Source organism: Archocentrus centrarchus, chromosome 2, assembly GCF_007364275.1.
Source record: "Archocentrus centrarchus isolate MPI-CPG fArcCen1 chromosome 2, fArcCen1, whole genome shotgun sequence".
In the NCBI taxonomy this organism is placed as follows: Eukaryota; Metazoa; Chordata; class Actinopteri; order Cichliformes; family Cichlidae; genus Archocentrus; species Archocentrus centrarchus.
The window spans coordinates 2,139,695-2,254,593 of record NC_044347.1 but is presented as its reverse complement, the minus strand read 5'-3'; the positions used below and the strand labels follow the sequence as shown (position 1 = coordinate 2,254,593).

The 114,899-nt window shown below is 42.7% G+C and overlaps 4 protein-coding genes across 5 annotated transcripts; 3 read left to right on the top strand and 1 right to left on the bottom strand.

Moving 5' to 3' along the window:
• Window positions 1-14,400: 14,400 nt before the first annotated feature.
• On the bottom strand, window positions 14,401-23,382 carry LOC115798145 (beta-galactoside alpha-2,6-sialyltransferase 2-like). Its single transcript, XM_030754884.1, has 5 exons — window positions 22,794-23,382; window positions 22,303-22,400; window positions 15,330-15,431; window positions 15,039-15,213; window positions 14,401-14,648 (listed from the first exon to the last, which is right to left on the bottom strand). Exons 1-5 carry the CDS (start codon window positions 23,380-23,382, stop codon window positions 14,401-14,403), a joined length of 1,212 nt encoding a protein of 403 aa, XP_030610744.1.
• An 8,310-nt stretch (window positions 23,383-31,692) lies between these two features.
• On the top strand, window positions 31,693-47,132 carry LOC115791447 (zinc finger protein 726-like). The gene is made up of 4 exons (XM_030745538.1): window positions 31,693-31,710; window positions 35,564-35,659; window positions 36,146-36,742; window positions 44,383-47,132. Exons 1-4 carry the CDS (start codon window positions 31,693-31,695, stop codon window positions 44,938-44,940), a joined length of 1,269 nt encoding a protein of 422 aa, XP_030601398.1. The 3' UTR covers window positions 44,941-47,132.
• Window positions 47,133-56,215: 9,083 nt separating this feature from the next.
• Window positions 56,216-65,661, top strand: LOC115791424 (zinc finger protein 224-like). Its single transcript, XM_030745508.1, has 4 exons — window positions 56,216-56,418; window positions 57,760-57,832; window positions 62,548-63,144; window positions 63,835-65,661. Exons 2-4 carry the CDS (start codon window positions 57,815-57,817, stop codon window positions 64,492-64,494), a joined length of 1,275 nt encoding a protein of 424 aa, XP_030601368.1. The 5' UTR covers window positions 56,216-56,418; window positions 57,760-57,814; the 3' UTR covers window positions 64,495-65,661.
• A 21,364-nt stretch (window positions 65,662-87,025) lies between these two features.
• On the top strand, window positions 87,026-94,091 carry LOC115791436 (zinc finger protein 271-like). Of its 2 annotated transcripts, XM_030745518.1 has the most exons (4): window positions 87,026-87,253; window positions 88,958-89,030; window positions 91,550-92,146; window positions 92,850-94,091. In XM_030745518.1, the coding sequence occupies exons 2-4, from the start codon at window positions 89,013-89,015 to the stop codon at window positions 93,507-93,509; spliced, it is 1,275 nt and encodes a 424-aa protein (XP_030601378.1). In that variant the 5' UTR covers window positions 87,026-87,253; window positions 88,958-89,012; the 3' UTR covers window positions 93,510-94,091. The 2 variants fall into 2 exon arrangements, with proteins under 2 accessions (XP_030601378.1, XP_030601387.1); XM_030745527.1 differs by lacking the exon at window positions 87,026-87,253 and having other exon boundaries at window positions 88,746-89,030.
• Window positions 94,092-114,899: the final 20,808 nt, after the last annotated feature.

The following is a 114,899-nucleotide window of genomic DNA, read 5'->3' as shown; positions in this document are numbered from 1 at the left end:
CAAAGTTCGATGATTCGCCATGAACACAAAAATGGCTGTAACTCAAAGCAACTTGCCCAATCTGGCTCAAACTTCAGTGGTGTGATAAGCATGCTGCCCTGACACACTCATATGCATAAAGTCCATAAACGTTAGAGCGCCGCCTAGTGGCAGCTCGGAATATCTTAAAATAGCAAGTTTTTTGAGTAGCCCCGGAGCTACGTTTTATCTACATGTATGAAAATGTACATGCTCATGTAGCATACTAAGACGTACAAAAAAGTCTCTTGGACCCATACCCCAAACCCTACAGGAAGTCGGCCATCTTCAATTGAAGGTGTCAATTTTTGCAATTTCCACGCCTGCTATTTCAACGAACTTGTCCTAGGGCATTTCACCCAGTGACACCAAATTGGCTCCAAATCATCTACACAAGTAGCCCATCAAAAGTTATTCAGGTTTTGTAGAATATTGAAACGGTGGTTGCCATGGCAACCCTCTGAATTTGGACTTTTTTTCAATTTCAAATTCACAGAGATTCTAAACATCAGCCCCTGGGCTGTGCTTTCTCTCTGTAGCTGAAAATGTGCCTGCTGAGTAAGATGCTAACATCTACAAAAAAGTCTCTTGGACCGATAGCCGAAACACAACAGGAAGTCAGCCACGTTCACTTTAAAGTGTAAATTTTGCAGCATTTTTCGCCTTTTCCAGGCCTTTTGCCTCAAACTCCTCCTAGGGCATTTGACCCAGTGAGGACCAAAATGGCTCCAGATCAATCCACACAAGTAGCCCATCAAAAGATATTCATGGTTTTGTAGAATATTGAACGGTGTGTGCCGTAGCAACCCTCTGAATTTGACTTTTTTTCCATTTCAGGCCCAGATAGGTTCTAAACATCAGCCCCAGGGCAGTGCTTGGTCTGTGTACCTGAAATCGTGCATGCTGAAGTAACATCCTAACACGTACAAAAAAGTCTCTTGGACCCTATAGCCGAAATCCAACAGGAAGGCCTGACATGTTCTAATTAAGGTGTCATCTTTGCAGCATTTCTCACATTTTTCAGGCCTGCTATTTGAATCATCTTCTACTAAAGCTTTTCATCCAGTCACACACCAAAATGGCTCCAGATCATCTACACAAGTAGCCCATCAAAAGATATTCATGGTTTTGTAGAATATTGAACGCTGTTGCCGTAGCAACCCTCTAAATGTGGGATTTTACTCATATACCACAGTGCACCAAATTTGTTACATCTCTGACATACATTGTCCGATGTGGCCTCAAACTTCACAGGCTTAATGGGAGGGTAAGGGAGACTGGACACACCCCTCTATCAGCTTTGTTTCACACTCATAACGCCACCTAGTGGCAACAGGAATCAGTAGGACACTGATACTCATCATCCTATGGTCATTACAATTTCATTGATGGCTGCAGGCATTACATAGAGCATTGTGACATATTAATTAGTGGGCACTCCCCGACGCCACCTAGTGGAAGCGGAGACGATCGACGCGAAGTACGGCTAGCCTGCTGAGCCGTCAGCAGCCGGGTGAGCCAGCTACTCTCTCGTCTGCGAGAACCTCCGAGCGCGGTTCGGCTGGAGCGTGCCACGGGTCGACGCGCGGCTTGGCTGGAGCGCGCCAGGGGTCGACGCGCGCCGGGTGCGAGGGCCCGCTCATCGCCGCTTGCGGCTTTAATTTTTTTATTATTATTATTATTCAGGCAAATGAATTGGCTTTTTGGGGGCTTTATCATATTCAAAAACTCATGAAACTTTGCACATGCGTCACACCTGGTGAAATTTAAGTATTTTAATGGGCTCGGGCAAGGGCGCGCCCAAATGGCTCGCTAGCGCCCCCTAAACTGGAGCCCCACCGCTGTGTTTCACGTACATGAATGAAACTTCATACACATGTATATCATGTCCAGGCGCACAAAAAATCCTCTTGGAGCCATGCCCTAAACCCAACAGGAAGTCCGCCATTTTGAATTAATTATGCAAATTTGGCGATTTGCAGCCCTCACACTTTTTCTAATAACTCAGAGGTTTTAGACGTTATCATCTTCATATTTGGTTTGTCTAACCTACACCCCCAGGGGAATCTAATCTCGAAAATGGTGAGTTTTTGCCAAGGGGGAGGGGTCCTTATGCCCCTTTGAACTTTGATCATTCGCCATGAAATTTTGATTGCCTCTCATTCATACCTACATGATCCAATGTGCATCAAACTTCTCCAGTAGGATGAGGGTGCCCCCCTGAACACATACATATGACAATATTTAATATCAGTCGCAGCGCCACCTAGTGGGAACAGGAAATGTCATATTTTACACTTGGAGGTCCAGCTCCAAGGTGGTTTAGCAGAACCATCTCAAATTTCACCTGGAAAGCCTTAAGAAGTTGGACTTACTGTGTTTTCAAAACTGTGAGTTTTTGACAAAAGGGCGTGACCCTTATGGGACGGCAAAGTTCGATGATTCGCCATGAACACAAAAATGGCTGTAACTCAAAGCCAACTTGCCCAATCTGGCTCAAACTTCAGTGGTGTGATAAGCATGCTGCCCTGAACACACTCATATGCATAAAGTCCATAAACGTTAGAGCGCCGCCTAGTGGCAGCTCGGAATATCTTAAAATAGCAAGTTTTTTGAGTAGCCCCGGAGCTACGTTTTATCTACATGTATGAAAATGTACATGCTCATGTAACATACTAAGACGTACAAAAAAGTCTCTTGGACCCATACCCAAAACCCTACAGGAAGTCGGCCATCTTCAATTGAAGGTGTCAATTTTTGCGATTTCCACGCCTGCTATTTGAACGAACTTGTCCTAGGGCATTTCACCCAGTGACACCAAATTGGCTCCAGATCATCTACACAAGTAGCCCATCAAAAGTTATTCAGGGTTTTGTAGAATATTGAACGGTGTTGCCATGGCAACCCTCTGAATTTGGACTTTTTTCAATTTCAAATTCACAGAGATTCTAAACATCAGCCCCTGGGCTGTGCTTTCTCTATGTACCTGAAAATGTGCCTGCTGATGTAAGATGCTAACATCTACAAAAAAGTCTCTTGGACCGATAGCCCAAACCCAACAGGAAGTCAGCCACGTTTACTTTAAAGTGTCATTTTTGCAGCATTTTTCGCCTTTTTCAGGCCTTTTTGCCTCAACTCCTCCTAGGGCATTTGACCCAGTGAGACCAAAATGGCTCCAGATCATCCACACAAGTAGCCCATCAAAAGATATTCATGGTTTTGTAGAATATTGAACGCTGTTGCCGTAGCAACCCTCTGAATTTGGACTTTTTTTCCATTTCAGGCCCAGATAGGTTCTAAACATCAGCCCCAGGGCAGTGCTTGGTCTGTGTACCTCAAATCGTGCATGCTGAAGTAACATCCTAAGACGTACAAAAAAGTCTCTTGGACCGATAGCCGAAATCCAACAGGAAGCCTGACATGTTCTAATTAAGGTGTCATTTTGCAGCATTTTTCACATTTTTCAGGCCTGCTATTTGAATCATCTTCTACTACAGCTTTTCATCCAGTCACACCAAAATGGCTCCAGATCATCTACACAAGTAGCCCATCAAAAGATATTCATGGTTTTGTAGAACATTGAACGGTGTTGCCGTAGCAACCCTCTAAATGTGGGATTTTACTCATATACCACAGTGCACCAAATTGTTACATCTCTGACATACATTGTCCGATCTGCCTCAAACTTCACAGGCTTAATGGGAGGGTAAGGGAGACTGGACACACCCCTCTATCAGCTTTGTTTCACACTCATAACGCCACCTAGTGGCAACAGGAAATCAGTAGGACACTGATACTCATCATCCTATGGTCATTACAGTTTCATTGATGGCTGCAGGCATTACATAGAGCATTGTGACATATTAATTAGTGGGCACTCACCGACGCCACCTAGTGGAAGCGGGAGACGATCGACGCGAAGTACGGCTAGCCTGCTGAGCTGTCAGCAGCCGGGTGAGCCAGCTACTCTCTCGTCTGCGAGAACCTCCGAGCGCGGCTCGGCTGAAGCGTGCCACGGGTCGACGCGCGGCTTGGCTGGAGCGCGCCAGGGGTCGACGCGCGCCGGGTGCGAGGGCCCGCTCATCGCCGCTTGCGGCTTTAATTAGGGCCCGAGCACGAACTGTGCGAAGGCCCTATTGTAATTGCTTCGTTTATTATTATTATTATTATTATTATTATTATTCAGGCAAATGAATTGGCTTTTTGGGGGCTTTATCATATTCAAAAACTCATGAAACTTTGCACATGCGTCACACCTGGTGAAAATTTAAGTATTTTAATGGGCTCGGGCAAGGGCGCGCCCAAATGGCTCGCTAGCGCCCCCTAAACTGGAGCCCCACCGCTGTGTTTCACGTACATGAATGAAACTTCATACACATGTATATCATGTCCAGGCGCACAAAAAATCCTCTTGGAGCCATGCCCTAAACCCAACAGGAAGTCCGCCATTTTGAATTAATTATGCAAATTTGGCGATTTGCAGCCCTCACACTTTTTCTAATAACTCAGAGGTTTTAGACGTTATCATCTTCATATTTGGTTTGTCTAACCTACACCCCCAGGGGAATCTAAATCTCGAAAATGGTGAGTTTTTGCCAAGGGGGAGGGGTCCTTATGCCCCTTTGAACTTTGATCATTCGCCATGAAATTTTGATTGCCTCTCATTCATACCTACATGATCCAATGTGCATCAAACTTCTCCAGTAGGATGAGGGTGCCCCCCTGAACACATACATATGACAATATTTAATATCAGTCGCAGCGCCACCTAGTGGGAACAGGAAATGTCATATTTTACACTTGGAGGTCCAGCTCCAAGGTGGTTTAGCAGAACCATCTCAAATTTCACCTGGAAAGCCTTAAGAAGTTGGACTTACTGTGTTTTCAAAACTGTGAGTTTTTGACAAAAGGGCGTGACCCTTATGGGACGGCAAAGTTCGATGATTCGCCATGAACACAAAAATGGCTGTAACTCAAAGCCAACTTGCCCAATCTGGCTCAAACTTCAGTGGTGTGATAAGCATGCTGCCCTGAACACACTCATATGCATAAAGTCCATAAACGTTAGAGCGCCGCCTAGTGGCAGCTCGGAATATCTTAAAATAGCAAGTTTTTTGAGTAGCCCCGGAGCTACGTTTTATCTACATGTATGAAAATGTACATGCTCATGTAACATACTAAGACGTACAAAAAAGTCTCTTGGACCCATACCCTAAACCCTACAGGAAGTCGGCCATCTTCAATTGAAGGTGTCAATTTTTGCGATTTCCACGCCTGCTATTTGAACGAACTTGTCCTAGGGCATTTCACCCAGTGACACCAAATTGGCTCCAGATCATCTACACAAGTAGCCCATCAAAAGTTATTCAGGGTTTTGTCGAATATTGAACGGTGTTGCCATGGCAACCCTCTGAATTTGGACTTTTTTCAATTTCAAATTCACAGAGATTCTAAACATCAGCCCCTGGGCTGTGCTTTCTCTATGTACCTGAAAATGTGCCTGCTGATGTAAGATGCTAACATCTACAAAAAACTCTCTTGGACCGATAGCCCAAACCCAACAGGAAGTCAGCCACGTTTACTTTAAAGTGTCATTTTTGCAGCATTTTTCGCCTTTTTCAGGCCTTTTTGCCTCAACTCCTCCTAGGGCATTTGACCCAGTGAGACCAAAATGGCTCCAGATCATCCACACAAGTAGCCCATCAAAAGATATTCATGGTTTTGTAGAATATTGAACGGTGTTGCCGTAGCAACCCTCTGAATTTGGACTTTTTTTCCATTTCAGGCCCAGATAGGTTCTAAACATCAGCCCCAGGGCAGTGCTTGGTCTGTGTACCTGAAATCGTGCATGCTGAAGTAACATCCTAAGACGTACAAAAAAGTCTCTTGGACCGATAGCCGAAATCCAACAGGAAGCCTGACATGTTCTAATTAAGGTGTCATTTTTGCAGCATTTTTCACATTTTTCAGGCCTGCTATTTGAATCATCTTCTACTACAGCTTTTCATCCAGTCACACCAAAATGGCTCCAGATCATCTACACAAGTAGCCCATCAAAAGATATTCATGGTTTTGTAGAATATTGAACGCTGTTGCCGTAGCAACCCTCTAAATGTGGGATTTTACTCATATACCACAGTGCACCAAATTGTTACATCTCTGACATACATTGTCCGATCTGCCTCAAACTTCACAGGCTTAATGGGAGGGTAAGGGAGACTGGACACACCCCTCTATCAGCTTTGTTTCACACTCATAACGCCACCTAGTGGCAACAGGAAATCAGTAGGACACTGATACTCATCATCCTATGGTCATTACAGTTTCATTGATGGCTGCAGGCATTACATAGAGCATTGTGACATATTAATTAGTGGGCACTCACCGACGCCACCTAGTGGGAGCGGGAGACGATCGACGCGAAGTACGGCTAGCCTGCTGAGCCGTCAGCAGCCGGGTGAGCCAGCTACTCTCTCGTCTGCGAGAACCTCCGAGCGCGGTTCGGCTGGAGCGTGCCACGGGTCGACGCGCGGCTTGGCTGGAGCGCGCCAGGGGTCGACGCGCGCCGGGTGCGAGGGCCCGCTCATCGCCGCTTGCGGCTTTAATTTTTATTATTATTCAGGCAAATGAATTGGCTTTTTGGGGGCTTTATCATATTCAAAAACTCATGAAACTTTGCACATGCGTCACACCTGGTGAAAATTTAAGTATTTTAATGGGCTCGGGCAAGGGCGCGCCCAAATGGCTCGCTAGCGCCCCCTAAACTGGAGCCCCACTGCTGTGTTTCACGTACATGAATGAAACTTCATACACATGTATATCATGTCCAGGCGCACAAAAAATCCTCTTGGAGCCATGCCCTAAACCCAACAGGAAGTCCGCCATTTTGAATTAATTATGCAAATTTGGCGATTTGCAGCCCTCACACTTTTTCTAATAACTCAGAGGTTTTAGACGTTATCATCTTCATATTTGGTTTGTCTAACCTACACCCCCAGGGGAATCTAAATCTCGAAAATGGTGAGTTTTTGCCAAGGGGGAGGGGTCCTTATGCCCCTTTGAACTTTGATCATTCACCATGACATTTTGATTGCCTCTCATTCATACCTACATGATCCAATGTGCATCAAACTTCTCCAGTAGGATGAGGGTGCCCCCCTGAACACATACATATGACAATATTTAATATCAGTCGCAGCGCCACCTAGTGGGAACAGGAAATGTCATATTTTACACTTGGAGGTCCAGCTCCAAGGTGGTTTAGCAGAACCATCTCACATTTCACCTGGAAAGCCTTAAGAACTTGGACTTACTGTGTTTTCAAAACTGTGAGTTTTTGACAAAAGGGCGTGACCCTTATGGGACGGCAAAGTTCGATGATTCGCCATGAACACAAAAATGGCTGTAACTCAAACCCAACTTGCCCAATCTGGCTCAAACTTCAGTGGTGTGATAAGCACCCTGTCCTGAACACACTCATATGCATAAAGTCCATAAACGTTAGAGCGCCGCCTAGTGGCAGCTCGGAATATCTTAAAATAGCAAGTTTTTTGAGTAGCCCCGGAGCTACGTTTTATCTACATGTATGAAAATGTACATGCTCATGTAACATACTAAGACGTACAAAAAAGTCTCTTGGACCCATACCCTAAACCCTACAGGAAGTCGGCCATCTTCAATTGAAGGTGTCAATTTTTGCGATTTCCACGCCTGCTATTTGAACGAACTTGTCCTAGGGCATTTCACCCAGTGACACCAAATTGGCTCCAGATCATCTACACAAGTAGCCCATCAAAAGTTATTCAGGGTTTTGTAGAATATTGAACGGTGTTGCCATGGCAACCCTCTGAATTTGGACTTTTTTCAATTTCAAATTCACAGAGATTCTAAACATCAGCCCCTGGGCTGTGCTTTCTCTATGTACCTGAAAATGTGCCTGCTGATGTAAGATGCTAACATCTACAAAAAACTCTCTTGGACCGATAGCCCAAACCCAACACGAAGTCAGCCACGTTTACTTTAAAGTGTCATTTTTGCAGCATTTTTCGCCTTTTTCAGGCCTTTTTGCCTCAACTCCTCCTAGGGCATTTGACCCAGTGAGTTCAAAATGGCTCCAGATCATCCACACAAGTAGCCCATCAAAAGATATTCATGGTTTTGTAGAATATTGAACGGTGTTGCCGTAGCAACCCTCTGAATTTGGACTTTTTTTCCATTTCAGGCCCAGATAGGTTCTAAACATCAGCCCCACGGCAGTGCTTGGTCTGTGTACCTGAAATCGTGCATGCTGAAGTAACATCCTAAGACGTACAAAAAAGTCTCTTGGACCGATAGCCGAAATCCAACAGGAAGCCTGACATGTTCTAATTAAGGTGTCATTTTTGCAGCATTTTTCAAATTTTTCAGGCCTGCTATTTGAATCATCTTCTACTACAGCTTTTCATCCAGTCACACCAAAATGGCTCCAGATCATCTACACAAGTAGCCCATCAAAAGATATTCATGGTTTTGTAGAATATTGAACGGTGTTGCCGTAGCAACCCTCTAAATGTGGAATTTTACTCATATACCACAGTGCACCAAATTGTTACATCTCTGACATACATTGTCCGATCTGCCTCAAACTTCACAGGCTTAATGGGAGGGTAAGGGAGACTGGACACACCCCTCTATCAGCTTTGTTTCACACTCATAACGCCACCTAGTGGCAACAGGAAATCAGTAGGACACTGATACTCATCATCCTATGGTCATTACAGTTTCATTGATGGCTGCAGGCATTACATAGAGCATTGTGACATATTAATTAGTGGGCACTCACCGACGCCACCTAGTGGAAGCGGGAGACGATCGACGCGAAGTACGGCTAGCCTGCTGAGCTGTCAGCAGCCGGGTGAGCCAGCTACTCTCTCGTCTGCGAGAACCTCCGAGCGCGGTTCGGCTGGAGCGTGCCACGGGTCGACGCGCGGCTTGGCTGGAGCGCGGCAGGGGTCGACGCGCGCCGGGTGCGAGGGCCCGCTCATCGCCGCTTGCGGCTTTAATTCCATTTGATTTTATTTCATCCTTCTTCTCTGTACTTGAGCTGCTGTAATTTCCTCGTCGTGGGATCATTAAAGTTTGATCTGATCTCTTCAAGTTCCTGAAGACAAACTGTTAAAGGAGGAAACAAAGCAAACTTACAGTTTCTGCAGACAGAAGAAGCTCCACTCCACACCTGCACACTAAACACTGACACACAGGTGAGCTGCTTCCTGGAAGGAGGAAGAACTCCACCTGTGGGAGGGGCTCAGCTGAGAGTTTTTATCACCTTTAAAAATATGTTGTCTGACTGCACAGACTGACTCTTATGTAGAGTAAGGTTCACATGCTGGTGAGTGAAGGCATGGAGCCTTGGTGCAGCTGCCGGTGTGAACACGCTGATCCCAGCACAGCTCTGATCAGCCACACTGTTTTATTTATGCAACCATCCAATCAATAAGCAGCCTCAACACAGGAACTTCAGTGAAAAATGAAGATTTTGTTACATGAATAAATATTTGGATATGTTACACAAATGTCCAACACAAACAGCAGGACTCTTTAGCTGTCACGGTGAGCTGTGAGGCAGGCAGGAGAGGAGCCCAGAGCCACAGAGCAGAGCTGAATCTTAAAGTGGTGGCAAGAGACACTAAACACAGCAGCACTGGAGCAGGTCAGGGACTACTCCAGGAAGCAGGTTCAGCAACTGATCAACTTTATAAGTTGATCAGTTGTGCATAACGTGCATGCATAAAGTGGTAAGAAATATGTGTGATGTATTTGCCAACATGTTTAACTCACTTGTGTAACTTAAGATGCAGTTTGGGTCAAGTTAGGATACAACAGCTAAACTATGAGCATAGTCTTCATATACCCTCACACACACACACAGACACACAGGACCATGAGGGTGACTATATGTAACCAGGCTCAATTACACTGTAACTGCTGGTCCAAATAAACCTCTTTGACTCTGTGTTGTGTAGTAATAATGGACAAAGGCTCGTTTATCTTTGAGATGTGACCCGTTTTATTATCTGGATAAGAACATATACATATACAGCTGAAGCACAGCACTCTACAAAGGAACGGTACATTATAACAGCACAGAAGTTCACTAGCTAGCCTAGCCGGTGCATCATGCTATTATATGATTGTTATAGCACTCCACAACTGCAATAACCCACTTAAGGTATTCAGTTAGTAGTTACATCATTCATAGTGGTCATACACTTCATATAATGGTAGGACAGATGTAATACTTAATCATGTACACTGCTGTGCACTACAACCCACCTCAGGCCCGTCTCTCAGGATCTGACCCCATTACAACACTGCCAGTGGCATTTATGCACTGCCTTTTGAGAGAGGGCGCCATTGAGCCAGTAAACCTCCATATAATAAGTTGTGGTTATTATGGCAAGTGGAATCACATAAACATAAACACTGTTACATATAGTCCATATGACTGAGTGAGTGAACATCCTGTGTTCTGTGGAGAGCTGTGGGGCTTTTAGTCCCTTTGAAGGTATTTAAAGATACTTCTATCCAGATGTTTTTATCTGGGTCGATGGAAACATCTCACTTCTGTCTTGAATAATGTTTTTTTTTTAACCCTTTCTTATACCCTAATGGAAAATTCAGAACTTTCTTTTTCTGAAAATATCTGGGTTCTTCCAACTGGGTGTTAGTTTACATGGGATAGTTAGTTAAAAAAAGGGATCAATGTGAACAAATAGTTTATTTTTGGCTAAACCAAGATTTTAATGAGTGATTTCAATAAAGCAGTCTGACATGTGGGATCCTCCTTTGTTGCTTTAGGAATTCGATTCAGCTGCACCCAGTCTGAGAGCCTGCAGGAAATATTTATAGCTTAATATCTAATGTTGCCTGGCTGTAAACGAGTGGTGGAGGTGCTCTGAAAGTCACAGTCATGGAGTAATCTGATATCGATGAGAAGGAAAAGCAATACATCATCAGAGTATGAACTCATCTTATGATCTGTATTTGTAGTTGAATTCCTTTAATATGATTTTGTTGGATTGCTGTTGGTGTCTCAATGAAGATGACAAACACTGAGAGGCAGCGTGGGCAGCCCTGGTGCAGCTCTTGGTTCAACAAAGTTAGATGTTTCTTGGTGTTTTATAAAACTCTCCATCACTCTGAGCGTCCCCACCTGCTCCGTCTCATTGGTAATGACTCAGGCTGTGTGGCTCCACCTTTTCTTTCTTATTTGTTCCCCAAACACCCCACCTGTTCAGGTCAGAAAGGGGATCTTGGATTTTAAGCATCAAATATATACTGAGAACATTAAGTGTTTAATTCATTTGAAAACATGTAAATTATATAAATATTTACACAGTCTCTGCATTCTCAGCACATGCAGGAGGTGAGCGCTGATGGACGAGGGCGACTGCAACACGCTGAGGCCCCCTACAGGGCAGGTGAGAAACAGCAGGGATCTGAAATCATGAGACGTTAGTGAGAACTTGGAAAAACGTCCTTCAGACGCTCTAAGTGATCAAAGTTGATCTAAAGCAGAAGATAAATCCACTGATTGTTTGTAAAGAATCATGAATCCTGTGATCGAAGCTTTATTTGACTGCAGCAGGTGAGCCAGTGCCTCACCTGCCTCCCCTGACTGCACATCACTGGATCGGCACTCTTAAAGGTTTCAGCGCTGATGTTCATCATGTGAAAATATTATCAAAACTAAAGACTGCAGTAAATGCTGTAAAAATCTCTAACTTCATAAAAATTGATAGAGGCACAGATCAATAGAGTAAACAGATAATTGAGATGTTAAGTATTCGGACAACAGCACAACAAAGAGCTAAACAACACAGCACCAGGGTTATTATAGTTAACGAAATAATGAAAACTGAAATTGAAAAAACATTGTCGTTAACTGAAATAAATAAAAACTATAATTAAAAGGAAAAAACGATAACTAATTAAAACTTAATTGTGAGTTTACAAAACTAACTAAAACTAACTGAAATTATCGATAAACTGACTTTCATTTACTTTTTTTTTTTTTTTAAGCCTTGTGGATTGATATGAAATCATTGTTTCCGCTCTCCGAGTTTAAGCTGGGAGCGCCACAGGACAACTGTGTGTGTGAGTGCGCATGTGCGTGCGCTCACCGCGCTGGTCCGCAAAGTAATGGCTGCGGTCTGCAGAGAAAGCGGCAGAGTCCCGTATGGAGGTTCTTTGAGTACAAACACCTGTACACGACCACAACGTAATTAATACACACAATCCAGCTACACAAGCATAAATGTGGACATGAGGTCGGACACTTCCGTAGGTTGTGTACAGAGGCCGCAAAGACCCTGCAGGTTTAATTAGCGAGCATCTAACCAAGCTAGCTCCAAAACAGAAGCAGCTTCAGGTGGTGAGAACATCAGGATGCAGCTGGATTTGAGCTTTGACTCCTTCAAGGAGTTTGTTTTTGTCAAACACCACATGTACGCGTTATTAATCTACTGCACTGATGCTGAAGTTTATTGTGGAGTTTATTGTAGAATTTATTGAGTTTGGGAGTTCATGTTTTTCTTTGTTTCTCCCTGATTATGTTCATGTGTGTCCTTAATATTACACACATTTAGCATGTAGTGCTGCTGTCTGTGAACAGTTGATTGTTGAATATATTTCTTTAAACAGTATCTTTTGTCAGGTTTTCATTACACAACAGTCACTTTTGCGCCTTGAATCTTGCAGCTGATTAGGTATGAAAATACTAAAACTAATACTGAAACTAACTGAAACTAAGCATGAAACCAAAAATAAAAACTGATAAAAACGAGCAAAACCACTCTGAAAACTAATTAAAACTAACTGAATTAGAGAAAAAAAAGTAAAAACTAACTAAAACTAAACTATAATGTAAAATCCAAAACTATTATAACCCTGCACTGCACACGTGAGGTAATCACTGAAAGTGAGACAGCTGGGGAGGACGAGGCACAAGTGAACAAAATGACACCAATGACACAAGGAAGACTGAACACACAGCACAGGGAACAAGAGACTGTCAAAATAAAACAGGAAGTGACCAACAAAGATACTTGACACACGAGGGGGGAAGCACACTGAGGGAAAACCAGCCTTCCACACAAGTTGTTTCTTAAAATAGTTTCAGAATAACTTTTATTTGGTCATGTTGTGGCGCAGGTGTGATCAGGTGTGGGATTTTCAGTTAGTGGACTGATAACATCTGAAGCAGGTGGACAGAGACAGGAAATGAGAGAAGAAGAAGAGAACGACACTGTCATTGTAAAACACTGTTCTCCATCTCACACTCTTCTGTGTACATGCACGGTCACATTCCTGCTCAGCGGTCTGTACTGGGATCATCTGGGAATTGTGTGAATTACTGCTTTATGATAATGTTAAACTGCTCAGTAGATGCTCTGACACGATGCTTTCAGCAGCTTCACTCAGAATAATTATAAATTTATTTAGAAATATTTACATATACAAAAGTTGGATCAGTATGAAACCTTTTAACAGTGCTGCACATCAGCTTTGCAGTTCTAGGACATCAGTTTCTGTTTCAGGTACATAAAGACTATGATAAAGTATTTAGTATAATTTCCCTTTTACATTTTAACAGGTGAAGTCAAATACAACAGGTAAGAATGTATGAAAATGGCCATGAAATCCACAAACATGAATCTAGACTTAAAGAACCGAACATGATCAAATGCACACAGTCCAGTCAGTGTTGGAGATGTTCTGCTGTTCTGTGCTGGAACAGCATCAAAAAGCTTCCTGATATTCACTCAGTATGTTTCAAACAGCTCAGCGTGCACAAATACTCAGAACTGCAAAGAGGACAAATCAGTAAAGATGCTCTGACACGATGCTTCTGCTTCAGCAGCTTCACTGAGAATGAGGTGTTCAGAGCGCCCCCTGCTGGCAGCTGCAGACATCACTGTTCAATCACATGCATCATTTCTCAGAAAGGCCCCACACACAGATCATGGAGAGGTAGTTTTTAATGCCTTTATCTGCCAGTTGCATTTGGCACAGGCTGCTGTAAAAATACGATGTTGGTATTGAAAAAAAAAGGGGGGGGGCACAAAGGCCAGATGAAGCCAGGACCTTGTTGCTGTGAACCAAAGGTATTAACCGCTGCCATGCTGTAACCCTAATAACAGCTGATTTTGTTAATGTTATTATATTGTAAATTATAATTAAACATACATTTAATAAAACTAATCTTTAATTTGTTTAAAGCTTAAAAACTTTAAGCTTGAAAGGACATCAAGGATTGATCGGCAGTATTAATTTGAGTCCCTAAAACGTGGCAGTTGAAGCTCCCAGCTGCTCCTCAGCAGCAGGGGGGGGGGGGGGGGGTCAGGTGGGGCAGGTGACGGCACTGAAACCTTTCAGCGTGACACGACCTCTGGTGCGGAGCTGGTCCACGCCCCCCTGATTGATCCTCTGCACCAGCAGCTTCTCATAGAGCAGCGGGTGGTACGCTCCGAACGTGCACGCCACGTCATGGTAACGCTCGTGGTAGTGGCACAGGTCGGTGTGACGCAGTGAAGGAATGAACTCGTACACGCTGACCTCACGGCACAGTGACATCATCAGCACGATGCCTAAACATGAAGAGACACACACACACATTTATTTGTTAATGTGTGTGATGCCTTTAAAGAGCAAACAAATAAAAACCTTCAATTTTTGTTTAAATTTATTTAAAGTGCAGAAAAGAACATAAAATACAATATTTTCAAATACATAAAATTAAAAAGACCAATTATAGAAAATCAGTTACTAACAAATTACTAATAAATAAATATATTAATTAATTAATAAGGCAACAAATATTGTGATAGTAACAATAACAAAACAAAACCTTTTTACATAATAAGACACAGATACTGTAACTAAAAAATTAATATGAATATATTAACGTGATTTCAGCCTTCATGAACTTGCTTCACTTCATGGCCTCCTCCTGTGGCTGCACCATGCTGCTACAGTACCTATGAACCCAGATGACGGGGGGTTCGGCTGGATCAGCTCCTCTGAGTTCTCTTGGATCAGTTCCCACAAAGTCCAGATGAACTCTGGATGTAGGATGTAGACTGGCTGCTCCGGTCGGAGGCGCCGCCGTTCGACGTACGCCGAGAACAGGTTGAAGTCAGGCTTCAGGAACCACTGCAGGAAACAGAGTTCCTCATGTTTGCTTTGATCACAGAGCTAAGACGAAGAGGCGCTGACTGAAATCCCCTACACGGGTCAGAATCAGCCTGAGGGCAGCGCAGGGTAGTTACCTGGGTGAGATTGGCCGAGTACGGCGCCGGATCCCAGATCAGCAATATGACATCCTTATACAGCGAGCTGCTGCTGAAGGCGTGCTCAGGCAGTGCCACGATCTGAGCACAGGCAGGGAAGAAAGTGTCAAAAACTGAAGAACGACCTGTACTAAAGTTCACCATATCTGGTTATCTCTGCCACCATCTTTACCTGACCGTTAGAAACTGGGCTAAGCTGTCACATGACGGTGGTTATCAACTCTGTAACATAAAACAGGGTTTCCCGATCTAAGCACAGCCCCAGGGGTTTTAGTGTGAGAGCAAATGAAGAACACAAACACAGAGGGCTCAGAGAAACATTCAGACCCTCCACTTTTTTCAGTTTTGTTATGTTGCAGTGTGATGTTACACACAGTACCCCATAATAACAAACTGAATACAGAATTTTAGTTTTTTTCATTTAATTTATTAAAAATCCATCCATCCATCCATCCATTTATCATCCATCCATCCATCCATCCATCCATCCATTTATCCATCCATCCATCCATTTATCATCCATCCATCCATCCATCCATCCATTTATCATCCATCCATCCATCCATCCATCCATCCATCCATCCATCCATCTTCTTCCACTTATCTGGGTCGTGGAGCAGCAGCCCAAACAGAAAAGCCCAGACTTTCCTCTCTCCAGCCACCTCCACCAGCTCATCATATTTAAAGAAGCATTCAGACCCTTGACTTTTGGCAGTAATTGCAGTCCTTTCACACCTGGGCTGGGAAAGTTTCTACCATTCTTTTTTACAAGAAGCTCAGGGTGGGCGGGGACTGTTGCTGGAGACCATTTTCAGGACATTCACACAGTTGTCCCTAAATCACTCCTGTGTTGTCTTCACTGTGTGCTCAGGGTCACTGTCATGATGGAAGGTGAACCTTTGGCCCAGTCTGAGACCCTGAGTCCTGTGGACCATCGTGCTTCTCTGCTGGGATGTACTGGGTAAGTGATAAGTTCAAGTTCAAGTTCAAGTGTACTTTATTGTCAAAAATCTATGTAACAGGGTTAGCAGCAGGGTTATAATAGTTTTGGATTTTACATTATAGTTTAGTTTTAGTTAGTTTTTACTTTTTTTTCTCTAATTCAGTTAGTTTTAATTAGTTTTCAGAGTGGTTTTGCTCGTTTTTATTAGTTTTTATTTTTGGTTTTATGCTTAGTTTTAGTTAGTTTCAGTATTAGTTTTAGTATTTTCATACTTAATCAGGTACGCTTTAAAGATACCCTTTAAAGAAATATATTCAGCAACCAACTGTTCACAGACAGCAGAACTACATGCTAAATGTGTGTAATATTAAGGACACACATGAACATCAACAGGGAGAAACTGCTAACAATATGAACTCCAAAACTCAATAAATTCTACAATAAACTCCCAATAAAGTTCAGCCTCAGTGCAGCAGATTAACAACAGCTACATGTGGTGTTTGACAAAAACAAACTCCTTGAAGGAGTCAAAGCTCAAATCCAGCTGCATCCTGATGTTCTCTCCACCTGATGCTGCTTCTGTTTTGGAGCTAGCTTGGTTAGATGCTCGCTGATTAGACTTGCAGGGTCTTTGCGGCCTATGTAGCCTACGGAAGTGTCCGACCTCATGTCCGCATTTATGCATGTATAGCTGGATTGCGTGTGTTAATTACCTTGTGGTTGTGTGCTGGGGGTTTTTTGGTCCTCGCTCTTTGTGCTCAGTTTTTAGGGTGCAAACATATTTGTCCCTGTTTTTTCACTTTCTTCATTTCTTCACGTCCATTCCCATAGTTTCAGCAGCTCCCTCCAGGAATTTGCTGACATTTGTGAGTCCTTATATTGATGCTTTGATTATTAGTCCTGATTGTTATTATCTGACTGATAAAGTAGCCGGAAACGCACAAGGACTAAACACAACGTTGTGGGCTGCGTTGACCCGACGAGTAGTCACGTTTCTCTGGAGGTGCAGGCCGGGTTGCCTTGTAGGATGAGAGCGGTTTCCGTAGCTGCCTTGTGTGCGCTTCTCAGGTCTACTTTGATGTTGGTGTTTTTTTTCCTGACTAAGAAGTGTTCCGTACATCATCCACAACATCATCCACAACAAGACACTCGCTGCTATCTGTGCTATCATAGTAAAAAAAAACAAAAAAAAACACTCCACATGGGACTCTCTGAGGAGCAGCGCGGTGTGCGCACGCACGCACATGCGCACACATTTGCCCGACGGCGTTCCGAGCTTAAACTCGGAGAGAGGAAAAAAATGATTTCATATCAATCCACAAGACTTTTGAAAAAATAACATTATCTATAATTTCAGTTAGTTTTAGTTAGTTTTGTAAACTCACAATTCAGTTTTAGTTAGTTGTCGTTTCTTCCTTTTAATTTTAGTTTTTATTTATTTCAGTTAACGACAATGTTTTTTCAATTTCAGTTTTCGTTATTTCGTTCGTTTTCGTTAACTATAATAACCCTGGTTAGCACAGAAGTTCGAAATTGCGTTTGACCAGTCTCCAATGTGCAAGTTTAAAAACAATTAAATAGGACATTCACAATAATCTCTCTTTACATACACACACACACACACACACACACATACACACACACACACACACACACACACATGCACACATACACAGCTAACCTACTCGTACACGAATTACCTTTCTTACTCTGACATATTCATTCACAGCATAAACACAGACAATACACACTTACATATGCGCAGTCATTCGAACACTAACATACTGATAAGACATGTGCAATACAATACAACACAATACTCTCACTCATTCACACTCTTCATTCACTCACTCACTCCCTCACTCACTTCACTCACACACACACACACACACACACACAACACACACACACAGTGTGTAATAAGTATACTGACATGACACGCAACCACACAACCCCCCCCCCCCCCCCCCTCACACACACACACACACACACACACATAGCAGCAGCAGAAGTACAATCAGTGGTCCTAGAAGTAAAGTGAAAAAGTGTACATCTGAATACAAGGTGCAAGAGTAAAATGCCAAGTGGCATGGAATGTTCAAGTGTCTTTCCTCAGTGTGTTCATGAGTCTAATTGCTTGAGGAAAGAAGCTGTTACTCATTCTGCTTGTGCGGGACCGCAGGTTGCGGTACCGCTTCCCTGATGGTAGAAGGGAGAACAGTCTGTGTGCTGGATGAGTAGTGTCTTTGATGATGTTCATTGCCCTCTTGGAACAGTGTGAAGTGTACAGTTCCTGGATGGCTGGTAGGGGTGACCTGATGATCTTTTCTGCTGTCCTCACCACCCTCTGTAGCGCCTTTTTGTCTGCAGCTAGGCAGCTGCCGTGCCAAACAGAGACGCTGCTGGTCAAGATGCTCTCAATACCACCTCTGTAGAAGGTGGTGAGAGCAGAGATAGGGAGGTCAGCTCTTCTCATCCTTCTCAGGAAGTGGAGTCGTGTCTGCGCCTTCTTGACCAGCGCAGTGGTGTTGGTAGTCCATGAGAGGTCATCTGTGATGTGCACTCCCAGGAACTTTGTGCTTTTCCCAGACTCTACTGCACTGCCGTTGATGGTGAGAGGGGTGTGTGTTGTTTTTTTCTTCCTGAAGTCCACTGTAATTTCCTTTGTTTTGTTTACGTTGAGAAGCAGGTTGTTCTTCTCACACCAGGCAATGAGTTGCTGTACCTCCTCCCTGTACACTGAGTCATCATTGTCTTTGATGAGGCCCACCACTGTTGTGTCATCTGCAAATTTGATGACGTGATTCGTTTCAAATCTGGCACAGCAGTCGTAGGTCATCAGCGTGAACAGCAGGGGGGACAGCACACATCCTTGCGGCACCCCGGTGTTAATGATGGTGGTCGCTGAGGAGTTGTTTCCAACTCTGACTGTCTGCGGTCTGTTTGTTAGAAAGTCCAGCAGCCAGTTGCACAGTGAAGTGCTGATGCCTATTTTACTCAGCTTGTTCACCAGATGTTGGGGGATGACGGAGTTGAACGCAGAGCTGAAGTCAATGAACAGCATCCGCACATGGCTGTTTTTGTTCTCCAGATGAGCCAAGCAGAGGTGGATTGCTGTTGCTATGGCGTCATCGGTGGAGCGCTTGGGGCGGTAGGCGAATTGGTAAGGGTCCAGAGTGGGGGGGGGGTGGATGTCAGGTGGGCCTTTATCAGTCTCTCAAAGCATTTCATCATGATGGGGGTGAGTGCAATGGGTCTGTAGTCGTTCAGTGATGATGCTGGCGACTTCTTTGGTAGTGGTACGATGGTGGTAGCTTTGAAACTTGCTGGTATGGTGGCTTGGTTCAGAGAGGTGTTGTAAATGTCTGTGAGGACATCGGTGAGTGAGTCTGCACAGTCTCTGAGCACACGCCCGGGTATGTTGTCTGGTCCGGCAGCTTTCCTGGGGTTCACCTTGAGTAGGGTCTTCCTCACATCTGCTGGGTCCAGTTGAAGTGTTGTGTCGTCTGGATTTGCTGGGATTTTTGTGGGTGTTGTGGTGTTATTTTCTTCAAACCGGCTGAAGAAGATGTTGAGTGAGTTGAGGAAGTCTGTGTTGTCCTCACATGGTGGGGGGGATGGCTTGTAGTCTGTGACTGACTGGATGCCTTGCCACAGACGTCTTGGGTCCTTTGTGTCTGTGAAGTATGAGTTGATTTTTTGCCCATATGCACGCTTGGCTGCTCTCACGCCCCGGTGCAATTTGGCCCTGGCAGACTTGAGGGCCAACTTGTCCCCAGACCTGAAAGCAATGTTGCGTGCCCTTAGGAGCTCACGTACCTCCCTGGTGAACCAGGGTTTTTCGTTTGCCCTCACTGTAATGTCCTTGGTTACATCTTCCATGCATTTTGTTATGTATCCCGTTACAGAGTCTGTATATTCTGTGAGGTTGACGACCTGGTTGGTGGTGGCCGCCTCCCTGAAAACAGTCCAGTCTGTGCATTCAAAACAGTCCTGTAGAGTTGCTGTGGAGCCCTCTGGCCAGGCCCTGATCTGTTTCACAGTTGGCTTGCTTCTCGTCAACAGAGGTCTGTAGGCTGGGATTAGCATAACAGAGAGATGATCTGATGAACCCAGGTGGGGGTGGGGAGCAGCTCTGAAGGCCTGTCTGATGTTGGTGTAGACCTGGTCGAGTGTGTTCTCTCCCCTTGTAGCAAAGTTCACACACTTGTGATAGTGTGGCATTACAGTTTTCAGTTTGACCTGATTAAAATCGCCAGCGATTATGCAGGCCGCCTCTGGGTGTGTGTTTTGTAGTGTACTCACGGATTTGTACAGGGTGGAGAGAGCCTCCTTTGTGTTGGCGCTGGGCGGGATGTAAACAGATGTGATGTTGACGGTATTGAATTCACGTGGCAGGTAGAATGGACGGCAGTTAAGGGTTAAAAACTCGATGTTCTCTGAGCAGTGACTTGAAATAACTGCAGCGTTCGTACACCAGTTGTTATTGATGTAAATGCACACACCACCTCCTCGAGATTTACCCGTGCTGGCGTGGTTTCTGTCCGCGCGGAATGTTGTAAATCCATCCAGTTTAATGGCGCTGTCCGGAACATTGTTATGAAGCCACGTCTCTGTTAGGACGATCGCGTTGCATTCTCTCACGTGTCTTTGAGTGGTTAAATCCAGCTTGAGATAATTCATTTTGTTTTCCAGTGAGCGGACGTTCGACAGAAGAATAGATGGTAGTGCTGTTTTGTGAGGGTTTGTTTTCAATCGATGTGTGATGCCGGCGCGGCAGCCTCGCCATCTCCTCCGGCGTATGCTCAGACTCCACCGCCGCCTCAGCTGCTTCCAGTTTCGGCTGGTGGGGGGAGGAGGGACCGCTGCCTCGTAGGATCCGTTGTCTTGGGACATTACTCCGAGGCCGACAAGAGTTTCTCGATCAATGGCGAAGTCAATTCCGGATATATCCTTTGCGCAGTTGTTGTTTCTAAGTCCCAGTAGTGTACTTCTGTCGTAAGCGATTTTCGAAGACGATTTAGACGGTACATTAAACAAAAAACGCACATCATTATCAGGAGCCGGCTTGGCCGCAGCCACACAGGGCGCCGCCATCTTTGTGGCCCTGGTTTCCCTGAGACAAGAATTGAGGTCAAACAGATCAATCTTTGTTTCATCAGAGCAGAAATCTTGTTCCTCACAGACTCTTTCAGATCTGTGGAGAGCTGAAGTGATGGTTGCCCTTCTGGAACCTAGTCCCATCTCTGGAGCTCAGTCAGAATGATCATCAGGTTATTTGTCACCGCTCTCCCTCTGTGCTCAGGTGAGCCAGGTAACCAGGAAGAGTCCTAGTTCTGCCAAACTTCTTCCATTTAAGAACAGTGAAAGCCACTGTGCTCTTCAGTGCAGAAGAACTGTTTTGTAGCCCTTCCCAGATCTAGGCATCACCACAACCCTGTCTCTGAGCTCTGTAGGCAAACCCTCTGACCTCATGGTTTTGTTTTTTGCTCTGATGCATTGTCAGCTGTGAGGCCTGCTACAGAGAGCTGTGGGTCTTTCCAGATCACATTTCATCAGTTTAGTTTGCCACAGCTGGATTCCAGGTGTGGAAACATCTCAGCAATGATAAGAGGAATGGAAGGCACCAGAGCTAGATTTCAAATGTTTCTGTAAACTGCTATAAATGTGATTTTCAGTGTTTTTTTAAATAAATGTATAAATCATTCTGAATTTTTCCTTTTAATTGTCACTATGGGGCACTTATTGTAAACAAAGAAAAACAAAAACAAACAAACAAAAAAATCCAAATGATTGTAACATCAGGCTGCAACATGACAAAGCTGAAAAAGAGGTCTGAATATTTACACAAGTTACCAAAGAACTTTCTGTAGTCCAGAAATAAATGTGTATTAATGTCCATGACATCATAATTCTGCAAGCACAGGGTGAACCCTTGCGTTACCTGGGTAACCCCAATCCTGTTTTGTTGTACAGGTCTCAGGGCAACTAAGGGGGTGGAGCCTGTACCTGTGAGTTCATGAGGCGGATGGTGGTCTTGTTGCCCACGTCTCCCATGAAGCCTCTGGTGGGGGCAGCATTAAAACGCAGAACTGCATCATGGGAGTCTGAGTCCAGCAGAAGGAGAGCAGCTTTAGACACCATTTGCCTACATTTGGTTGTTTACTGTTTATTTCTCTTTGCTTGCCATTTCTTTACATGTTGATTTGTTGTGTGCAGATTTGTTTACGTGAAGCTTGTGTATTTTATGTGCTGTGAGCAGGTGAACAGCTCCACCTGGTGTCTGAACACTGGACTTACAGTGTAGTAGTGCTGCCTGTGAGCCACTGTTTAAAGCTTCATCAAAAAGGTCTCTTTCCTCTGACTTAATGTTTCTTCATTATCTAATCAACTATGACCCCCCCCCCCCCCCCCCCCCCAAGTACACTCTATCACCACTTTTAAATGCACCATCTCTAATTTACCACCTGAAGCAGGTCTGAACATGTCTGCGGACTCACCGATCTCACTGCCCAGAGAGGAGTTCAGCATGCCCCCCGCCGATGTCACCACAGCACATGTCTGGTACTGAGAAGGCCAGAGCTCCTGCAGAGTCATTGAAGGCACCAGGCCGGCCCAGCCCAGGCTGGAGAAAGGCTCCTCAGTCCCATCTACAGTGCGGATGCCGGTCCTTTTCTTGAGGTCACAGTATAGCTTTTTATTTGAGCTATGTAACCCTCTTGGCCCTTGGTATGCCACCTGGTGTTTGTTGAAGTTCAGCTGGACCCTCAGGGCCTTCTGGAGACGAGGGCTCAGCATCCCTGCTGTCAGCTTTCCAGTCCACAGGCGCTGCAGAATCTCCATAGTCTGTTTCTTATAGAAGCGTTTAGAACTCCAGTCGTCCTCTGAGGTTCCAGAACGTCTCAGGAACCTGTCACGGTTCCTACTCTGAACCTGAAATGCAGAGGTGAGGCCACGGGCGAGTCCGAATTCTGCTGCAGAACGGGTCTGAGGTGGAACTCTGAGATCTAGGAAGTGACAGAGCAGAGACAGGAAGAGGAGGAGCCAGGCCAGCAGGGCAGCCAGCAGAACCTTTCTCCAGGACTTCATACTGGATAATACAGTCAGACCTGAGGGCAGAAAATCAGGCCACACATTCATAAAGTTTCCAAGTTTTCAGAGGGATGAACCGCAAAGAAATCTGTAGCATTTTTATTCTGACCTAAAAGGTCTCTGAAAGATGAGAACAGTTTGCTGCTACTTCTACTACTACTACTAATACTACCACTACTACTACTACAACTACTAATAATAACAATAATTAAAAAAAAATCTAAATGAATAAAAAACTATTTAGATAAAAAACTGTATTCTTTACACATTAAGAAATCCATAATCATCTGCCTGAATATTGATCTGTCATTAGAACTGATCAGGAATCGATCCTGCTTTAAGAAAGCTGTGAAGAGTTTTACAATTAAAGTCTCGAGATGTAACGAAGAGAGGAGGAAGACGAGTGAGGAAGTGTTTCCTGCTGTTGTGTCCATCCCTCTCCTCCAGCTTCATTAACAGTCTGAGCAGGTTCAGCCGAGGGTCCGGTTACCAGGCAACAGACAGACAACAATAAAAACTGCAGGGAACAAACAACACCAACCTCCTCCTCCTCCTCCTCCTCCTCCTCCTTAATCACTGCTCTGGGACGCTCTGTGACAGCTGAGTGGCAGCCTGACAGGTGACGCTTCCACCTGAGTCGTCGCTGTGTTTCGGGCTGCAGCAGAGAACCGAGGCAGGAGCAGCAGGAGCAGCAGGAGGGGAGCTGAAGGAGGGGAGCTGAAGGAGGGGAGCTGAAGGAGGGGAGCTGAAGGAGGAGAGCTGAAGGAGGAGAGCTGAAGGAGGGGAGCTGAAGGAGGGGAGCTGGTCTGGGACCTCCTCTATCTCAGGACCACAGCATGCCTCCTTTTAACCCTTTCAAACACCTCCATCTGTGAGGCTGGCACCGGTAGTCACATATTAAATTATTAATTCAAATGTAAACAGATATAAAAGTCAATAAATATAAAAATCCTCTCTTTGTTTACTTCATGTTACATAAAATATAAAATAAAACTCTAAGAATTCAATAATGGAACAAAGTTGAAAAGAAACTTTTATGATGAGTCACTTTTTCTGCTTCCTCAGTGCCAAAAATTACTTCAAACTGTAAATGTATTCATAACAGAAACTATTGAGGACAAAAATATTATGAGGGTGCTGATAAATGACTTAATTATATTCACTGCAAATATCAAAATAAAATAAAAACAGCCTTGTTTTTGTTTTGTTTTTAACACAGTTATGATCTTTTTAGGATCTAAACTTTAAAAGAACTTTAATTATCAAATGAAACAAAAAACCTTTAAATAAAATTGTGTCAGTGACTGTTACATCAGCATTATTTATGTAATCCATATGAGCCCTGCTGCACTGTCAGGGGGGAATCCTGAGCTTTCTATTGATGCCATGTTTGTGGGGCTCAGGCTAACAGGACACACAAGTTCTACCCACATTTTATGGCCACAAGTGAAGTTCAGTGAGATGATCAATAGAAGATAAGATGAACTGAGACAGAGGAGTTAGTCAGCACTTTCTATCTGCTGCTCTCTGTCTAATTATTATTTAATTGGTTATTATTTGGTTGATCCACTGTTTATTAATTAACCTGCTGGAGTTCACTGTTAAACATTTGTCCTTTATTAACTGAGTAAACAATAATCACTAACATTATGATTATTCTGTTGCTAAAAATCTAATTGTGTTTACAGTTTGTGAGTCTCAACTTTGATTTAGTAGAATTTCAGAAATGTGCAGTAATTTGATCCCTTTCAAAATAAAACTTTTATTCAGTATCCTTTATAATGGACAGCAGGACTCACGGCCCATGTCCGAGCTTCAGGAAGCAGAAGGCTGAATGAGACAGAGAGGATTTTACTCCAAACTGTGGAAGGAAGCTTGAGCAGCGACCAGAGGCGGCAAAAGTACTGACATTCTGTACTCAAGTAGAAGTACAAGGACTTGTGTTAAAAATAGTACTGGTTCAACATCTTTACTTAAGTAAAAGTAAAAAAGTACAGGCTCTGAAATGTAGTCAAAGTAAGAAAGTAAAAGTAGTTCTTTGGAGGACGTTTCTACCTGCTATTTTGTGTAAAGCTAACTGAACCTCATTTTATATTATTGTAATAATATAAAATAATACATGAGAATACAAACGTTATTCCAATCTAAATTGGAATAAATTAATTAAATGAATAATTAATAAATTAATAATTTAATGAATGAATTAATAAATCCTAATGAATGCACTCAGCTTGAATCTGTTGTGTAGGACACAAACTGTGAAAGGGAATTTAAACACAGCTCTGTTCTCTGTGTCCTCCATAGTAGAGGGTGACTGTGCCTCCACCTAAACACCAACATGAGGATCCTCAGGGGTTACAGTTGGATTCAGAAGGTGGAGGAACCCTAAGATCAGCTGTAGTGTCTCTGCATGGGGAGAAGACTCACAGCTTTCTATTGTAGCTGCAGTAAATGATGTTGGTGTGCAGGCTGTGATCAGCTGACCTGCTGCTCTCTCCTTCATCTTTTTTCCATCTTTCTCCATCTGAGTGAAGTTATTGCTCATTCTTTGCTTTAGCTAGCAGACACACTGTGTGACAAACTGCACACACTGTTTGTCCTTGATGTTTTTTGTCACTCATTTTCCTCATTATTCCTGCGTGTTGCCTTTATGTAAAGCGTATCTTCATCTGGATCTTTCCGGTGTCTGAGCGAGCTTTGCCGGAGCCTCTCCCTGTTAGCACATGTTAGCGTGGATGAATTGATGAACAGATAAAGGTTTAAGTTTAGAGGGCACATAAAATGTTGAGGCAATGAGAAAGGAAAGACGTGGGTGTTGTAATAGGCAGTGTGGCAGGCAGAGAGCAGAACTCTGAAGTCAAAATGTGACTTAAAATCAGAGCTTTATTGCTGACTTCCCACAAAATCAGAGCTGGCCCTGTCTCCTCGCTGTGATCGCTGCCTCTCTGGGGATCCTTGGACAGTTCCTCCGGGCCTGCCCCGCCGCCGCCAATGTGCAGGGCATCCTGTGGGCCATGTTGTCCTGTGCTGCTGGGGCTGAGTCTGGGCATCCGGGTTGTCCTGGCTGCTGTGCCTCCCGGGCCTTGGTTCTGTTCACTGTCTCTCGGCTCGTGCGGTGCTTTGAGCTCCTTTTCTGGGTGCCTGTGCCGCCTGGGTGGGACCGGGTTGTGCTCTCTGCCTCTGTTGGCTTTGTAGAGACCCTCAGACACTGATGTAGACCTTCCTGCATGTTTCTGCCCTGGCGCGGGGGTTTCTACTGCTTCTTGGCCTTAATGCAGGTTGCTGACACTTGGGTTCTTGTTGCCATCCTGTGTTGTGCTGTTTGGACTCACCACACTGACTGATTTGGTTTCTGATACTCTTTGTCGTTGTTTAGGGGTCTGGATGCTTGTGTCACTGAGGTGCTTTCATTTTTGTCTATTTTATTCTTTTTTTATTTATTTTTTTTTGTAAAGGGGAAGAAAATAAAAATCTCATGATGAGTTGGGATCACTACGTTAAATTTGGGAGGGAGCACATGCATGCCTTCACAAGAGCATGAACATGGGCACATATGTGCACAGGGACATGCAAGCAACACACACACACACACACACACACACACACACACACACACACACACACACACACACACACACACACACACACACACAAAAAGAGGGCCAATGATGTTTTAAAACACTACCAACCAACAGATAGCCCAGCCTGTAGCAGATAGCATAAATGATTTTTTTGTTTGTGTGTTTTTTGTTTGTTTGTTTGTTTTTCCAGTTTCCTGCCTGTTCATGCTGCATGGCTGGGGTACCTGTCAGATTTTTTTTTTTTCTCTGAGGCCCTAATTAAAAAAAAAAAAAAAAAGAATAACGATCTTACCAAATCTACGATTAGCCTTAGCCAGCAGTTTCAAATTTCCATGAATGTCGCCTGCTCTGGCCCCTGGAAGACATTTGACTATGGTCGCCGGTGTCTCTAGCTTCACGTTTCTCAAAACAGAGTCGCCAATAACCAGAGTTTGTTCCTCGGCGGGTGTGTCGCCGAGTGGAGAAAAACGGTTAGAGACGTGAACAGGTTGGTGGTGTACCCGGGGCTTCTGCTTAGGACTACGCTTCCTCCTCACCGTCACCCAGCCGGCCTGTTTTCCCTGCTGCTCGGGATCTGCTGGGGGGGAGCTAACGGCGGCTAAGCTACCATGGTCCGCACCCGCTACAGGGGCCTGGCTAGATGTAGGATTTTCCAGGGTGCGGAGCCGAGTCTCCAGTTCAGAAAGCCTGGCCTCCAGAGCTACAAACAGACTACATTTATTATGTGGTACCCAGTACATATTGAATGTTTAGAAAGTACACCCCCCAATAACTTTTCATTTTATTGAGGCTGAAGTCCTGTTCACTTTTCTGTTTAATGTTCATATGGGTTGTTACACCTAAAAAACTGTAAATAATTCACCTGTTAAACTGGGATGCATTACACATGCCACGCCACCAGATGGCGACCATGGCACTAAGAGGTCAACAGTGTTGCCAACTTAGCGACTTAGTCGCTAGATTTAGCGGCTTTTCAGACCCCTCTAGCGACTCTTTTTCCAAAAAGTGACTAGCGACAAATTTAGCGAGTTTTCCCAGTGACGCTGGCGACTTTTGGAGAGTTTTTTGTTCACCTGAAATCCTCGCCGTGTTTTGTGTACATACAGCCTTGTACTGCGTCCGTTCAGACGCTTTGGCATCACCCGGACCCCCAAGAGTACCTGGCTGTTGGTATGTACCATAAGTCACGTGACCTTAATAGTGGAAGTGGATCTGTTCGTGTCCTCGTATGCTGTGATACGTCAGCGCATATGTCTATGGATTTACTGAGCTGACTAAAATCCTGCACTGTGGTGAAGTCTGCTTCACTGCAGACTGGCTTTGTAAAGAAGTCAGCTGTTTGCTGTTTTTGCTCTGGATCTTTTCTGTTAGCATTTTAATAGCACAGCTGCGAGTCTTTTGTTATGGAGGAAAAAAACATTCATTTCTTTGAGGAGCATTATTATTTAAATGCCAGTGGTTTATTTTTGAGCAGTTTCTCCTGTACATCTACAGCTGAATGTTAATAAAAGTGTCTGTGTGACATTTGGGACATGTAGCTTTGACTCTGAGGTGCCTTTTTGTTTATACCTTGTAGAGGAAGAAAATATCAAGATATATTTTGTATATCATTCAGGTAAAAAATATTGAGATATTATTTTGGTCCATATTCCCCAGGATCATTTTCTCATGCTGATAAACAAAATAAAAGATCTATAATAAAAGCCATTGAATAAATAGATCTTTAGAATATTTATGGGTGTTTTGATGTCCTGTCTTAGTTTGTGTAAATTGAATTATTGACCCATAGACCTGCAGTTCATGGTATTTGGTTTAATTGACAGGGAAAAATTGGAACTTTCTTCACTGGACTTTTTCCACAGGTACCTGAGATCATACCTGAGACATTAACAGGAAACTAACCAGGATGACGGCCAGATGTGAACAGCTGTGTCTAAAGAGGTGCAGGAATGCATCTCAGGGACGAGTGCTGACTGCTGTGGTTTGAACATCCATGCTGAAAGAAGGCTGCATATATAACTATTACCTGTGCACTGATCAGTGATCATTTCTTTTAGTTTGCAGTAAGATTTTCATGGATTGGAACTGGATTTGATCCTGAAGGGATGCAATCCACATTTTTTAATGAATTTGAGGAAAATTATTAGATAGTGACTGTTTCATGTTACTGTTTGTCATGTGGGGAAATTTATATGCAGAATTTACTTTGGACTGATTAGATTTAAATGCTAATCCACTTCACTGAACAACATTGACATATGAAAGACCAATGCTTGTTTCCTTAAGAGGTTTTCTTAAGTAGGTACATCCATTATAAGTATGACATCATTAAACCCTGTCTTAAGTCTTTGCTAAATTCACAGTCACAGTAATATGAGATTAGTTTTCACAGAATCCTCTTCTGGCTTTTAACATCAGTGCAGTTCTGGCTGACCGACCCAGGTCAGGCTGGTGGAGTTGAGCTCAGAAACGTCAGCTCTGCAGTGATCAGGTCTGAGTGTGGCAGTGAGACTGAACTCAGCTCTCCAACAATCTGCTTCATCACAGTTCATTGATCATTGAATATGAGGGGAAATGAGTTTTTCACACAGGGCAGGAAGGTTTGGATCACTTTGTTCCCTTAATGCATGAAATCATTGATAAACTGCAGTTTGGATTTACTCAGATTATTGATGATTAATATTAATTGATGCTGATTTTTCTCCTCTTTGCTTCTTTTCTTCCTGTTTTTCGTCTTTATAAGTTGCTGCTGTTGTAGAGAATTTCCAGCCCAAGTGATTTGTGAGCGCAGCTGAGTCACGTGACCGCCCAGCGACAAACCACAGCAGAGCAGGAAGAAGGGGGCGGAGCAAAGTGTGGCTGCGTGGTCGGAGAGCGGAGCTAACGGAGCTGCTTTTTCATTGATGAAAAGACGTGAATTTAGAGGAGAAACAAACTAAAGCATCGATCCAACATCTCTACCAACGTTCGTATCGATACTTGGATCGATCACCCACCCTGATCTCCTGGATGTGACCTGAGAACAGCGCTAATCTGTCTGTGGGCTCAGCTACAGGTAAGCATCGAGCTAACTTTAGCAGTTGAGCGTTTGGCAGAAAGCTGGAGCAGAAACTGCTGTGGATGAACACATGAGAGGAAGTGAACTCCTAAAATGATGCGCACAGAGCAGCTGGGCGGTGAGGGGAGAGAGAGGAGAGAAAAGAGGAGCACAGAGATCCCAGCAACAACACACAGGACAAAACACAAAGAGCAGGAGACAAAAGGCTAAAGACACGCAGCAGTGACCGCTGCAGCTACACCTGGGAGAGCAGCTACAAATTCATCTGCGCATCAACATCGTTATGTACGGTTCGTGCTACGTTTCCACTGCGAGGTTCCGGTGCTGGTTCCAACGAGCCGGCGAAACGCTTAAGAACGGGCCGCGTTCCCACCGCGTTTCTGTGAACTGCTCCTTTACGTATGAGCGTGGGCGGGTCCTCGTCTGGACACGACGCCGAAGCGCACAAACGTGGGAGAACACGCTCCCCTTTCTGTGCTGCAAATACGTTTTAGGGTCCAAACCAAACTACTGCAGCATCTGTGTGCAGCACAGAGGGAAACACAGACAGAGATTAGAGCAAGACGACAAGTACGCACTTTGTGTCCTTTTATCTGTGATATGAACTGATACAAAGCAGCAAGTTCAGCCTTAGAGCCCAACCTAATTCACAGCCGTGAAAATCGCTTCACTTTTCTCCTGTAATACACACCATGCAGTGAAACAGCGGCAGAAAACTTTACGTTTTACGAATGGCTCTGAAAAGTCAGCAACAGTGGCCGCCAGTGCTAAAAGGCCTCATTTGAATGACACACGCTGCTATAAATTAATGCACAGGAAGAGGTTAACAAAATTGAATAAAATGGAGTTCATATTTGAACACACTGAAAATAAAAGTGTATTGTGGTGCTTCATGTGCAGCTCGTGGTGATTTGGGAGAAGAAGATCAGAATAGAATAGAATGTCTTTATTGTCATTATACAGGATGTACAATGAGATTGGAGGGCCACTCCTGTTCAGTGCTGTGCAATAAAATGTTGGATTTTATTTTGTCTACAGAAGCCAGAAGTTTGTCCACTTGTGATCAATTAGATTGATTTTCTTTTTTTTTTCTTGTGTATTGGTTGGGTTCATTTGAGTTTCATTTGTGGGGGTTTGGTCTGTGAAAGAGTTGATTTACATCTCTGTCAAGTATGGAGAGAGGCATCGTGGGGGGTGGAGAGACTTGAAGTGAAGTGTTAAGCAGGTCCATGTTGTAGTATGAATGGTGGAGGTGGTGGGACTGGGGTGGGTGAGTAACAGGTCTGTCCCGTTGTTGAAGCTACAGGAGAAGCTATTCAGGTTGTTGGTGAGGAGTGAATTGTTGGTGAGGAGTGTGAGTGTGTGTGTGTGTGGGGGGGGGTAGGCTTCTGATTCATTCACTGCCTGAGAACTTTTCAGACTGAAGAACTTGTTTCAAACAAGTTTCCCACCTCCTGTTTCTAGATGCCCACCCTAACATAGCAGGCTGGAACCGGCCGTATCCCACAGAAGTGTATAAATCCAAATGCAGCCTTAAAGGGCTCATTCCCCCAAACAGTGCAGTGTGGTACCTTCTAATAAAGATCTGTTCTCCTGCAGCTGATCATCAGGAGGAGGAGAGACTGACGGAGCAGCAGAGGAACATTTTCAGCCTCTACAGAGGAAACAATGAGTTCAACACAACAGGTGAGAAAAATCTCAGTGTTACACTATTATTGAAACTGTGTGACTTCATCAGCTGCTGTTGGTTTGGTTTATTATGTCCCAGTTAGCACTGAAGTTACAACAAGTCCAAATAAGAAGGTCACATTTTAACAGGACACTGAAACAAAGACATTAATAATCAAGATTCAGATCAAACCCACAGTTTATCACACAATACATCATTTTATTTGAACACTATTTGATCTATGATGTCATTTTCTTTACTGTTATAATTACACATTTCATGTTTTCATAGCACTTTTAAGATAAGATAAAACTTTAATGATCCCACAACACTGAAATTTACATATTACAGCAGCTCAGTACAGAGAAAAATTAAAGGATGAATAAAAGAAATGAAATAAAATAGAAAACACTGTGCATAAAATATATATCAATATTGATACACATATACATATATACACATAAACACACACATCAAAACATTATATACATTTGTAGCCGGTAAGGTACACAGCATACACGGTATGCATTATATGGATGAGAGTGTAATAAATACAATGTATCTGGACTGTAAGGATAAAGTGATGCAGAGGAGGTAAAGTGTCCAAGTGACTCAAGACATCATGATGTGTTATACAGTCTAACTCAGGGGTGGGCAATCCCAGGCCTCGAGGGCCAGTGTCCTGCAGGTTTTAGATGTGTCCCTGATCCAACACACCTGAATCAAATGGCTGAATTACCTCCTCAGTATGCAGTCAGGTTCTCCAGGGTCCTGCTAATGACTTCTACATGTGATTCAGGTGTGTTGGCTCAGGAACACATCTAAAACATGCAGGGCACCAGCCCTCGAGGCCTGGAGTTGCCCACCCCTGGTCTAACTGCTGTTGGGATGAATGACTGTGAAAGCGCTCCTTCCTGCAGCGAGGATGTTTCAGTCTCTGACTGAAGGAGCTGCTCAGCTCACCCACGCTCTCATGCAGAGGGTGATGGGGGGGGGTCCATGATGGAGGTCAGCTTTGCTAACATCCTCCTCTCACCCACCACCATCACAGACTCCAGAGGACATCCCAGCACAGAGCTAGATCTCCGCACCAGTTTGTCGATCCTGCTCCTGTCCCTTTCGGTGCACCCCCCCCAGCAGGCCACTGCGTAGAAAAGGGCAGATGCTCCCACTGTGTCATAAAAGGTCTTTAACAGAGTCCTGCAGACACCAAAGGACCTCAGTCTCCTCAGCAGGCTCTGTTGTAGGTGGGGGTGAGGAGAGTACAGGCAATGATAGCCCTGCACCAGGAGAGAGGGGGGACCGCATATGGAGGGGGGTAGATGAGAGCTGAGGGGTGGGGGAGGTGGTCAACGGCTCAGAGTCAAATCTATTGAAAAACAGATTCAGGTCATTAGCCCACCCCCGGTCAGCAGACACTGTGGCTCCTCCATTGTCCTCAAAGTGGCCAGAGATTTTTTTCATGTTTCTCCAGACTTCTCAGACTTTATGTTGGAGCTGTTCCTCCATTTTCCACCTGAAGCTTTCTTTGCCTCTCATGATCTTGTATTTCACATCCTTTTCACCCACGGTTTATTGTTGGAGAAGCACTGTAGCTTCTTGGTTGGCACAGTGTTCTCCACACAGAAGTGCAATGATGTAGGTAGACAAATAACAAATACGACTGTACAGCTTCTGAAGAAAACATACATGGAATGCAACTCTCGTGTAAACTTGTCTCTCCTCCTGCAGCTTCCGCAGTTCATCACTCTGTAGAATCAGGACATAATATAAATCATCTGGTGCTGATATTTGCTTTATCTGCTATAAAACATATGCATACAGGGCTTGGAAAAGTGTGTGTTGGCTGTCCTTTGATGGCATTCATGTGGCCTGCAGTAGTGCTATGAGGAATCTTGTGCGGCATTTCCATTAGTACCTGGTACCAGTTACCAGGTACTTTTTTAGTACTCACTCAGCTGGGGTTCCAAGCAATCTGACGCGATCCAAAAATGTGACATCGAAGAACAACATGCCACGATTGGCTAAAGAGAGTCATCAGTAGCTGAGTCATGAGAGCGACTCCTTCACTAGAATCAACCGCACCATTTTTAAAACTGATGGCAAGAAAATGGAGGCAAACCATTGGGAGGCTCGGGTCAATGTCCAGACCAACGATTCGCAGTGGTAGTTTTGCAATAAGAGATCCATCTGAAAGGCACACACAGCATACCGTATTTTTCGGACTATACGTCGCTCCAGAGTATAGGTCGCACCAGCCAAAAAATGCATAATAAAGAAGAAAAAAACATATATAGGTCGCACTGGACTATAAGTCGCACTTTTTTGGGGGGGGTGTTGATAGAATCCGAGACCCAGAGCAGAAATGCCATCTTGAACGACAATTTAAAATAATGGATTAAAGAACAGGACGAACACGGTTACGCCTACGTTATGCTAACGTAGCACATTCAGCTACATGACGCACAACGAACACGTGTTCGGTATGTTAACGTAACATTAACCCCTTAACTGGCAAGGGCCCGGTGACGGGCCGTTTGTAGTCCCTTTTATATGGCAGGCTAGACCCTCCCATTTTTATTGACACGTCATTCGGCCAATCATGTAACTGGCTGCACCAAATCACCTGACAAAGCTACGTGACGCCCTCTGAGTATTATTGGCTCTGGGAAACCCATTTCTTAACATGATTGGCCGAATGAGGTGTCAGTCAAAATGGGCGGGTCTAGCCTGCCATATAAATGCACTTCATTCGGCCCGCGGACCAGACGCAGCCAGTTAATAGGCTATGAAATGGGTTGTTCAGAGCCAATAATAACCAGAGGGTGTTATGTAGTTGTTTCAGGTGATTTTATTTGCTGCCAGTTAAGGGGTTAAGTTATTCAGATAACCATAGCATAAAGAACATACTAACAAGTTAACCAAACCATCAACCCATTGAATTCTTCATCCTCGGTGTCACTTCTAAACAATTCCGTACACTCCGTAGACGAAGCGCCGCTTCCTCTTCTGTGTTACGTTAGTCAGACTCGTCGTCAGCTGCAGTTCCAATTATTCCAGCCTTTCTGAATCCCAACAGGATGGTTTGTCACTGAAGCCCATGTTTTCTTGATCCATCCAATGACTTCCAGGAAAGTTGGGTGGCGCATTCTCCCAGTTGCCGTTAAGCTGTGCTCTCCATCCATCATCCACTGCGCCCACAGGTTACGCAAGACTGCCTTAAAGCTGCAGTTCACGGAGATGTCAAGTGGCTGGAGTATTTTGGTTCATGTGTTATAAATGTCACATATACGTCGCTCCGGAGTATAGGTCGCACCCCCAGCCAAACTATGAAAAAAAGTGCGACTTATACTCCGGAAAATACGGTACATATTTGAATACTTTACAGTGATAACCTTCATCCATTAAAACATTATACTAATGCATGGTGTTGGTAGTAAACTGGCATTAGCCACCCTTAGTTTGCCTCTAGCTCATCCATTATTGTGTTTGAGTTGCACACAAATTACGTCAATAGACTACTGCCCGCGTTGCTATTTCCACTCCACCCACACTGAGGTGGCAATTGTAATGAAAACACAACAAGACTGTGGCGAGTTGTTCTGGCCATGGCGAATAGGGACTAATAGACTATTGCAAACGCAGCATCTTTGTCCAGGATGTGTCTGTTAGAAAGTGTCTGAAAACAAGATTTCAGGATGGTTTTCATTCATCATCAGTGTTGTCCCATCCTTTAACATTTTAAAGCTGGACTGATGTGATTCTTTATAACCAGGATGTCCAATTAATGCTTTGAAATTATTTTACAAAAATTAATGTTTTTTTTTTTTTTTCCCTGTACATGGTTGCATGTGCTATTATCACCAATAGGTGGTTGTAATTTGGGCCGCAACGATTCCTTGGGCCGCAACGATTCCTTGGGCCGCAACGATTCCTTGGGCCGCAACGATTCCTCAAGTAACTCAGGTAATTCAATTCTAAAAAAATCATCAGCACAAATTTGTTGCTTTGATATATCGTTTAAACTCTGCAGCTCGAGTGTCTCTGAGTAAGTGGAGTGTTTCACCCACATTAGCAGCAGTAAAGTGTTTCGTCACTGCGAACGATTTCCTTCATTTGGAAAAAATGACCGTTTAACACTGAGTAGATCATTACGGACACTTTTTCCACACCTCCACTGCTCTCTGCCGTGTGTGTGTGTGTGTGTGTGTGTGTGTGTGTGTGTGTGTGTGTGTGTGTGTGTGTGTGTCTGTGTGTGTGTGTGTGTGTGTGTGTGTGTGTGTGTGTGTGTTGTGCTCACTGTGCTGAAAATTTCAGCTGTTATTTTTTCTCTACTTCAGCTGTTAGCTACCAGAACAGATCAGTATAACCACGATTTGCTAGCAGGCGCTGCCATTAGCACTAGCGACTGCATTTCACTCACTGCCTCTGTTTGTATCTCTGTCACTGCAGGACCAACATGGACAGAGAATTGAGTGCTCTCAGGAGGCTGGCAAACCTCACAGAAGGAAGAGAGAAAAAAAATACTTCTGTGATCTGTGTGGGAAGAATTTTGCTAATAAATGTACATTGAAAAATCATAAATTCATCCACACTGGAGAGAGACCGTTCAGCTGTGACGTGTGTGGAAAGTCTTTTACCGAGGCTGGACACTTAAAAACACACCAACTCATCCACAGTGGAGAGAAACCGTACCTCTGTGATCAGTGTGGCAAAGCTTTTGTCCACAGTAAAGCCTTAAAGAGTCATCAAATTACCCACTCTGGAATTAAGGCACACAGCTGTGACTTTTGTGGAAAAACCTTCAGCAACATAAGTAAGAGAAATGCACACCTCCGCATTCACACTGGACAAGATGCGTACTGGTGTGATCGGTGTGGCAAAAAGTTTGGAACAAAATGGCACCTAGAACACCACATGGTTACCCACACTGAGGAGAGACCTTATCAGTGTGACCTGTGTAATAAGACTTATAAATCGCAACAGTACCTGAAAGAACACCAAAAGATCCACAGCAGAAAGAAACTCTACAAGTGCAGTTCCTGTGAGGTATGTATTTTTATTTTGATCTTGTAATTTTGGCCTGTGACAGGTAATAGGCTTGTTTTTGAAGGACACCTGAAACACTTTAATTAAAAAAGCAAGACATTTAATATATTAAAGAATCAGAAGAAATCACAAATGCACATGTGGGACTCAGAGGAGAGACAGGGCTCTGTGAATGTGACCTCTCCCTCCCTGAGCCCATGTTCCTGTCTAACCAGAACATCTTTATACTGCCTCTTATCTAAACCTAAATAAATTGTGGGCACTATGACTTGGCCTTTGTCACTCTGTCTTGTTCAAGCTGGTTTTTCATGACCCAGATTCGATGCGATGAAGCCATAAAGCACATCTTCTTCCTGATGTTTTAATTTGTCATACAGAGCAATCTTGTCCAGATTAATAACAAAACATCGTGACGTTGGTGATGTTTAATTGTACGTACAGTGGCTGAATCCTCCAAGATAAGATGCACTGAGACAGAGAAGTTAGTCTAGCACTTTCTAATCTGTTGTTCTCTAATGTATTATTTAATTGTTTATTATTTGGTTGATCCCATGTTCATTAATTTACTGGAGTTTACTTTTAAACATTTGTCATTTTATTAATTAAGTAAAAATAATCCCTAACAACTCCCTCCTTTTTCACACCCTTGAGGTGTGAAACCAATTTAATACCCCTATGGTTATTAACCTATTGATTAAAATCTAAAAACATGTTTTTAGATTTGTTTCAGCAGAGACAGAGACAGCAGCTCTCTTTTTTCAGTAAAGAATGGAAAAACATATGAAAAGCACTCTAAGACATAATTATTATAAGCGCTCTCATTTCCCAAAGTCACCCTCATTTTCTATAAATTGAAACCAATCAAACCAAAATGCCAAGCAAGTGCACTAAAGCAGTGGTCCCCAACCTTTTTTGAGCCGCGGACCGGTTTAGTGTTAGAAAATATTTCCACGGACCGGCTTTTAAGGTGTGGCGAAAAAATACGTCAAAATAAATGATACGACCATAACCAAGTGTGATATTTTCTACGTATAATAATAAAAAACGTGAATCGACTTTGTATTCGTATGCAGCTCTATCAGCAGCGTTCTCGTAACATCCCGCCTCAACATGAATAACAGGCTCTCTGCCCACAGCGCTCCCTGGTCAGCTGTTAGAGCCATGGTAAAACATGCCTTCAAAATAAGATACACCGCAAAAACAAATACAGTGGAAATCACCTCAGTCGGATTCGAATGGCCCAGTTTGGGGTCTATTATCGAATTTCGCTGCAATGGCTTCTGCTTCATCTATGAATTTGCTTCTGCAAATTTTATAATCTGAAATTTTACTCGTAAGTGCAAGTTTGTAGCTTACACTTGCCACGATTGTCCCCGGTGAAATGAACTGATATAAACACTAAAACAATTTCCAGGCGTTATTAGTGTGTGTGTAGTTGTGCATGAACGAGCCGATGCATGGAAGTGGGCGGACAGGAGCTGAGGAGGGTTTTAGCGCTAAACTCATCCAGTTTATGCGATCACATTTAACTGGAAATTTATTACAATGGGACCAGATTTTTCATCCGAGGTAGGTGAATATCCGACGGATTTATGTGATGATTTTATTGGAATTAATGTTAGGAAAAATCAGGACCTGCAGATGCCATCCAACTAGAGCGAAAACCCGATTTGTGCGACTTCGACTTAGGTGATTTTTACTGTATAAAGCGCATGAAAAATACAACTCACCATAACACTGAATCAGTGTAAGCCCCCTGAGCTTGTTTCTCTGATACTCATTTTTGCTGGCTTCTGGTTTGACTGGGTTCGGCCGATTTCACATGGAGCGTGGCTGCAGAGCCGCGGTGTCAAGCGCTGGAGAGTCAGTTTGATGGCTGGGTCTACCTCACTGCTATCCCCGGTGTTGATAAATAAAAATGGTAAATGGACTAGTTCTTACATAGCGCTTTTCTACTCTTGTTGAGCACTCAAAAATTTAAAGAAGCGTTATGTAGGTCAACCAACCGATTTCGTTAGACAGGCCTGAAGCTTCTGGGTTTAATTTTAGCGGTGACGTATCATGTGAGCAGAAACGTCTTGACACGTCAAGAGGAAGTCATGGAGGGAAGTAACGGAGCGAATCCGCCCATTTTTCAAAATAAAATATAGTTTAGGCGCAGATAATAAGTAAAACGGAAATAATTTAAGTTATTTATTCTTTATGTGCGGCCCGGTACCAAATGTCCCACGGCCCGGTACCGGTCCACGGCCCGGGGGTTGGGGACCTCTGCACTAAAGCACAAGACACAAGACCATGATCATTCTGCAAACATAACTCAGAATATGTCTGTTTAAACCACATCACATGACACAAATATTTATTATCACACTTTCATCAGTTAGTATTTATTTACTAGATAATTGATCCTGTCATTACAGGTTCAGACCCTTTTTCTTTTTGTCTTTTCCTAGGGATTAGTCATCTAGTCTTCATTACAGTAACTGCAATAGAGACTAAAAGAGAGAAATTAGAATTTGTCCATCTGATTTCCCAAAACATTTCCCCATCATTAAAGATACAGGATTTATTTATTTATTTCTGAGTTCTCTGCTGGTTTTTGACAATGCTTTGGAGAATTGAACTGCTGTGGTTAAATTTTATTTTCACTGAGTAAACAGCACAAGTAACATCTATGTTATTTTGTTCTGCTGTTAATGATGTTCAGTTCTATCACTAAGTTTTCCAATTAGTCTCTGTAAAGTTAATCAACATTCCTGATTGGGTTAGTTATAATATTAAATCTAAGTTTTGTTTACTTTTGGCCCAAAAGGCATACAGTGACACAACTCTGCTGCTATCCCTTGAATTTGTTACTAACAACTATTAAGGCATAAAAGGACCCTTTTGGGCTGATTGTTTTATTGATGTAACAACCTGGACTAGTGGTCATATACCATTCCATTCTCCTGGAGAACTGAGGATACAGTCTGTGTGTCCCAAACATCGGGCCTTCAAGCCTCCTGTTTCCTTAAACCAGGTTCCGTTATTTCTGGCCTCTCAGACTGGCATGTTCCTACACCTATAGGACAGACCTTCAGACATGTTCCTCCTGGTAAAAACACATTCTCCTTATAATGGCACACCAGGGGGCAGTTACTGGTATCCATGAAAAACTAGTCCAGTTGTTTTAAAGTTCTGATTTTCCTTAATATCTATAATTTGAAAAGTTGAGTCTTGAAGTGCAGACCTTTGAGGTCAATATTTAAATTTGAATAGAACCTGTGGTCTGATCAGGTCTAACTATTCAACATAATTTTATTAATTTGATGTATTAATTTTACCCACTAAATATAACACCCTGACTCAAAAATTATTAACTTAAAATCTACAGACTACAATTTGCCGAGACACATATTTAACAGCAGAAGTGTATGTTTGAAAGATCTATTATACAGTGTATTCATATTACAGACCTCTTGATTAGTTAAACCCAGTCTGAATCAATTCTGGAGTAAAAAAAATCAGTCTATTGGATTGACACCTCATTTGGCCAATCATGTTATGAAATTAGTTTTCCAGAGCCAATAATAATCAGACAGCATCATGTGACTTCTCTGGACATGCCCCAAATTGCTCTCCAATCGTTCTGATTGGTCAGCTCTGACCCAAAATCTAAAACCTGACACATAGATATATGGCATCTTGGGGTGTGTTTTCAGATGAATCCACAAAGTTGCTGCACAATGAGTGCGTATTATGTCACTCACATGTTTACAGTACTTTTTCCTCACTAACAGATTGTATAAATATCTTAAAACAAGCTATATTTCTTCAACGAAGTGACAAAGTGACTCACGAGAGTGGATTATTATTTATTAGAGGACTTTGTCACTGAATCGACCGGTTTTACCGCTGCAGAATGCACACGAACGAACAGCTGTTACTCAGAAGGCGTTTCATAGTAAGTCTAAGTTTTTATTCCCAGCTTGTGCTCGTATTATATGCCGTTCAGCTGTAAATATGTGTGTCTTGATGGGCTTTCATGGCAGTTACACAATGGCTAAGAGCAATTTTTATTGATATTCGTGATATTCGCTTTGTGGTGGGCTTTGGGTTCCTTTGTGTTTGTGGGGTGTGGTGGAACTTATTTTTTCAAAAGCCTTCAGTCTCATTGGGTAACCCATTCACTAAAATCCAATGGTCCAAATTGCAGTTACGTCTTCTTCGCTATGCAGAACCGAACTTTATCTCCAGATCTTATCCCTTTCACCTGCGATCATGTTCGCAGCTGGACTACGTATCCAGCTTGCGGCTCAGGTCCAACAGGCTCTGAGTCTGAGTCTGAACAGCTCTGCATAGCCCATCCGTCTTGTTCTGCTGACTTGGCAGATGCCGAACTGCTGCCCAGATTTTCTTAAATTCCCGGTAAATCAGGTATCCTCCAAGCCCAGACAGAAGAGATCCCATTACCAAAAAGCCAAATATGTATACGTCTTCCACGTCCTCGACCCACAGCACTGAGAGACACAGAGGTCTTCACATGCCCCACGAATCCAGGACGTGTCCAACCGGGTCTGTTCAACTAGGACATACGGGCTTCCCTTTCCCCAATCTCATAGTGGAGAAAATATGATCCATGATGTTGAGGGCCCATTTTTCCACATCCATGTTGTTTCTTATTCGATTGATGTGTAAGAGAGGCCCTTTTCAGCAAGTAGGGTAGAAGGGGAGGGCAGGAGAGAGAGAAAAATGTGTCTGTCTCCGTCAAGAGCAGGAAGATTTGTAAAACTAATGTGTTTTAGTTCTTCACTGAGACCTGTGACTGAGCGTGCTTAAGGCCTACCGCTCCCCACGTCGAAGAGGTCTCCTGTTGATGACCCTCCTCCTGGGCTCAGACTTTACACAGAGGTCATGGGTCCAGGATCTTACACTTCACCTGTGAGCGCTCGACCCTCACTCCCTACTCTACCATCCATAACAAACAAAACAAAGCAAAAAAACAGCAACTTACAGCACACAAATTCTGTCTCTCTCTGACACACAAGCAAACTTAGATTAAGACGCGCACACGCACACACACTCCAGTTGCTAAACATTGCAATATTTTTTTCCTTTTTCTCTTTCTCTTTCTCTCTGTCTCTCTCTCTGAGCCACACACACACACAGGCACACACAATGACTGTCATTCTCACACACCAACTCCAGTTTTCTTTCTTTGCAAGGCGCACACACACACAAGCCTCTTTCCCACCAACAGGGTTCTGGAGCCAGTGCCTTTATTTGAACCGTTAGGCGAGTTTTCTATCGCAGAAGCACTCGGTGCTCGGCCGAAAAACGGGTTCAACTCCGGCCCCGCTGGTCTTTTCTACCATATTACATGTGTATTACATGAGAAAAGCGAAGCGATGTTCACAGCTGTGAATTAGGTTGGGCTCTAAGGCTGAACTTGCTGCTTTGTATCAGTTCATATCACAGATAAAAGGACACAAAGTGCGTACTTGTCGTCTAATCACTGTCTGTGTTTCCCTCTGTGCTGCACACAGATGCTGCAGTAGTTTGGTTTGGACCCTAAAATATACAGAGCCTTGTGAAAGTATTCGGTCCCCTTCAACTTTTCAACCTTTTGCTACATTTCAGGCTTCAAACATAAAGATATAAAATTTTAATTTTGTGTGAAGAATCAACAACAAGTGGGACACAGTCGTGAAGTGGAATGAAATTTATTGGATGTGTCAAACTTTTTTAACAAATAAAAAAACTGAAAAGTGGGGCGTGCAATATTATTCGGCCCCTTTACTTTCAGTGCAGCAAACTGACTCCAGAAGTTCAGTGAGGGTCTCTGAATGATCCAATGTTGTCTCAAATGACTGATGATGATAAACAGAATCCACCTGTGTGTAATCAAGTCTCCGTATAAATGCACCTGCTCTGTGATAGTCTCAGGGTTCTGTTCAAAGCACAGAGAGCTTTATGAAGACCAAGGAACACACCAGGCAGGTCCAAAATACTGTTGTGGAGACGTTCAAAGCCGGATTTGGATACAAAAAGATTTCCTAAGCTTTAAACATCTCAAGGAGCACTGTGCAAGCAATCATATTGAAATGGAAGGAGTATTGCAAATCTACCAAGACCCGGCCGTCCCTCTAAACTTTCATCTCAAACAAGGAGAAGACTGATCAGAGATGCAGCCAAGAGGCCCTTGATCACTCTGGATGAACTGCAGCGATCTCCAGCTGAGGTGGGAGAGTCTGTCCATAGGACAACAATCAGTCGTACACTGCACAAATCTGGCCTTTATGAAAGAGTGGCAAGAAGAAAGCCATTTCTCAAAGATATCCATAAAAAGTCTTGTTTAAGGTTTGCCACAAGCCACCTGGGAGACACACCAAGCATGTGGAAGAAGGTGCTCTGGTCAGATGAAGCCAAAATCCAACTGTTTGGCCACATTGCAAAACGATATGTTTGGCGGAAAAGCAACACAGCTCATCACCCTGAACACACCATCCCCACTGTCAAACATGGTGGTGGCAGTATCATGGCTTGGGCCTGCTTTTCGTCAGCAGGGACAGGAAGATGGTCAAAATTGATGGGAAGATGGATGGGGCCAAATACAGGACCATTCTGGAAGAAAACCTGTTGGAGTCTGCAAGAGACCTGAGACTGGGACGGAGATTTATCTTCCAACAAGACAATGATCCAAAACATGAAGCCAAATCTACAATGGAACGGTTCACAAATAAACGTATCCAGGTGTTGGAATGGCATTGAAGCTATGGACTGACCCGCCCGTTCCCCAGACCTGAATCCGATTGAGCACATCTGGGACATCATGTCTCGCTCCATCCACCAACGTCACGTTGCACCACAGACTGTCCAGGAGTTGGTGGATGCTTTAGTCCAGGTCTGGGAGGAGATCCCTCAGGAGACCATCCGCCACCTCATCAGGAGCATGCCCAGGCGTTGTAGGGAGGTCCTACAGGCATGTGGAGGCCACACACAATACTGAGCCTCATTTTGACTTGTTTTAAGGACATTACATCAAAGTTGGATCAGCCTGTAGTGTATTTGTCCACTTTAATTTTGTGTGTGACTCCAAATCCAGGCCTCCATTGGTTAATAAATTTGATTTCCACTGATGATTTTTGTGTGATTTTGTTGTCAGCACATTCAACTTCATTCATTCAGATCTAGGATGTGTTATTTGAGTGTTCCCTTTATGTTTTTGCGCAGCGTATAAGCATGATAGTATTACACTTACACACTTGCACATTTACAGCAGTGGTAATGCAGTACTACAGTATTTTAGTACTGCATTAGTATTATTCCATGGGTGGATACATTAGTATTAATATAGTGTGACATTAATATTGTGGCACTATGTTGGTGGCAGTTCATTAAGACAGTAATATTATTATGGTGGTATTATTGCAGTGGTAGTACTTCAGTATGATATTAACGTTATTATAGTATTAAATGAGTATTGTTGTAGTATTATGGTGGTAGTATTGTAGTTATTGTATCCCAGTAAGCTGAGTGTTCTAATGTAAACAGTAAAATGTAATTGGACGTTGGCAGAGATGCTCTTTATTTCAGGTGACGTACAGGATAAAAATGTTGAAGGATTCTCTGACTTATTCTGTCTTTGTGTCTTTGTGTAGAAGCAGAGCCACACAGATGGATCCAGTTCTCAGTCCTGTCGTCGCTGTGGTGGTGGGAAAGCGTTTCGCTGTGACCTTTGTGGAAAAACCTTCAATCATCAACACAACTTAAAAACACATCAACGTAGACACACTGGACACAACCTGAACTACTGCAAAGAATGTGGGAAAAGCTTCATCACAGCAGCTGGATTAAAACAACATGAACTCATCCACAGTGGGGTTAAAAAGCACGTCTGTGACCAGTGTGGGTCATCCTTCTTCCATGCAGACCGCCTTAAAGTACATAAACGAGTCCACACAGGAGAGAAACCATACAAGTGCAGACACTGCGAGAAAAGCTTCTCAAGTTCAAGTTATCGTAACGTTCATGAACGTTCACACATTGAAAGGAGCTACAGCTGTGACCAGTGTGACAAGAGCTTCAAGAATCTCATTTTATACTCCTACCACAAACGATCCCACGAAGCAAAGAACTGTTTCACTGTTACCAATGTGCAAAAACATTCTCTTCATTATCTGCTCTGTCCAAACATCAGCGTGATCATGCAGGGCTGAAATCATTCCCATCATTGGATCACAATGAATCTGCAGACACACAAAGATCCTCTTCTGGTTGCACAGTCAAACTTGAAAACCTTGAGATCCAGATCCACTGAATTCCGATGGAATCTCCTGTAAACAGTGTCAGTTAATGTCACACTTGGATCTGATGAAGTAGCTCTGATTTCTGGATTTGCAGTGAATAATCCTGAATCTGACATTTAGGAAGCTGCAAGTACAGATATATACATCAAGGTTTTTATTTGTGTTTGAGGAATTTTATTAATCCTTTAAAATGTTATCCCAGGTTTTCCAGTTAAATTTGAATCATTTTAGAAACAGTAGTAGTACTTGTAGTATAGAAATGTCTGTTATATCCAACTGATACTGCAGCCAAACTTTATCTTTAATAAGTACTTAAAGGTTGGTCGAGTCAGTGCAGTACTCTGTTTAATAAGCAGCAGCCATCGATAACTACAGACATCATGTCTCATTAGAATTTAATTATTCAACTAAATAATTTCTCACAGGTGACCCTGTCTGTGGTTATGAATATTAGCAGGTCATTAATATCCATTTATAACACTACAATAAAGTTAGAGTTGTTATAATTGGAAATCGAGGGGCCCATAGCTCAGGAGGTAAAGCAGGTCATACACTAATTGGAAGGTTGGCCGTTGGATTCCTGGCTGCTAGAGGCTGCATGCCAAAGATACTGAAGTCCAAGTTGCTCTCTGAAGCAATCATTGGAGTATGAATGTGTGTGAATGGACAGAAAGCACTTAGCTACAGATGGAGGTGCTTGTATGAATGGGCGTGAATGGCTAAATGCAAAATGTTGTTTAAGTGCATTAACTGCTCAGCTAGAGTAGAACAGCGTCATATAAGAACTAGTCAATTTACCATTTATAGTTTGTTTTTAATTACTCTGAATTTTCTTTTTGTAATTTTAGTTTTTAATCCAGTTTAGTTTGTTCCAAGTGTGGATTTATATTAGCGTAGGTTTTTCTTTGTTTCCTTTTTGTGTTACTTTTCTTTGTATTGCAGTAATATGTGGAAGTGTTGTCAGGAAGAGGACAGATTTAGGAAGTACAGAGCAGGTATTACAATTCAAACACAGCATCTTTGTGAATGACTCAGTGATGTAGAAATCCAAGTCTCAGACATCTGCCCACTGAGTTAGCTTTGAATCTTTTTATAATCCTTTTAATGCTTTTGATTTTAGTCATGGGTGTAAACTTAAACATGATCAGCATTTTAACTCTGACCTAAAGAATGTGGAAAAGAGACTCGTGGATCAACAGGATCTGCAGTCATTCACTCAAATATTTCTCCCACCAGCTGAGTCACATATTTCAGTTCCAGGAAGTCTTCACAGACACAGCATGCAGCGAGTGGATGGAAAGCTGCTGTGGTAATCCCTGCTCCTAAATCCAGTTCTCCCAGGACTCTAAATGATTTCACACCAGCTGCTCTGAAAACCTTCCAACATGAACTAAAACCATCACCAGGATGTGAAACAGCAGCTGCTGTGTCTTTATGTCCAAAAAAGATGTAAACTGAAGCTGAACTGAGGCTGTACTTCTGTGTAATACCAATCTGTACCACAAGATGGAGCAGTGAGTCAGTGTGACCTTTATTTAATCAGACAAAGAAGTCGTTCTTATTTCCAGGGGCGGCCTGCAGAAGTCAAAGCCTCTTGAGGAAATGGGGGTGAGGCAGCAAAGAAGTGCTGACAGGTAAAAACAGCAGCACATCAGAAACATCTCAGGAGCTTTTTAAAGTTTGCAGATGATCTGTTGTTGTTGGTCAGCTCCAGGACCATGAGAGCAGCCATGGCCCAGTCCTCTTGTCTTAATGCTGTTTAATGCTTTGTCTGTTACTGCCTTTGCTTTAGTGTGGCAGGCAGTGGCTGATGTCTCTGTCAGTAAGAAGGCTGGAACACTGACACTGATGAAGATGATGAAGAGCGCCTTGGACCTGTTTGATTTTTGAGACCATAAACACAGATTTTTATTTCCCAGCAGCCGGATGAACAAACGAGTGTTTGTCTTCCATCATGTAGGGTGGATTTGTTCTTCTTTTTCCTTCACTGTGTTTGATTCTGTTTCTGGGATGTTTGGAAAGGTTTTCATTTTCACATGGATGAGCTGCTGAATGCAAACCAAATGTACCTGCAGGAGCAAATAAACTCACCTGAACCTGAAGCCCTCTGATGTTTATGTTGGTGAATGTGACCACACTCACACACATTTCCTCTCACTTTGTATTTGCTAGTCATTAAAATCAGGCCTTATTGTGTAAATGTAACACAGAGTTCAAGAGAACAAGTGTATATGTACACATGATTGCACAATAATAATCTAGTTCCATATCTGTTGTATTTAACAGATATAATGTATGAATGAGAGCTAATTCTGTCCTGATTTTAAAGAACCAACATGTGGTGGAAGAAACTGAAAGGAAGTTTGAGTCAAACAAGATTTATTCCTTCTTCCTGTGCTTTGTGTTACCGTGATACACCGAATATCTCAGGTCATCTAAAAACTCCCACTGTGCATCACCTCATGCTGAATCAGTTTGTAGTTTGATGGAGCATCAGGGACAATTCTTCCACAGCAGCTGTTACAGGAATACAAAGTTTTTTTTTTTCTAACTCAAAGTTTTTATTTTCATTGTGTATATATATAAAAAAAAAACACAACAAAGACAAAACTCCATACAGTGCCGGTGGGATACATAGTCTTAAAGATAATATTCAAATATCGTCTATTTCGAAGGTTCCAGTGTTGTCTCTGTTTTGTGATTTGTATTTGTCCCATTTCTTGCATTTCCCATTGAATTTTGCCCACTGGAGTCTTAATCTGTGTGTGAGACGTTCCATTCCGAGGATCTCCTCGACTATGTCCAACCAGTTCCTCCGGGTGGGAGGATCATCTTTATGCCACTTCCTGGTGATAGTCTTCTTGGCTGCAGCCAGCAGAATTTTTACTAAATATGTTTCCTCGTGCTGTATGGTGTCCTTTGTCAGGTTACATGGGTATAGTATCTTACTTGTCTTTGGTATCTCATACCCCAACATAGTTCTAATGCCCATCCACACATCGTTCCAATAATTAACCATTTTACTACATTCCCAAAATATATGACTATGACCTGCATTCGGAGCCCCACACCCTCTCCAGCATATTTGTTGTGTACTTGAACATTAGCTTTTTGATTTAGGAGTGATAAAGAATCTAATAATGTTTTTCCAACAAAATTCCTTCCACATCCTGGAGTTGGTGGTTTTCTGAATTTCACTAATATTGTACCAGTCCTCCTCAGATATCTGTATTTTGCTTTCTTTTGCCCATCTGTCTCTTATATACAGTGTTGAGGTTTTTCTGTTTTTCTGCAGACCCTGATATAATGATGATACCACTTTCCCCACACTATTCCTATGTGCCTTACATATTGTTACTGTAATTTGATTCAACTCCCAGGGAAGATCTGGCTTTATATCCTTCTCAAAGTAGTCTCTAACTTGGTAGTATCTGAACTGGTCACAATCTTCCAGTCCAAATTCCCTCTTCTGTTTTTGAAAGCATTTAATTTTGCCCCGTTCAATTATTGTGCATATTGCTGTAATCCCCTTGTTTATCCATTGTTTGTAATTTCCATCCATTTCCCCTGGTTTAAATTTAGAGTCACAGGTCAGCCAGTTCAGAATTTTCATTTCCGTCTCCAAATCGTATTTCCGAACAACCTTAAACCAGATTTCTAAAGTGAATATAGTAAACGGATCTAGCATGGTCCTATATTTTCTAAACATATCCCTGTTAGCAATTAAACTCTGAATATGGTATCCCTCTCCTGTCCATTCAATATCTTTCCACCTTGCAGTATATTCAGGATCACACCAGTACACCAAGGGTCGAATCTGTGCCGCATAATAATATTCTAAGAGGTTCGGTAAAGCTAACCCTCCTCTGTCTTTGGGAATCTGGAGAGTTGTAAATTTTATCCTTGGGTGTACCCTGCCTCTTGCTCTATGACAGCTAGGATAGGCTGCAGCCCCCCCCCCCCCCCCCTCCCCCTCGACAGTTAACAGGATAAGCAGAAGCGAATGGATGGATGGATGTGTTAAATCACTACTAATATTTACACCTAGATATTTTATGGTTCTTGCTTTCCATTTGAATTTATATGCTTGTTGAATGGATTGGGGTGGGGTATAATTTATGGGTAGCACCTGTGTTTTGGTCACATTAAGTTTATAACCTGATAAGTGGTGAAATGAGTCCAGTCTTTCAATAAGTCTTGGAAGACAGACATCCGGTTGTTTTAGACTAATCATAACATCATCTGCGAATAGTCCAATTTTATTTATTTTAATTCTTGCTATCGGGTTTTGATAAAGTGTTCTAATTATGTTTACTGAGTCCATATTGAAACTGAATCTTTCTAAACTAAGATATAAAAATTTCCAACTGACGCTATCGAAAGCTTTTTCTGCATCTAAGCTGAGCAGCAGTGCACTTTCTCCCCTTTTCGTAACTTCCTCAATTATGTGTGAAGTCCTCCTTATATTATCTTGTGTTTGACGCTCCTTAATAAAACCGCATTGATCTTCATTAATTAATTCTGTCATAAGTGTTTCAAGTCTCTTAGCTAGAATGGCTATATATATCTTATAATCACAATTTAATATTGATATTGGCCTATAATTTTGACAGAATTCTTTATCCTTCCCCTTCTTGGGAAGGACTATGATTATTGCTTCCCTCCAAGAGGGAGGAATCTTCCTTTTTTTAAAGTTTCATTGAATGATGCTAATAACATTGGTCCTAATTCTTTTTTAAACATTTTATACCATTCTGTTGCTGCTTTAAATGCTCTTACAGACTGCAGTCTGATTGGAGCCTTTAAATGGACCTGATTTCTGCTCCATTCAATCAGAGGCTTAAAGCAGCACTTGGAAACAGAACTCCAATATGATCATATCAGCATGTATGTGATCTCCATGCTGCTGCTCATAGAGCACACTGTGTTTGGACTCAGTCCAACAATCTGCTGTCAGATCTTGTTTGTAGTCTGTCAGAGAGCTGTGGGAGCAGAGATGGGCTGTAGTTTGTGAGCAGCTGTTTCAATCTTTCCACACAATAAACCATCATTAATGACAGATTGTTGCTGAATGCTTTCATCATACAGTCAATGATGTCTGGGACTAAATCCATCCCAATGCCATCACAGTCAGGTGACTTACTGCCCTTCAGTGATGTCACTACATCAGTCATTTCCTCTTCCTGTCTTCCCCTCACAAACACTGAGTTTGCTGCACTTTGGATTTGGACTCATAGGAAAAGGTCCAGTTTTTACAATTTCTCTGGCCGAGCCAGGACCACCGTCAAGAAACAATCATTGACACTTTGTTTTCTCTCAGTGATCAGTGTGTTTGGACCTGATCATTATCTGGATATTCCAATAATTCTTTATTGGCAACATGATTTACTCCTTTCCATGTGTTTCCACTGAGGGACAGAGACTGATGCTGCTCACTGTGTGGATGAAATCAGCTATTTCATAAATCTGTCTTCAGATCAGCACAAATCAAATTCATTTTCTTCTTCTGAACAAAATTATCCATGTTGAGCATTTCCTCTGGAAACATTTGTATCCGTGCTGCAGGGTTCCTGTAAATACAGCCGTTTCTTTGACTCCTTCCATTTCAATCGTTCTGCACTCCATTAGATCCTCCTCACATTTCACTGAGCGTCCTGCTTTGGTCATTGTTATCAATATACAGGGCAGCCCCCCCCCCCCCCCCCTTGTTCATGTCTGTCATACATCTCATATCCATCAATCAAGTCTCTGAAACTGCAGTCACAGTGAAACTCTGAGAACTTTGTGCACAATTCAATTCAATTCAATTCAATTCAATTCAATTTTATTTATATAGCGCCAAATCACAACAAACTGTCGCCTCAAGGCGCTTTGTATTGTGGGTAAAGACCCTACAATAATACAGAGAAAACCCAACAGTCAAAACGACCCCCTATGAGCAGCACTTGGTGACAGTGGAAAGGAAAAACTCCCTTTTAACAGGAAGAAACCTCCAGCAGAACCAGGCTCAGGGAGGGGCAGTCATCTGCCGCGACCGGTTGGGCTGAGGGGAGAGAAAAGACATGCTGTGGAAGAGAGCCAGAGATTAATATCAATTAATGATTAAATGCAGAGTGGAGTATAAACAAAGTAAATAAGGTGAATGAGAAACAGTGCATTATGTGAACCCCCCAGCAGACTAGGCCTATAGCAGCATAACTAAGGGAGGGTTCAGGGTCACCTGATCCAGCCCTAACTATAAGCTTTATCATAAAGGAAAGTTTTAAGCCTAATCTTAAACATAGAGAGGGTGTCTGTCTCCCGAATCCAAGCTGGAAGCTGGTTCCACAGAAGAGGGGCCTGAAAGCTGAAGGCTCTGCCTCCCATTCTACTCTTAAGTATCCTAGGAACCACAAGTAAGCCAGCAGTCTGAGAGCGAAGTGCTCTGTTGGGGTGATATGGTACTATGAGGTCTTTGAGATAAGATGGTGCCTGATTATTCAAGACCTTGTATGTGAGGAGAAGAATTTTAAATTCTATTCTAGATTTAACAGGGAGCCAATGAAGAGAAGCCAATATGGGAGAAATCTGCTCTCTCTTTCTAGTCCCTGTCAGTACTCTAGCTGCAGCATTTTGGATCAGCTGAAGGCTTTTCAGGGAGCGTTTAGGACAGCCTGATAATAATGAATTACAATAATCCAGCCTAGAAGTAATAAATGCATGAATGAGCTTTTCAGCATCACTCTGAGAAAGGATGTTTCTAATTTTAGAAATATTGTGCAAATGCAAAAAAGCGGTGCTACATATTTGTTTAATATGTGCATTGAAGGACATATCCTGGTCAAAAATGACTCCAAGATTTCTCACAGTGTTACTGGAGGCCAAAGTAATGCCATCCAGAGTAAGTATCTGGTTAGACACCATGTTTCTAAGATTTGTGGGGCCGAGAACAAGAATTTCAGTTTTATCTGAATTTAGAAGCAGGAAATTAGAGGTCATCCAGGCATTAATATCTTTAAGACATTCCTGCAGTTTAACTAATTGATGTGTGTCATCTGGCTTCATTGATAGGTAAAGCTGAGTATCATCTGCATAACAATGAAAATTGATGCAATGCTTTCTAATAATACTGCCTAAGGGAAGCATGTATAATGTAAATAAAATTGGTCCTAGCACAGAACCCTGTGGAACTCCATAAATAACCTTAGTGTGTGAAGAAGACTCCCCATTTACATGAACAAATTGGAGTCTATGAGATAAATATGATTCAAACTACTGCAGTGCAGTACCTTTAATACCTATAGCAAGCTCTAATCTCTGTAATAAAATGTTATGGTCAACAGTATCAAAAGCTGCACTGAGGTCCAACAGGACAAGAACAGAGATGAGTCCACTGTCAGAGGCTCTAAGAAGATCATTTATAACCTTCACTAATGCTGTTTCTGTACTGTGATGAATTCTGAAACCTGACTGAAACTCTTCAAATAAACCGTTCCTCTGCAGATGATCAGTTAGCTGTTTTACAACTACTCTTTCAAGAATCTTTGAGAGAAAAGGAAGGTTGGAGATTGGCCTATAATTAGCTAAGACAGCTGGGTCAGTGATGCTTTTTAAGTAGAGGTTTAATTACAGCCACCTTGAAGGTCTGTGGTACATAGCCAACTAATAAAGACTGATTGATCATTTTTAAGATTGAAGCATCAATAATTGGAAAGACTTCTTTGAACAGTCTAGTAGGAATGGGATCTAACAAACATGTTGCTGGTTTGGAGGAAGTAACTATTGAAGTTAACTCTGAAAGATCAACTGGAGCAAAAGAGTCTAAACAAATACCAGCAGTGCTGAAAGCAGCCGAACATGAAGAATAATCTTTGAGATGGTTATGAATAATTTTTTCTCGAATGTCTAAAATTTTATTTGTAAAGAAATCCATGAAGTCACTACTAGTTAACGTGAAAGGAATACTCGGCTCTACAGAGCTCTGACTCTTTGTCAGCCTGGCTACAGTGCTGAAAAGAAACCTGTGGTTGTTCTTATTTTCTTCAATTAATGATGAGTAGTAAGATGTCCTAGCTTTACGGAGGGCTTTTTTATAGAGCAACAAACTCTTTTTCCAGGCTAAATGAGCATCTTCTAATTTAGTGAGACGCCATTCCCTCTCCAGCTTTCGGGTTATCTGCTTTAAGCTGTGCGTTTGTGAATTATACCACGGATTCAGGCACTTCTGATTTGAAGCTTTCCTTTTCAGAGGAGCCACAGTATCCAAAGTTATACGCAGTGAGGATGTAAAACTATTGACGAGATAATCGACCTCACTGGGAGCAGAGTTTAGGTAGCTGCTCTGCACTGTGTTGGCACTGAAGAGCATAATAATGAAGGAATTAGATCCTTAAACTTAGTTACAGCACTTTCAGAAAGACTTCTACTGTAATAAAACTTATTCCCCACTGCTGTGTAATCCATTAAAGTAAATGTAAATGTTACTAAGAAATGATCAGACAGGAGGGGGCTTTCAGGGAATACTGTTAAGTCTTCAGTTTCTATGCCATATGTTAGGACAAGATCCAAAGTATGATTAAAGTGGTGGGTGGGCTCCTTTACATTTTGAGAGACGCCAGTTGAATCTAACAATAGATTAAATGCAGTGTTGAGGCTGTCATTCTCAGCATCTACATGGATGTTAAAATCACCCACTATAATTATTTTATCTGAACTGAGCACTAAATCAGATAAAAAGTCTGAGAAATCAGACAGAAACTTTGAGTAAGGACCAGGTGGACGATAGATAATAACAAATAAAACAGGTTTTTGATTTTCCCAATTAGGATGGACAAGACTAAGAGTCAGGCTTTCAAAAGAATGAAAACTTTGTCTGGGTCTTTGATTAATTAATAAGCTGGAATTGAAGATTGCAGCTACTCCTCCTCCTCGACCTGTGCTTCGAGCATTCTGACAGTTACTGTGACTCGGGGGTGTTGATTCATTTAAACTAACATATTCATCCTGCTGTAACCAGGTTTCTGTAAGGCAGAATAAATCAATACGTTGATCAATTATTAAATCATTTACTAATAGGGACTTGGAAGAGAGAGACCTAATGTTTAACAATCCACATTTAATTGTTTTATTCTTTGGTGCAGTTGATGAAGCTGTATTATTTATTGTTTTTGAATTTTTATGCTTAAATAGCTTTTTGCTGATTTTAGCTTTGTCTTTTGGTGGTCTGGGAGCAGGCACCGACTCTATGGGGATGGGGTTTTGGGGGGATGGCAGGAGGAGAGAAGCTGCAGAGAGGCGTGTAAGACTGCAACTCTGCTTCCTGGTCTCAACCCTGGGTAGTTAGTTTTTAGGAGGGTTAATAAATTTGGCCAGATTTCTAGAAATGAGAGCTGCTCCATCCAAAGTGGGATGGATGCCGGCTCTCCTAACAAGACCAGGTTTTCCCCAGAAACTTTGCCAATTATCTATGAAGCCCACGTCATTTATTGGACACCACTCAGACAGCCAGCGATTCAAGGAGAACATGCGGCTAAACATGTGGCTCCTGGTCTGATTGGGGAGGGGCCCAGAGAAAACTACAGAGTCCGACATCGTTTTTGCAAAGTTACACACCGAGTCAATATTAATTTTAGTGACCTCCGATTGGCGTAACCGGGTGTCATTACTGCCGACGTGAATAACGATCTTACCAAATCTACGATTAGCCTTAGCCAGCAGTTTCAAATTTCCATGAATGTCGCCTGCTCTGGCCCCTGGAAGACATTTGACTATGGTCGCTGGTGTCTGTAGCTTCACGTTTCTCAAAACAGAGTCACCAATAACCAGAGTTTGTTCCTCGGCGGGTGTGTCGCCGAGTGGAGAAAAACGGTTAGAGACGTGAACAGGTTGGTGGTGTACCCGGGGCTTCTGCTTAGGACTACGCTTCCTCCTCACCGTCACCCAGCTGGCCTGTTTTCCCTGCTGCTCGGGATCTGCTGGGGGGGAGCTAACGGCGGCTAAGCTACCATGGTCCGCACCCGCTACAGGGGCCTGGCTAGATGTAGGATTTTCCAGGGTGCGGAGCCGAGTCTCCAATTCAGAAAGCCTGGCCTCCAGAGCTACAAACAGACTACATTTATTACAAGTACCGTTACTGCTAAAGGAGGCCGAGGAGTAACTAAACATGTGACACCCAGAGCAGGAAAGTGCAGGAGAGACAGGACAACAGTCCAAACGTTGGGACTGGTTTGCACTGAGACTCCTACTATTGATCTGATTGATGTGATCTGCTGCTCCATGGTGGAGAAGCTGCTCAGTATTACAGGATTCACAGCTATTTTTCTGGATCCTGGGACAGAAATGATTTTCAGGCTCTGTGATCAGTGCACTCAAAGACTTTTAGTCCCAAATCCTCATTTTCACTCTTCATTGATGGACAGAGTTCATTTGGAGCAAACAGAGCAAAGTGATTATTGTTCCATTGTTATATGGATAGTAGGCTGTTGTGGCTTCCTGATGGAAATGATGGTTTTGATGAAGCTCTCATAATTGTGGACATGTGTGATATTTCTCCAAAGCTCAAAGCTCTTTAATGATCACAGCTTTTTGTCCTTCAGCTGCTCCTGTAACTTTGATCTTTGATCCATGTTGATTGAATGTGGTTTTGTCTCCTTAGTATTGGTGCTGTGGTGTTGTGTCTGCATGTTTCTCTGTCAGAGGCTCATTTCTGTCTGCATTGGTTCCTTTCAGCTTCTTTCTTGGTCTTGGAAGCTCCTTTTTTGCTTCCTGACATCTTTGAGCTCCTTCACTTTGTCACACAGCTTGTGTTTAAGGGTCTTCCTGATTCAGCAGCTCTGCAGTGATCAGGTCTGAGTGTGGCAGTGAGACTGAACTCAGCTCTCCAACAATCTGCTTCATCACAGTTCATTGATCATTGAATATGAGGGGAAATGAGTTTTTCACACAGGGCAGGAAGGTTTGGATCACTTTGTTCCCTTAATGCATGAAATCATTGATAAACTGCAGTTTGGATTTACTCAGATTATTGATGATTAATATTAATTGATGCTGATTTTTCTCCTCTTTGATTCTTTTTTTCTTGTTTTTCGTCTTTATAAGTTGCTGCTGTTGTAGAGAATTTCCAGCCCAAGTGATTTGTGAGTGCAGCTGAGTCACGTGACCGCCCAGCGACAAACCACAGCAGAGCAGGAAGAAGGGGGCGGAGCAAAGTGTGGCTGCGTGGTCGGAGAGCGGAGCTGACGGAGCTGCTTTTTCATTGATGAAAAGACGTGAATTTAGAGGAGAAACAAACTAAAGCATCGATCCAACATCTCTACCAACGTTCGTATCGATACTTGGATCGATCACCCACCCTGATCTCCTGGATGTGACCTGAGAACAGCGCTAATCTGTCTGTGGGCTCAGCTACAGGTAAGCATCGAGCTAACTTTAGCAGTTGAGCGTTTGGCAGAAAGCTGGAGCAGAAACTGCTGTGGATGAACACATGAGAGGAAGTGAACTCCTAAAATGATGCGCACAGAGCAGCTGGGCGGTGAGGGGAGAGAGAGGAGAGAAAAGAGGAGCACAGAGATCCCAGCAACAACACACAGGACAAAACACAAAGAGCAGGAGACAAAAAGCTAAAGACACGCAGCAGTGACCGCTGCAGCTACACCTGGGAGAGCAGCTACAAATTCATCTGCGCATCTACATCGTTATGTACGGTTCGTGCTACGTTTCCACTGCGAGGTTCCGGTGCTGGTTCCAACGAGCCGGTGTTGTGCCAAAAAGTGATTATTTGAATATTATCTTTCCGATGTTTCTGTGAAACAGATAACAGTCATTTTTATACTGACTGTTATCTAAGCAGAAACAATCTCTGGGTGCTACGAGTTGACCTTCGTCACTCAGTCTTGTTCAAGCTGGTTTTTCATGACCCAGATTCCTCTCAGTCATGAGCACATCTTCTTCCTGATGTTCTGATTTCATCAATACAGAGAAATCTTGTCCAGATTAATGGCAGATTATGGTGATGTTGGTGATGTTTTAATTGTACGTTCTTGTGGCCGGACCTCAAGATAAGATGCACTGAAACAGAGAAGTTAGTCTACTACTTTATGATCTGTTGCTCTCTGTCTAATGTATTATTTAATTGTTTATTATTTGGTTGATCCACTGTTTATTAATTCATTTACTGGAGTTTACCATAAACATTTGTCCTTTATTCAGTGAGTAAAAAATAATCCCTAACAAATGAAAACTGGTTCAGGAGTTTCTTTCAGTTCACCTGTTTAGCCTCTCACTGCTTTGCTAAACCTGAACTTTGAAACTGCCTCCTTCTCCACTCTGAAACAGAAGAAGAAAGAGAAGAAAGAGCTTTATTTGTCACATACATTTACATGCAGTGAAATTCATTCTCTGCATTTAACCCATCACACACATGGAGTATGTAGTACACACAGCACAGCATGGAGCAGGGGGCAGCCAAAGGGCGCCCGGGGAGCAACCTGGGGGGGTGGGCTTGCTCAGGGACCCACAGTGATGCCAGCCCGAGGATTTGAACCAGGGTCCTCTCAGTGACGAACCCTCTTCTTCTCCCCTAGGCCACACTTCTTCCTCTTCCAGCCTCAGCCTCCTCAGCTTAGCTGTGAACCAGGGCTCTTCATTACTGTGACCCTGGTGTGTGATGGTGTGCAGCTGTCCTCAAGAAGCTGATGGAGGACGTCACAGCATCTGTGTGGTAGCTTCTAATAAAGATCTGTTCTCCTGCAGGAGGAGAGTCTGACGGAGCAGCAGAGGAACATTTTCAGCCTCTACAGAGGAAACAATGAGTTCAACACAACAGGTGAGAAAAATCTCAGTGTTACACTATTTTTGAAACTGTGTGACTTCATCAGCTGCTGCTGGTTTGGTTTATTATGGTCTCAGTTAGCACTGAAGTTACAACAAGACCAAATAAGAAGGTCACATTTTAACAGGACACTGAAACAAAGACATTAATAATCAAGATTCAGATCAAACCCACAATTTATCACACAATACATCATTTTCATTGAACAGCATTTGATCTATAATGTCATTTTCATTACTGTTATAATTACACATTTCATATTTTCATAGCACTTTTCCACTCTCTCCTCATTAGAGATCATTGTTTTCCAACCAGTTTGTTTCCAGTTCTTACTGGTTTGGAAATGCTGTCCCAGTAGCTGTTCATGCTGCTGTTGTGGTGATCCCCAGAGTCTCTCATCCTGTGGTTCAACCCACTCCAACTCCACTGTGTTGGACTGCAGCCGGTGGCAGTAGTTCTTGTTCTGCTCTGAAGATCTGCTTCAAGCTTCAGGGTCAGCAGAAGCTGCAGAAGGTGGAGAGCTGCTTCATGTGCTGCTGCACCAAACTCAGAGGCTGCAGAGCAGAACAACAACTACCATCACAACCTGCAGTTCAGCACTGTGGAGAAACTCAGTGAGAGAGCTCAGAGTTGCTTTGTGATTTTCACTCATAGTAAAAAGAACCTAAACACTGTCAGTACTCTGGTTTTATGTATCAGGACATAATATAAGTCATCTGGTGCTGATATTTACTTTATCAGTTATAAAATATATGCATACAGGGTTCGGAAAAGCGTATGCTGGCTGTCCTTTGATGGCATTACCAGTACCAGTTACCAGGTACTTTTTTGGTACTCACTCAGCTGGGGTTCCAAGCGATCTGACGTGATCCAAAAATGTGGCATCGAAGGACAACATGCCACGATTGGCTAAAGAGAGTTGTCAGTAGCTGAGTCATGAGAGCGACTCTTTCACTAGAATCAACCGCGCCATTTTTAAAACTGATGGCAAGAAAATGGAGGCAAACCATTGGGAGGCTCGGGTCAATGTCCAGACCAGGGGTGGCTGTAGCTCAGTAGGTAGAGCAGGTCACCTACTGATCGGAAGGTCAGAGGTTCGATTCCTGGCTACTCCAGGCTACATGTCAATGTATCCTTGGGCAAGATACTTAACCCCAAGTTGCTCTCCAACCGTTCCGTCGGAGTGTGAATGTGTGTGGATGTTATATAATTAAAAAAAGCACTTAGCTTAGTTAACATGGAAGTGCTTGTATGAATGGGTGTGCATGGGTAAATGTAAAAAAACGTGTTGTATAAGCGCTTTGAGTGCTCTGACTGAGTAGAAAAGCGCTATATAAGAACTAGTCCATTTACCATTTACCAACGATTCGCAGCAGTAGTTTTGCAATAAGTGATCCATCTGAAAGGCACACACAGCATACATATTTGAATACTTTACAGTGATAACCTTCATCCATTAAAACATTGTACAGGGGACTTATGCATGATGTCATAGTAAACTGGCATTAGCCACCGTTAGTTTGCCTCTAGCTCATCCATTGTTGTGTTGTGTTTGAGTTGCATACGAGTTACGTCAATAGACTACTGCCCGCGCTGCTATTTTCACTCCACCCACACTGAGGTGGTAATTGTAATGAAAACACAACAAGACTGTGGCGAGTTGTTCTGGCCGTGTTGAGTAGGGACTAATAGAAACACAGCATTGGATTCATCTTTGTCCAGGACGTGTCTGTTAGCTCACAGATAAAACAAGTTTCCAGGATGGCTTTCATTCATCATCAGTGTTGTCCCATCCTTTGGCATTTTAAAGCTGGACTCTTGTGATTCTTCATAACCAGGATGTTAGGGCTGGGCAATATATCGATTTTTTTTTTTTAAAAATATCGATACATTTTCATTCGCGATATAAGATGAGGCAATATCGTTTATATCGATATAGTCTAGTTCACATTACAATCATACTTGTAGCTCCACCAGTTCACCTTCTCTTCTCCCAGTTTGCCTCTGCACAGCTTCACACTGCCCCCCCCCCTCTCCGCTTCACCCGTTAATCCGCTTCACCCGTTAATCATGCAGGAAGCGACCGCATGTTCCCAACTTAGTGTTCCCAACTTAGTAAATTTGTTGCTAGATTTAACGGCTTTTCAGACCGCGCTGTCGACTTTTTTCCCCCAAAAACGAGTAGCGATAAATTTAACGATTTTTTCCAGTGAGGTCGGAGAGTTTTGGAAACCTGAAATTCTCCGCTGTTGCTGTGTTTTGTGTACATACAGCTTTCGTTCGTACATTTGTACATTCGTGTCTGTGTGACATTTGGGACACGTAACTTTGACTCTGAAGCTTAAGAGTCCCCACCTGCAGGTAAGAGGGCCCCGCCATACACAGCAGAAGTTGGTTGGTACCATAAGTCACGTGACCTTAATAGCGTTAGCTGGTCTTTTTCTTGCATTTACAGACGCTGCATTGAGTGGCTGGGCCCATTGCTGTGATACGTCAGCGCATATGTCTATGGATTTACTGAGATGGTAAAATCCTGCAGATGGAGTTTAGTTCAGTCAGTCTGTACAGGAGCCTGTACCTGGATGTACAGCTCTGTAAAGAATCAGTCAGCCTTTTGCTGTTTTTGTTCTGTATCTTTTCTATTTACATTTTAATAGACCAGCTGTGAGTCTTTTTATAGAGGAAAAAGCATTAATTTATTTGCAGAGCATTATTTAGATATGCCAATAGTTTATTTTTGAGTAATTTCTTATGTATATCTTCAGCTGAATGTTAATAAAAATGCCTGTGTGACATTTGGGACACGTAGCTTTGACTCTTAAGTGCTTTTTTGTTTATACCTTTTGGGATAAAAATATATCGAGATATATATCGTATATCACTATTCAGCTAAAAAATATTGAGATATTCATTTTGGTCCATATTGCCCAGCCCTACAGAATGTCCAATTAATGCTTTGAAATTATTTAACAAAAATTAATGTTTTTTATTTTTCCTGTACATGGTTGCATGTAATGTGCTATTTTCACCAATAGGTGGTGGTAATTTGGGCTGCCACGATTCATCGAGTAACTCAGGTGATGCGATTCTAAAAAATCATCACAAATTTGTTGCTTTGATACATCATTTAAACTCTGCAGCTCGGGTGTCTCTGAGTAAGTGGAGTGTTTCACCCACATTAGCAGCAGTAAAGTGTTTCGTCACTGCGTCGGATTTCCTTCATTTGTAAAAGATGACCCTTTAGCACTAGGGTTTAATCCCGGGATCCGGGATTCCCGGGAAATGCGATCAGAACCATTTCCCGTTTCCCAGGAAACGTTAGACGGGAAACCGGGAAAAAAGTTGCGCGCGTCGATTTGACTTTCAGAAAGTAAAGAAAGCTTCAGAATGTTAAATTTAAGGAAATATTGAGAGAAGGGTTCGTTTAATGCGAAAAGCATTACTCTTCATTTCAGGCACGTTCAGCCTTCATCTCGAGCATTTTAATAGAGATATTACACGGTTGTACTTTTTTCCTCTTTAATTTGTTGAAATCGTAGGCAATGTGTTTACCCTAAGGTATTTTGTATTATATAATTTTATATTATTATATATTGTTATATTGCATTATATAGCCTATAAAATATGCCTGCCCTGAACAATAAAGAAATATCTGTTTAACTTCGAGTGTTTCTTTTCCTCGTTTGCAGCCACTTACTAACAATCATGAATTAGGATACGGGCCTAATGTGTGAAGAAAGTATCATGAAATAGATACTTTAACATATTTCACTTTTAAAATGGAGTTGAGTAAAATGTATATTTTTTAGGCTATAAGGATCGGCCAGTTTTTTAAAAGACAATTCACAACGAACCTACTTTAACCCTCAGACACGGCGTTATAAATTTGCTGTTGCCAGAATGGCAATTACCAAGTCATAGTGCATTACTCAAGGCCCTGTGTTATGCCATATTATAGTGTAGTACGGTAGTTAACTTTTCAATGACTATTACAGCGTTCCACTGGTGGAGATATAGCGCAACAGATGTCCCCACGACAGCGTGGCTGAGCCTTTATCAATGCTGTGTGCAGATGAACTGTATTGTTTTGCACCAGCAGTTGTAAAATATCTTGGTATAATTCCATGTACAATGCAGGAATATTCGAATTATATTTGTTAAAGGAGTGTTGAGGAACGATACAACACCGCATAGCTCGAGCACTCGAATGTCGAGATGTAGGTTTTTTTGCATTAATCAAGCCGACGTTGCCCCCTACTGGGCATAACAGGACATAGCTGGAAAGCTACCTCTACAATATCAAAATGGTTAAGCCCGACACAGGCTACAGAAGGCAGAATTAAAATTTAAAAAAAATGGCTCGTCATTTCCCGGGATTTCATTCATGTCATTTTCGGGAAAAATATTAAACCCTATTTAGCACTGAGTAGATCATTACTGACACTTTCTCCACACCTCCACTGCTCTCTGCCGTGTGTGTGTGTGTGTGTGTGTGTGTGTGTGTGTGTGTGTGTGTGTGTGTGTGTGTGTGTGTGTGTGTGTGTGTGTTGTGATCACTGTGCTGACAATTTCAGCTGTTACTTTTTCTGTACTTCAGCTGTTAGCTACCAGAACAGATCACTATAACCACAATTTGCTAGCAGGCGCTGCCATTAGCACTAGTGACTGCATTTCACTCACTGCCTCTGTTTGTATCTCTGTCACTGCAGGACCAACATGGACAGAGAATTGAGTGCTCTCAGGAGGCTGACAAACCTCACAGAACAAAGGGAGTAAAAAAATACTCCTGTGATCAGTGTGGGAAGAATTTTCCTGATAAAGCTAAATTGAAATATCATCAAGTCATTCACACTGGAGAGAGACCGTTCAGCTGTGACGTGTGTGGAAAGTCTTTTACCCTGGCTGGAAACTTAAAAACACACCAGCGCATCCACAGTGGAGAGAAACCGTACCGCTGTGATCAGTGTGGCAGAACTTTTACTCTCAATAACAGTTTAAAGAGTCATCAAATTACCCACTCTGGAATTAAGGCATACAGCTGTGACTATTGTGGAAAAGCCTTCAGCCACATAGGGAGCAGAAATGCACACCTCCGCATTCACACTTTACATGACGTGTACTGCTGTGATCAATGTGGTAAAAAGTTTGCAACAGATTACCACAGACAACAGCACATGTTTACCCACACTGAGGAGAGGCCTTATCAATGTGACCTGTGTGATAAGACATTTAAAGCTCCACATTACCTCAAAGTACACCAAAAGATCCACAGCAGAAAGCGACTCTACAAGTGCAGTTACTGTGAGGTATGTATTTTTATTTTGATCTTGTAATTTTAGCCTGAGTGTGTGGAACAACTCTGCTCATTAAATTGTGAAAGAAAAAAAAAGTAAATTGTTACTTTTTTCTCACTGTATTATTTAAGATTATGGTAGTTTCCTGATATATTAGGCATTATTGTTATTATTGTTATTATTATTATTATTATTATTATTATTTCTGCATAATTTGCTCTTTGTTCATTTGAACTGGCTCCTTCTTCAGTCAGGTGCATATAGAATAAAAATAATTTTAATGTCCTAAAAGAAATATAATGTGTAGATAAAATGTAGTAATGCAGTACTATAGTATTGTAGTACTGCATTAGTATTGTTCCATGGGTGGATACATTAGTATTAATATAGTGTGACATTAATATTGTGGCACTACGTTGGTGGCAGTTCATTAAGACAGTAATATTGCAGTTATGGTGATAGTATTGTAGTGTTATAGTGATAGTATTTCAGTATGACATTAAGGTTATAGTGTTAAATGAGTATTATTGTAGTATTATGGTGGTAGTATTGTAGTTATTGTATCCCAGTAAGCTGAGTGTTCTAATGTAAACAGTAAAATGTAATTGGACGTTGGCAGAGATGCTCTTTATTTTAGGTGACGTACAGGATAAAAATGTTGAAGGATTCTCTGACTTACTCTGTCTTTGTGTCTTTGTGTAGAAGCAGAGCCACACAGATGGATCCAGTTCTCAGCCATGTCTTCTCTGTGGTGGTGGGAAAGCGTTTCGCTGTGACTTTTGTGGGAAAACCTTCAATCATCAACACACCTTAAAAACACATCAGCGTAGACACACTGGACACAACCTGAACTACTGCAAAGAATGTGGGAGCAGCTTCCCCACAGCACGTGGATTAAAACGACATGAACTCTACCACAGTGGGGTTAAAAAGCACGTCTGTGACCAGTGTGGGTCATCGTTCGCCACTGAAGACTACCTTAAAGTACATAAACGAGTCCACACAGGAGAGAAACCACACAAGTGCAGACACTGTGAGCAAAGCTTCTCACAAGCAAGTAGTCGTAGCCTTCATGAACGTGCACACATTGAAGGGAACTTCAGCTGTGACCAGTGTGACAAGAGCTTCAAGAATCTTGGTTCATACACCCGACACAAACGATCCCACGCTTCAAAGAAACTGTTTCACTGTTACCAATGTGCAAAAACATTCACTTCATTATCTGCTCTGTCCAAACATCAGCGTGATCATGCAGGGCGGAAATCATTCCCATCATTGGATCACAATGAATCTGCAGACACACAAAGATCCTCTTCTGGTTGCACAGTCAAACTTGAAAACCTTGAGATCCAGATCCACTGAATTCCGATGGAATCTCCTGTAAACAGTGTCAGTTAATGTCACACTTTGATCTGATGAAGTAGCTCTGATTTCTGGATTTGCAGTGAATAATCCTGAATCTGACAGTTAGGAATCTGCAAGTACAGATATATACATCAAGGTTTTTATTTTTCTTTGAGAAATTACAGTATTTAGTAGTAGTACTTGTATTAAAGAAACGTCTGCTATATCCAACTGATACTGCAGCCAAACTTTATCTTTAATAAGTACTTAAAGGTTGGTTGAGTCAGTGCAGCACTGTGTTCAATAAGCAGCAGCCATCGATAACTACAGACATCATGTCTCATTAGAATTTAATTATTCAACTAAATAATTTCTCACAGGTGACCCTGTCTGTGGTTATGAATATTAGCAGGTCATTAATATCCATTTATAACACTACAATAAAGTTAGAGTTGTTATAATTGGAAATCGAGGGGCCCATAGCTCAGGAGGTAAAGCAGGTCATACACTAATTGGAAGGTTGGCCGTTGGATTCCTGGCTGCTAGAGGCTGCATGCCAAAGATACTGAAGTCCAAGTTGCTCTCTGAAGCAATCATTGGAGTATGAATGTGTGTGAATGGACAGAAAGCACTTAGCTACAGATGGAGGTGCTTGTATGAATGGGCGTGAATGGCTAAATGCAAAATGTTGTATAAGTGCATTAACTGCTCAGCTAGAGTAGAACAGCGTCATATAAGAACTAGTCAATTTACCATTTATAGTTTGTTTTTAATTACTCTGAATTTTCTTTTTGTAATTTTAGTTTTTAATCCAGTTTAGTTTGTTCCAAGTATGGATTTATATTAGCGTAGGTTTTTCTTTGTTTCCTTTTTGTGTTACTTTTCTTTGTATTGCAGTAATATGTGGAAGTGTTGTCAGGAAGAGGACAGATTTAGGAAGTACAGAGCAGGTATTACAATTCAAACACAGCATCTTTGTGAATGACTCAGTGATGTAGAAATCCAAGTCTCAGACATCTGCCCACTGAGTTAGCTTTGAATCTTTTTATAATCCTTTTAATGCTTTTGATTTTAGTCATGGGTGTAAACTTAAACATGATCAGCATTTTAACTCTGACCTAAAGAATGTGGAAAAGAGACTCGTGGATCAACAAGATCCACGAGGAAATAAGAAGTCGTTCTTATTTCCAGGGGCGGCCTGCAGAAGTCAAAGCCTCTTGAGGAAATGGGGGTGAGGCAGCAAAGAAGTGCTGACAGGTAAAAACAGCAGCACATCAGAAACATCTCAGGAGCTTTTTAAAGTTTGCAGATGATCTGTTGTTGTTGGTCAGCTCCAGGACAGTGAGAGCAGCCATGGCCCAGTCCTCTTTTCTTAATGCTGTTTAATGCTTTGTCTGTTACTGCCTTTGCTTTAGTGTGGCAGGCAGTGGCTGATGTCTCTGTCAGTAAGAAGGCTGGAACACTGACACTGATGAAGATGATGAAGAGCGCCTTGGACCTGTTTGATTTTTGAGACCATAAACACAGATTTTTATTTCCCAGCAGCCGGATGAACAAACGAGTGTTTGTCTTCCATCATGTAGGGTGGATTTGTTCTTCTTTTTCCTTCACTGTGTTTGATTCTGTTTCTGGGATGTTTGGAAAGGTTTTCATTTTCACATGGATGAGCTGCTGAATGCAAACCAAATGTACCTGCAGGAGCAAATAAACTCACCTGAACCTGAAGCCCTCTGATGTTTATGTTGGTGAATGTGACCACACTCACACACATTTCCTCTCACTTTGTATTTGCTAGTCATTAATATCAGGCCTTATTGTGTAAATGTAACAGAGTTCAAGAGAACAAGTGTATATGTACACATGATTGCACAATAATAATAATCTAGTTCCATATCAGTGTTGTATTTAACAGATATAATGTATGAATGAGAGCTAATTCTGTCCTGATTTTAAAGAACCAACATGTGGTGAAAGAAACTGAAAGGAAGTGCGAATCAAACAAGATTTATTCCTTCTTCCTGTGCTTTGTGTTACCGTGATACACCGAATATCTCAGGTCATCTAAAAACTCCCACTGTGCATCACCTCATGCTGAATCAGTTTGTAGTTTGATGGAGCATCAGGGACAATTCTTCCACAGCAGCTGTTACAGGAATACAAAGTTGGAATACCGCCATAACATAATAAGTGTTCACTGCTAGCAATATCACCTCAGCTAGAAGATTTAATGAAGTATATTTTATTTTGACTACAGGCCTGTGTAACATTCACAAATGGTATTGTTTTGAAGAAACAGTTGTTCAATGTTAACTGACCACTGCTGTCAATCAAGGTCAAGGCCCTCACGTTGCATAATCGACTTAAAAGTGACCAATCATGTGAGGGCTTGTGAATCCTTTGGGCTCCGGTCAAAAGTCAGTTTCTTTCCTTACGCAGAATTTTATTACAGATTTCCTGGTCATAAACATACACTTCAACATTTATAATTTGGGTGGGGGGTTGGGTGGGCCATCCCACACCTAGGTTTCCTGCACCTCGCCTGGGATGGGAATCAGGTGGTGCTTCGGATTGTAACAGCCAGAGAAACAGGGATGGGATATGTTGCAAGGTTGAATGATGCCACAAGGTGGTGTTTCTTCCTTGTTGTGTGTGTTGGACTGAGAACCACTGCAGAACGCCGCTGATGCCCACCCAGCCGACATCTTGGAGCGCGAGCTCTACATTGTGACAAGCTGATCGCGGGACTCTCTGTGCCTATTGTCATGTATGATCTGGCTATGTAGAACCGTGGAGACCTGGCGTTTGATGGTCGTAAGTTCTGCCAAATAAAGGCACTGTATTCGGAATCTTGTCGGTTATGTTTATGAGTTACCCAGGCATGGCTAGTGCTAACCCTAGCTAATCTCGCTAGACTCTCCACCCGCAGTTAGCCCTCGTTACAAATTGGCGCCCGAACATTGTTCCTTGGACCTCTTCTCGAGCACACAGGCCGAGGTTTGGATTGGATTCAGTCGATTTCCCGATCGCCAACCACGGATGTCTGTGTAAGTGGATAATTTGCTTTTTGTCCGGCTCGTCCATTAAAGCAAAGCTAACCTCCCCTGGCGTGACCGTGACTGGGTGTGATGGATTATATGACCGCGGCACGCCGGACATTCACAAAGTAACTTTTTTATGCTGGAGAGAACTGAGGTATATTACAAGAAGTACGCCAGAAGTTTTCTTTTGCCGTGTTGGATTTAAGGACTATTTTGGAACTTTACTCTTCATCGCTAACTGACTGCGAAGTGTACAGACTCCGCTTATAGCTGAAAAAAAAAAAAAAAAAAAATTTTTTTCTATTACCTACAGCGTTATTTTTTTTATTGTTATTTTGCTGTGATTAATCGATGTTTTGGTGAACCTTGCTTCTTTCATTCATTGTTAACTATTGTTCTTTGCAGGGCAGTGTATTTTGGGGGGTTTTTGCTATGTGAATTTGATGTTTTGACTTTAAATCACTGAGATTTGAGATTTCAGTGGTCTTATAGACTACAGGCTTCTGGCTGCTAATAACACACTCAAATAACACTGTGTTGCTGATTTAAGGTGCAAATTCAGAAAGAAAAAATCAATGCAGAATGGCATGCCATCCGGATATAATGGATGACGAGGTTGACTGTCACTCTGACATGGACATTGTTAGCCTAACAGAGTACTTGGCTCCCCAACCCATAACTTCTGAGCTTAACCAACAGGTTCAAGAGTTACAAACAGAGGTTGAAAGATTACGGGAATGTCTACAAGACTCCCTCAGCCTGCAGAAGAGTATATTGAAATGCTGGGATCAGTGTGACAAGAAAGACTGTGACACACGCGCAGCACAACAGCCAACCTCTAACCCGGTAGCCTCGTCAACTCCATATTCACCAGCTGTGACTAAGACAGTGCCCCCATCCCAGGACAGAAAATCCTGTTCTTTCCTGCAACAACATTCCCTGGAACTGAACAACACGTCCAGGATGATTGCTGCTGCTTTGCACCATGCTAAGCTGGAGCCTCCAGTATTTGCAGGTGATAGTGGGGTGCGCCCAGAGGACTGGTTGCAAGCTGTCGACACCTACAGATCCTCCTTGAACTTAACTGATGCACAGATTTTGAATGAACTGCCTCATTTTCTTGCAAAAGAACCAGGCAAATGGTTTAAGGCACTTAGCTCACATGTTGTGTCTTGGACACAATTCTGCCAGCTTTTCAGGACAGTGTTTCTACCATCTGACAACCAGGAACGGGTGCTAAGAGGCATACTTGACCGTATCCAGTCACCAGAGGAGCCCCTCCCTACATTTGTGGCCCACATGCTCGGTGAGTTTAACAAGTTAAGGTGTCCCCCTCCAGAACAAGAGCAGATTGAATTGATTTGTAAACATTCTCTGGAAAAGTACAGGGTTGCACTATATGGCACACCTGTCCCTTCAGCTATGGACTTGCTGCTGCGGGCTCATGAGCTCCATGCAGTCCTTGGGCCTAGTGGTCGTCAGTCCTCTCCTGCACGCTTCAGAGGCAAGCGGGACAACGAGCTTCACTGCTTTAAGTGCTCTCGGCCTGGGTTCACGTCCCGCACGTGCCCAAGCTGCACCATCGTGACCCACACTGAATCTGACATGTCCCACTCCCGACCTAGACTTGTCGGAGCCTCCTCAGTAGCTCCGCCTGAAAATGTGGTCGAGCCTGAAGCTGAAACACACAGGCTCACAGCTGTTGACCAAATATCCACCAGGCAGGCGGGAAACCGAAAGGGGGGGAGGACATTTTACCGAGGCAACCCTCCCCCCAGGCATTGATTGAGCCTCACCCAGATGCCATGACCCCACAAGAGCAAATTGTTCTGGGTCACATGGAGGATACAGCTTCTCAGGCACCCTGGAACACACCACTAAGAACCAAAGTAAACTTTAAATCTGTATCCACAGACGCCACTCTTGACACAGGGGCGTCTCTTTCTGCTGTACGAGCTGACCTTGTCAAAGTGAACAATTCCTACCCTTGCAAAACTCAGCAGTGGACAGGCCCCCCTGTGATCCTTGCAGACAATGCTTGCTGTTCCCCTGATGGTGTTGCTTGGCTAACCATCGGCTTCATGAACAAACGTTTTTACCACCGTTTTGTCATAATTCATAACTTGACAACCCCTTTCATTTTGGGGATGGATTTCATGATCAGAGCTTCATTAACCATCCATATCCCCTCCAGAACTGTATACATGGACGACACCCCGTGTCCTGTGGTGAGCGAAGAGGAGGATGAAGCGGCTGACTTATTTGTCGAAGGAGGGATGATCATGTCCCTTGACTCACTGGAAACAGCGCTTGTCTCTAAAGTTGTGGAGGCAAACCTTGGGGAGGGCCAAAAGTCAGCTTTGGTCAGCCTCCTCACCCACTTTGAGGAGATGTTTGATGGTCATTTAGGCCACACCTCCCTCACTGAACACATGATCGACACTGGGGATGCAAAACCTATAAATCTCCCCCCTTATCGCACCTCCCCAGCAAAGAAACAGCTTATTGAAGTGCAGGTGGATAAGATGTTGCAGGATGGCATCATTGAGCCCTCCACCAGCCCATGGGCTGCCCCAGTTGTAATTGTGAACAAGCCTGGGGCCGATCCGAGATTCTGTGTGGATTTTAGGGGCATAAACCAAGTCACACAGAAAGACGCGTACCCCTTGCCACGTGTTGAAGAGTCACTTGACTTCCTTGCGAGAGGGCGGTTTATCACGACACTGGATTTGGCCCGTGGATACTGGCAAGTGTCGGTTGCGGAGGAGTCCCGACCGAAAACTGCTTTTATATCCCACTGTGGTCTTTTCCAGTTCCGTGTACTCCCCTTTGGTCTCTGCAATGCACCTGCCACCTTTCAGAGGCTAATGAATACTGTCCTTGCAGGTCTTGTATACAAGACATGTGCTGTGTACCTGGATGACATTGTGGTTGTTTCCCCCACTTTTGAACAACACCTGGCTGATCTAGGGGAAGTGCTCGAAAGGCTCAAATCTGCAGGTCTTTCTTTGAAACTTAAGAAATGTCAGTTCTGTTTGAGTGAGCTCACCTTCCTCGGCTATCGCGTCACTCCTTATGGCATAAAGCCTGATGAAGACAAAGTCAAAGCTGTGTTGGAGTTTGGTGTCCCATCCAGCGTCAAACATGTCAGGCAGTTTCTTGGCCTGACAGGGTACTATCGCAGGTTCGTAGAGAACTATGCACGCCATGCTGAGCCACTTCACGCGCTCACCCGGAAAGACACAGCTTTTCACTGGGATGATAGGTGTCAGAAATCCATGGATCTCTTGAAAAAGAGTGTCACTTCGGCACCTGTCCTCAGATTTCCTGACTTTGGATGCCCTTTCTTCATTCACACTGATGCTTGTGATATTGGCCTTGGGGCAGTCTTGATGCAGAAGGATAAAGAGGGTCGAGAGGTCGTAATCAGTTACGCAAGTCGCTCTCTGCACAAAGCGGAAAAGCCATACTCTACCCCCGAGAAGGAGTGTTTGGCTGTTATTTGGGCTCTCGAACATTTCAGACCTTATGTTGAGGGCCTTCATGTTACTGTTTTTACTGATCACAGCAGCCTCAAGTGGCTAATGTCCCGGCCTAACCCTTCTGGCCGACTAGCCCGATGGTCCTTACGACTCCAGGACTTTGACTTCAGCATAGTGCACAAGGCCGGTGTGAACAACAGAGTGCCGGATGCACTATCTCGCAACCCTCTGCCTAATTCCTGCAGCACTCCTACAGATCTTTTGCCTGAGTACGCTGTCATTGGCAGTTTGGATCTCCGTACTCTGCCTCCAGTACTACTGGCGGATCGCGAACATGTTAAGCGATTGCAGTTGGATGACCCAGTCACTGGCCAACTGCTCAGAGGTAATGAAATGGACCTCAATAACATGAATGAGAGTGACTCCTCATTATACACTGTGTATGATGGTCTACTCTATTATAAAGACCCAAAACACAAGTGTGGATTGCATCCATTGAAGGAGCTTAAATTGTATGCTCCTACGTCACTCCGTGGTACCTTGCTCAGCTACTACCACGATCACCCCACCGCGGGTCACCTTGGTATTTCTAAATCACTGGTGAGACTGCAGTCCAGGTTTTTCTGGCCTCAAATGGCTGCGGATGTCAAGCGTTATGTTGCTTCCTGTTCGGTCTGTCAGCTCACTAAACCAAGCCAAAGGAAACCAGCTGGTTTCATGGTTCCTATCATGCCCCAAAAACCCTGGGAGTACACAGGGGTGGATTTTGTCGGGCCACTGCCTCGCACTGCCTCAGGGAATGCCCATTTGCTGGTCTTTGTTGACTATTTTTTCCAAGTGGGTCGAGGTGTGTGCTGTTAGAGAGGCTACAGCGCCGGTGGCGGCCAGTAAGTTTGTCAGTGAAGTTTTTGCCAGACACGGTACCCCCACATATCTTATCTCAGATAGGGGCTCACCGTTTGTGAGCGAGTTGTTTGAGCATGTCCTCTCTGCGCTTGGGTCCATGCATCGCCTTACCACAGCCTACCATCCTCAGACTAATGCGACGGAGAGGGTGAACAGGACACTCAAAACTGCTATACGTGCTTATGTTGGAGACAAACACACATCATGGGATAAGTTTCTTTCCCAGATCTGCTTTGCATTGCGTACTGCTCCCCATGACAGCACCGGACTAAGCCCTGCCATGATGCTGTATGGTCGAGAACTGGAAACCCCACTTGACCTCATTACACAACCTTCCTCCTCTGAGGTGGATGAATCCACTGTGCCGTACCCAGAGACTCTTAGAGCCTCCCTGCAAGAGGCACATGATCATGCCAGAGTAGCACTGGCCCACAGTCACAAGAGACAGAAGCATTGTTATGACTTGAGACGCCGTCAGGCTACATATGCTGTTGGTGACCTGGTTAAAATAAAGTCCCACCCCAAGTCTGATGCGCAGGCTAACTTTGCTGCAAAACTAGCACCTCTGTACTCAGGCCCACTGCGTGTCACTCAGAAGCTTGGAGATGTCAACTACAGACTGACCAGGCTGGAAACTGGTGAGGACGCCGGTGTTTTTCACGTGGTTAATATGCAGCCTTTTCACACTTGGGACTCAGCTTCTTCTGCCAGGGTCTCTGTCCCTACCATGACAGAATATGGGACCGCAGGACCTTCAGACTCTGTTTTACGCACTTCCCAGGCTGACACCCAAGCTGGTTTCCCTGCTGTGGATGTGCGCTACACTGTGCCTGATGATGCTGACTGTGGTACGGATGACAACACTAGGCACGACCCTACTGTGGATGTGTCTGACACCAGCCCGGATTATGCGAACCGGTATAAACTAAGGCCGAGACGTTGTCCCAGAATTACGTCTGGTTGGTCGGATAGGAGGTGGACAAACCCTCACCACACCAAAAGACTCGACCTGGAATAGAAAACAGTTTTGTTGTGTTTTGAGTATTCTGATTGGCGTAAGTGCCTCATTTGTTGTGTGCCAGCCCACAAAAACTAGTAATTCAAGGGAAGATTTTGTTTGATAGTTTTTGTATTTTATTTTGTTTCCTGATCCAGTGGTCATAGTTTCTCCACTGCTTGATTTTGCCTCCCACATTTGTTTTGATTTCCTGTTCTCTTTTTTTTATAATGTAGTTTGGATTTGTATTGAGAGGTACACTCATTCATCTCATTCTGTTATGTGCTTGTTATGTGGCTGTCCGGTAGTACAACTACCTCAAGACGATTTTGAAATTTTTTTGCTCTGTTTACTGATATGTGTGTCATATGCTGACTGTGATGTGTTTCCCTGAATGTAACCACACTTTTCTATGTGAGTTATGTATGACCACATATTAAGTGCAGGGTGGCTGATTTTTTTCTGCTGTGTACGGCTGAGGACAGCCTTATTGTAACCAGGGGGGAATATGTAACAGCCAGAGCAACAGGGATGGGATATGTTGCAAGGTTGAATGATGCCACAAGGTGGTGTTTCTTCCTTGTTGTGTGTGTTGGACTGAGAACCACTGCAGAACGCCGCTGATGCCCACCCAGCCGACATCTTGGAGCGCGAGCTCTACATTGTGACAAGCTGATCGCGGGACTCTCTGTGCCTATTGTCATGTATGATCTGGCTATGTAGAACCGTGGAGACCTGGCGTTTGATGGTCGTAAGTTCTGCCAAATAAAGGCACTGTATTCGGAATCTTGTCGGTTATGTTTATGAGTTACCCAGGCATGGCTAGTGCTAACCCTAGCTAATCTCGCTAGACTCTCCACCCGCAGTTAGCCTTCGTTACAGGATGCCAGGCTAGCAGCGTCCTGGGTTGCTGTTGGCCCGCGGGGGTGTCTACTTGCCCCAGCTTTAGAGGGTGGGTAGATGTGGATGAATGTGTATCTTTGTGCATTTGTCACAGTCATCATGGGTGTATTTGGGTGGGTGAATGCGTGTAGGTAGGGATGTGGGTGTGTGTGCGCATGAGCATATGTGGGTGGGTGGGTGTGGGTGTGTGTACGTGTGTGCATGGCTGGACCTGAGTCTGGGCCTTCTTGTGCCTTGCCTCCTGGCTGCTTCTTGTTAGTCACTCTTGCGTCCACCGCCTCCCCGGGGTGTGGGTGCCTTGGGGTTCCTGGGCTGGGCTGGATGTTCTGGCGTGGGTGTCGACCTGCTTTCCTGGGGGCTGTGGGCTGGGGCAGCTTGGGCTTCTCCGGCGTGGGGGAGGCTCTGTGGTATGTCGGGCGGTTTTTGGGCACCTGGGCCCTGCCGCCGGCCTGCACGGGGGGCTGGTTTCCTGTTGCCCTGAACTCCCTGGGGGCCTCCCTCTCCCCTCTGCTGGGGTGGGCATGCAGTTGTCGCTGGAATGTGCGGCCACAGGTTTTCCTGGCTCTTGATGAGCTGCGGATGGCTCGGATTTCCTGGGTCCCTCTCTGCCTGCCTCTGGCTCCTTATGGGCAGAGCAGCAGCTTTCCACCCTCATTGGTAAGTGCATTTCATGATATAAACACAGACACTAACGCAATTACAGCATAACAAAATTGTTATTCTTATACAGCCATGCTTCATTTTGTTGTGCCTTTTCCGCATAGTTATTTTTCCAGCTATTGCTTGTTTTGTTTTTTTGGTATGTCGTCTTTTTTCTTTTTTGTAGTTGCAGCATTTGAATTGTTCTGGTTAGTTTAGTGGCCCTCTTTTTCTGTCTTCTCCCCTTTCTCTCTCTCTCCTTTTTTTTCTCTTTTTCTTTTCTTCAGCCTGTCATCTGGAATTACATGTACACAAATAAATAAATAAAAACATAATTATTAACAAGAAAAGCTTATAGAGACTCTATATGAGCTTATCTTGGAAGAATAAATGTTTGGCACAATAGTGCATCACGATTCTGCTTGCAAACACTGCCAGGCATGACAGGCTCAATTAAAAAAAAAATTGTCAAAACTTTCAGAATTGTAATGGAATATTTTTTTGTGAAACTATTTTTTTTATTCAAATTACAAAAGTTTTCTTAAAACTATTTTTTTATTTTAAAAAAAGTTATTTGCAAACCTAAACTTTTATTTGCACGTGTCAGAAATCTTTGGTTACGATTTTCTAACTTTTGGTTTTGACGCTCCCTTTTTTTGGTTGAGGTGAGTGTTTTTTGAACTCTCAGAACGTGAACATCCAGGGGCGGGGCCTAAAGATGAACGATGTAACTCATGTCCCTATTGGTTAGCGCTGACTAAAGCGGCAGACTCTGATCCCTCCCACCTCCACAGCAGGCCTTTGTTTCAGTTCCAAGACATCAACACTAGAAAAGAAAGGAGGGAACACAGAAACTGAATGGTAAGTAATCTTCACAAATGTACACTGTTTAACAGCTACTAAAGTGTCCATCCTCTTTTCAAAGAAGAAAGTCTTACACAACTTATGAGGACAGTCGATATTATCTTGTATGCCGCGGCATAGGATAGCATGCTAGCATCAGGTAAAGTGATTAAACTAGGCTTGTGTAATGTTCGCCTGTCTTTATGTTGAATCCATTAACTAGCGCTGGAGTGAATGAAGCCCTCCTCATTTGCATAATGAGGCAGAAATGTATACGGTAAAGTAAAAGAGGAGAGGAGCAAATTTAAAAAGAACAAAGGCTTGTATAAGGAAAAGGCAAAACAAAATATATACTATATATATTTCTGCTTCAGTTTCTAATTATGCCAGTTTTGGTCCTCCATACTGAACACTGCCCTGTACCTTTCAGAGCGTCCTGCTGTAAAACGCTCGTATTATCTCAGTGAGGTGGTGTTAATGATCAGGTGTGTGGGAAGCAGGTGAAACGCTCATGTTAATATTATTAATAACATTCCATTTGAATAAATGTTTCATTTTGTGTAAGTGTGTATAATGACTAATTCAAGGGAACTGAAGAAAAAGCATTTACATTTTATACTCTTTATATTTTAGTCGACTATATTCTTACGGTGATTTCGTCGACTAAAACTAAAACTATTCAGATGACTAAATTATGACTAAAACTAAATTACATTTTCGTCAAAAGACTACGACTAAAACTAAATCAAAATTTGCTGTCAAAATTAACACAGCTGCCAATCAATTCTCCAGAAAATAGGATAACCATTCCTGGAAGATCCCTCAAACCTCTGTGTGTGGACAATAGGAGGGTCTGAAGCTTTTCAGTCGACAGTGTTTCCCCAATGAGCATCAGTAAAAAAATATTAGATGCCCCCACTTTCATGCAAACATGCAGGGAAAGCCTGTGGTTAACTTAGCCAGGTGATAACCAGCATTGTGTGATGCTTCTCCTGGTCCTCAGTGTTAGGGTCAGTGGATGCAGACCTCAGATCTACCCGCTGCCCCTGAGGGTGACTCTGAGGACTCTTTAATACAGTCTCTGCTCAGCTTTGGTGGACCACTTCACTTCAATGAAGGAAAGTCAATACACAATCAAACTGTTTGTGCCGTCAGTGCATGTGTACTTATGTGTACTTTTAAAATTCTGATTCCTGTGTTTACCTGTGCTCTTCTAAAGATGAATCTATATCTCCTGGACCCTCAAAGTGTGTCTCAGGTGTTCCTAATTAACAGAAACAACATGTTAATCCCATGAGATGTGAGACTGCAGAGGTCGAGGGGTATTTTAACCCAAGTGAACGTTCCCCTAAAGGCAGGAAACCTTTCCTATGCTGCCTTGTTTGTCTCCTTGTTTGTTGCTGGGGCTGCTGTTGTTTTTTACGTGTCACTTGATGTTGTAGGACTCGTTACCGTTTCCACAGTGATAAAATCTCCCCCTGTAACTGCATATAAATGAGTGCTCCAAACAGCAGCCACACAGTTACACTGATTCACTGTTGCATTCAGGGACACTCAGGAAACTCCAAACATGCTGCACTCTGTACAGGTAACTCCTGCAAACATTCCAGTGTTCTTCACTTTTGTTTACTGCTTTACACCAGTGGTTCTCAAATCCAGGCCTCGTGGTCCGGTGTCCTGCAGGTTTCAGATGTGTCTCTGCTTCAACACATCTGAGTCAAATATAGAAGTCATCAGCAGGACTCTGGAGAACTTGACTGCATACTGAGGAGGTAATTCAGCCATTTGACTCAGGTGTGTTGGATCAGGGACACATCTAAAACCTGCAGGACACTGGGCCACGAGGCCTGGATTTGAGAACCACTGCTTTACTTAGTGATGGCAAAACGAGGCTTTCTGAAGCTCTGACCCTTTTTGAACCATTGTGTCAAAAATTGGTTCGCTACTCGAAGGTTCATTCAGTACTCCTGGGGGACATCTGCTGACCACAATAGTTGTTGCACAGCCAAATGAAGCCCTGAAGATGTGACGCAGCTTTCATGTGTATAATAACACTTCTTAACGTGTGTTGGGATAATTCCTCAAATGACCTTTTTTATGTATTTGTTCTTTGTATCCCATATGTAAAAATCATCTGCCTGAGTAATTCCATCTATGAAATGATAATAAATAAATAAATATATGTGGAAAATGGTTTGGTTTGTCGTTGATTCTAAATTTCATGCTGGACAGGGAAGATGTTCAATAATAATGAGTCAGTAGGTGAGATTGATCCGTTTCCCCCTTTTTTTTTTCTTTTTTTTTGGTGTACAGTTATTTCCTTTGTTATTATGCTTGGTGTGCAGGAAATGTGTGCTTTTGCATCTCGGTTTTTTATTATTATTCAGGAATAATGTTTCCACAGTAGATGGACTTCACTGGTTTCTCTTTTTAGGGACAGCTTCCCAGCCTTTGAGACCATCCTTTCACACAGAACAGAAGAAGCTGGTGTGACCAGGAAGTAAGAAAGGGAGAAAGAAACGCACCTCTTGAATGATGAGGCACTATGAGTATATATTTGAATAAACACTGAATAGGTGTGTTGTGATCGCTGCATCTTCGGCCAGTGACGTTGTTCGAGCTCACCTGTTTGCTTTTCGACACGTTGAACGTCGCTGGCCGCTAATCGCACATTTGGTCACCAATTTAAAGGTGGATGCATAATGTTATGTTTTAAATTAAATCTGACTTAGTGTCATTATGTTTTGTTGATCATAAAGTAGTTTATTAATACCCGGAATGCTCCGGCGTCAATGCCGGATTCCTTTGCCTGGCGACAGAGATAGGAGAGATTAATTGGCTGTAAACTCATTATATTTTTTGGGCTATTGATGTGGTTTAAGCATCAACATTTTTCTTTTTCCATGCTCGTCCTACCTGCATAAGTGTCCAATATAATTGAAAAGAAATGGATGGATGGACACGCTGAAATTATTTTACCTTATTCGGTGGCACCAAATCAAAATATTCCCATACTTAGGGAAAATGAGATGGCTCTCTTATTGAAAGTTTGAAATTCACACAAACCAGCCGTCACTGACGCACAGCAGGTTTGGTACAAGGTGTGAAACGGCGTTTCAGTCGTCTTAAATACTCTGAGTATCGCGCCAAAGTTTCAAAGTTCCGCCTGTGAAATCAAACCAGTCAGCTGATTCAGTCTGAATGAAGCAGTGAAGTGGTTCGAACGTCATCAGTGACGTCAACTGAAGCAAGCTCCGGCCCACTGCTTCACAAGACTAGACCTATCGAGTTCGAAGCGTGTTTCGAAGCCTCGGTGTCAGAGGTAGCATCACTAGCTTTACACAGACACTTTACCCACAGTGCCACATGCAGCAGAAGATGTCACAGCTGGTTGGGACTAAATGGTAGCAGCAGTTGGAAGGCTTTAGTCCAGATGCTGCAGAGCAAAACTCAGCTTCTAACCTGCTCTGGAGCACGCTGTGTTTCAAAGAGGAGATCAGCACATGGAAAGTCACTGCCTTGCTGACCAATCACATCTTTGGAAACAGTGGTACCATTCCTTGAAGATCCCATGGAGCTGAGAGCACAGATAGTAAAATGGTGTAGTTTTTAGAGAGTGAGAGATAAATATCAATGGAAACAAAGTGTTTTAAAAGTCCTACTTTATACTCTGCATTTTAAATTCTCCAGTTTGACTCTGACTGCTCCCTGAATGCCTCACATACAGCTCCAAGACATTCAGCCAAGGGCCAGAGATCCAGACAGCTTCAAACACAACACTACACTTACTGGGTCACTTCTCTTTGTTCGTCTTCTGTTGGTTTTATTGGAGTAGAGACAGATGAGCTGAGTGTGTTGGTGTCTGAAGCTCACATTTATCCCTGTTACTCTGACAGTCACATTCATATCAGTGTAATCAGGAGGATTTGGATTCAGTGGACAGAGCTGAATGTGTCCTTACAATATATGCAGTAACTCTCTCTGGAATAAATCCACAAACCAATGGCTGACGTCACAGTGGTTCATATATACAGTCTGTCACAGCAGAGCCTTTACAGAAAGGCAGCAACCAGCAGCACATGAATCCAACTAGACTGAAACACAGCAGCTGATGATTTTCTGAGCTTTCAACTAGGGATGGCACAATATCACTTTTTTATGTCCGATACCGATATTTTACATTTGGATATCTGCCGATACCAATACAAATCTGATCTTTTTAAAAACAGACAAACAAAAAAACAATTGTTTTTAAATGCCTGGATGCAAGTCAAAAGTCTCTCACACAACAAAATAAAAATCTTTTAGTTGTCCCACATAAAAGCCTAAGGACCAGGGGGGACAGAGCTTTTCAGGCAGTGGTGCCAAAGCTCTGGAACCGTTTACTCCAGCTCCACTTAGCTGACTCTGTGGCGTCTTAAAAAACAGTTGGAAAACTTTTCTGTTTAATTAGACTTTCTGTTGACTTTATTTTTATTCTTTTTCTTTTAATATGGTAATGTTATGTTTTAACATGGTGTATTATATGTTTTGTTTTTTTGATATTGTGTTTTAATTATTGTACAGCGCTTTGTGACTTTTTGTCTGTGAAAGGCACTAAAATAAATAAACTTTACTTACTTACAACCAGGGTTATTATAGTTAACAAAAACGAACGAAATAACGAAAACTGAAATTGAAAAAACATTGTCGTTAACTGAAATAAATAAAAACTATAATTAAAAGGAAAAAACGATAACTAATTAAAACTGAATTGTGAGTTTACAAAACTAACTAAAACTAACTGAAATTATCGATAAACTGACTTTCATTTACTTTTTTTTGGGGGTTTTTTTTAAGCCTTGTGGATTGATATGAAATCATTGTTTCCGCTCTCCGAGTTTAAGCTGGGAGCGCCACAGGACAACTGTGTGAGTGCGCATGTGCGTGCGCTCACCGCGCTGGTCCGCAAAGTAATGGCTGCGGTCTGCAGAGAAAGCGGCAGAGTCCCGTATGGAGGTTCTTTGAGTACAAACACCTGCACACGACCACAAGGTAATTAACACTCACAATCCAGCTACACAAGCATAAATGCGGACATGAGGTCGGCAACTTCTGTAGGTTGTGTACAGAGGCCGCAAAGACCCTGCAGGTTTAATTAGCGAGCATCTAACCAAGCTAGCTCCAAAACAGAAGCAGCTTCAGGTGTGAGAACATCAGGATGCAGCTGGATTTGAGCTTTGACTCCTTCAAAGAGTTTGTTTTTGTTTAACACCACATGTACGCGTTATTAATCTGCTGCACTGATGCTGAAGTTTATTGTGGAGTTTATTGTAGCATTTATTGAGTTTGGGAGTTCATGTTTTTCTTTGTTTCTCCCTGATTATGCTCATGTGTGTCCTTAATATTACACAAATTTAGCATGTCTTGTGAACAGTTGGTTGTTGACTATATTTCTTTAAACTGTATCTTTTGTCAAGTTTTCATTACACAATAGTCACTTTTGCGCCTTGAATCTTGCACCTGATCAGGTATGAAAATACTAAAACTAATACTGAAACTAACTAAAACTAAGCATGAAACCAAAAATAAAAACTAATAAAAACGAGCAAAACCACTCTGAAAACTAATTAAAACTAACTGAATTAGAGAAAAAAAAAGTAAAAACTAACTAAAACTAAACTATAATGTAAAATCCAAAACTATTATAACCCTGCTTACAACAATCGCTCTATCACCTGAATTCTGTTGCTTTTATGTGAGAAGGTGATGTACTGGCTTATGGTATGTTGCAAATTTCATTAGGGCTGCAACTATCACTTAATTTAGTAATCAAGTATTCTATCGATTATTCCATCGATTACCCGAGTAACAGATGACCCCCCCTCCCTGAGCCTGGTTCTGCTGGAGGTTTCTTCCTGTTAAAGGGAGTTTTTCCTTCCCACTGTCACCAAGTGCTGCTCATAGGGGGTCGTTTAGACTGTTGGGTTTTCTCTGTATTATTGTAGGGTCTTTACCCACAATACAAAGCGCTTTGAGGCGATTGTTTGTTGTTATTTGGTGCTATATAAATAAAATTGAATTGAATTGAATAAGAAATACTTTTTTCGTATTAACAGTTCATCTGCATATTTTAACTTCCGTACTGCAAGGCAATATGTCTGTGTAGATTCTCAGTTATCCAGGTCATAGTAGTCTCTGGAGCTTGAAAAAGGCGACTGGACTTCTTTTTGTTTCTTGAAGACGTTTCACCTCTCATCCGAAAGGCTTCTTCAGTTCTCAACCAAATGGTGGAGAGACCCAGGTATTTAAACCCCTGTGGGCGTAGTCCCCTGGAGGTGGTTATGACCCTCTATTGATCATGTGCTTGAACACATGTGCCCAGGTGTGAAGGGGGCGTGGGTCATATTTAATCAGTGGTTTCAGTTGAAACCAATTTAGGACTCCGCTCCATTGTTTCCTGTGGCCTATTGAGGTCACTGGAACAAAGGTGTGAATGGGGGTTGAGACGTCTGGGAAGGGAGCTCAGGACAGCACTGTAAGCGGGGGAAAGTTGGTGACGTAATCCACCTCCTCTGTTCAATGATGGTTGTTCACAGTGGACATAGATGGCTTCTTTCACTCCTCTTTCAAACCATCTGTTTTCCCTGTCCAAAATGTGGACATTGGCATCCTCAAAAGAGTGCCCTTTTTCCTTCAGATGCAGATGTACTGCTGAATCTTGTCCTGTCGAGGTGGCTCTTCTATGTTGTGCCATTCGTTTGTGAAGAGGCTGTTTGGTTTCACCAATGTAGAGGTCCGAGCACTCTTCACTGCACTGAACAGCATACACTACATCGCTGATCTTGTGTTTGGCGGGTTTGTCCTTGGGATGAACCAGTTTTTGTCTTAGGGTGTGACTTGGTTTGAAGTATACTGAGATGTCATGCTTGGAGAAAATTCTTCTGAGTTTCTCTGACAAGCCCGACACATATGGGATGACAATGTTGTTCCTCTTGTCCTTCCCATTCTCTGTAGTTTGTGTTTGGCCTTCATTCCTGTGCATCTTAGCTGATTTGATGAAGGCCCAGTTGGGGTAACCGCATGTTTTGAGGGCTTTCTTAATGTGTGTGTGTTCCTTATGCTTCCCTTCTGCCTTAGAGGGAACACTTTCCGCACGGTGTTGTAGGGTCCTGATCACCCCAAGTTTGTGTTCCAGAGGGTGGTGGGAGTCAAAGAGGAGATACTGGTCTGTGTGTGTGGGCTTCCGGTAAACTTCAATGTTGAGGCTTCCATCTTCCTCGATAAGCACCGCACAGTCCAGGAATGGTAACTTGTTATCTCTGGTGTCCTCCCTGGTAAAACGTATGTATTTATCCACTGAGTTAATGTGACGAGTGAAGGCTTCTACTTCTTGGGTTTTGATTTTGACCCAGGTGTCATCTACATATCTGTACCAGTGGCTAGGTGCCGTCCCTTTGAAAGAACCAAGAGCTTTACTTTCCACTTCCTCCATGTAAAGGTTGGCTACAATGGGAGACACTGGGGAGCCCATGGCACATCCATGCTTCTGTCTGTAGAATCCATCATTGTATTTAAAATATGTTGTGGTAAGGCAGAGATCTAAAAGTGCACAAATCTGATCTGGGGTGAAGCTGGTTCTGTTCAGTAAGGAATCGTCTTCCTGTAGTCGTCTTCTGACGGTCTCCACTGCCTCAGTTGTAGGTATGCAAGTGAAAAGTGAAACCACATCAAAGGACACCATGGTTTCATCTGGATCCAGTACAAGATTCTGGACCTTGTTAGTAAAATCTGTAGAGTTTTCAATGTGGTGGGGTGTGATGCCAACAAGCGGTGATAAGATGGTGGCGAGGTGTTTGGAAATGTTGTAGGTGACCGAGTTTATACTGCTGATAATGGGTCGAAGTGGGACTCCTTCTTTGTGGATCTTTGGGAGTCCATAAATGCATGGAGCCTCAACATTTTTTTTTTTTTTTTTTTATTCAATTTATTTCGAACAATCAATATAAAAAAAAAATAAATAAAATAAAAAAACAACAACGAAAAATAAATAAACGTGTAGGAAAATAAAACATACATATATCCATATATGCATACATACACATATTCACCTATATATCAAATGCAAATCAAACATCAATAAATAAATAAATAAAATGACCAGCAATGTATTTTATAACAATCTCCAGGTGTTCGAAAAGGGAGCAGGAAGAAGCAATAGCTTATCTAGTCCTGTCCCCATTGCCTTTTACAAGTTCATAATTAAACTGAATTATAATATTAACCAAACATTTTAACCAAACATGCATACTCTAACACCAGCATGCATGGCTACACACACCTACCCATGCCAAAGTGCCCTGTGATACAATCTACCCAATCTTCTATAGATCATTTTAATGTACATGAAGCTACAATCCAACAATAACAAAAATAACAAAACATCTCATTCGTATTTATACACATTATTTATATGCTCCTTATATTTTTTCTTGAATTGTGCAATAGTTGTACTTAACTTAATTTCATCATCTAAACCATTCCACAAACGCACTCCACAAACTGATACACACATACTTTTAAGATTTGAGCGAACACATGGTTGAACAAAGTTACATTTCCCTCTTAGATCAAACCTTCCTTCTCTATTTTTAAAGAAATTTTGAATATTCTTTGGAAGCATACTGTTTTTTGCTTTAAACATCATCTGAGCAGTTTTAAATTTTACTAAATCCATAAATTTCACAAGTTTTGATTTAAAGAATAGTGGATTTGTGTGTTCCCTATACCCAACATTATATATCATTCTCAGTGCTCTTTTTTGCATAATACATATTTTTTGTAGAGAACTCTTATATGTGTTACCCCAAACTTCAACACAATACTCCAAATATGGTAGTAACATTGTACAGTATAAAGTGTGCAAAGTTTTAATATTCAAGATATGCCTATTTTTCCCTAATATCCCTATAATTTTTGCCATCTTATTACACACGTGTTTGATATGGGGTTTCCAACATAACTTGTGGTCCAATATTACTCCTAGAAACTTATGTTGAAAAACTTGCTCAATCCTTACATTATTAATTTCTAACTTTACCACAGTATTAATTTCTTTATTTCCAAACAACATAAATTTTGTCTTAGTTAAATTTAAAGATAATTTATTTCTATCAAACCAATATTTAAGTTTATCAATTTCTTTACCAACATCATCCAAAACCTGTTTTAGATCATCCCCAGTATAAAAAATAATTGTATCATCAGCAAATATAATAAAATTCAAAACATTAGTCACTCTACATATATCATTAATATACATAATAAACAATTTGGGACCCAATACTGAGCCTTGAGGAACCCCACATGTAATATTCAAACATAAAGATTTGGACTGACCAATTTGTACATATTGCTGTCTGTTGTCAAGATAACTTTTCAGCCAGTTATTTGCTACCCCTCTCACTCCATATCTTTCCATTTTATATATTAATATTTTATGATCAATAGTATCAAAGGCCTTTTTTAAGTCAATAAATATCCCCACTGCATATTTTCTGTTTTGTATATATTCCGTTATATGTTCCACTAACTCTATCATTGCCAATGTTGTTGACCTGGCTGCCCTAAAACCATACTGACTTTCCATTAATACATTGCATTTTTCATTAAAATTGTCAAGCCTTGCCACAAACAATTTCTCCATTATCTTAGAGAACTGTGAAAGTAAAGAGACTGGCCTATAGTTAGTAAAGTCATGAACATCACCGGCTTTATGTAAAGGAATAACTTTAGCAATTTTCATTCTCTCAGGGAATGTACCTGTTCTGAATGATAAATTACACAGATATGTTAAAGGGGACACAATTCCATCAATTACCTTTTTTACTACCATCATATCAATATCATCACAGTCTGTGGAAAGTTTATTTTTACATTTATTTACCATTTCAATAATCTCTCTTTCTTCTACCGGTTTCAAAAATAATGAATTTGAATTATTAAGTCCACAAAACTCACTTACACTGAGTAAACATTCCGGTAAACATTGAAGTTTACCGGAAGCCCACACACACAGACCAGTATCTCCTCTTTGACTCCCACCACCCTCTGGAACACAAACTTGGGGTGATCAGGACCCTACAACACCGTGCGGAAAGTGTTCCCTCTAAGGCAGAAGGGAAGCATAAGGAACACACACACATTAAGAAAGCCCTCAAAACATGCGGTTACCCCAACTGGGCCTTCATCAAATCAGCTAAGATGCACAGGAATGAAGGCCAAACACAAACTACAGAGAATGGGAAGGACAAGAGGAACAACATTGTCATCCCATATGTGTCAGGCTTGTCAGAGAAACTCAGAAGAATTTTCTCCAAGCATGACATCTCAGTATACTTCAAACCAAGTCACACCCTAAGACAAAAACTGGTGCATCCCAAGGACAAACCCGCCAAACACAAGATCAGCGATGTAGTGTATGCTGTTCAGTGCAGTGAAGAGTGCTCGGACCTCTACATTGGTGAAACCAAACAGCCTCTTCACAAACGAATGGCACAACATAGAAGAGCCACCTCGACAGGACAAGATTCAGCAGTACATCTGCATCTGAAGGAAAAAGGGCACTCTTTTGAGGATGCCAATGTCCACATTTTGGACAGGGAAAACAGATGGTTTGAAAGAGGAGTGAAAGAAGCCATCTATGTCCACTGTGAACAACCATCATTGAACAGAGGAGGTGGATTACGTCACCAACTTTCCCCCGCTTACAGTGCTGTCCTGAGCTCCCTTCCCAGACGTCTCAGCCCCCATTCACACCTTTGTTCCAGTGACCTCAATAGGCCACAGGAAACAATGGAGCGGAGTCCTAAATTGGTTTCAACTGAAACCACCGATTAAATATGACCCACGCCCCCTTCACACCTGGGCACATGTGTTCAAGCACATGATCAATAGAGGGTCATAACCACCTCCAGGGGACTACGCCCACAGGGGTTTAATACCTGGGTCTCTCCACCATTTGGTTGAGAACTGAAGAAGCCTTTCGGATGAGAGGTGAAACGTCTTCAAGAAACAAAAAGAAGTCCAGTCGCCTTTTTCAAGCTCCAGAGACTTCCGTACTGCAGTTTTTCCCTGTGTAAAACAAACAGGATGAAGCAGCTACAAAGTTCTCTTTTCTTCACTTACTGATCAGGTGGTTGATGAAGGACCTCCAGCTGTTTCCCAGTAAAGCTTTAATGGTGGTTACAGAGGGAAAAGCTTCATCTGGCGCTACAAAAACATTCCCTTCTGCTCCATCTGAGCTCTCCGGCTCCGCCTCTTTGCGCTTGTGCAGACAGACTGCACGTAAATCAGCTGAATGCTGCTGTCTTATCAGTGTTTATGCTGAAACACTGGGGGCTGCGTGAGCGTAATCTTGTAATGCTTTATATGTTTTAACCCATGCATGGACCGTCTGCACCCAAATGAACACATATTCAGGGCGGGTTAGAATCTATCTGGGCAAACCCCTGTAGGGCCACCATGGAAAAAACCTTATGGGGCCCATAATGTTTGCCCTTACTTATCCCATATGGGGCCCAACTATGTGTGCTGGCAGGGTTACTGATCATTAATATTAATTGATGCTGATTTTTCTCCTCTTTGATTCTTTTTTTCCTGTTTTTCGTCTTTATAAGTTGCTGCTGTTGTAGAGAATTTCCAGCCCACGTTATTTGTGAGCGCAGCTGAGTCACGTGACCGCCCAGCGACAAACCACAGCAGAGCAGGAAGAAGGGGGCGGAGCAAAGTGTGGCTGCGTGGTCGGAGAGCGGAGCTGACGGAGCTGCTTTTTCATTGATGAAAAGACGTGAATTTAGAGGAGAAACAAACTAAAGCATCGATCCAACATCTCTACCAACGTTCGTATCGATACTTGGATCGATCACCCACCCTGATCTCCTGGATGTGACCTGAGAACAGCGCTAATCTGTCTGTGGGCTCAGCTACAGGTAAGCATCGAGCTAACTTTAGCAGTTGAGCGTTTGGCAGAAAGCTGGAGCAGAAACTGCTGTGGATGAACACATGAGAGGAAGTGAACTCCTAAAATGATGCGCACAGAGCAGCTGGGCGGTGAGGGGAGAGAGAGGAGAGAAAAGAGGAGCACAGAGATCCCAGCAACAACACACAGGACAAAACACAAAGAGCAGGAGACAAAAAGCTAAAGACACGCAGCAGTGACCGCTGCAGCTACACCTGGGAGAGCAGCTACAAATTCATCTGCGCATCTACATCGTTATGTACGGTTCGTGCTACGTTTCCACTGCGAGGTTCCGGTGCTGGTTCCAACGAGCCGGTGTTGTGGCAAAAAGTGATTTCCGATGTTTCTGTGTCTTTTATGTGTAACGTGTTTGCTTATATTGGTGAATAGAGTGCAGTCAGTACGACTTATGAAGCGCTTATATATGAAATGAAGAAATGACCTGTTTTCCACGTATGTTTCTGACTCATTATTATACATTATAATAAATCCAGCTCTCTTTGGTCACTTGAAATATCTTCATAGAGTGTAATGTTACATTTGTTGTGATTTCTGCTGCCCTCTTGGCCAGATTTCTCTTTAAAAGACATTTTTAAGATCAATTACACTTTTTAGGCTGATAAATAAAGAATATATTAAAGTCACTGCCAAAAACTGATTGCAGCTTCTACCTTGTGACAGAAATGTTTGCTCAAAATGACCTGATATCATTGACGAGAGATATGTTTGTCATATGTTCCACAGATTATAGATCAGCAAGTCATTTACAACAGTTTAAATACAGGCAATCATTTTCTGGCAGATACCGGAAATCACTTTTTGGCAGAAGATCACGACAGTTAATCAGGTTGTTTCTGAAGGAAGACACCTGAAACACTTGAATTAAAAAACTAAGACCTTTAATATATTAAAGAATCAGAAAATCACACATGCATATGCAGGGACCTGGAGGAGACAGCAGCCTGTGTGCTCTCTCTGAGCCCGTGTTCCTGTCTAACCAGAACATTTTTATACTGACTGTTATCTAAGCAGAAACAATCTCTGGGTGCTACGAGTTGACCTTCGTCACTCAGTCTTGTTCAAGCTGGTTTTTCATGACCCAGATTCCTCTCAGTCATGAGCACATCTTCTTCCTGATGTTCTGATTTCATCAATACAGGGAAATCTTGTCCAGATTAATGGCAGATTATGGTGATGTTGGTGATGTTTGTACGTTCGGTGGCCGGTCTTCAAGATGAGATTCACTGATACAGAGAAGTTAGTCTACTACTGTCTGATCTGTTGCTCTCTGTCTAATGTATTATTTAATTGTTTATTATTTGTTTGATCCACTGTTTATTAATTAATTTATTGGACTTTACCTTTAAACATTTGTCCTTTATTCAGTGAGTAAAAAATAATCCCTAACAACTTAAAACTGGTTCAGGAGTTTCTTTCAGTTCACCTGTTTAGCCTCTCACTGCTTTGCTAAACCTGAACTTTGAAACTGCCTCCGTCTCCACTCTGAAACGCTTCCTCCTCTTCCAGCCTCAGCCTCCTCAGCTTAGCTGTGAACCAGGGCTCTTCATTACTGTGACCCTGGTGTGTGATGGTGTGCAGCTGTCCTCACAGAAGCTGATGGAGGACGTCACAGCATCTGTGTGGTAGCTTCTAATAAAGATCTGTTCTCCTGCAGGAGGAGAGTCTGACGGAGCAGCAGAGGAACATTTTCAGCCTCTACAGAGGAAACAATGAGTTCAACACAACAGGTGAGAAAAATCTCAGTGTTACACTATTATTGAAACTGTGTGACTTCATCAGCTGCTGTTGGTTTGGTTTATTATGGTCTCAGTTAGCACTGAAGTTACAACAAGACCAAATACAAAGGTCACATTTCGGTCCCAGTCTCCTCAGTTCCTACTCCCGTGGTAGCTTCGGTCCCCTTAGCTTCCCCGACTCCAGTTCCCCGGGAGTCAGCACCCCTAGTGTCAGCTTCCCCGCAGTCAGCTTCCACACCGTCTCCATTATCTGCACCCAGGCTACCCCCTAAGCAGCCCCAGCTGTCCAATAAAGCAGCTGTGTGCACTGCACCGCAGTCCCAGCCTGCGCATCCGGGGCCTCGCCCTGTAGGCCCCGTTCATCCTAAGGTCACGCTCAGTCCGAGTGTCTGGCTCAGTCCGAGCCTCCTGTCTCATCTCGCCACTGCCGCTTGGAGCGCGGTCGGCCGCCCATCTGGTTTGGACCCTACTTTTTGGCCCCTTGGCCCCCTGAACTGTTGGACTATGTTCCTGGGCCGTCTGCCCAGCGTTTTGTGTTTAGTTTTATTTTCCCTGAGTTTTGTTATTTCCCAGTTTGTTTTGATACTTTTGTTCCCTTTGTCCCGTCTCCCCTGCTTCCATGGTCTTGTCTCTTTTTGTCATTTTGTCTTAACCCTGACCTCCTGTGTTTTCTTGTTGAGTTTTATTCCTAGTGTTGTGACTAGTCTGCGTCTCTGTCCCGTGTCTGTGTGCCAGTCCCCCGTATGTAGTCTGCGTGTACCTTGGTTAGTCACTTCCTGTTTTATTTTGCCAGTCTTGTGTTCCCTGTGCTTTGTGTTTAGTTTTGCTTCCCCTGTGTTGTTAGTCTCATTTGCTTCACCTGCTGTGCCCTGCTGTTTCCTCTTGCCCCGATTACCTATTGTGTATTTAAGCCCTCAGTTTTCATCTGTCCTTTGTTGCTTCGTCTTCAGTGTTCCCTCGCTGTGTGTCTCCCTGCTCCTCCCCGGTTTTGGTTTAGCTTCCTTCCCAGTGTAGGTTTGTTTTTGTCTTCTGTTTAACTTCCTAATAAACCACTTTAAGTTCACCCTCTCCTGAGTTGTGCAGTTTGGGGTCTACCCACTCCTGCCACACAGCACCATGACAGTGTTGGCTGTCATTTAATGGCATTCATGTGGCCTGCAGTACTCCTGTGAGGATTCTTGTGCGGCGTTTCCGTTAGTACCTGGTACCAGTTACCAGGTACTTTTTTAGTAAGCGATCTGACGCGATCCAAAAATGTGGCATTGAAGAACAACATGCCACGATTGGCTAAAGAGAGTTGTCAGTAGCTGAGTCATGAGAGTGACTCCTTCACCAGAATCAACCGCACCATTTTTAAAACTGATGGCAAGAAAATGGAGGCAAACCATTGGGAGGCTCGGGTCAATGTCCAGACCAACGATTCGCAGCAGTAGTTTTGCAATAAGAGATCCATCTGAAAGGCACACACAGCATACAAATTTTAATACTTTACAGTGATAACCTTCATCCATTAAAACATTGTACAAGGGATTTATGCATGATGTCATAGTAAACTGGCATTAGCCACCATTAGTTTGCCTCTAGCTAATCCATTGTTGTGTTGTGTTTGAGTTGCATACAGATTATGTCAATAGACTACTGCCCGCGTTGTTATTTCCACTCCACCCACACTGAGGTGGTAATTGTAATGAAAACACAACAAGACCGTGACGAGTTGCGTTGGCCGTGCTGAGTAGGGACTAATAGAAACACAGCATTGGATTCATCTTTGTCCAGGACGTGGCTGTTAGCTCACAGATAAATCAAGTTTTCAGGGTGGCTTTCATTCATCATCAGTGTTGTCCCATCCTTTGGCATTTTAAAGCTGGACTGTTGTGATTCTTCATAACCAGGATGTCCAATTAATGCTTTGAAATTATTTTACAAAAATGTTTACAAAAATTAAGGATTTTTATTTTTCCTGTACATGGTTGCATGTAATGTGCTATTATCACCAATAGGTGGTGGTAATTTGGGCTGCCACGATTCATCGAGTAACTCAGGTGATGCGATTCTAAAAAATCATCACAAATTTGTTGCTTTGATACATCGTTTAAACTCTGCAGCTCGGGTGTCTCTGAGTAAGTGGAGTGTTTCACCCACATTAGCAGCATTAAAGTGTTTCGTCACTGCGACGGATTTCCTTCATTTGTAAAAGATGACCCTTTAGCACTGAGTAGATCATTACTGACTCTTTCTCCACACCTCCACTGCTCTCTGCCGTGTGTGTGTGTGTGTGTGTGTGTGTGTGTGTGTGTGTGTGTGTGTGTGTGTGTGTGTGTGTGTGTGTGTGTGTGTGTGTGTGTGTGTGTGTGTGCTCGCTGTGCTGAGAATTTCAGCTGTTATTTTTTCTCTACTTCAGCTGTTAGTTACCAGAACGTATCACAATAACCACAATTTGCTAGCAGGCGCTGCCATTAGCACTAGTGACTGCATTTCACTCACTGCTGTTTGTATCTCTGTCACTGCAGGACCAACATGGACCAAGAAGTCAGTGCTCTCAGGAGGCTGACAAACCTCACAGACCGAAGGGAGTAAAAAAATACTCCTGTGATCTGTGTGGGGAGGATTTTACTATTAAAAGTAAATTGAAATATCATCAAGTCATCCACACTGGAGAGAGACCGTTCATCTGTGACGTGTGTGGAAAGTCTTTTAGACATGCTGGAAACTTAAAAATACACCAGCGCATCCACAGTGGAGAGAAACCGTACCGCTGTGATCAGTGTGGCAGAACTTTTACTCAGAATAAAGGTTTAAAGAGTCATCAAATTACCCACTCTGGGATTAAGGCATACAGCTGTGACTATTGTGGAAAAGCCTTCAGCCGCATGGAGAGCAGAAATGCACACCTCCGCATTCACACTTTACATGACGTGTACTGCTGTGGTCAGTGTGGCAAAAAGTTTGCAACAGATTACCAGAGACAACAGCACATGTTTACCCACACTGAGGAGACACCTTATCACTGTGACCTGTGTGATAAGACTTTTAAAGCTCCACGTTACCTGAAAGCACACCAACAGATCCACAGCAGAAAGAGACTCTACAAGCTCTGTTACTGTGAGGTGTGTATTTTTATTTTGATCTTTTCATTTTAGCCTGAGTGTGTGGAACAACTCTGCTCATTAAATTGTGAAAGGAAAAAAAGTAAATTGTTACATTTCTCTCACTATATTATTTAAGATAATGGTAGTTTCCTGATATATTAGGCATTATTGTTGTTATTATTATTATTATTATTATTATTATTATTATTATTATTATATCTGCATAATTTGCTCTTTGTTCATTTGAACTGGCTCCTTCTTCAGTCAGGTGCATATAGAATAAAAATAATTTTAATGTCCTAAAAGAAATATAATGTGTAAATAAAATGTGGTAATGCAGTACTATAGGATTGTAGTACTGCATTAGTATTGTTCCATGGGTGGATACATTAGTATTAAAATAGTGTGACATTAATATTGTAGCACTACGTTGGTGGCAGTTCATTAAGACAGTAATATTGCAGTATTATGGTGGTATTATTGTAGTGTTACAGTGATAGTACTTCAGAATGACATTAAGGTTATTATAGTGTTAAATGAGTATTATTGTAGTATTATGGTGGTAGTATTGTAGTTATTGTATCCCAGTAAGCTGAGTGTTCTAATGTAAACAGTAAAATGTAATTGGACGTTGGCAGAGATGCTCTTTATTTTAGGTGACGTACAGGATAAAAATGTTGAAGGATTCTCTGACTTACTCTGTCTTTGTGTCTTTGTGTAGAAGCAGAGCCACACAGATGGATCCAGTTCTCAGTCCTGTCTTCTCTGTGGTGGTGGGAAAGCGTTTCGCTGTGACTTTTGTGGAAAAACCTTCAATCGTCAACACAACTTAAAAATACATCAGCGTAGACACACTGGACACAAACTGAACTACTGCAAAGAATGTGGGAGAAGCTTCACCACAACAAGGGAATTAAAACGACATGAACTTACTCACAGTGGGGTTAAAAAGCACCTCTGTGATCAGTGTGGGTCATCCTTCTTCACTTCAACTCAGCTTAAAGTGCATAAACGAGTCCACACAGGGGAGAAACCATACAAGTGCAGATACTGTGACAGAAGCTTCTCACAAACAGGTAGTCGTAACCTTCATGAACGTACACACATTGAAGGGAACTTCAGCTGTGACCAGTGTGATAAGAGCTTCAAGAATCTCAGTTCATACTCCCAACACAAACGATCCCACGCTGCACAGAAACTGTTTCACTGTTACCAATGTCCAAAAACATTCACTTCATTATCTGCTCTGTCCAAACATCAGCGTGATCATGCAGGGCGGAAATCATTCCCATCATTGGATCACAATGAATCTGCAGACACACAAAGATCCTCTTCTGGTTGCACAGTCAAACTTGAAAACCTTGAGATCCAGATCCACTGAATTTATCCGCTTTATTTAATCAGACAAAGAAGTCGTTCTTATTTCCAGGGGCGGCCTGCAGAAGTCAAAGCCTCTTGAGGAACTGGGGGTGAGGTAGCAAAGAAGTGCTGACAGGTAAAAACAGCAGCACATCAGAAACATCTCAGGAGCTTTTTAAAGTTTGCAGATGATCTGTTGTTGTTGGTCAGCTCCAGGACAGTGAGAGCAGCCATGGCCCAGTCCTCTTTTCTTAATGCTGTTTAATGCTTTGTCTGTTACTGCCTTTGCTTTAGTGTGGCAGGCAGTGGCTGATGTCTCTGTCAGTAAGAAGGCTGCAACACTGACACTGATGAAGATGATGAAGAGCGCCTTGGACCTGTTTGATTTTTGAGACCATAAACACAGATTTTTATTTCCCAGCAGCCGGATGAACAAACGAGTGTTTGTCTTCCATCATGTAGGGTGGATTTGTTCTTCTTTTTCCTTCACTGTGTTTGATTCTGTTTCTGGGATGTTTGGAAAGGTTTTCATTTTCACATGGATGAGCTGCTGAATGCAAACCAAATGTACCTGCAGGAGCAAATAAACTCACCTGAACCTGAAGCCCTCTGATGTTTATGTTGGTGAATGTGACCACACTCACACACATTTCCTCTCACTTTGTATTTGTCAGTCATTAATATCAGGCCTTATTGTGTAAATGTAACAGAGTTCAAGAGAACAAATGTATATGTACACATGATTGCACAATAATAATAATCTAGTTCCATATCTGTTGTATTTAACAGATATAATGTATGAATGAGAGCTAATTCTGTCCTGATTTTAAAGAACCAACATGTGGTGGAAGAAACTGAAAGGAAGTGCGAATCAAACAAGATTTATTCCTTCTTCCTGTGCTTTGTGTTACCGTGATACACCGAATATCTCAGGTCATCTAAAAACTCTCACTGTGCATCACCTCATGCTGAATCAGTTTGTAGTTTGATGGAGCATCAGGGACAATTCTTCCACAGCAGCTGTTACAGGAATACAAAGTTGGAATACCGCCATAACATAATAAGTGTTCACTGCTAGCAATATCACCTCAGCTAGAAGATTTAATGAAGTATATTTTATTTTGACTACAGGCCTGTGTAACATTCACAAATGGTATTGTTTTGAAGAAACAGTTGTTCAATGTTAACTGACCACTGCTGTCAATCAAGGTCAAGGCCCTCACGTTGTGGGCATAATCGAATTAAAAGTGACCAATCATGTGAGGGCTTCTGAATCCTTTGGGCTCCGCCCCAGATGGTCAAAAGTCAGTTTCTCTGCTTGCGCAGAATTTCGTTCCACAATCAGAGAATCACCCGTGGGTGCGTGAACCTGCTGCAGCCCACGCACAGCAGACCGTCTCACCTGCACACTGGCTTCTTTGTGTGTGTGGCTGCTTTGTTCTACATGCGTGGAAATTCATTGAGCAAATGTGAATGTATTCCTGCGCCCATGAAATTTAATTATTTGAGAGGGCTGTTTTTGCAAATGCAGGCTGTCTGAAGGATCGGGTAGATCGTGCTCTTCCAGACTGAAGCGGCTCGGAATAAGTGCTTGTTCCACACGGCACACCACAAGCTCAACTCTGCAAGTGAAAATCATTTCAATAATGTACGTTCATATATTTCAGGACTCTTTCATTATGTCCCATCTTTGATGGACAACAATTACAAGTGAAGGATTTCCATCACTGACCTCTGATTATGACACTTTTCCCTGAAATGTAACTTGCTTTGCCACAACCACCAACAATGAACAGTCAACCATCCCAACATTTCCCCTCCTTGGTCTCCTCCAGTGCTAAAGGTGATGAAATATCATATTATTCAGAGAGACACAGTGAAGTCCTTTGAGTCAGTAAATACAAATAGAAAGCTGTCTCACATAATGGAAACCAAACTCTTCGGCAGAGTTCATAAAGAAGCAGAGCACAGGTGATGCTTTGTTATTCTCAGCAGCACCTAGGTGCATTATCAGTAGCACAGTAACATACAGTCAGTATGGCCAAAGTAATGGAATCAGGTTTAAATAGGGAAATGGAATAAGGCATTCCTAAACTTGGGAAAAAGCTGTGAAATGTGACCCCTCCCCTCCACGCCCAAAGAGTGAGAGGGGATTGAAACCGAAAAGAAAAAGAGTAGCAAAAAAACCAAAACAAAAAAAGATTGTGTTAAAAAGGTTTGTATGTTATTGTTCAATCAAACTTTTTGTGTGTAAAACACCTTTTGAACCTCATTTATTTTAATGTGGATGTTTATTTTTACTTCATTTGTTGGTTTGTGTTTTTGGTGGCACAGTTCTGGCTCCATAACTTTGGCGCTGGGAAATTCCCTTTTGGAGTCAGTGTTTGAATGTGTGTGTGAGACGCCCACTGAGACCTCACAGCCTCGAGTGGCCGGAGACCCCCTGCAGCTTTGTGTTTTGGTTTTTTGGAATTAACTCTGTTCAGACTTTATCTCTGTGTCCAGCTTCAAAGTCCTCAGCAGTGAGTCAGGACCCTTTAAGCTCGTTGAAATTAAATGAATTTGTGTCATATTCTCAGTCTCATGTTTTCCTCTCGTGGACTCGGGGATCCAATCGATCCAAAAATGCTAATGAGCCACCGTGGGCTAAACATGGGAGAAAATCGCTGGCACGCACACCAATACAACTACCCTCAAGGTTTCATTTGATACCTTTATTTGTCTGGCAATGAAGGTGCATCTAATAAAAATGTCCATATAAATATTAAAGCTTACACAACAATACAGTGTCTATGTATGAAAGTGGTCAAATAACGCAAAACGCACCCATGGTAACACACCCACAACACCAAGAACCAATGCAGTGCACACAGACACACATGCACATCTTTGGCTCCTACAGCGACCTCTAGTGGTTTTGCGAGTTCTGACTGAGGAAGCAGGAAGGGGAGTGATGTCACACGGGAAGGTGTGACACAGGTGGTTTCAGGAAGCAATTGTCTGTGTCCATCACTTTCCTCTCGTGGAAGAAGCAGCCAATCAGGATTCATCAGTTTTTTATTACGAATCACTGGAGTCTGTGTGGGATGTTGGAGGTGGAGGCATCAGTAGTGATGATACAATGAGGCCCCATGAATGTGTCAAATCTTTCCGGCCAAATGATTCGCCGAAAACCTGATCACATTTGAAAACCCGTTTAGCAGCTCACTTAGGAGTGCTGACATCTGCTGGTCATTTGATGTACAGCAGTCCTGCTGTGCTGTTGGCTGGCAGATCTTTTAGTATAATTATGCAATTCTGTCAAAATCTCCACTGGAGTTTTTGTGAAGCCAGATTAAATAAATCTGTGCTGATCATGGTATATTAATAAAATATAAGATGAGATGAACTTTAATGATCCCACAATGGGGCCATTTGAATATTACAGCAGCTAAGGTATACATACATAAATATATATATATATATATTAGGGGTGGGACTCGATTAAAAAAATTAATCGAATTAATTACAAGCTTTGTAATTAATTAATCGAAATTAATCGCATTTTAATCACATTTCAATATTTGACAAGTTTAGTTGATGAATGAATCAATATACATAAGCTTAAACTTCAAAATTTAGTTTATTTTCCCACCAGTCTACTACACAGACCAATGAAGGGTGGAAGTGCTCCTGTGATAAACTCCTGAAATTAAAGTTAAGCATCATAACTGGATAGTTTTATTCAACATTAATGTCTCACTTGTTATAGTTGGAAATTAATCATTCTCTCAGCTGTATTCCTTGATGTTGAAATGTGTTATGCTTGTTTTAACAGCTTATTTTGAATTAAAGACTTAAAATTAAACCACAAAAAGGAGAAAAAGTTCGTTCTCCGTTTAACAGCTGCTTTTACACAGCTGTGCTTCGCACTCACGGTTGCTAGGCGACATGAGCTACGCAGAGGTGACGGCAGCTGATATGAAGGCTAGCCGCTCACTTCCGACCTTTGTGGTGTTCGTGGGCTGCGAAAGACGTGGGCCGGGTCCTTCGCAGGATGCAGCCCCTAATTTGGACATTGTGCGTCGATATAATCTGTATGCCGGGAACTCGCACACTGAGAAACGTTCCACGGTGCAAAGTGCGATTAAAATGCATTAAAATTTTTAACGCGTTAATTTCCCCGTAATTAATTAATCGAAATTAACGCGTTAAAGTCCCACCCCTAATATATATATATATATATATATATATATATATATATATATATATATATATATATATATATATATATATATATATATATATAAAATCTCAAAACTATACAGTATATATAGAGACAGTATGTGGTGTTACAGGAAGTTTTTGGGTAATAAAACAACTCATGATACAGCCCTAGAAAACACCCACACAGAGGACTGAAGAAGCAGAAACTGAAATTCTGATTTGTACAGGGGCTTCTGATTATGCCGCTATAACAGTGAATCAGACTCAGATCGTTGAGAATGCTTCCTGTTTCCCACGTCTTTTTCAGCAACTCAAATCACATAATGTAGCTGTCACGTGATTCTAGAAAACGCCTCGTTTAGCTTTTATCACGTGATTTTCTCAGAAGCCATACGGGGCTCGACACAGGCTTCATTTGGACACGCCCCCTTTTGCTTGGTACAGGACTCGGGGCTTCGGTACAAGATGTAACATCACTAGGCATCTGTTCAGCCATCAGTGTGACAGTGGAAGTGGAGCTCAGGGTCCATCCAGGGTAGGGCTGCATTATTCCAAACAAGTGTGTGATTAAAGCTGAACTCAGTGGGGAGGACCTGAGCTGTAGGTGGGCACAAGTTCTTTCCCATTAGATTCTCACTGATCAATATATGATTGAAGCTGCTGTTAGTGCTGATCTTCTCTCCTGGAGATACATGTGCAATAAGGCTGCCACACAAACACATGTGTGCACTCCCTTCAGTGCCTCTATAGTGGCGCCTGCATGCAGACTGTAAACAGCTGCATAGGGCTGTTAGTGAGTGTGAGCTTCAAAGAAGACTACATGCAGCTCAGAGGGAGTGTTTGACTCCAGGCTACAGACAGTCTGCATGTGTTCTGCCAGGATTTCATGTTGGAAAATCACTTCTCGAGAATGAAGTCTGGGACTTAATCGAATCACCTAAAGGACGGAAAATTGTGGGGAGTAAGTGGGTCTTCAAAGAAAAGGTTGGTGCAGGTGGGTCCACTGAAAGACACAAACTGAGATTAGTTGCACAGGGCTACTCACAACAATATGAGCTGAACTACGATCAAACCTTCAGTCCAGTAGTAAGAGCAGAATCCCTTTGTACGATGATCGTCCTGGCTGCAACAAATAAAATGTTGCTTCATCATATGGATGTAACAGCAGCAGCATTTCTGAATGGCACCTTGAAAGAAGATGTATATATGAGGCCACCTGAAGGTTTTGTAATGAAAGGCCAGGAGCATCTGGTTTGCAAGCTGAAAAAGAGCATTTATGGCCTGAAGCAATCCTCGTGTTGTTGGAATGCAGCACTTCATGATCATCTCCACAAGATTGGATTCAACCAGTCGACCAGTGGTCCATGCATATACACAGGAGAAGGAGCTGGAGGATTGATGATCCTCGCTGTGTATGTGGATGATATCATTCTGGTAACGAAAGATGAACATCAAATGAGGGAGTCCAAACGGGCAATTGCTGACAAGTTTGCAGTAAGAGACATGGGCAAACTGGAATACATCCTAGGTGTGACTGTTGACCAAGAGGCAAACCCTGAAACTATATGGATTGGTCAGCCAGGGTACACTAAGAAAATGCTTGAAAAGTTCAAGATGGATGAAGCTAAACCAGTGTCAACTCCAGCTGACACTAGTGTCAAACTCACAAAAGCTGATGAGGACAGTGAGGCTGTTGACCAGGCATTATACCAGTCAGCAGTTGGCAGTTCTACTTTACCTGTCAACCTGGACCAGACCAGACATCACCTATGCAGTAATCAGTGTGACAAAGTTCTGTTCAAATGCATCTAATGAACACTGGACTGCAGTGAAGCGACTCATGCGATATATCAAAGGCACCATTGATTTTGGACGTCAGTATGACCGAGGTGGTGAAAGTGAATGCACGTGGTACTCTGACTCCGACTGGGCTGGAGACACAAATGACCGAAACTCAAGGATCAGGATATGTGTACTGTCTTAGCTACCAACAGCTAAAGTAGCTTAGCTCACATAAACATGAGTTCTAGCTAACAGAGAAATGCATGGAGAACAGTATCAAACCTCTCAGAGGTTTACTGGCTGTTTTCTGAGCCAGAGAAGCATTGCACCACCTAGTGGTCGTTTCTTTTAACCAAGTAATTACATTTGTACAGCTCACAAATGCATATGTAAATAGTATTAGAATATTAAAAAGTAGATGTAGGGGTATGTGTTATAACTAAAGGGTGCTGAGGTATCCCATCTTCCACAGAAATTGGTCTTTGCCGCTTCGGCACAAGTATAGAGTGAAATAAGTTCAGCAGGAAAAAACACTAGACCCAGAACAAAACTCAGATGACCCAGCTCTGCACAAGCATTTAAATGCACCAAGTTACGCACGAATCTGGGAGCTCACCGGAAGCGTGAAATGTGTCTCAAAAACTTTGTGCACTCGTAACCGCCGTTTTGTGCGTGTGTAGCAGGTGATTCGTGTATAACAAAATTTACAAATCCAGCAAGTCACGCACAAATCCTGCATTACAGACACACAGATATTTGAGTCACGCACAAATCCTGCATTACAGACACACAGATATTTGAGTCACGCACAAATCCTGCATTACAGACACACAGATATTTTGAGTCAATTTTCTCTCCATACTGTGCTGCCTTGTGTCCTTGGGCAAGACACTTAAACCACATTGCCGGTCGGATGCGCCGGTCTCTGGCTGCATGACCGCAGAAGCTCGTCTCTGGATGAGTGTTGTGGAACGATCATTTTGTTGTGTGCCTTTTGTGCACAATGTCAATGAGTTCAAGCTAACATCTAACTTATCAGTGAAATCCAGCTGCTTCCAAAGATGTGAGCACAGAGCTAACCTATGGAGCTGATTCAGGAACAATAAATGTGCCACAGTAGTGTCTGGATCCTCCCAGTTTCTCTTTCTAAGCTGATCACACCAAGTTTGCACTTTTCTGTAAAGGCAGTGGCAAAGCCAGCTGTTGAAACTGCAGCTTTTTATCAGTTTCACACATGGAATCATTTTCATTTCTTACAGGAAGAATTCTCCAACAGAATTCTTTGTCTTTCATCCATTTGGAGAGCAGCTGAAGTTGCAGAGCCCAAACTAACCAAATGTAATGCTGCTGTTGATCAGCACAATAGTTTGAGCTCTGCTGATGGATCACTCAGAGATGTTTCTAATGAGAGATCAGCCCTTTGACAGGAGCCTCTTATGTCGGTCCATCCTCACAGTTGGTGAAAGTGTCCTCTGCTACTTTGACTTCATCCACAGTGAGCTCTGCTCCATCTTTCTGCTGCTCTTTCTCTCCTCATCCTGCACCTTCATGTCTCCTGTCCTCTGATGGAAAACCACCCGCTGCCTTCTTGTCTCTGCCTTCAGTTGGATCAGCAACAATGACAAAGGTGAGACGACTCAGGAAACTGTTGCTGCTTTAAATGCTCTTACAGACTGCAGTCTGATTGGAGCCTTTAAATGGACCTGATTTCTGCTCCATTCAATCAGAGGCTTAAAGCAGCACTTGGAAACACAACTCCAATATGATCCTATCAGCATGTATGTGATCTCCATGCTGCTGCTCATAGAGCACACTGTGTTTGGACTCAGTCCAACAATCTGCTGTCAGATCTTGTTTGTAGTCTGTCAGAGAGCTGTGGGAGCAGAGATGGGCTGTAGTTTGTGGGCAGCTTTTTCAATCTTTCCACACAATAAACCATCATTAATGACAGATTGTTGCTGAATGCTTTCATCATACAGTCAATGATGTCTGGGACTAAATCCATCCCAGTGCCATCACAGTCAGGTGACTTACTGCACTTCAGTGATGTCAATATATCAGTCATTTCCTCTTCCTGTGTTCCCCTCACAAACACTGAGTTTGCTGCACTTTGGATTTGGACTCACAGGAAAAGGTCCAGTTTTTACAATTTCTCTGGCCGAGCCATCAAGAAACAATCATTGACACTTAGAGAAGCTGCTCAGTATTACAGGATTCACAGCTATTTTTCTGGATCCTGGGACAGAAATGATTTTCAGGCTCTGTGATCAGTGCACTCAAAGACTTTTAGTCCCAAATCCTCATTTTCACTCTTCATTGATGGACAGAGTTCATTTGGAGCAAACAGAGCAAAGTGATTATTGTTCCATTGTTATATGGATAGTAGGCTGTTGTGGCTTCCTGATGGAAATGATGGTTTTGATGAAGCTCTCATAATTGTGGACATGTGTGATATTTGTCCAAAGCTCAAAGCTCTTTAATGATCACAGCTTTTTGTCCTTCAGCTGCTCCTGTAACTTTGATCTTTGATCCATGTTGATTGAATGTGGTTTTGTCTCCTTAGTATTGGTGCTGTGGTGTTGTGTCTGCATGTTTCTCTGTCAGAGGCTCATTTCTGTCTGCATTGGTTCCTTTCAGCTTCTTTCTTGGTCTTGGAAGCTCCTTTTTTGCTTCCTGACATCTTTGAGCTGCTTCACTTTGTCACACAGCTTGTGTTTAAGGGTCTTCCTGATTCAGCAGCTCTGCAGTGATCAGGTCTGAGTGTGGCAGTGAGACTGAACTCAGCTCTCCAACAATCTGCTTCATCACAGTTCATTGATCATTGAATATGAGGGGAAATGAGTTTTTCACACAGGGCAGGAAGGTTTGGATCACTTTGTTCCCTTAATGCATGAAATCATTGATAACCTGCAGTTTGGATTTACTCAGATTATTGATGATTAATATTAATTGATGCTGATTTTTCTCCTCTTTGATTCTTTTTTTCCTGTTTTTCGTCTTTATAAGTTGCTGCTGTTGTAGAGAATTTCCAGCCCACGTTATTTGTGAGCGCAGCTGAGTCACGTGACCGCCCAGCGACAAACCACAGCAGAGCAGGAAGAAGGGGGCGGAGCAAAGTGTGGCTGCGTGGTCGGAGAGCGGAGCTGACGGAGCTGCTTTTTCATTGATGAAAAGACGTGAATTTAGAGGAGAAACAAACTAAAGCATCGATCCAACATCTCTACCAACGTTCGTATCGATACTTGGATCGATCACCCACCCTGATCTCCTGGATGTGACCTGAGAACAGCGCTAATCTGTCTGTGGGCTCAGCTACAGGTAAGCATCGAGCTAACTTTAGCAGTTGAGCGTTTGGCAGAAAGCTGGAGCAGAAACAGAGAATGGGAAGGACAAGAGGAACAACATTGTCATCCCATATGTGTCAGGCTTGTCAGAGAAACTCAGAAGAATTTTCTCCAAGCATGACATCTCAGTATACTTCAAACCAAGTCACACCCTAAGACAAAAACTGGTTCATCCCAAGGACAAACCCGCCAAACACAAGATCAGCGATGTAGTGTATGCTGTTCAGTGCAGTGAAGAGTGCTCGGACCTCTACATTGGTGAAACCAAACAGCCTCTTCACAAACGAATGGCACAACATAGAAGAGCCACCTCGACAGGACAAGATTCAGCAGTACATCTGCATCTGAAGGAAAAAGGGCACTCTTTTGAGGATGCCAATGTCCACATTTTGGACAGGGAAAACAGATGGTTTGAAAGAGGAGTGAAAGAAGCCATCTATGTCCACTGTGAACAACCATCATTGAACAGAGGAGGTGGATTACGTCACCAACTTTCCCCCGCTTACAGTGCTGTCCTGAGCTCCCTTCCCAGACGTCTCAACCCCCATTCACACCTTTGTTCCAGTGACCTCAATAGGCCACAGGAAACAATGGAGCGGAGTCCTAAGTTGGTTTCAACTGAAATCACTGATTAAATATGACCCACGCCCCCTTCACACCTGGGCACATGTGTTCAAGCACATGATCAATAGAGGGTCATAACCACCTCCAGGGGACTACGCCCACAGGGGTTTAATACCTGGGTCTCTCCACCATTTGGTTGAGAACTGAAGAAGCCTTTCGGATGAGAGGTGAAACGTCTTCAAGAAACAAAAAGAAGTCCAGTCGCCTTTTTCAAGCTCCAGAGACTTCCGTACTGCAGTTTTTCCCTGTGTAAAACAAACAGGATGAAGCAGCTACAAAGTTCTCTTTTCTTCACTTACTGATCAGGTGGTTGATGAAGGACCTCCAGCTGTTTCCCAGTAAAGCTTTAATGGTGGTTACAGAGGGAAAAGCTTCATCTGGCGCTACAAAAACATTCCCTTCTGCTCCATCTGAGCTCTCCGGCTCCGCCTCTTTGCGCTTGTGCAGACAGACTGCACGTAAATCAGCTGAATGCTGCTGTCTTATCAGTGTTTATGCTGAAACACTGGGGGCTGCGTGAGCGTAATCTTGTAATGCTTTATATGTTTTAACCCATGCATGGACCGTCTGCACCCAAATGAACACATATTCAGGGCGGGTTAGAATCTATCTGGGCAAACCCCTGTAGGGCCACCATGGAAAAAACCTTATGGGGCCCATAATGTTTGCCCTTACTTATCCCATATGGGGCCCAACTATGTGTGCTGGCAGGGTTACTGATCATTAATATTAATTGATGCTGATTTTTCTCCTCTTTGATTCTTTTTTTCCTGTTTTTCGTCTTTATAAGTTGCTGCTGTTGTAGAGAATTTCCAGCCCACGTTATTTGTGAGCGCAGCTGAGTCACGTGACCGCCCAGCGACAAACCACAGCAGAGCAGGAAGAAGGGGGCGGAGCAAAGTGTGGCTGCGTGGTCGGAGAGCGGAGCTGACGGAGCTGCTTTTTCATTGATGAAAAGACGTGAATTTAGAGGAGAAACAAACTAAAGCATCGATCCAACATCTCTACCAACGTTCGTATCGATACTTGGATCGATCACCCACCCTGATCTCCTGGATGTGACCTGAGAACAGCGCTAATCTGTCTGTGGGCTCAGCTACAGGTAAGCATCGAGCTAACTTTAGCAGTTGAGCGTTTGGCAGAAAGCTGGAGCAGAAACTGCTGTGGATGAACACATGAGAGGAAGTGAACTCCTAAAATGATGCGCAGAGAGCAGCTGGGCGGTGAGGGGAGAGAGAGGAGAGAAAAGAGGAGCACAGAGATCCCAGCAACAACACACAGGACAAAACACAAAGAGCAGGAGACAAAAAGCTAAAGACACGCAGCAGTGACCGCTGCAGCTACACCTGGGAGAGCAGCTACAAATTCATCTGCGCATCTACATCGTTATGTACGGTTCGTGCTACGTTTCCACTGCGAGGTTCCGGTGCTGGTTCCAACGAGCCGGTGTTGTGGCAAAAAGTGATTTCCGATGTTTCTGTGTCTTTTATGTGTAACGTGTTTGCTTATATTGGTGAATAGAGTGCAGTCAGTACGACTTATGAAGCGCTTATATATGAAATGAAGAAATGACCTGTTTTCCACGTATGTTTCTGACTCATTATTATACATTATAATAAATCCAGCTCTCTTTGGTCACTTGAAATATCTTCATAGAGTGTAATGTTACATTTGTTGTGATTTCTGCTGCCCTCTTGGCCAGATTTCTCTTTAAAAGACATTTTTAAGATCAATTACACTTTTTAGGCTGATAAATAAAGAATATATTAAAGTCACTGCCAAAAACTGATTGCAGCTTCTACCTTGTGACAGAAATGTTTGCTCAAAATGACCTGATATCATTGACGAGAGATATGTTTGTCATATGTTCCACAGATTATAGATCAGCAAGTCATTTACAACAGTTTAAATACAGGCAATCATTTTCTGGCAGATACCGGAAATCACTTTTTGGCAGAAGATCACGACAGTTAATCAGGTTGTTTCTGAAGGAAGACACCTGAAACACTTGAATTAAAAAACTAAGACCTTTAATATATTAAAGAATCAGAAAATCACACATGCATATGCAGGGACCTGGAGGAGACAGCAGCCTGTGTGCTCTCTCTGAGCCCGTGTTCCTGTCTAACCAGAACATTTTTATACTGACTGTTATCTAAGCAGAAACAATCTCTGGGTGCTACGAGTTGACCTTCGTCACTCAGTCTTGTTCAAGCTGGTTTTTCATGACCCAAATTCCTCTCAGTCATGAGCACATCTTCTTCCTGATGTTCTGATTTCATCAATACAGGGAAATCTTGTCCAGATTAAACAGAGAAGTCAAAAAGCAACTAGCTTTTTGGAAAAAATGGGTCTGAAAAGTCACTAATTTGGCAACACTGGCTGCCAGTACTAAAAAGTCTCATTTGAATGACTCACGCTGCTAAAAACTAATACACAGGAAGATGTTAACAAAATTGTATAAAATGGAGTTCATATTTGAACGCATTGAAAATAAAAATTAGGGATGGGACTCGATTAAAAAATTAATCTAATTAATTAGAAGCTTTGTATTTAATTAATCAAAATTAATCGCATTTTAATCACATTTAAATATTTAACATGATAAATATTAATTTAAGTTTGGTAGATGAATGAATCAATATACATAAGCTTAAACTTCAAAATGTTGTTTATTTTCCCACCAGTCTGCTACACAGACCAATGAAGGGTGGAAGTGCTCCTGTGATAAGCAAACTCCTGAAATTAAAGTTAAGCATCATAACTGGATAGTTTTATTCAACATTAATGTCTCACTTGTTATAGTTGTAAATTAATCATTCTCTCAGCTGTATTCCTTGATGTTGAAATGTGTTATGCTTGTTTTAACAGCTTATTTTGAATTAAAGACTTAAAATTAAACCACAAAAAGGAGAAAAAGTTCGTTCTCCGTTTAACCAGCTGCTTTTACACAGCTGTGCTTCGCACTCACGGTTGCTAGGCGACATGAGCTACGCAGAGGTGACGGCAGCTGATATGAAGGCTAGCCGCTCACTTCCGGTCTTTGCGGTCTTTGTGGGCTGCAAAGGACCGTCTACGTGGGCCGGGTCCTTCGAAGGATGCAGCCGCTGAATTTTTGACACCGATATTTTTGCGTCGATATAATCTGTATGCCTGGAACTCGTGCACTGAGAAACGTTCCACGGTGCAAAGTGCGATTAAAATGCATTAAAATTTTTAATTTGTTATTTTCCCCGTAATTAATTAATTGAAATTAAAGCGTTAAAATCCCACCCCTAATAAAAATATATTGTGGTTCTTCATGTGCCTTTATTGTCATTATACAGGATTTACAACGAGATTCGAGGGCCATTCCTGTTCGGTGCTGTGCACTAAAATGTTGGATTTTATTTTGTCCACAGATGCCAGAAGTTTGTCCACTTGTGATCAATCAGATTGATTTTCTTTTTTTTTTTTTCTTGTGTATTGGTTGGGTTCATTTGAGTTTCATTTGTGGGGGTTTGGTCTCTGAAGCAGTCGATTTACATCTCTGTCAAGTATACAGAGAGGCATCATGGGGGGTGGAGAGACTTGTGAAGTGGTGAGCAGGTCCTGAACGGTTGGTGGAGTTGGGGGGGGTGGGGGGGCTTTAGGCTTGTGATTCGTTCACTGCCTGAGAACTTTCCAGACAGCAGGGCGCTTTTCAACCGACAGGGTTCCAGTGCCAGTATTTGAACTGTTCTGCACATTTTCCACCGTGAACTCACTCGGTGCTCTGCCGAAAAATGGGTTCAACTCGGGCCACGCAAGCTAGCTGGTCTTGAACCAAGAACGCGTGACGAAAGCGACAGAAAGGCGTGACTCTGCCGTCTCAACAAAGGGGAGCATGTTCTCCCGTGTTTGTGCTCTTCAGCTTCCGTGTCCAGACAATGACCCACCCTCATACGTAAAGGAGGAGTTCACAGAAGCGCGGTGGAAACACAGGCTTGTTCTTAACCCCTTCCCTGGCCGGTCCAAAATCAATAAAAACACCTGAAAAAGCATACCCAAATTAAATCAGCTGCTGTTCCTGAACTGTTTGGAGTACATGCAAAAACTTTGTTTTTTTGTGAAGAAGACAAGCTATATGTTTCATTTTTGCAGTCAAAAATGCTGTAACTGTAATGAGTATGTAGCTATTAAGTTTGGAACACAGAAAAATTAGACAGTTTTTGCCTCGCCTAGATTTTTCCTGTTTGTTTTCATGTAACTAGACACTGAGTGTGGGAGGTATGGACTGGAAAATATAATGAAGCTGTAGAATGAAGTCTTTTTAACGTATATTTCAAATTTTATCAAGATAGCACAAAAACCTACTGTTTTGTAAAGGTTTTTGTGTGTTGATGTCCAGGTGTGGTCTCACATGTGCATTGGAGACTCCAAGTGCCACATGTTAGCAGCCTTTGTTATACAGACTTCAAATGGCTGTAACTTCTCAATGCTTCAACATACAGTCATCAATGAGGCTCTAATCAAAGATACTACCCTGAGGAATCCTCTGCTATATAGAAAGTTACCGATAGTACAAATTAATTATAATTATAGACATATAAATCAGAGGTTGACTTAATTTGTAAAAGAAGGAAAATGTTAGGCCTTCATTCACAAAAACCCCCAGTCTATTTTCAGTGATTCCTTCACACACCCAAAATAAATAAATTGTATATTGGTCAAAATTTACAGTATATGCAAACACTACATATACACATAAAATAAAAAAAACAACAAGCCTCCCAATAATCCTTCTCTGATACACAACTTACAACCCCCTCCCAAACAAATACCCTCACCCACAAACAAAACGTACACAAAGCATAAAGCTTTTTGTAAAATAATACGAGGACGAGCTGAGAATAAAACATAACACGTACCATGAATCGCCTTCAGAGTACAGCTGTTCATTCGCGGGATTCCGTAAAACCGTTTGAATCAGCGACAAAATCCTCTAATAAATAATAATCCACTCTCGTGAGTCATTTAGTCACTTCGTTGAATAAATATAGCCTGTTTTTGATACATTCTGACAATCCGTTGGTGAGAAAAAGTATTGTAAGCACTGGTTACACAACGGCCACGGGCGTACCGTTGCCAGTTAACAGGTTAAGCATTTCGCCAGTTCGTTGAGAACAGCATGAGCATTGGCACGCAAACCGGCACATCGGCGGTGGAAAATTAGCAGCAGTCGTTCACTGAAAACTGGTTTTGGAGTTTCTTTCAGTTCACCTGTTTAGCCTCTCACTGCTTTGCTAAACCTGAACTCTGAAACTGTCTCTGTTGCTACTTTCCCACCGCCGAGGAGCCGGTTCATGTGCCAGTGCTCGTGCTGTTCCCAATGAACTGGCGAAACGCTTAAGAACGGGCCCACATTTCCACCGTGTTTCTGTGAACTGCTCCTTTACGTATGAGTGTGGGCGGGTCCTCGTCTGGACACGAAGCCGAAGCGCACAAACGTGGGAGAACACGCTCTCCTTTCTGTGCTGCAAATACGTTTTAGGGTCCAAACCAAACTACTGCAGCATCTGTGTGCAGCACAGAGGGAAACACAGACAGCGATTAGAGCAAGACGACAAGTACGCACTTTGTGTCCTTTTATCTGTCATATGAACTGATACAAAGAAGCAAGTTCAGCCTTAGCCTTAGTAATATGGTAGAAAACTTGATGTTGAGACGGCAGCGTCACGCCCTTCTGCCGCTTTCGTCACGCATTCTTGGTTTGAGACCAGCTAGTTTGCGGGGCCGGAGTTGAACCCGTTTTTCGGCCGAGCACCGAGTGTTTCCGTGGTGGAAAACCTGCCTAACGGTTCAAATACTGGCACCGGCTCCGGAACCCTGTTGGTGGGAAAGAAGCTTGACTCCACTCTGAAACACTTCCTTGTTCTCCAGCCTCAGCCTCCTCAGCTTAGCTGTGAACCAGGGCTCTTCATTACTGTAACCCTGGTGTGTGATGGTGTGCAGCTGTCCTCACAGAAGCTGATGGAAGACGTCATAGCATCTGTATACTCATCAAAACTGTTGGAGCGGTTCTGAAAACCTCCCAGTCGCTGCAGTCCAGCTCGAACAGGGAACCACAAACCTGTGGGTTACTAGTCGGCTCTTCAGACCTTCTGTCTTTGTTTCAAACAAGTTTCCCACCTCCTGTTTCTAGATGCCCACCCTAACATAGCAGGCTGGAACCGGCCGTATCCCACAGAAGTGTATAAATCCAAATGCAGCCTTAAAGGGCTCATTCCCCCAAACAGTGCAGTGTGGTAGCTTCTAATAAAGATCTGTTCTCCTGCAGCTGATCATCAGGAGGAGGAGAGTCTGACGGAGCAGCAGAGGAACATTTTCAGCCTCTACAGAGGAAACAATGAGTTCAACACAACAGGTGAGAAAAATCTCAGTGTTACACTATTATTGAAACTGTGTGACTTCATCAGCTGCTGTTGGTTTGGTTTATTATGGTCCCAGTTAGCACTGAAGTTACAAAGAAACTCAGAGAGAGAGCTGAGATTTTCTTTGTGATTTTTACTCATAATAAAAAGAACCTAAACACTGTCAGTACTCAGGTTTTATGTATTAAGGCCCTTTCACACCGGATGCGTAAATTCCGTGCGAATGTTTCGTGCGTTAAAAATATTTTTCGGACTCTCCTGTGTTTAGTGCAGCCGTTCACACCGACCGCGTCATTTCACAGGACGAATTTGCGGCATTTATTTTTTCGGATCAAGTTCGATTTTTCTGACTTTCGCAAGCGAACAAACAGGACTGACCAATCAGAGTGCTGCATTTAGCAGCATGTGAGGTCATAGCTCAAAACGCACACCAATGTACTGAATATCCAGTGATGTGGGAACAATAAAATCATAATATTTTAGCTCAGACACACAGCTACATGCTGCTCCGGGTCAGTCGGCTCTCTGATATTATCCTCTGCCTCCTCACATGTGATCCCAACTCTGCCAACAAGAGCTCAAACTGTCCCACTGACATCCTGAAATATGCCTGAAAGCATCCGTGATGCAGCTTCAACTCAGAGATCAAACCATGAAACTCTCCCTGCTGCTGCTTTCTTATGAGTTGGATGAACCCATAAACTCTTTCTTCCTTCTCTTGTTTAGAAACATCAGGACCATTACATCATCGCTTGATGTCGACTGCATTTTTTTTCCACCGTGCGTTATATGAGGAGGATTTAGTTGCAAAAATGCAGTGCATCCGGTGTGTATTTAGGTTACATGACAGGTTCGCATCCGAAAGATTCGGAATTTCGTGTCGTTTTTACGCAACGCATCCGGTGTGAAAGGACCTTTAATTTATATTAATATAAAACATCTGGTGCTGATATTTACTTTATTTGTTATAAAATATATGCATACAGGGCTTGGAAAAGTGTATGTTGGCTGTCCTTTGATGGCATTCATGTGGCCTGCAGTAGTCCTGTGAGGAATCTTGTGCGACATTTCCATTAGTACCTGGTACCAGTTACCAGGTACTTTTTTAGTACTCACTCAGCTGGGGTTCCAAGCGATCTGAAAAAATGTGACATTGAAGAACAACATGCCACGATTGGCTAAAGAGAGTCATCAGTAGCTGAGTCATGAGAGTGACTCCTTCACCAGAATCAACCGCACCATTTTTAAAACTGATGGCAAGAAAATGGAGGCAAACCATTGGGAGGCTCGGGTCAATGTCCAGACTGACGATTCGCAGCAGTAGTTTTGCAATAAGAGATCCATCTGAAAGGCGCGCACAGCATACATATTTTAATACTTTACAGTGATAACCATCATCCATTAAAACATTGTCACACTGTGTATGTATGATGTCATAGTAAATTGGCATTAGCCACCATTAGTTTGCCTCTAGCTAATCCATTGTTGTGTTGTGTTTGAGTTGCATACAAATTATGTCAATAGACTACTGCCCGCGTTGCTATATCCACTCCACCCACACTGAGGTGGTAATTGTAATGAAAACACAAGACCATGGCGAGTTGTGTTACTTTTTGTCTACTTCAGCTGTTAGCTACTGGAACAGATCACTATAACCACAGTTTGCTAGCCAGGCGCTGCCATTAGCACTAGTGACTGCATTTCACTCACTGCCTCTGTTTGTATCTCTGTCATTGCAGGACCAACATGGACCAAGAAGTCAGTGCTCTCAGGAGGCTGACAAACCTCACAGAACAAGTAAAATAAAATACTCCTGTGATCAGTGTGGGAAGGATTTTACTAATAAAGGTAAATTGAAAATTCATGAAGTCATCCACACTGGAGAGAGACCGTTCATCTGTGATGTGTGTGGAAAGTCTTTTACCCACGCCGGAAACTTAAAAATACACCAACGTATCCACAGTGGAGAGAAACCGTACCGTTGTGATCAGTGTGGCAGTGCTTTTACTTTCAGTACCGGCTTAAAGAGTCATCAAATTACCCACTCTGGAATTAAGGCATACAGCTGTGACTATTGTGGAAAAGCGTTCAGCCGCATAGAGAGCAGAAATGCACACCTCCGCATTCACACTTTACATGATGTGTACTGCTGTGGTCAGTGTGGCAAAAAGTTTGCAACAGACGCACAGTTACAACAGCACATGTTTACCCACAGTAAGGCGAGACCTTATCAGTGTGACCTGTGTGATAAGACTTTTAAAGCTCCACATTCCCTGAAAATACACCAACAGATCCACAGCAGAAAGAGACTCTACAAGTGCAGTTACTGTGAGGTATGTATTTTTATTTTAATCTCCTTATTTTGACTGTTTGGAACAACTCTGCTCATTAAATTGTGAAAGATAAAACACTAAATTGTTACTTCCTTCTCACTATATTATTTAACATTCTGGTAGTTTCCTGGTATATTAGGCATTAATATTATTATTATTATTATTTTGGTATAATTTGCTCTTTGTTCAGTTGAACTGGCTCCTTCTTCAGTCAGGTGCATATAGAATAAAAATAATTTTAATGTCCTAAAAGAAATATAACGTGTAGATAAAATGTAGTAATGCAGTACTATAGTATTGTAGTACTGCATTAGTATTATTCCATGGGTGGATACATTAGTATTAATATAGTGTGACATTAATATTGTGGCACTACGTTGGTGGCAGTTCATTAAGACAGTAATATTGCAGTGTTATGGTGGTATTATTGCAGTGTTACAGTGATAGTACTTCAGTATGACATTAAGGTTATAGTGTTAAATGAGTATTATTGTAGTATTATGGTGGTATTATTGTAGTGTTACAGTGATAGTACTTCAGTATGACATTAAGGTTATAGTGTTAAATGAGTATTATTGTAGTATTATGGTGGTAGTATTGTAGTTATTGTATCCCAGTAAGCTGAGTGTTGTAATATAAACAGTAAAATGTAATTGGACGTTGGCAGAGATGCTCTTTATTTCAGGTGACGTACAGGATAAAAATGTTGAAGGATTCTCTGACTTACACTGTCTTTGTGTCTTTGTTTAGAAGCAGAGCCACACAGATGGATCCAGTTCTCAGTCCTGTCGTCGCTGTGGTGGTGGGAAAGCGTTTCGCTGTGACCTTTGTGGAAAAACCTTCAATCATCAGCGGAGCCTAAAAACACATCAGCGTAGACACACTGGACACAAACTGAACTACTGCAAAGAATGTGGGAGAAGCTTCACCACAGCATATAAATTAAAACAACATGAACTCACCCACAGTGGGGTTAAAAAGCACCTCTGTGACCAGTGTGGGTCATCGTTCACCACTGCAGGTCAGCTTAAAATACATAAACGAGTCCACACAGGAGAGAAACCACACAAGTGCAGACACTGTGAGCAAAGCTTCTCACAAACAGGTAGTCGTGACCTTCATGAAAGTACACACATTGAAGGGAGCTACAGCTGTGACCAGTGTGACAAGAGCTTCAGGAATCTCGGTTCATACTCCTACCACAAACGATACCACGCTACAAAGAAACTGTTTCACTGTTACCAATGTGCAAAAACATTCACTTCATTATCTGCTCTGTCCAAACATCAGCGTGATCATGCAGGGCTGAAATCATTCCCATCATTGGATCACAATGAATCTGCAGACACATAGGCCCAGTTTCCCATACAGGGATTATGTCTAATCCTGGACTAAATACGTTTTCCTATTGTGGTCTTCATAGAATTTTTCCTTTTAGTCTAGGAGCATGTTTAATGCATGACTGGGAAACCGGCCGATAAAGATCCTCTTCTAGTTGCAGGGTCAGAATTAAAATCTTGAGATCCAGATCCACAGAATTCCGATGGAATCTCCTGTAAAGAGTGTCAGCTAATGTTATAATTGGATCTGATGGGGTAATTCGGATTTCTGGACTTGCAGTGAATAATCCTGAATCTGACATTTAGGAAGCTGCAAGTATAGATATATACATCAAGGTTTTTATTTTTCTTTGAGAAATTTTATAATCCATCCATCCATCCATTCTCTTCCACTTATCCGGGGCCGGGTCGCGGGGGCAGGAGCCTAAGCAGAGAAGCCCAGGCTTCCCTCTCCCCAGCCACCTCCTCCAGCTCATCCGGAGGGACCCCAAGGCGTTCCTGGCCTGCCGAGAGATATAATGTCTCCGGCGTATCCTGGGTCTACCACGGGACCTCCTCCCGGTGGGACATGCCTGGAACACCTCACCCAAGAGGTGGCCAGGAGGCATCCTAATCAGATGCCTGAGCCACCTCAACTGGCTCCTTTCGATGTGGAGGAGCAGCGGCTCTACTCTGAGCCCCTCCCGGATGGCCGCACTCCTCACCTTATCTCTAAGGGAGAGGCCAGCCACCCTTCGAAGGAAACTCATTTCTGCCGCTTGTATTCGCGATCTTATTCTTTTGGTCACTACCCAAAGCTCGTGACCATAGGTGAGGGTAGGAACGTAGATCGACCGGTAAATTGAGAGCTTCGCTTTTACACTAAGCTCCCTCTTCACCACAACAGACCGGTGCAGCGTCCGCATCACTGCAGAAGCAGCCCCGATCCGCCTGTCGATCTCCCGCTCCCTTCTCCCATCACTCGTGAACAAGACCCCGAGATACTTGAACTCCTCCACTTGGGGCAAGAACTCGTTCCTGAGCCAGAGAGGGCACTCCACCCTTTTCCAGCTGAGGACCTTGGCCTCAGACTTAGAGGTGCTGATTCTCATGCTGGCCGCTTCACACTCGGCTACGAACCGTTCCACTGCGAGCTGGAGGCCACCCCCTGATGAAGCCAACAGGACTGCATCATCTGCAAAGAGCAGAGATGAGACTCTGAGGCCACCAAGGAAAAAGCCTTCCGCCACCTGGCTACGCCTAGAAATTCTGTCCATAAAAATTATGAACAGAATCGGTGACAAAGGGCAGCCCTGGTGGAGTCCAACACCCACAGGAAACGAATCCGACTTATTACCGGCTATACGGACCAAGCTCTCACTGCGGTTGTACAGAGATTGAATGGCCCGCAA

Excerpts from the sequence above, each read along its gene's own strand:
- LOC115798145 (XM_030754884.1), bottom strand. The coding sequence starts at position 23,382 with ATGAAGTCCTGGAGAAAGGTTCTGCTGGCTGCCCTGCTGGCCTGGCTC. Across the intron at positions 15,214-15,329 it reads ACTCGGCCAATCTCACCCAG|TGGTTCCTGAAGCCTGACTT; the intron begins GTAACTACCCTG and ends TGTTTCCTGCAG. Across the intron at positions 14,649-15,038 it reads CCCGTCATCTGGGTTCATAG|GCATCGTGCTGATGATGTCA; the intron begins GTACTGTAGCAG and ends CTTCATGTTTAG.
- LOC115791447 (XM_030745538.1), top strand. Across the intron at positions 35,660-36,145 it reads CGATTCCTCAAGTAACTCAG|GACCAACATGGACAGAGAAT; the intron begins GTAATTCAATTC and ends CTGTCACTGCAG. Across the intron at positions 36,743-44,382 it reads ACAAGTGCAGTTCCTGTGAG|AAGCAGAGCCACACAGATGG; the intron begins GTATGTATTTTT and ends GTCTTTGTGTAG.
- LOC115791424 (XM_030745508.1), top strand. Across the intron at positions 63,145-63,834 it reads ACAAGTGCAGTTACTGTGAG|AAGCAGAGCCACACAGATGG; the intron begins GTATGTATTTTT and ends GTCTTTGTGTAG.
- LOC115791436 (XM_030745518.1), top strand. Across the intron at positions 92,147-92,849 it reads ACAAGCTCTGTTACTGTGAG|AAGCAGAGCCACACAGATGG; the intron begins GTGTGTATTTTT and ends GTCTTTGTGTAG.